Source organism: Hyperolius riggenbachi, chromosome 3 (assembly GCF_040937935.1).
Source record: "Hyperolius riggenbachi isolate aHypRig1 chromosome 3, aHypRig1.pri, whole genome shotgun sequence".
NCBI lineage: Eukaryota > Metazoa > Chordata > Amphibia > Anura > Hyperoliidae > Hyperolius > Hyperolius riggenbachi.
The window spans coordinates 7,712,508-7,856,686 of NC_090648.1; the positions used below are offsets into that span (position 1 = coordinate 7,712,508).

At 47.0% G+C, this 144,179-nt stretch overlaps 1 protein-coding gene across 2 annotated transcripts; it reads left to right on the forward strand.

The window, feature by feature from the left end:
• Positions 1–27,091: 27,091 nt before the first annotated feature.
• On the forward strand, positions 27,092–99,559 carry LOC137560843 (asialoglycoprotein receptor 1-like). 2 transcript variants are annotated; one of them, XM_068271984.1, is made up of 8 exons: positions 27,092–27,148; positions 27,333–27,537; positions 37,049–37,129; positions 38,839–38,949; positions 69,696–69,740; positions 71,429–71,586; positions 91,216–91,322; positions 98,950–99,559. In XM_068271984.1, exons 2-8 carry the CDS (start codon positions 27,501–27,503, stop codon positions 99,092–99,094), a joined length of 684 nt encoding a protein of 227 aa, XP_068128085.1. In that variant the 5' UTR covers positions 27,092–27,148; positions 27,333–27,500; the 3' UTR covers positions 99,095–99,559. The 2 variants fall into 2 exon arrangements, with proteins under 2 accessions (XP_068128085.1, XP_068128086.1); XM_068271985.1 differs by lacking the exon at positions 69,696–69,740.
• The last annotated feature ends 44,620 nt before the right edge of the window (positions 99,560–144,179 follow it).

A 144,179-nucleotide genomic window follows, 5' to 3' on the forward strand; every position in this document is an offset into this window, starting at 1 on the left:
AGGGACAGTGTGTACAAGATGAAAAAGACCTTATATTTTTTGAGAAAATCAATTTTAAAGTTTCAGAGGAAAAAAGTATATATTTCAATGCAGTAAATGACAGATAATGTAGCAAATCTAATGGTAGTGTAAATTTACATATATCAAAAGAAAACCCCTCTGGAGGCACAGCGTTTGGCCGGGGATCACTATTGTTACCAGTGTTCTGTGGTGGAAGTCACACTAGTGCCACAATGCAGCCAGCAGCATCTGGTTTAGGGCCAAGTCACACCAGAGCATGTTTGCTGGCGATTTTAGCAAAATGCTCAAGCACTAGTGCAATAATACCCTAATTGCCCGTTCTCACTTCGGCGATTTACATTAATCGCCGGCAATTAACGCAAATTGCCAACCGCAAATGTGTAGCCTGCACTATTTTCAGGCGATTTTCCAACGATCACGTTTAGTGCTATAGAAGCGCTAAACGCGAATGCAAAAAAAATCGACAAGAGTGAATGGCGATTTTTTTCACGTTAATCGCCAAAAAACACAAAATGCTAGCAAAAACACTAGCGTTTTGCATTTTCCAAGTGTGAATGGGCCCTTAAACAGAGAAGAGACAGAGACATCTTTTTATCAGCATAATGCACTGATATACAGACTAGAAAACAGACAAACCAATAGGCTGTCACAGTAAAGAACAAGTATATTCTATCTAGACATACATATTCTGCCTATAGTTATAAGAACTAGCATAGACAAACCCTCAGGCTAACATAGCAACAGGAACAAGTATATTTTATCCAGACCTTAACCACTTCACCACTGAGGGGTTTTACCCCTTGAACACCAGAGCAATTTTCACCTTTCAGCGCTCCTTCCATTCATTCATCTATAACTTTATTATTACTTATCACAATGTAATGAACTGTATCTTGCTTTTTTGCCACCAATTAGGCTTTCTTTAGGTGGGACATTATGCCAAGAATTATTTTATTCTAAATGTGTTTTAATGGGAAAATAGGAAAACATGTGGGAAAAAAATCATTATTTTTCAGTTTTCGGCCATTATAGTTTTTAAATAATATATGCTACTGTAATTAAAACCCATGAAATGTATTTGCCCATTTGTCCCGGTTATAAAACCGTTTAAATTATGTCCCTATCACAATGTTTGGCGCCAATATTTTATTTGGAAATAAAGGTGCATTTTTTTTCAGTTTTGCGTCCATCCCTAATTACAAGCCCATCTATCTATATATATATTAGAGTAAGTGCCTCAACCGTCAAGCAAGAAGAAGAAGTAGCGCCCTGCCCCCAGGGCCGGACCAAGCAAGAAGAAGGGGCTGGTCCAAGCAAGAAGAAGAAGTAGTGTCATATCAAACCAAGGGCAAAGAGGGATAATTTGCATATTCAGTAGCAGTGCATTGTGGTTAACCCAGTGGCGTAGCTAAGGAGCTGTGGGCCCCGGTGCAAGTTTTACATGGGGCCCCCCCAAGCACTCTATACATAACAATTGATACGGCGCACCAAAACCTGCTAAGGACAACAACAGTGTCAGAGGTGCAAGAAGGGGTTTGGGAACAGTTTGTTAATGATTACTACTATTCAAAGCATCTATAGAAGTGATTATTACCAGCACAGGACCAACAGAGAGCTAATACTGTGATAGAGGGTGGACACTTCGGGGCCCCTCTGGCCCAAGGGCCCCGATGCGGTCGCTACCTCTGCACCCCCTATTGCTACGCCCCTGGGTTAACCACAAATGTTCGCTTATAGCTGAATTATTGCAGATTTGCTTCTGTTTTAAGAAGGAAAATTACACCAAGCTTTGCTTTTTTTTTAGTAGGAGGTCTTTTTGGTACCTTTTATCCCCTTATACATTCTTAGTAGTTTGCGTCACCCTCAGCTGCTTGGTTACTCTGTTGTACTGGTCCAAGCCCTATCTCATACAGCCTTATCAGTCCTTGCCATGTACTGATGTGGACCAAAAGTCTCAAACAGGCTGTCACATGTGGGTTTGATATGACTGTGTAAAATTTAAAACTATATGCTTACTATTCACCAGCGGCTCTGGATGCTTGCTTGGTTTATCAAATGTGTACGTATTGAACCAGTAATGCGTAAAAATGTATGTGTTAATGTTCCTGAACTAGCAGGAATGCGTAAAAATGTACGCAATGCGGCCCGCTGACCTCCAAGGTCGGTAAGCTGCCAGTGGGGGACTGGAGCATCAGTGAGTGACTACGAGGGCACAGGATGGCTGCATGGGGCTGGTAGAAGCCCCAGGTAAGTGAAACTCATTTTTTTATTTTGCTTGGACCTTCCCTTTAGGCAGGAGGGGGAGTGCACATGGGGGACCCAGGTGAGGGGGGGGTTCCAGCTTAGCTTAAGCTGCAGGTAGAGCACACATGGGGGACCCAGTTGAGGGGGGGTCCAACTCCCCTCCCCGCCGCTGTGCCCAATACCCCCTTCCTGCCCTCTACCCTCTTATGCGGCGTATGCTACGCCGCGGGTCGGCTAGTAGTTTATAAAGCAACAGTGTTATACTCTCTTGACATAAATATTTAAAAAGTTCAGTCCCTAAGGTAACTATTTATGTATTTTATTTTCATTTTTTTTTAAATTACAAAAATAAATAAATTGGGGGAGTGTGGGAGGTAATGAGTTAATTTTTACTGTTAAACTAATGTATTTGTATATGAAAAATGCTTTAGGGTGTAGTTTTACTATTTGGCCACAAGGTGGCCACAGTAACTTTTTGTTTATGTGTCCTGTAAGCGTCCGGAAGTACGCTTACAGGAAGCACAATGAGGCTGGGAAAATCACAATTATTGTGCTGCTTCTCATAGAAGCAGCCGATCATTCCGGGGGCTTAGATCAATGAACGAGAACATTTTTCCCATACATTGATCTCCGGGCGAGCGGGCGGCGGCGTGCATGAGCGAGCAGGAGCGCGGACAGCGGCGGGAGCGGCGGGAGGTGCGGATATCTCTGTCCCTGGTGTTTACATGGTGGAAAAGGGACGGAGATATCCACACCGCTGGGGGTAAAGTGGTTAATATTCTGCCTATAGTTATACACAGACATGTGGCTCAGTTGATGTCCAACTTTAACCACTTCGCATCCAGACCTTGTTTTCCCCTTATTGACCAGAGCAGTTTTGACACTTTAGCGGTGTCCCTTTTTAATCAGCCATAACTTTATCCTTAATCATGACACCTAAATGATCTAGGCATCGTTTTTTTCAGGACAAACTAGACTTTCATTGGCGGGTATTTAATCCCTAGACCAAAAAAGTTTTCTATGCATTTTAATGGGAAAAAGAGGGGGAAAATGAAAAAAAATGCATTTTTTCTCATTTTTTATCAATTCCAGTTTAAAAATAAAAAGTACCACAGGAGAAAAAAACATGTCACCAGTATTATGTCCCCCAGTATAGATAGCAAAATGTGTCCCAAGTATCAGACCCCCCCCTTATAGCCAGATGTGTCCTCTGTGTTTGGCACCTCCCAGCATAGATAGATAGATGTATCCCCAGGATTGCTGCCCCTCATGTGTCCATATGTGTCCCCAGGAATAGTGGTCCCCCATTATAGCCAGATGCGCCCTCAGGATTAGCGGGTGCACCCTGGATTAGGACTCCCCACCATTATAGCCAGATCTGCCCCCAGTATAAAATTATACACATAAAATAAAATTGTACCCCCTCTTATTTTATTGTCCCCCCCCCAGCTGCACATTTTACCCCCCACCAGGGATCCACGCACCCCCATTGGAGCCAGCCAGATGCCCCACCCCCCACCCAGGCAGCCCCCTCAGTGGCCAGATCTGTTAAAAAAAAGGATTAGAAAGCAGCCTGACTCACCTTATCTCATTCCAGCGATCAGCCTGCAGCCCAAGCCTCCGATCGCCGCTCTGCACGCAGCCCTGTGATGCCGGTTACCGGGTCCCGGCTTGATGACATCATCAAGCCGGGACTCGGCTATTCAGCATCACAGGGCTGCGTGCAGAGCGGAGATCGGAGGCTCGGGCTGCAGGCCGGTCGCTGGAACAGGAAAAGGTGAGTCAGGCTGCTTTCTAATCCTTTTTTTTAGCAGATCCGACCACGGAGGGGGAGAGATGAATGATCACGCTGTTTGCTACAGCGGTGATCGTTCATCCGCGGGGGGGTCACTAATTGGCTACAAGGGAACATTTTCCCTTTCACCAATTAGTATTGCAGCTGTTAGTGCCAGGAGGTGCGCTCTGAAGCGCACCTGTTCCTGCACAACAGGGCTGCAAGCAGATCAGTATATCTACGTCGCTGTGGCTTGGAGAGAGCCACAGCTGACGTAGATATACTGTAGCAAAGGACAAAGTGGTTAATATGAGCCTCAGGCCCTGGATCTCCTCAGAACATTGCAATCCTAGCAGAGCTCCCTCTAGTGGCAGCCTCATTATTGTAACTTTTCCTTTTTTTTTTCCTTTTTTACTTTTTTAACCACTTGAGGACCGTGGGCTTTAACCCCCTTAAGGACCAGGCACTTTTTTTCCATTCAGACCACTGCAGCTTTCACGGTTTATTGCTCGCTCATACAACCTACCACCTAAATGAATTTTGGCTCCTTTTCTTGTCACTAATACAGCTTTCTTTTGGTGCTATTTGATTGCTGCTGCGATTTTTACTTTTTATTATATTCATCAAAAAAGACATGAATTTTGGCAAAAAAATGATTTTTTTAACTTTCTGTGCTCACATTTTTCAAATAAAGTAAAATTTCTGTATACATGCAGCGCGAAAAATGTGGACAAACATGTTTTTGATAAAAAAAAACCCATTCAGTGTATATTTATTGGTTTGGGTAAAAGTTATAGCGTTTACAAACTATGGTGCAAAAAGTGAATTTTCCCATTTTCAAGCATCTATGACTTTTCTGACCCCCTATCATGTTTCATGAGGGGCTAGAATTCCAGGATAGTATAAATATCCCCCAAATGACCCCATTTTGGAAAGAAGACATCCCAAAGTATTCACTGAGAGGCATAGTGAGTTCATAGAAGATATTATTTTTTGTCACAAGTAAGCGGAAAATGACACTTTGTGACAAAAAAAAAAAAGTTTCCATTTCTTCTAACTTGCGACAAAAAAAAAAATGAAATCTGCCACGGACTCACCATGTGTGTGTGACAAAAAATAAAATCTTCTATGAACTCACCGTACTACTAACAGAATACCTTTGGGTGTATTCTTTCTAAAATTGAGTCATTTGTGGGGTTCCTATACTGTCCTGGCATTTTAGGGGCCCTAAACCGTGAGGAGTAGTCTTGAAACAAAATTTCTCAAAATGACCTGTGAAATCCTAAAGGTACTCATTGGACTTTGGGCCCCTTAGCGCAGTTAGGGTGCAAAAAAGTGCCACACATGTGGTATCGCCGTACTCGGGAGAAGTAGTACAATGTGTTTTAGGGTGTATTTTTACACATACCCATGCTGGGTGGGAGAAATAACTCTGTAAATGGACAATTGTGTGTAAAAAAATCAAAAGATTGTCATTTACAGAGGTATTTCTCTCACCCAGCATGTGTATGTATAAAAATACACCCCAAAACACATTATACTACTTCTCCCGAGTACGGCGATACCACATATGTGGCACTTTTTTGCACCCTAACTGCGCTAAGGGGCCCAAAGTCCAATGAGTACCCTTAGGATTTCACAGGTCATTTTTGTTTCAAGACTACTACTCACGGTTTAGGGCCCCTAAAATGCCAGGGCAGTATAGGAACCCCACTAATGACCCCATTTTAGAAAGAAGACACCCCAAGGTATTCCGTTAGAAGTATGGTGAGTTCATAGAAGTTTTTATTTTTTTGTCACAAGTTAGCGGAAATTGATTTTAATTGTTTTTTTTCACAAAGTGTCATTTTCCGCTAACTTGTGACAAAAAATAAAATCTTCTATGAACTCACCATACTCCTAACGGAATACCTTTGGGTGTCTTCTTTCTAGAATGGGGTCATTTGTGGGGTTCCTATACTGCCCTGGCATTTTAGGGGCCCTAAACCGTGAGGAGTAGTCTTGAAACCAAATGTCGCAAAATGACCTGTGAAATCCTAAAGGTACTCATTGGACTTTGGGCCCCTTAGCGTACTTAGGGTGTAAAAAAGTGCCACACATGTGGTACCGCCGTACTCAGGAGAAGTAGTATAATGTGTTTTGGGGTGTATTTTTACACATACCCATGCTGGGTGGGAGAAATATCTCTGTAAATGACAATTGTTTGATTTTTTTTACACACAATTGTCCATTTACAGAGAGATTTCTCCCACCCAGCATGGGTATGTGTAAAAATACACCCCAAAACACATTATACTACTTTTCCTGAGTACGGCGCTACCACATGTGTGACACTTTTTTTCAGCCTAGGTGCGCTAAGGGGCCCAACGTCCTGTTCACAGGTCATTTTGAGGCATTTGTTTTCTAGACTACTCCTCGCGGTTTAGGGCCCCTAAAATGCCAGGGCAGTATAGGAACCCCACAAGTGGCCCCATTTTAGAAAGAAGACACCGCAAGGTATTTTGTTAGGTGTATGGCGAGTTCATAGAAGATTTTATTTTTTGTCACAAGTTAGTGAAAAATGACACTTTGTGAAAAAAAAAACAATAAAAATCAATTTCCGCTAACTTTTGACAAAAAATAAAATCTTCTATGAACTCGTCATACACCTAACAGAATACCTTGGGGTGTCTTTTTTTCTAAAATGGGGTCACTTGTGGGGTTCCAATACCGCCCTGGCATTTTACGGGCCCAAAACCGTGAGTAGTCTGGAAACCAAATGTCTCAAAATGACTGTTCAGGGGTATAAGCATCTGCAAATTTTGATGACAGGTGGTCTATGAGGGGGTGAATTTTGTGGAACCGGTCATAAGCAGGGTGGCCTTTTAGATGACAGGTTGTATTGGGCCTGATCTGATGGATAGGAGTGCTAGGGGGGTGACAGGAGGTGATTGATGGGTGTCTCAGGGGGTGGTTAGAGGGGAAAATAGATGCAATCAATGCACTGGGGAGGTGATCGGAAGGGGGTCTGAGGGGGATCTGAGGGTTTGGCCGAGTGATCAGGAGCCCACACGGGGCAAATTAGGGCCTGATCTGATGGATAGGTGTGCTAGGGGGTGACAGGAGGTGATTGATGGGTGTCTCAAGGTGTGATTAGAGGGGGGAATAGATGCAAGCAATGCACTGGCGAGGTGATCAGGACTGGGTTCTGAGGGTGTGGGCGGGTGATTGAGTGCCCTAGGGGCAGATAGGGGTCTAATCTGATAGGTAGCAGTGACAGGGGGTGATTGATGGGTAATTAGTGGGTGTTTAGGGTAGAGAATAGATGTAAACACTGCACTTGGGAGGTGATCGGACATTGGATCTGCGGGCGATCTATTGGTGTGGGTGGGTGATCAGATTGCCCGCAAGAGGCAGGTTAGGGGCTGATTGATGGGTGGCAGTGACAGGGGGTGATTGATGGGTGGCAGTGACAGGGGGTGATTGATGGGTGATTGATAGGTGATTGACAGGTGATTGACAGGTAATCAGTGGGTTATTACAGGGGAGAACAGATGTAAATATTGCACTGGCGAATTGATAAGAGGGGGTCTAAGGGCAATCTGAGCATGTAGGCGGGTGATTGGGTGCCCGCAAGGGGCAGATTAGGGTCTGATCTGATGGATAACAGTGACAGGTGGTGATAGGGGTGATTGATGGGTAATTAGTGGGTGTTTAGGGTAGAGAATAGATGTAAACACTGCACTTGGGAGGTGATCGGACGTCGGATCTGCGGGCGATCTATTGGTGTGGGTGGGTGATCAGATTGCCCGCAAGGGGCAGGTTAGGGGCTGATTGATGGGTGGCAGTGACAGGGGGTGATTGATGGGTGGCAGTGACAGGGGGTGATTGATGGGTGATTGATAGGTGATTGACAGGTGATTGACAGGTAATCAGTGGGTTATTACAGGGGAGAACAGATGTAAATATTGCGCTGGCGAATTGATAAGGGGGGGGGGGTCTGAGGGCAATCTGAGCGTGTGGGCGGGTGATTGGGTGCCCGCAAGGGGCAGATTAGGGTCTAATCTGATGGGTAACAGTGACAGGTGCTGATAGGGGGTGATTGATGGGTGATTGATGGGTAATTAGTGGGTGTTAAGGGTAGAGAATAGATGTAAACACTGCACTTGGGAGGTGATCTGACGTCGGATCTGCGGGCAATCTATTGGTGTGGGTGGGTGATCAGATTGCCCGCAAGGGGCAGGTTAGGGGCTGATTGATGGGTGGCAGTGACAGGGGGTGATTGATGGGTGATTGATGGGTGATTGACAGGTGATTGACAGGTAATCAGGGGGATAGATGCATACAGTACACAGGGGGGGGGGGTCTGGGGAGAATCTGAGGGGTGGTGGGTGATCAGGAGGGGGCAGGGGGCAGGGGGGGAAATAAAAAAAATAGCGTTTTTAGATAGTGACAGGGAGTGATTGATGGGTGATTAGGGGGGTGACTGGGTGCAAACAGGGGTCTGGGGGGTGGGCAGGGGGGGGTCTGAGGGGTGCTGTGGGCGATCAGGGGGCGGGGGGGGGGAAATCAGTGTGCTTGGGTGCAGACTAGGGTGGCTGCAGCCTGCCCTGGTGGTCCCTCGGACACTGGGAGTCTGGACCACCAGGGCAGGAGGCAGCCTGTATAATACACTTTGTAAACATTACAACGTGTATTATACACTTTGTAAGCGGCGATCGTCGGGTTAACATCCCGCCAGCGCTTCCGTATGGCCGGCGGGATGTTGCGGCGGGTGAGCGGAGCCAGGCGGAGGCGGAGGATCGCGTCACGGATGACGCGATCGCTCCGCCCATGCCCCTACAAGGACCGCCGCCATTTGTCAATATGGCGGTCCTTGCGGGGTCCACTTCCCGGCCGCCAATTGTCAATACGGCGGTCAGGAAGTTCAGAGGGTGGTAAATAAAAAAAAATAAAAATAAAAAATAAAAAAAAGGATGTGGGGTCCCCCCTCCCGAGCCTTTTTAACCCCTTTTCCCGCATGGGGCTTCACACCCTGACTATACCAGCCTGCATGGTCCATGGTATGGGGGGAATAGGGGTGGCGAAGTCTCGCCTTCCCCCGGAGCCCTTGTCCAATCCATGGACAAGGGGCTCTTCCCCACCTCCGGTGCCCCAGGCGATGTCTCCCTGGTGGGTTCATGGTGGCATCTGAGAGTCCCCTTTAAGAAGGGGAACCCAGATACCCATCCCCCCTCCCAGGAGAAATGAGTATAGGGGTACAAAGTACCCATTACCAGTGCTGCTCAGATACCCCTTTTCAAAATCCGGATTGAATTCGGATCCGGATACCAGATATCCGGATCCGAATCGGATATCCGAGTTCGAAATTTTCCAATCCGACTGCGAAAAGGATATCCAACCTCAGTATCCGGGGTATCCGGGCTGATTCGGATATCCGGATAGCAAAACCAGAAGTGGCCTTTAACCACTTGAGGACCACAGTCTTTCTAAACCTTAAGGACCAGGCACTTTTTTTCCATTCAGACCACTGCAGCTTTCACGGTTTATTACTCGCTCATACAACCTACCACCGAAATGAATTTTGGCTCCTTTTCTTGTCACTAATAAAGCTTTCTTTTGGTGCTATTTGATTGCTCCTGCGATTTTTACTTTTTATTATATTCATCAAAAAAGACATGAATTTTGGCAAAAAAATGATTTTTTTAACTTTCTGTGCTGACAGTTTTCAAATAAAGTAAAATTTCTGTATACATGCAGCGCGAAAAATGTGCACAAACATGTTTTTGATAAAAAAAAAACCCATTCAGTGTATATTTATTGGTTTGGGTAAAAGTTATAGCGTTTACAAACTATGGTGCAAAAAGTGAATTTTCCCATTTTCAAGCATCTATGACTTTTCTGACCCCCTGTCATGTTTCATGAGGGGCTAGAATTCCAGGATAGTATAAATACCCCCCAAATGACCCCATTTTGGAAAGAAGACATCCCAAAGTATTCACTGAGAGGCATAGTGAGTTCATAGAAGATATTATTTTTTGTCACAAGTAAGCGGAAAATGACACTTAATGACAAAAAAAAAAAAAAAAAAAAAGTTTCCATTTCTGCTAACTTGCGACAAAAAAAAAATGAAATCTGCCACGGACTCACCATGCCCCTCTCTGAATACCTTGAAGTGTCTACTTTCCAAAATGGGGTCATTTGTGGGGTGTGTTCACTGTCCTGGCATTTTGGGGGGTGCTAAATTGTAAGCACCCCTGTAAAGCCTAAAGGTGCTCATTGGACTTTGGACCCCTTAGCGCAGTTAGGGTGCAAAAAAGTGCCACACATGTGGTATTGCCATACTCAGTAGAAGTACTATAATGTGTTTTGGGGTGTATTTTTACACATACCCATGCTGGGTGGGAGAAATACCTCTGTAAATGACAATCTTTTGATTTTTTTACACACAATTGTCCATTTACAGAGTTATTTCTCCCACCCAGCATGGGTATGTGTAAAAATACACCCCAAAACACATTGTACTACTTCTCCCGAGTACGGCGATACCACATGTGTGGCACTTTTTTGCACCCTAACTGCGCTAAAGGGCCCAAAGTCCAATGAGTACCTTTAGGATTTCACAGGTCATTTTGCGGAATTTGATTTCCAGACTACTCCTCACGGTTTAGGGCCCCTAAAATGCCAGGGCAGTATAGGAACCCCACAAATGACCCCATTTTAGAAAGAAGACACCCCAAGGTATTCCGTTAGGAGTATGGTGAGTTCATAGAAGATTTTTTTTTTTGTCACAAGTTAGTGGAAAATGACACTTTGTGAAAAAAACAATAAAAATCAATTTTCCGCTAACTTTTGACAAAAAATAAAATCTTCTATGAACTTACCATACTCCTAACGGAATACCTTGGGGTGTCTTCTTTCTAAAATGGGGTCATTTGTGGGGTTCCTATACTGCCCTGGCATTTTAGGGGCCCTAAACCGTGAGGAGTAGTCTGGAAATCAAATTCCGCAAAATGACCTGTGAAATCCTAAAGGTACTCATTGGACTTTGGGCCCTTTAGCGCAGTTAGGGTGCAAAAAAGTGCCACACATGTGGTATCGCCGTACTCGGGAGAAGTAGTACAATGTGTTTTGGGGTGTATTTTTACACATACCCATGCTGGGTGGGAGAAATAACTCTGTAAATGGACAATTGTGTGTAAAAAAATCAAAAGATTGTCATTTACAGAGGTATTTCTCCCACCCAGCATGGGTATGTGTAAAAATACACCCCAAAACACATTGTACTACTTCTCCCGAGTACGGCGATACCACATGTGTGGCACTTTTTTGCACCCTAACTGCGCTAAGGGGCCCAGAGTCCAATGAGTACCTTTAGGCTTTACAGGGGTGCTCAAAATTTAGCACCCCGCCCACTTGCCAGGACAGTTAACAAACCCCACAAATGACCCCATTTTGGAAAGAATACACGCTAAGGTATTCCATGAGGGCCATGGTGAGTTCATAGAAAATGTTATTTTTTGTCACAAGTTAGCGGAAAATGACATTTTGTGAAAAAACAAAAAAAACCCACAAAACCACAACTTCTGCTAACTTGTGACAAAAAAATAAAACATTCTATGAACTCACCATGCACCTCACGGAATACTTTTCGGTGTCCTCTTTCCAAAATGGCATCATTCGTGGGGTCTGTCCTGGCATTTTAGGGTCTCTGCAATCATTACATGTATGGCCAGTATTAGGAGTTTCTGCTATACTCCTTATATTGGGCATAAGGGTAATGCACTGTGGGCTGAAAGGAAAAATGAACGTCAAACAATCAATCAATGTGGATGAAAAAATATCTGCCAAAAAATTTTGGAGAAAAAAAAAAAAAAAAAGAGGAAGGCGTCTGCCAGGACATAGGAGCTGCCGCCCCAAAAATCCAAACCCACCAGCTCGTATGCCCTGGCAAACCTGATTTATCCATTCACACTGATCGATGTGGATGAACAAATCATTGCCAGAGTTCTTTTTTGATACAAAGTGTTTGCCAAAGCATATGAATCCCCAACACCACTCCTCGGCCCATATGCCTCGGCAAACGTATCTTTTTGACTGCGGAGGAGAAATCTCGTCCTGCAGCGCTGCATGCACCGACTTATGTGTAAGCTGACAGACGCGCATTGTTCTGTCAGGATGCACCATCAGTGCTGCAGCTGATTGGTCGGTCTGGATAGAAAAAAGAGAGAAGAAAAAAGACAAAACAATACAAAAAGGAGGAGAAGGCGTCTGCCAGGACATAGGAGCTGCCGCCCCAAAAATCCAAACCCACCAGCTCGTATGCCCTGGCAAACCTGATTTATCCATTCACACCGATCGATGTGGATGAACAAATCATTGCCAGAGTTCTTTTTTGATACAAAGTGTTTGCCAAAGCATATGAATCCCCAACACCACTCCTCGGCCCATATGCCTCGGCAAATGTATCTTTTTGACTGCGGAGGAGAAATCTCGTCCTGCAGCGCTGCATGCACCGACTTATGTGTAAGCTGACAGACGCGCAATGTTTTGTCAGGATGCACCATCAGTGCTGCAGCTGGTTAGTCGTTCGCTCGGTCCACCTGGAAGGTTATTGGATGGAAAAAGGAAAAAAAATACAAACAAAAAACAAAAAACAGGCAAGCAGCAAAGCAATTACTTCATTAACATTAATAAACTGAACTTTTTTAATAAAAACCTTAACATTGCAAACTAAACATTAGCTTCTTTGCTTACCTGTTTTTTGTTTTTTTTTGTTTTTTTTAACTTACCTCCCGAGGACAAACCTCTCCTCCCCCATGGGACAATGTGCGAAGTGCAAATCGCACAGAGTTGTGGCGAAGTACATTACGCATTTTGTCCCAAGTGAAAGGAGAGGTTTCTGGCAGCCCTGTGTATTACGCTCTCTCAAAACCAGATGTTTGGTTTCACACTGCATATTGACATATCCGGTGGGTCGAGCCCGCCGCACCGTATCGTCCAAAACAGACCTTCAGGGAATACCACAAGAGTAGCATTCGGCCTAGTAATGAACTGCATCGCCATAGACTAACATGACTTCCGGGCCGATCGAAATTGCCACAGAAGCCACGCAGTAACGTAGGCATGCACTAGTGTTAAGTCAAGCACTTCCGGCGTAGGGGGGACCGCAAAGTGTGACTTTCGCTAGGCATTTTGCCCTAACGCATCGCAGCAGTGTGAAATAGCACTGAGAGACCCTTGTGTGCCTACCGCTGTGTCTGTAGTTCTCTACTCTCTAATAGTGTACCTGCTCATGGTACCTCTCAAAACACTCCCCTAGGCATAGTCCAGGCTGGTCAGGGCAGCGGGGACAATAAACAGTGGTGTCACGCCTTGTTCCAGCCCTGCTGCAGACACGACAGCGTTTTCTTCGGATTCGGTGACCTGGGGTACTTGGAATCGGATAGGCGTAATGCCTTCCATGCAGCCTGCTAGTTGCATCTTGGGGTTGGGCCCGGGCACCTCCTGGATACAGGAGTTCCATAGTGATCTGTCTCTGAAATTGTAGAAACGATCCAGTTCTCCCAGCCTTACTGTAGAGAACAAAGCTGTTGTAAACTGCCAATTGAATTAAATAAAAGGACACTTTTTTATACCAGCGCCTTGTTTTGCGGGAAAGTAAATAGGGCGCTAACCTCTGGTCATTGAAGTCCACCCCTCCCATGTTGGTATTATACTCGTGGACGACAAGGGGTTTTTCAATGACCTCAGTTCGCCGTTGAATTTGGACTGTCGTGTCTGCGTGAATGGTGGACAGAAAGTAAACGTCCCTCTTGTCCTTCCATTTCACCGCGAGCAGGTCGTCAGCACTCAATGTGGCCCTCTGCCCCCGTTGAAGTTTGGTGGTAATGAGCCGTTGGGGGAAGCCCCGGCGACTATGCCGCACGGTGCCACAGCATCGGATTCCTTCTAACTTTAAGTGCTGATAGAGGGCCACACTTGAGTAGTAATTGTCCACATAAAGATGGTACCCCTTCTGGAACAAGGGTGACGCCAAGTCCCACACAACCTTTCCACTGCTCCCCAGGTAGTCAGGGCATCCGACCGGCTCCAATTTGGAGTCTTTTCCCTCATAGACCCTAAAATAAGATGTATAGCCTGTGGCCCTTTCACAGAGCTTATACAGTTTCACCCCATACCGGGCGCGCTTGCTTGGGATGTACTGTTTGATGCCAAGGCGCCCGGTAAAACGTATGAGGGACTCATCTACGCAGATTTGCTGTTCAGGGGTATAAGCATCTGCAAATTTTGATGACAGGTGGTCTATGAGGGGCCGCATTTTGTGGAGCCGGTCAAAAGCAGGGTGGTCACTTTCATGACAGGTTTCATCATCATTGAAGTGCAGGAAGCGCAGGATGTTCTCAAATCGTGTCCTGGACATGGCAGCAGAGTACAAGGGAACATGTTGTGATGGGTCTGTAGACCAATAAGACAGCAACACATTTTGTTTGATTTGACCCATGTTTAAGAGAAGGCCCAAAAAAATTTTAAGTTCGGAAACTTGGACTGGTTTCCACCGAAATGGCTGGGCAAGGAAGACATTCGGATTGGCGGTTAGAAATTGTGTGGCTTTACGGTTGGTCTCTGCCACGACTAGGTCTAAGAGATCCTGGGTGATGAACAGATAAAAAAAGTCTAGGGGCGATCCTAGATTATCTGTCATCACCTGGACTCCAGACTGGGCGGTGAAAGGGGGCAGTACGGGTGCGGCGGTATCAGGGGATTGCCAATTTGGATTTGCCAGCACCTCTGGTAAACTAGGGGTAGTATGGGCCCGTCTACTTGATGGCTGCGACTGGGGTGTTACTACACGTGCCACCGAACCAGTTTCAACTTCCACGCTGGTGCTCGCCACTTCACCAGGGTGTACGGAAGTACTGGTTCCAGTGGCGTACCTAGGGTATTTGGCACCCGGTGCTGGTTATCCACAGTCACACCCCCCCCCCCCCCCCCGGGCTGTGGAGTCGGTACAAAAATCTTCCGACTCCTCAGTTTATGAAACCACGACTCCAACTCCGACTCCGGGTACCCAAAATAGCTTCAACTCCGACTCCTTAGTCTTAATACTTAACAGGGCTGTGGATTTTGTACCAAAATCACCCGACTCCTCAGTTTATGAAATCAACGACTCCGACTCCAACTCCAACTCCAGGTGCCCAAAATTGCCCAGACTCCGACTCTTCGACTCAGACTCCACAGCCCTGCCCCCCCGTAATTGGGGCTACGTTGCGCAAAAAATGTGTGTGGTCATATACCAAAATGTGGGTGTGGTCACGGGTGGAGACTAGTTTACATGAACTTAGCAATGGTGGGACATTAGATTAGGACAGTGGTGGCGAAAAGTCACTTATCTATCGCAAAGTGCCTACAGCAATTTAAACTAAATACAAACATTTTAACTCATACATGAACATTATGGAAAATCCAAGTTGAAAATAAACTGTGAAGATAAACAATTTCATCCATCCTACTCCTGAAAAATGTATTTTTTTTTTTAAAACCCCCCCAGTTTTATTTTCTGTTTTAAAAAGCTAAAAAAAAAAAAAAAAAAAAGTAGGTTTAAAGGAGTTATCCGGGCAGTTTTAATAAAATGAACGCCCCAAGCTCCCAGGACCTCCCTCGCCGCATCTCTGCTCTCAGCCGTTCGCCGGAGGCTAAGAACTACTACCACCTGCGCAGTCCGCTCCGGCCCACGTGGCGGTGATTGACAGCGCCGATCGCGCAGGCGCAGTACAGAGCAACCTCCAGGTCGCTCTGACATCATCGCCGGGGACCGGGTCGGAGCTCCGGCGAACGGCTGAGAGCAGAGATGCGGCGAGGGAGGTCCTGGGAGCTTGGGGCGTTCATTTTATTAAAACTGCCCGGATAACTCCTTTAGGGCTGGAACCCACAGGAGCGCTTTTGGCAGCGTTTTGGCAGCACTGCGATACGCTAGCAGTTTGCCAAAACGCTGGGCTAATGTTAATGGATGGGGCAACTTCCACAGGATCGTTTGCGTTTCTCAGAAACGCAAACGCAGGACATGCAGCATTTTGGGAGCGTTAGCGCTTCAATGTAAAGTATTGAACCGCTAGCGGAAACGCTCAGCAAAACCTAAACTGAGCGGTTTTGCTAGCGTTTTGCGGTTCAGCACACTGTAACAAAATGAAAAATAATTCACAGGACCATTTAGGATAAAAACGCAAAACGCAAAACGCTAGGCACCCGCTGGGGAAAAAAATACAATGTTGCAAAACACGACCGAAAACGCGCATGAATCCGCTTGCAAACCGCTCAGACAAAACGCTAGCGGTTGCGTTTTGCGTTTGCGGTTTTCAGTGGGTTCCAGGCCTCAATGCTATTGTCTCATATGAGGTTGATTCCGCTTTTCCCATAGTCTCGCAGTTAGCAATCATGAGGCCCCCAACAAGACAAATTCAGCAATCTTGAGGCCCCCAACAAATCATGAGGCCCCCAACAAGACAAATTCAGCAATCTTGAGGCCCCCAACAAGTCAAATTCAGCAATCATGAGGCCCCCAATAAATTATGAGTCCCCCAACAAGACAAATTCAGCAATCATGAGGCCCCCAGCAAGACAAATTCAGCAATCTTGAGGCCCACAACAAATCATGAGGCCCCCAAAAAGACAAATCCAGTAACCATGAGGCCACCAACAAGACAAATTCAGCAGTCATGAGGCACATAAATAGACAGCATTTCAAATAAATAGGCAAAATGCCCCATTAATATGGTAGACACCTCTCACCTGGCTTCTGAATTCTCCTCTACTGGCTGCTGTGCCTGGCTGGCAATACTATTTTTGTCTGGATTGGCGATGATGTGTGAGCTGAAAGGCCTGGCAGTGATGCTGTGGCCTGACTGGCGGTGATGCTGTGGCTGGGCTGGCTGGCGGTGATGCTGTGGCTGGACTGGCTGGTTGAAGTAAATGCTGGCCTGACTGGTGGTGATGCTGTGGCCTTTTTGCCAGTGATTCTGGGCTGGTTGGCTGGTGGTTATGTTGGGCTGGCTGGCCTAGATAGTTTAGGTAGTGAGAGGTGCCCCACAGTTTAGGTAGTGCCAGGAGCCCCCCAGTTTAAGTAGTTACAGGAGCCCCCCAGCTCAATTAGTGACTGGAGCCCCCCAGTTCAGTTAGTGACAGGTACCCCCCAGTTTAGGTAGTGACAGGTACCCCCCAGTTTAGGTAGTGACAGGTGCCCCCCAGTTCAGCTAGTGACAGGTGCCCCCCAGTTCAGCTAGTGACAGGTGCCCCCCAGTTCAGCTAGTGACTGGTGCCCCCCAGTTCAGCTAGTGACTGGTGCCCCCCAGTTTGTGTAGTGACATGAACCCCCAGTTTAGATAGTGACAGGAACAGGAAAAGTTGTGACTGGGCACACCATCTTAGGTAGGGTGCTTGGTATTGTGGTATAGGCAAACCACCAAAGTATAAGTCCAGAATTCAAATATACCAGCACTCCAGCTTTCTCAAAGAATCACGCTCTTTTATTGAGCTAACATATCCACAGAAATGACCGACAATTGTTTCGGGGCCTCGCAGGGTCCCCCTTTCTCAAGGCGTGTGTGGTTACCAATATCAATAAAAGAGCGTGATTCTTTGAGAAAGCTGGAGTGCTGGTATATTTGAATTCTAGATAGTGACAGGGACCCCCAGTTTAGATAGCGACAGCGACCCCCCAGGTTAGACAGCGACCCCCCCAGGTTAGACAGCGACCCCCCCAGGTTAGACAGCGACCCCCCCAGGTTAGACAGCGACCCCCAGGTTAGATAGTGACAGTGACCCCCAGGTTAGATAGTGACAGTGACCCCCAGGTTAGATAGTGACAGTGACCCCCAGGTTAGATAGTGACAGCGACCCCCAGGTTAGATAGTGACAGGAAACCCCAGGTTAGGTAGTGACAGCGACCCCCCAGGTTAGATAGTGACAGCGACCCCCAGGTTAGATAGTGACAGGGACCCCCCAGGTTAGATAGTGACAGCGACCCCCAGTTAGATAGTGACAGGGATCCCCCAGGTTAGATAGTGACAGCGACCCCCAGGTTAGATAGTGACAGCGACCCCCCCAGGTTAGATAGTGACAGGGACCCCCCCAGGTTAGATAGTGACAGGGACCCCCCAGGTTAGATAGTGACAGCGACCCCCGGTTAGATAGTGACAGGGACCCCCGGTTAGATAGTGACAGGGACCCCCCAGGTTAGATAGTGACAGGGACCCCCAGGTTAGATAGTGACAGCGACCCCCGGTTAGATAGTGACAGGGACCCCCCAGGTTAGATAGTGACAGCGACCCCCCAGGTTAGATAGTGACAGGGACCCCCCAGGTTAGTGACAGCGACCCCCAGGTTAGTGACAGGGACCCCCCGGTTAGATAGTGACAGGGACCCCCCAGGTTAGATAGTGACAGGGACCCCCCAGGTTAGATAGTGACAGCAACCCCCAGTTAGATAGTGACAGGGACCCCCAGGTTAGTGACAGCGACCCCAGGTTAGATAGTGACAGGGACCCCCCAGGTTAGATAGTGACAGCGACCCCCAGGTTAGTGACAGCAACCCCCGGTTAGGCAGTGACAGGGACCCCCCAGGTTAGGCAGTGACAGGGACCCCCCAGGTTAGTGACAGCGACCCCCAGGTTAGTGACAGCGACCCCCGTTTAGATAGTGACAGGGACCCCCCAGGTTAGATAGTGACAGCGACCCCCCAGGTTAGTGAAAGGGACCCCCCAGGTTAGATAGTGACAGGGACCCCCCAGGTTAGATAGTGACAGGGACCCCCCAGGTTAGATAGTGACAGCGACCCCCAGGTTAGTTAGTGACAGCGACCCCCAGTTAGATAGTGACAGGGACCCCCCAGGTTAGATAGTGACAGCGACCCCCAGGTTAGTTAGTGACTGCGACCCCCGGTTAGATAGTGACAGGGACCCCCCCAGGTTAGATAGTGACAGCGACCCCCAGGTTAGATAGTGACAGCGACCCCCAGGTTAGATAGTGACAGTGACCCCCAGGTTAGTTAGTGACTGGGACCCCCCCAGGTTAGATAGTGACAGGGACCCCCCCAGGTTAGATAGTGACAGGGACCCCCCCAGGTTAGATAGTGACAGGGACCCCCCCAGGTTAGATAGTGACAGCGACCCCCAGGTTAGTGACAGGGACCCCCCAGGTTAGATAGTGACAGGGACCCCCCAGGTTAGTTAGTGACTGGGACCCCCCCAGGTTAGATAGTGACAGGGACCCCCCCGGTTACATAGTGACAGGGACCCCCCCAGGTTAGATAGTGACAGCGACCCCCAGGTTAGTGACAGGGACCCCCCAGGTTAGATAGTGACAGGGACACCCCAGGTTAGATAGTGACAGGGACACCCCAGGTTAGATAGTGACAGGGACCCCCCACTGCCCCAGGTAAGATAGTGACAGCGACCCCCAGTTAGTGACAGGGACCCCCTAGGTTAGATAGTAATAGGGATCCCCCCCCAGGTTAGATAGTGACAGGTGCCCTTCACTCGTTGTGCAAATTTGGGATTTTACACCCCCCGTGGCCGTCCCCGCTGACAACCTACCCCCCCCCCCCCCCCCCACCCACCCCCCTCACCTCACAGGCCTTCCCCGGTGACAGGCAGGAGCAGCCCAGCTTCAGACCTCAGTATCAGCCGGCGACCAGTATGCGGGCGCACCGAACTCAGTGAACACCACGCCGTATATGCGGAAGTGATGTCACTTCCGCATATCAGTGCGGTGTCCGCTGGGTCCTAGTGCCCGCATACTGGTCGCCGGCTGGTCGGAGGTCTGAAGCTGGGCTGCTCCTGAGTCCTGCCTGTCACCGGGGAAGGCCCCGGGGGGGGGGGGGGGGGGACGACGGGGGGGGGACGACACACATAGGTTGTCAGCGGGGACGGCCACGGGGGGTGTAAAATCCCAAATTTGCACAACATGTGCACTGACTGCAGCGGCAGGGGCGGCAACACAGGACTCCCGGTGTCACCCCCTAAGCATCAAGACACCCGGTGCGGGCCGCCCCTGCCGCTTGACGGTAGGAACGCCACTGACTGGTTCTAGGTCCAGGAGATGCTGTGCTGCCTGCCCCACCATGAAATCTCAGACCAGCACGAGCACCACTCTGCTGCCCTTGAGGCTGATCCTGCGCCACCTGCGGTCCAACGACATGGGGTGTGGTACGGCTGGCTCTAGCCGGGACCTCAACCTCGTCATCACTATCGGTCAGTGAGCCACTGCTCAATTCAGGTACAAACTCTGACCCAGATGATTCGTCGAATGGTTCGTCCCAATCGTCCTCATCCGACTGGGCCATGTACCTGAGAACCTCATCATCGGAATACCCCTTTCTTGCCATTGTGGACTGCTAAATTTAGGGGGTATTCCTCTGAGACTACCCAGAAAAAAGAGCACCTACTTAGCGAAAGGGAGTATTTGAGCGGTAGAAAGCTGTGATCACTGAGTTTTGATAAAAAAAAAAATCAAAACTGATGTTTACAGTGCACAGCTAGTGTACAGTGGTTTTTGCAGTGATCAGAAAAAAAAATTCTGTCATTGCGGTGGGGTGGGCTGAACGCAAGTGCAGGCGAACGATCAGACCTGATCGGGCAAACACTGCGTTTTTTAGTGGATCCTAGTGACCCTAATAGATCTGACTGCGATCAGTAATGATCACTTACAGATACTATATAGTAACAATGTTGATTAGCGACAGTGATGACGCTAATTAGTGACTGTGGTGCAGTGGGCTGAGCACTAACTGACACTAACAAAGGGGCCTAGCTAACTGGCCTAACTGCTAACACTAGTGATACTAAAAAAGTGACAGTTTCCACTGATCACTGTTTTTAGATCACTAGGATAGTGACAGGGGGGTGGTGGCGAGTGGGGAATCAGAAGCAATCAGAAACAATCACAGGCCAATCACGGGACAATCAAAGCCAATCACAGGCCAATCACGGGACAATCACAGGCCAATCACAGGACAATCACAGGCCAATCACGGGACAATCACGGGACAATCACAGGCCAATCACAGGGCAATCACAGGGCAATCACAGCCAATCACGGGACAATCAAAGCCAATCACAGCCAATCACGGGACAATCACAGGCCAATCACGGGACAATCACGGGCCAATCACAGGCCAATCACGGGACAATTACAGGCCAATCACGGGACAATCACAGGCCAATCACGGGACAATCAAGGGACAATCACAGGCCAATCACGGGACAATCACAGGCCAATCACGGGACAATCACAGGCCAATCACAGGCCAATCACGGGACAATCACAGGCCAATCACGGGACAATCACAGGCCAATCACGGGACAATGAAATACAATCACGGGACAATGAAATACAATGACAGCACAATGAAATACAATGACAGCACAATCAAATACAATGCACTGGGAAGGTGATTGGGGGGGGGGGGGGTCTGAGGGCGATCTGAGGGTGAGGGGGGTTGATTAGGTGCCCGCACGGGGCAGATTGGGTCCTGATCTGATGGGTGGCAGACACAGGGGGTGACCGATGGGAGGTCAGTGAGTGATTACAGGGGAGAATAGATGTAAACAATGCACTGGGGAGGTTATCAGGGGGGGGGGGTCTGAGGACAATCTGGGGGTCTGGGTGGGTGATCAGGTGCCCCCAAGGGACAGTTTAGGGTCTGCCCTGATGGGTGGTGGTGACAAGGGGTGATAGACAAGTGACAGACAGGTGATAGACAGGTGGTCAGTGGGTGAGGCAGATGTATACAGTAGTATACAGTATACAGGGGTGGGGGGCTGGGGGGGGGTCTGGGGGGATCTGAGGGTAGGGGGGGGGGTGATCAAGGGACCCTAGGGGGCAGTTAGGGACCTAACCTAAATGATAGCGTCGGCAGATAGTGGCAGGGGGTGATTGATGGCTTTATTGGGGGGTGCTTGGGTGCAACTATCGCTGTGCTGGGGTGGTCAGGGGGGGTCCTGAGGGCTGGGGTGGGCGATCGGGGGGATCTGTGGGTTCACAAACTGTTTTCTGCTGCTCCCGCACAGGGCTGCCTCCTCCTCCGAGATCCGTGCGACGAAGAGTGCAGAGGAGGAGGAGGCAGCCAGTATAATACACTTTGTCATGTAAACAAAGTGTATTATACTATTTCATTGGCCCAGATCGTAATTTTAAACCCCGCCGGCGCTGCTAATTGGCCGGCGGGGTATCGGGCAAGGTGGGCGGGACCTTTCGCCGCGGGGAGCGCGCGTCATAGATGACGCGATCGCTCCCCGGACACGCCTTAAGGACCCGCCGCCGTCAGGCGTATTGCGGTCCTTAAGGCATCCACTTTGCCGCCGCCCATGGGCTGTGGGCGGTCGGCAAGTGGTTAAATTGCTTCTAAAACATTTTTTTTAGGGTATATGAGACATGTAGCATTATATTTTTTTAAAAGGGAAGCACTAATTGATGATGTGGGAACTTAAACCCTCCCCCCCCAAAAAAAAAAAGAAATGGCTATCAATTAGCATTGTCAATTGGCACTTTGCATTTGGCACTTTGCACTTGGCGCTTTGCATTTGGCACCTTGCACTTAGCACTTGGCACTTTGCACTTTGCATTTAGCACATTGCATGTTGCACTTTGCATTTGGCACTTTGCGCTTTGCACTTTGCATTTGGCACTTTGCATTTGGCACTTTGCACTTTGCATTTGGCACTTTGTATTTGGCACTTGGCACTTTGCACTTGGCACGTGACAAGTTCCACGTGCCGAGTGACAGTCAGACACAGACAGCAGAGGAGAAGACACTAGTGCACACTTATCGTCACACTGGCACTGCTCAGCAGCACAGCAGTTCTGTAGTAAGCGAACACAGTAGTACTACTACTCTAACAACAAACTAGCACTGACTGCAGTACTACAGTACTAACTACACAATAACACAGTAATCCTATTCCCTAACCTAACCTATACTGTAGCTAAGGCTAGCAGGCCAGCAGGTATCAGCTGGCCTGGTCTGTGCACAGCACACACACAGACACATAGCAGCTGCCTGCAGCAGCCCTGCAGCACACGCTCTGACTGTCACTGAATGAAATCAAGCTAGCTACCTATTTAGCAATAGTGTAGTGATAGTGAAGGGGTTTATCACTGAACAGCTTTAGGTTTATCACTGTATACAGCACTTGCTAGGCCAGCAGCACTGGAGCATGTGTCTCAGTGAGCATTCACAAGCAAGGACGATATTTCTCATCACGGCAGCCCTCCTTATTATACAGGGGGGGGGGGGGGCTGGCCAGGGTTTCCTTCTGTGATTGGGTGCCAGGGCTTAGGCTGGGAGCCCTCTGATTGGCTCAATGAGGTCAGGTGGGGCTGGCCAGGGTTCCCTTCTGTGATTGGTTGCTAGGGCTTCTGCTGGGAGCCCTCTGATTGGCTCAATGACGTCCTGGACATCATCTACTTAGTTACAGTATCTCAAGATTCGTATATCCGCAGATAGCTATCCGGATTTGGGTCTAGGTATAGCTGAAAAAAGTTCGGAAATCCGGGTTACCCGGATTTCCGGAATCCGGATGAGCACCACTGCCCATTATTCATTTCCACAAAGGGTTAAATGAAATAAAAACACAACGATGAGTATAGTCCTTTATTCAACTTAATTAACCAGCAATACTTACCTGTATGTTTTAAAAAAATTCCCACGCCAATATCCTGTTAATAGACCAATGGTGAGCCTTGGAGACAAATTTAAAGTTGCTTTCAGTAGTATAGCAGAGCTGTGCATGATGAGCGATGGTGTGTGACGTTGGGTGCGTGGAGATCTTCAATCAATGTAACAAGAAGGTCGCAAGATGAGAGGATATTGGCGTGGGACCTTTTTTTTTTAAAGGTACAGGTAAGTACTTCTGGTTAATTAAGATTAATAAAGGACTTTACTCGTGGATGTGTTTTTATTACATTTAACCTGTTGTGAAGATGGATAAGGGGTACTTTGTACCCCTATTCTCATTTCTCCTGGGAGGGGGGTGGGCATCTGGGGTCCCCTTCTTAAAGAAGGGGACTCCCAGATGCCACCACGAACCCCCCAGGGAGTCATCACCCCTACCTCATCCTGGGGGGAAGAGCCCCCCATAGCATGGACCATGCGGGCTGGTATAGCTCTGGTGCGATGCCCCACTGTGAGAATCCGCTCAGCTGCCTGCGCAGGCAGGCAGCCTTTTGACCATTGTTTAGGTTTGCATGCCGCAGGACTCTGGAACAGAGACCTGTCTTTCCATTGCAAGTTCTGGTCTGTTCTCTTGCTGGGGAATTTGCATACATTCGTTATGCAAATCCCCTACCTGCCTTCTTTGATGACTGGCATTATAAGAGCTTTATGTTTCCCAGAAAGCTTTGCTGGTCATTTCCTTTCCATGGTCTGTTCCTGATGGACACTGCTGGAGTGTCAGCCATTGCTATCTAGTATAGTTAATTCGTGGGGGTTGCTTTAGGCTTCCCTTCTAGCCCAGTCAGGTTGTATTATCTGTATTGCCTGTTCTGTCTTGTCTTGCCTGTTGCCATTGTCCTGTCCCAACGGTGGTCGACAGGAAATGGTTCTGATCTCTGTTCTTGGAGTATAGCTGGTGCAGCGGTTGCTACCAGCTATCTCTTCTGTTCTGTCTCCTGGGATCGCGCTAGCTACTTTTCGCTAGCGCTGGGGATTATTCTGTTCTGTCTTCTGGATCGCGCTAGCTACTTTTCGCTAGCGCTGGGGTCCTTCTGTTCTGCTACTCTGTACCTGGATCGCGATAGCCACTTTTCGCTAGTGCTGTGGATCCTATCTCTCGCTTGTCCCTGTATTCGTGTGTCTGTCTTGTCTGCTACGCTTGCTGGAGGCTCGGTGAGGTAACCGTTAAGCAAGCGTACGCGTCCTCTGTTTCATGTTTGTCTGTCAATGGTTAGTTAGGCGTGCTTGTCTCTATTGTGCTTATCACGTGGGTAACCGTGTGCACTGTTGCGAATGAGTGCGGTGTCCGCGGTTAGCTAGCGTTTGTTATTTTCCTTGTTATTCTCATTGTATTATTTGCTGTGCCTTTGCTAACCTCGTATTCTGTTCTGATCTACCTTGTGTCACGTCTGGCGATCGCACCTCTCGTGATCGCGTTCTTATTTCATATCTGCTGTTGTGTGTGCGCGGTCGCGGGGTGGTGACTAGATTGGCGCACACACATACAATCTGTCCCTTTGCTCGTTCTCATTCGCAATCACCTCGATTGCGTTCTGCGCTTCGTACAATTCCTGTCTGGCATTTGTGGAGGTACAGAGGATTGGTTCCTCTGCACTCCCCAGCGCCATCTGCCGACAGGAATTTTCCCTCTACGGGTGCGTAGCACCTTTTGCTGGGTGCCTGCAAATATACGCTTGTGGAGGATTTCCGCCGTGTCAGCGCACGCGTTGTGCGCTGATCACGGAGAAAGTTCCACAATCGTTACACCCACAAGGCAGGGGGTCCGCATTCTGGCTATCCCAGCCTGCATGGGGACAAGGGGTTACAGAGAGCTGGGGAGGGGGGACCCCACATCATTTTTTCTTTAAAATGTACTTCTCTGAACGTTAAAAAAAGTTTAAAAAAATAGGAAAAGATGCTAGGGATCTTTATACAGCCATATTGCTGCTGTATAGTGATCCCTGGCCAAAGTGTTGCGTCTCCGAAGGGGTTTCCAGGGAGTAAGTACGCACTGCGTATAGACCCCCTGGAAACCCCATCATGAAATTAATTGCTATTTCTTTTGTTATATGTAAATTTACACCACCATTAGGTTTGCAAAATTGTCTGTCACTTACTGCATTTAAATATATACTTTTTTCATATGAAACTTTAAAATCAATTTTCTCAGAAACTATAAGGTCTTTTTGAAAATATTTTTCCTCTTGCTCCCTATCCACATACCCGGCAAATTGTGGTTTTTTTTGGCATGTAAGGGGGCTTTGCTACTAACCGAGTTAAATATTTTTTTTTGTAGGTAAAATACCTCATGCGGTATTTTCCTCTTTTTTAGCAATTCTGAAGGATTTTTCTGCGTTTCCAAACATGTGGTAAAACATGGTAAAATGTGCGGTAAATGCATAAAATGTGGTAAAACATGAGGTATTTCAGCGGTACGTAAGCAGCAAATAAATAATAGTAGTCTTTAATTGTTTTCCATTAATCAGGTTAGTCTTTAGAAGATGCGTTTTTTTTTTTGTTTTTTTTAAGGGCTCGTTTCCACTATAGCGTTGCGGAATCGCCGGCGAATCACCGCAGGCAAATCGCATGCGGGTGCGATTCCGCATGCGTTTTTTGCCGCGATTTCGCATGCGATTTCGCATAGGTAAGGCTGTATGCGAATTTAACCATGTCACTGCCTGTGTAAATTAACATTAATACCTATGCGAAATCGCATGCGAATTCGCGGCAAAAAACGCATGGGGAAAACGCATGCGATTTCCCTATTAAATACATTGCGTGCGATTCGCCTGCATTCCACACGCAGGCGAATTCTGAGGGCCCTACCATGCAGATTTTTTCTGCACAGAAAAACGTGCGGGGAAACGCACAAGTGGAAACAGTCCCATCCACTTGTACTGACTGTGCGAATCCGCATGCGGGCAACGCATGCGGATTCGCGATAGTGGAAACGGGCCCTGAGGGGGAAGGTGTATTTGATTAAGAAGTACGCTATGAAAAGTATTCTATTAAAAGAACAGTAAATATTTGTAGTTGTATTTCTACTATTCTTTTCTCTTTTCTATTACACAGCCTGAATAGGAACTCCACTAAAGACTGCAAAATGCACACAAATTGCCTTTACCTCCAGGTACAGGCAGATCTTAAACTGAGTGGTAAATTATGTGCTAACATGCCCCCTAATTTCCATGAGAATAGCTATTTTTGGTAAAATTAATGCAAATTACCTCATAATTTACTGCATGAGGTAAAACATGACTAAATCCTGCCAGCATTGCTAAGGCCTCTTTTCCATGGACTGTTGATAGGCAGTGAAATGCCTCTCAAACTCTCACAACTGCTTGCTGCTGCCTGGCAACTGCTTGCTGAGCACACAGCTCAACAGTTCGTGGAAAAGAGACCTAAATGTCATTACCTCATGAGGTAAATTACTGTACATGAGGTAATTTGTTTGAAAACCCTACCAGAACTGAGGCCAATGAATTTGCGAGAATGTTTTAGCGAAAATTCTGACAACGATTGTATATTGGATGATTTTTTTGCAATAACATCAGAGGCATGTTCACTCATCTCTAATGCACTGGTAATATTTTGTTCTTATTCATAGAAAGAAGTCCCTGCAGATGATTGATACAAATGTGTAGAAACTATAACCTTCCTCATTCCGTGTCTGTGGTGACTTTCAGTTCCTTAAAAAAGGCAGAGTTGTTTTTCTACATAAGAGAAGTGTCAGAGCAGACAGAAGGGAAAGACTGGTCGCTGAACGCCAAGCACAATGAACAGGAGAACTGGAGGTCTTCCGCCTGAGCCAGGTAATACATAGTCATGAAGAATCAGAAATATTTGGCACCCGCCACCAAAATATACAAAACTGAACCACATTTTGGCATTTTTTTGTTAAATGGGAACTTAGTTATTTTGACTGAAAGGAGACACATGACCATTGAGATCTACCTCTTGAGTCTCTCGGTTCCTCAATGCCGAGGAAAGAAAAACCACAATGGCTAACCTTATCTGCCTAATGGGATCAGTGTGTCACCATTGTCTACCTAGGGAGGAGAGCTGTGGATTAGAACTGCGAATGAGATGCAAATAAAGGCAGCCATACACTGGTCGATGTGCCATCAGATCGACCAGCTGACAGATCCCTATCTGATCGAATCTGATCAGATAGGGATCGTATGGCTGCCTTTACTGCAAACAGATTGTGAATCGATTTCAGCCTGAAACCGATCACAATCTGTTGAGCTGCTCCTGCCGCCTGTCCTCCCCCCGCGCATACATTACCTGAGGCTGGCTCCCGGGCATCTTCTCCACGCTGCACCGCTCTGTTCCGGCTCCATCCCGGCGCTTCCTGTGTTACTCCGTGACCAGGAAGTTCAAATAGAGCGCCCTCTATTTGAACTTCCTGGGTCACTGCAGTGACCCAGGAAGCGCCGGGATGGAGCGGGTGCAGCGCTGAGAAGATGCAGAGAAGACGCCCGGGAGCCAGCATCAGGTAATGTATTTTTCATCGGATCGGCCGCCGCTAGCGACGCGCACTTTACCCGCGGGCGATCGAGGGTAATTTCCCGCACGGCGCGATCGACGGACCGATCCGATTTCGGGAGGAAATCGGATCGTCGGCGGCGTTTACCGCGAACGATTGGCAGCAGATTCGATCCCAGGATCGAATCTGCTGTCGAAACGGCCGGGAATCGGGCCAGTGTATGGCCACCTTAATGCTGGCTTGCAAGCAGATTTAGTAATATATTTAGCTTTGCTCTGTGTCTGTGAAATGCTCCTGCTAATTTAGGAGGCCACAAGCTGAAGATGATTTGTATTACATTTTGCACGTACAGTAAGTCAGCATTATTGACATCCCATGGACTTCTGGGGACGTTCAGGGCCCGTTTCCACTTGTGCGTCACGCGTCAGCGAGACGCGCGCCGCCACTGAGCGGGTGTGCGGGATTGCAGGCGAATCCCATCAGCTGTGCCAGGCACGGCTATGGGATTCGCTGCCTTCCGAGCGAATTTTGCGGGGGGTTCCGGCCAAATCACTACTGCAAACGATTCGGCTGGCGGCACCATAGTCCCCTACGGCAGCGTTTCCCTGCGGATTTGCCTGCGGGGAAAATCTGCGTATTTGCGGCGGTTTCCACTATAGTGGAAACGGGCCCTCAAGGTAAGGAGAGCAGCCAACCTTCACAGATCACTTGTTTACAGAGATAAGAATCTTCACAAATGTATACTGAAGAGGCATTTGCCCGTCCATCTTTCTACTTCAATGTCCTGAGACCTCAGTAGAGTATGGCTTCCCTCTGCCTCCTCATTCCTTCTGCTGATCATCATTCACATTACATTATTCATTATAGAATCTGTGTCGTGTATTTGTTTAATCCTTTGATCCTGTTTTTCTTCTAAACAAGGTGAACGTTCCTGTTTCCTCCCTCCCCCCACCCCCCGCCCCCAGCACTTACCACATTGTTTGCCATAAGACGCTCCGGACTATAAAGTGCACTTAGGTTTAGAGAGCAAAAAAAAAAAAAAAAAAAGAAGCACAAATGAATTTACTAAACCTGGTGCTTCCATGGTCCAGGGGCATCTTGTAGATGTTCTCCCCAAATTTGTGTGTCCTTCTTGTACCTTATCTGTCCTCCTATGTCCCCCTCTATCCTGCATGTGTCCTCCTGTGTCCCCCATATGTCCCCATCTGACCCTATGCACATACCACTGCCCCATGTGTCCCCTTCTGTCCCCCGTGTCTCCTCCACTCCCACGTGTTGTCCTCTGCTCCCCATGAATAGATGAAAGCAGCCAGCGTGTCCCTGACTTGTGAACGCCCATGTATAAGATGATGTGATCAGCAGAAGTGGACACTAGAGGAGCAGTGAGGGATACCTGATCAGCGCAGGCGCCAATGGATTAGGTGAGCCATGCTGCCACTGTTTTCATTTATTCACTAGGAATGGAGGAGGACACGGCGGACCAGAGGAGGACACAAGGATAATACAGGGAGTCCCTGGCATCGGGACGGGTTGGTGGTCTGTATTGGTGGAAATTCTTGCTGGAGACTCCCAATATTTGAAATATAAGATGCAATGATTTTTCCTCCCTGTTTTTGGGAGATAAAAAGTGCATCTTATATGCCAAATAATACAGTACCTTTATCTGATGTGCGGGTGGGACAGGGCAGGGATTGCACTAGCAGAATGAGGGGTCTTAGAATAAGGGGGGGGGGGGTACCATCTCACATGCTGTTGCTCCACAACGTATTTCACACTAGACATTTTAATTATGCTATTATGCAGCGCACCATGGTGCCAAAGGGGATCAAAGTGTCTGACTTTAGGTGGCCATACATCTAGAGATGATGGACAGATTCGACCAAGAGACAAATCTCTCTCTTATTGAATGTGATCAGAGAGAGATCTGTCAGCTGCTCATACACCACAGGCTGATTCCCATACAATTTCATGCTGAAATTGATCTGGAATTGGGCTTGTGCGCTGCATCCGTCCACCTCCCCCGCAACAATGCTGTGCCACCTAATGTAAATGTCTCCCCGGTGCCCCGTGTAAAGTATACCTTACCTCTCCGTGGACTCCGCTTGTTCCACACTGGCTTCTGGGATTCCTACTGCATACACACGCACACCACGTGGTTTCCTAGTAAGGGGGCGCATGCGTGATGTCACTGCGTGCCCTTACTAGGAAACCACGTGGGGCATGGGTGTATGGAGAGGGGAATGCGCCAGGAGCAGCGGAGGGACAAGCACAGGCCGTGGACATGGACAGGTAAGGTATACTTTACACAGGGCACGGGGGGCATTTACAATAGGGGGGCAGAGCGTTGGGGGTTTTGTCGCATTCACCGAAAACTGGGAAATTGCACACCGTTCCCGCCGTGAGCAAGTTGGCCCAACATCTTGCAGCATGCCAGATCAAGAATGCGACCAATTTTTGTCCCGAAATTGGTCGCATTGTCGGTTGGGCATGCACTTGGCGGTACCGATTTTCATCCAATTCGATTATAATAATGAAATCAGATGGTCGATCAGCCGCTAAGTCACCTGATGTATGGACACCTTTTGTCCAAATGATACCTGAAGCCATGCTGGGCTAGATCCCTAACCTAGAGTGACCATATTTTTGTGGGTCCAACCTGGGACGGGGGGGGGGGGGGGGGCGAAAAGTGGGAAGGAGTGAGGAGCACGCAGCGGCGAAGACTGGGGGAGGGGGGCCGCGCCGAAAAAATGGGCGTGACCATGACATTGTATGGGCGGAGCTAACGTAATGATGTAACAGCGAGGCATAAGAAAGCAGTGTTTACGCCATGATGTGGACAAACGAGACTTTGTATCATGGGTGTGCAGAAACTGTGTGATGCTAATAGTATACCGTAACCACAAAGCAGCAAACATAGCCATCTATGACCATTAAATAATAAATGCAGTAACAGTTACCCCGGACACCAGAAAATAAACGCAATAGGCAACATGTCAGTATAAAATAAATGCAATGCGGGCAAACATGTCAGTACAAAATAAACGCAATGCAGGCAACATGTTAGTACAAAATAAACGCAATGCGGGCAAACATTTCACCAGACAATAAACGCAATGCGGGCAAACATGTCAGTACAAAATAAACGCAATGCGGGCAACATGTCAGTACAAAATAAACGCACTGCGGGCAAACATTTCACCAGAAAAGAAACGCACTGCGGGCAAACATTTCTCCAGAAAAGAAACGCACTGTGGCCAAACATTTCACCAGAAAAGAAACGCACTGCGGGCAAACATTTCTCCAGAAAAGAAACGCACTGCGGCCAAACATTTCACCAGAAAAGAAACGCAATGCGGGCAAACATTTCGCCAGAAAAGAAACGCACTGCGGGCAAACATTTCGCCAGAAAAGAAACGCAATGCGGGCAAACATTTCGCCAGAAAAGAAACGCACTGCGGGCAAACATTTCACCAGAAAAGAAACGCACTGCGGCCAAACATTTCACCAGAAAAGAAACGCAATGCGGCAAACATTTCGCCAGAAAAGAAACGCACTGCGGGCAAACATTTCGCCAGAAAAGAAACGCACTGCAGGCAAACATTTCGCCAGAAAAGAAACAATGCGGGCAAACAATAACATTTCACTAGAAAAGAAACAATGCGGACAAACATTTCACCAGAAAAGAAACAATGCGGGCAAACATTTCACCAGAAAAGAAACAATGCGGGCAAACATTTCACCGGAAAAGAAACAATGCGGGCAAACATTTCACCTGGAAAAGAAACAATGCGGGCAAACATTTCACCAGAAAAGAAACAATGCGGGCAAACATTTCACCTGGAAAAGAAACAATGCGGGCAAACATTTCACCTGGAAAAGAAACAATGCGGGCAAACATTTCACCTGGAAAAGAAACAATGCGGGCAAACATTTCACCTGGAAAAGAAACAATGCGGGCAAACATTTCACCTGGAAAAGAAAGCATTTACTCACCTGGCAGAAGTGTCCGGCCTCTGGCGCGCTGCTCCGTCCCGGGACCGTCTTGTTCCTCCTGCTCTGGTCTCCCGCGCTGACAGGGCTACGGCAAGATGGCGCCCGAAGCCCTGTACTAGTGACACAAATAGGTCTCCAGTACAGGGCTCCGGCAGCCATCTTGCCGTAGCCCTGCTCGCCTGCTGGTGTCGGAAACAGACACCGGAAGAGGAGGCTGGAGCGGGGCTGCGGGCAATGAACTGGCACGGCGTCTATAGACGCCGCTGCCAGTTCATTGAGGAGAGAGCTGAAAGCGGGACGTTTCCCGGGACCTCATTAAGCCTGGGACAGCGGACCCCGAATCCGGGACGTGTCCCGGGCAATCCGGGACGTCTGGTCACTCTACCTAACCTCCTCCCCAACATAATGTCCTTCCAAACCCTCCAACTGCCATCTAACACTTAGTTACACCCCACTCCATCCTACTAACTCTACCAGCAAATGCTAACCCCCCCTTACTCTATCCTTCAACACTAAGGGCTGGTGCACACCAAGCGGCTTTTTGAGCGTTTTTGCAGCCGCTTGCGGCTGCAGATACGCTAGGGTAATGTATTTCAATGGGGGTGTGCACACCACAGCGGGAGGCGTTTTGCAGAAACGAATTCTCCCGGGGTGAGGCATTTTTTGGATTGCGGAGGCGTTTCTGCCTCAATGTTAAGTATGGGAAAAACGCAAACCGCTCTGAAAAATGGCAGATCAGAGCGGTTTTCCAGGCGGTTTTGTTACAGAAGCTGTTCAGTAACAGCTTTAGAGAAGTGCAAAAATGGATCCGCAAGCCAGAACAGGATGAGGTAAAAAAAAGGGCTGAAATGTTTATTAGAAAAATCCACAGACAAGGCAATAAAATCACAGGATCAACTAACGCGTATCGGGCCTACCATCTGCCCTTAGTCGTAGTTAAAAGTGAACCTGAACATGAGGAGAATTTATGTGAGGCCAGGGAAGAGAAAGCTCCACCCCCGGGGACACACAGACCGCCTATTTAAAGAGACATACATCCCCAATGGATACAATGTAAAAATACAATAATAACATTGAAAATGAGATATAAAAGATGTAAAAATGTGTTATCACTGACAAACTGTAAAGTTGTATATGAATAGGAGAGGAGAGAGGACAGCAGCAACAATTCACATAGATTGTTATCTAAATACAATAAGTATGATTAAGGAGAGGAAAGAGGGGGCCTCAATATGTGTAAACCAAGCTCAAGTCCCATCTCTTGTTTAAACCCTGTGGTGTACGGATACCCAACCTATGAATCCAAAAGGCTTCACGCTTTAAAAGCATTCTCTGCAGATCACCTCCCCTAATTGGACAAACCACCCGTTCCACCCCCTGAAAAGTAAAGGAAGAGAGATCTTTCTCATGTACTGTTTCAAAATGTTTGGAAACCGCAGACTTGCGAAAGGTGTTCCAATTTGTGCAACAGTAATGTTCAGCTACGCGGGCTCTAAGGTGGCGAGTGGTACATCCCACATATTGTACACGACATGTCATGCAGGAGATAACATAAATCGTGTTTTTGGTATCGCAGTTCACATACTGCTTGATAGGAAAGCTTTTGTTATGGGCAAAAGAAAAAATCGAGTTGCTTTTTTTTTGTGACACTGACAATAATTACATGTGGTGAACCCGCAGGGATAGGAACCCACTGTAGCCAGCCAGGTTGGGGTACGAGAGGAGGTGGGGGACCGAAAAAGACTAGGTGAAAGGATTGACCCCAAAGTGCGGGCCCTCCTAGCAGAAAAACGGCATCCCTTGTCCAAAATGGTTTTTAGTTTTGTATCCGGATACAGCACAGGAATATATTTTTTAATAATGCTTGTAATTTTATTGAATTCAAGGCTGTAGCCGGTGACAAAAGTAACCCGATCATCTCCGGCCCCCCTCACAACCCTGCTTCTCAGTAGATCTGAACGTGATCTATTTATGCCCTTTTGGAGCCCCACGGCCAACTGTCTTCCAGTGTAGCCTCTTTGTTTAAGTCTGGTCTCCACCAGGTTGCACTCCTGTTTAAGATCAACTGGATCCGAACAGTTACGTGCAGCCCTGGTGAATTCCCCCGTGGGGATGGCATTTAGGGTGTGTCTGGGGTGACATGAGCTAGCAAGCAGGATGGAATTTCCCGCTGTGGGTTTCCGAAAGGTACGGGTGGTAACTGTGTGTAATGAGGGGTTTCCTATGAGAGTAAGATCCAAAAAATCAATTTTGATCGGATCCGAGCTCATAGTGAAATTTAAATTCAGATCATTACTGTTGACATAGGTTAGGAAATCACTCAGGAGAGCAGGGCCCCCCCCCCCACACCAAAAGTAGATCGTCAATGAACCTGCCATACCAAATGATATGGGAGGCATAGGGGTTGTCATCTCCAAAGATGCGGAGCTCCTCCCACCACCCCATATAGAGGTTCGCAAGGGAGGGGGAAAATTTGGCCCCCATAGAAGCTCCGCATCTCTGGAGATAAAACCCCGAATCAAACATAAAATAATTGTGCGTGAGGAGGTACCCCACCGCCCCCCTGAGGAAACCCTGTAGGGATTCATCAAAGGAAGAGTATTTACGGAGATGAAAATCCATAGCTTCCAAAGCTAGGTCATGGGGAATGGATGAGTACAGTGATGTGACATCCAAAGTCACCCACAGGAACCCGTCCTCCCAAGAAAAACTGTCAAGGCTTGAGAGAACATGACGGGTATCCTGCAGGTAACCCGGAAGTCTGGTGACAAGGGGCTGTAGATGTGCATCGACCCACTCACCCAGACGCTCACCCACTGAGCCAATCCCGGCCACAATCGGTCGGCCCCGCGGGGGAACGTCCGGTTTATGGATCTTTGGGAGATGGTGGAAGACGGGCACAACCGGGTGCAATGGACACAGAAACTCAGACATTCGCTTAGTTAGTACACCCGTGCTGTGCCCGAGGTCCAAAGATCCCGCTGGAAATCCTGTGTAGGGTCCCGAAACAGGGGCCGATACACATCCACATCCCTCAATTGTCTAAGGGCTTCCGCTCTGTAGTCCAATGCATCCTGGACAACGACCGAACCCCCTTTGTCTGCCGAGCGTATGACAATATCTTTGTTACTTTCGAGAATAGTAAGAGCGTGTCGCTCGGAGACTGAGAGGTCGGAGGGAGCCCTGGACGCTCTGGACAATGCAGTCAACTCCTTTTCAATGAGATCCTGTCAGTAACAGCTTTACTGTAACAATATATGAAATATGCTACACTGAAATCCGCAGCAGCAATCCGCAAAACGCTAGCAAAATGCCTCATAAAAATAAAAAAAAAGCGTTTAAAAATCTGCTAGCATTTTGCGGATCTGCTAGTGGGTTTTGGCGTGCACCGTTTGCAGTAGCATGAATTTGCATGCATTTTCTGCATGCAGATTTGCATAACCAATACAAGTCAATGGGCCTGTTTCCACTAGCAAAACAATCTGCGCGCTGGGCCGTGCAGAAAAAATGTGCACAGCCATCAGAATTTGCACACAGCAAGCATAGTGTGCGATTCAGTGTAATGTGTAATGTAATTAATAGGAAAATTGCATGCGTTTTTGCGATGCAAATTTTCCATGTGAATTTGCATACGTTTTCACATAAAATCAATGTAAAAGCACACAGGCATTGGCATGGTTGAATTGGCATAGTTATAAAAATGCGCCCATTTTCATATTAAAATTCGAATACAAATGCGTACAAATTTACATACGCATGCAAATTCATTTACGCATTTTTCGCAACGGAATCGCACCACACCAGTGGAAACTTAGCCTCACACTTCTACATCTGTGCTGTGCCTAATCCAAGCTGATAACTCCAACCAATGCCCATCAGCCATAGCTTCCATACCAGGCAACAAATCCCACCCTCACAACCTCCTGAGCACCAACGTGTGTTGTGCTAAATATAAAGGGCTTGATCCACAAAAGTGTGATAACTCAGTTATCACGCCTAAAAGCTTTGCACATGCAAATGTGCGTGCAAGCCATCGGGCATGATTCACTAATGCATGATAAGCGCTATGATATGTGAGAGCAGTCATCACGTGATTATAATAAGGCGTCACATGACTATACACTTCCTCCTTCAACCCAGAAGGAGGAAGTGTTTTTAGTCAGGTGACGCCAGATTGGAGCGCATCGTGGGAGGCGCCGAGGGACGGATGAAGAAGACGTCATGATAGGTAACATTAAACTCTCCGCCCACCCCGCACACGTGATTTGTGTTTATCCGGATCAAATCCGAATACCTACTATCCGGATTTGATCCGGATCGGATTTGAGCAGCACTGCATGTGATAACTGCTGTGAGAGCACTTATCTCAGAAGTTATCACACTTTAGTGAATCAAGCCCAAAATGTGAAAACTGTTGTGGTGCTCAGACTACACATTCCAGGCCTATATCTGGTGCCGGTGTCAATACAAATGTCTATCTAGTCCATCATGACACTACTGAGTGGCACAACACAGGGTTATATTTCTGGCAAATCAGATGACTTTGGCCAAATCTGCCAATGATCTACTGAGACCAACGTCAGACAATGGAGGAAATCAGAGCGACTGGAGGAAACCCACACAAACTTGGGGAGAACAGGTGGTGTCCTTGGCTGGTCTAGACTCTGGAACTCTGGTGATGTAAGCTAAGAATAGTCCCTACCACCACCCTTGTGCTGTTGTTACATACAAGGGTTTCCCTGATTTTCCTCAGTACAGTTATGTCTCTATGATGATTACTTGTCCCCGTTTTGAAATCCAGATTGATGAAAATGTCTGGTCACGCCTGTGTCTTTCTGCAGGGGCGTGTCTTCAGGAAAGGATGTACAACAATATGATTCACCTTGAAGCTGAAAAGCGGAATACACACCCAACAGACAGAGGTAAGCTGCTATAAACGCGTGTCCCGGCAGACAGAGGAGGCGGGGTTTACAGAAGGCTGACGTCTTTAGTGCCATGAATTCATGCATTTTGGTACACAGTATTTTGGCCTTTTCTGATAAATACTCTATTAAAGCGGAATATAACCCTGCATTTCAACTTTGCTCTAAAACATTATTTACAGTATATTATATGCAACCAGCATTTTTTTTTTACTAGACCAGCATTGGAAGGGTTACACAGGGCTTTAAAGTTCCTGGAGATTTCTGCAGACGCATCCGAAGCTGAAATAGATACATTTTGTTTACATAAATGTATCTAAGTGTTGAATGTGACTCACTCTCTCTGACTGAGCTGGAGGACAGCCAAAGTGTGTAACATTCAACACTTAGATACATTTATGTAAACAAAATGTATCTATTTCAGCTTCGGAGTAGTGTAAGTACTGGGACATCGGGGGACGAGAGGAACGCCGGAAGCTGCAAAGTCTGGAAACACATGCTTGCTAATAATTATTGTTTTAGTTTTAATTTTTATTATTTTTGCATTTCAAAACAAGATACCTTGATGGAAGTGTAGGCCCATGGAAACTAGGAAGACAGGATGCACCATGGGGACAGTTGTATGAGTGGGTTACATCATGAGCAGTGGTGCTCGCCATGACCTCGTGATCACGAGTCATTTTTGCCGATCACGAGGTCGTCATTGGCAATCGTGATCGGCTCTCGATCAGGACTTCTGATCAGGAATACACTCGTGATAGCACTCGTTACTTGACTCGTGATCGCTAGTCGGTATTCGTGATTAAAAACCCGCCGACTTTAGTGGTTAATAGCAAAGCCCCCTTACATGCTAGAAACACCAAATTTGCCAGATGTTAAGAACAGTGGGAACAAGAGGGACATTTTTTTTCAAAAAGACCTTATAGTTTTTGAGAAAATCGATTTTAAACTTTCAAAGGAAAAAGTATACATATAAGGCCTGGTTCACATCAGGGACGTTTCTGTGCACTTTTCACCTGTGCGTTCAGCAAGGTATTGATTTTCCCATGTAATTGAATGTGTCGGGGTCACATCTATGCGATGTGCTGCGCAGCGTTACAAAAGCGTAGTGTTGCTGCATTTCTGTGCGTTGAGCTGTAAAGCGTACATCAATGCATGTGAATGGGTGCACTTTTTAAGCGCATAGAAGTGCGTACAAGCACAGAGAAGCACATGCGTTTTTTTACCCCTATTTGGAAAAAAAATACATTTACGTAGAAAAACAAAGCTTTATTGGCAACTGCTACTGCTACAATAAGCAAAACGCACCTTAAAGAAGCGCAACGCCACGCACAGAAACACGCACTAAAGCACGCACAAGCGCATGCATTTTTCCCACGCGCTTTCACACGTTTCTCAGCGCAGCAGATGTGAACGAGGCCTAAATGTGGTAAATACATTAACTGTCATTAAAATGTATACTTTTTTCCTTTGAAAGTTTAAAATCAATTTGCTCAAAAACTATAAAGTCTTTTTGACAGTACTTCTTAACATAGCTGGCAAATTTGGTGATTCTAGCATGTAAGGGGGCTTTGCTGTTAGCCGTTAAAGTCAGCAGGTGTTTAATTGATTACATGCAGTTAGATATTCAGCTCAAAACCACACTCGAGTCGGACATCTGTTTCTACAGTATTTGTGATTTGTGTCTATTGTGCTGTCTATGATTCCAGAGTTCACAGCTGAGAAGAATATGCTGGAGCGGGTTATCCTGGTCTTGGTGGTCCTCCTAATCCTGAAGACCCTCATTCTGGTTGTCTTCACCAGCCTCCTGTTTATTTACTGTGAGTACCTGTCCCTGCTGTGCTGTAACAAACAAGGTGTGGGACCTCTGCTGTGCTGAAGTGTAACCGTTCAGTGTTGTTCTGGTGGAAAGGGGGTCACATGGCTTCTGTTGGTCTGCTAGGATTGCTAACATTGGGTTATCAGCTGACAGAGGGGAATTTTGGGTGCCTGTGTTCTGTTATTACACAGCCAACCCTCAGCTTGGGATTTACACAGCCAAAGATTCAGCCACGGGTAGTTCTGCTAATGGTGTCTGGATTCACACTGCCAGCGGTGAAGACAACAAAAGATGATAATTTAGTGTCAAACATCAGTCTCAGGAAAGTTGGCATCGGGAAAAGTTACTGTTAAGGGAAGCTTTATTGATAGGAACTGTATATCAGTGAACCCATAGAGGCATTCTTAAACCATACCTGTTATGAAGAAGGTTTAGCTAATAGCTACTGACTGGAGTTGTGAGAAGTGTCCTGATCAGTGTTGCTCAGATACCCCCGATCACGGATTTCAGTAAATCCGACCACAGCAGTATTGAAATCTGGATACGCCGTGATCATGATCTGGATTTGATGCCCAAATCCGAATTTGACTCGAATTTTAACCATGATTACAAGCAGAATCCGTGATCACGGATTTGACTTTAATGTTAATAGCAAAGTCCCCATACATGCTACAATCATCAAAATTGCATAGATTATAAAGGTGAGAAGTGGCTACAACTTAAAAAAAATCAAAAAGAACTTTTAGTTTTTGAGAAAATCGATTTTAAAGTTTCAAATGAAAAAAGTATTTGTGGTTAAAAACCTGCCAAAAACCGCCGACTTTAGCGGTTAATATTAAAGCCCCCTTACATGCTAGAAGCACCAAATTTGCCAGGTATGTTAAGAAGAACAGTGGGAACAAGTGGAAAAAAAAAATCAAAAAGACCTTATACGTTTTCAGAAAATCGATTTTAAAGTTTCAAAGGAAAACAGCATACATTTAAATGTGGTTAATGTAGCAATCCTAACGGTAGTGTAAATTTACATATATTTCAAAAGAAAGAGCAATGAATTTCCTGACAGGGTTACCAGGGGGTCCGTATGCAGTGCAAAATCAACCCCCTGGAAACCCCCCTGGAACCGCAACGCTTTGGCCAGGGATCGCTATACAGTCGCAATATGGCTGTATAAAGATCTCTGGCATCTTTTCCTATTTTTTAAAACTTTTTTATGTTCAAAGGGTGGGAAATTTAAAAAAAAAATGAAGTGGGGTCCCCCCTCCCGAACATGTTTAACCCCTTGTCCCCCATGCAGGCTGGGATAGCCAGAATGCAGAGCCCTGAGCTATACCAGCCTGCATGGTCCATGGTATGGGGGGGTTCCGGGGGAGAGGGGTGGCCAAGCCGTCCCCAATCCATGGACAAGGGGTTCTTTGCCACCTCCGATGCCCCAGGAGGAGATGGGGGCGACGACTCCCGGGGTGGGGGGGGGGTTATGGTGGCAAAAAAATAGTAAAAGATGCCAGGGATCTTTATACAGCCATATTGCGGCTGTATAGCGATCCCTGGCCAAAGCGTTGCGGCTCCGGAGGGGTTTCCAAGCTTTCTTTTGCTATATGTAAAATTACACTACCGTTAGGATTGCTACATTAACTCATTTATCGTATTTGAAATGTATATTTTTTTCCTTTGCAACTTTAAAATCGATTTTCTCAAAAACTATAAGGTCTTTTTGAAAAAAAAAATCCCCTTGTTCCCACTGTTCTAGTTAACATATCCTGCAAATTTGTGGTTTTATCATGTAAGGGGGCTTTGCTATTAACCACTAAAGTCGGCTAAATCCGTGATCACGAGCCAGATTTGGACCACAATCACGAGTGTATTTGGAACAGAATCCGTGTTCGAGAGGTGATGAATCCAACCTCATGATCAGGAAAAGCATCTTGTGATCATGGGTTACCCGTGATCACGAGCTCGTGATGAGCAACACTGGTCCTGAATCCTGATGGTCGTCAGATCCTCAAGCAGCTGACCATTCCAGCACATGGTCCTTCTAAACCTATTTTGCTAAACCTTGTGGAATATGTTTCTTGTGGCCACGCGCCCACTGTGCATATTTTGATTGGAACAGGGTTGTGAGGAGGCGCCCAAAAATATGTATAATACAGTAGCTAATACTATTTGAACTTATAATAATAAAAAAAAAAAAAACACAAAAGAGGTTTCTTACCTCTATGAAGGACTCTCAGAGGTAGTATTCAGGGAGCCTTTATTAAAAAAAAACGGTTATACTGTTGACAACGCGTTTCACGGGACGAAGCCCGCTTCCTCAGGTCATTAACAAAACAGTCAATCTAAAAACATACATACAAAAGATTCCTCAATTTGATATTTTCACATGCGTTTTTCCACAGTCTGCAAATGAAAGCCCCTATTCATTTAAAATATATTTCATTTCACTCAAAGCTCATCAATCAATTAAATTAAATAAGAGCCTTACAAGATATATACGTACATACAAAAACTGACATCTTATAAACCTGACTCTTTTTTGCTATTATAGCAAATGTACACTTGCAATTACGGGAAGCACTTGCAACTAGATCTATTATGTATAAAATTAAAACTGTGTTTCAACCCAATTCACTTAATATTGATTAAAAATATTAATAACAAAAATAATAAACCTTTGGAATTAGTTGAGCAGCTAGAGATACTCTATGCATCAATATGCTCTTCTCCTGTTTCTGTGTCATGACTATACGTTACTTGGATGTGAATATTCTGTAGTCTAATAAATACTACATATCAATATTAAAACTAAGTCCTCATAACATTACTACTTCTATCAGCATGTTTATATAGGGTGCCTCCAGCTATACACAGGAAGCATACTTGTTAGTATATCTATGCAGGTAGTTCTATATACCTGCAAGTTAGTATGCAACCTGCGTATGAAGTGGCCAGTGCGCTTGGTATAATGCCATTTAAGGCTATTGTGATATGCAAGAAGGTCGCTTACCTTAATTCAGACTGTGTGCAGCTTGGGCACCGTGAAAAAACATGCCCGCCCGCTCTCCCGGCTCATCTTATACTAAACATTAATTAGACCCCGAGCGCACATCCTCTGTGCGCTCCCGGCGTGCTGATGTCACAGCGCTGCCGGCGGGCTGACGTCACAGCCTCACAGTCACAGGGAGCTGAAACCCGGGCTCCTGTCTCTATTCTTGGCGGCGGCCATTTTGGTAGTGATATTTTTATAGGAAGCTATGGCTACTGTCTGCTGACAGTGACGGCAGCCGTTTTGTATAGGATCAATTTGATCTCCACATAAGGCTACAATCCGAGACCCTGTCTATTTCTATAAGGGCCCTTTTGACTATAAACCAGAAAAACTCCTGCCCATTTGATGTATAAATAAATAAAATAATAATACAATAATATAAAAAAAATAATAATATACATTATATATACCTGAAGTTTGATAGAATGAATTATATAAATATTCTCCTTATTTTGTTAGTGGCCAATTGTGCTTATGAATTGAGATATATATATAAAAAAATAAAGTGATATATATTTATGTGAGCAGTAGCATTTGATAGAATGAGTTGTGTATATCATTTTTTTTTGTATTCCAACTGTGACTCGTACATGTGGTATTATGTCTATAAGTTTAATAGAGTGCCTAAAATATGGATTTGATATCTAGAATTGTGTGTATAATAGATATACTGTTATAAAGGAATTACTCAAACCTATTTTGTGGAGTGACACTCATAGTATATTATGGACATAATATATGTTATGGCTAAAGGGTGAGTGGGAAAAGGGAAGGAAGAGAACAAGAGAGGAAGGAACAAATAGGGGAAAACCAGGGGATTGGGGGGGGGGGGGGGGGAACCAAGGAAAAGAGGGGAAGGGACGTGAAAAACATTGTTGGTGACAGCATGACCTGTTGTGCTTTACATATGAATATTACAGAAGTGTATAATTATACGTATGAATATTACAGAAGTGTATAATTATACGTATGAATATTACAGAAGTGTATAATTATACCAAAGCTAATTGTTCTTTATAAATATATACAAGAGTTCTCTGTGACCACTGCCTATTAATACTCTTTCTCTCTTGGATCTCTTTTTTCTTCAGTGCCAGACCATAGTCCCCCTCAACTCTGAATAGTTCCTTTTTGTGTCCACTGGATTCAGTGGAGATTATGTTCGATGGACTCATTATGTCCCTCTGGGATTAAGGTTCTTAACTTAAAAATCCAAAACATCTCCCTTGACTGCAATCTATGTAATCTATTACCGCTATGATTCTCCACTATATGTTCAATCCCTTTTATCTTCATCAGGCTTGAATCACAGTTATGATGTTCTTTAAAATGCCTCGAAATACTATGCAGATTGTACCCTTTATTGATGTTCCTTCTGTGTTGACCTGCCCTCGCTCTCAGTTCTTGTGTGGTTCTGCCTATGTATTGTAGGCCGCAAGGGCAGGTTAAAAGGTAGATTACATATCTGGTTTCACATTGGATTCTTGATTCAATTTTAAACTTTTCATTTGTTATGAAGGATTTGAATGCAACACTTTGATCTTCCATGGCTCCACAGCATAGGCATTTTCTGTGTCCACATTTGTAGTTTCCCTTTTGTCCACTGTCCGGAGTCTTATTTCCCTTTGTTCTAAAAGCCCTAGGTTTACTGGGTGCTATCAGGCTTTTAACTGTCTTAGCTATTCTGAAAGTGCATAATGGGCCTCCTCCTATGTCACCTTTTAGGAAGGGGTCTGCTCAACAGATGCCAGTGCTTATGTAGGATGGTTTTAATTTTATTATGATCTGTAGAGAACCTTGTAATAAACCTTAGTTGTTCTTGTGTCTCCTCCTTTGTATCCCGTTTTTTGTTTTTCTGTGCTAATAATAATCCTTGTTGTGTCTGTCCCCGGGCTCTTATTTTCGCGTTCTTGATTAGTTGCTCCGGAAACCTACGTTCTTTAAATTTAGAATGTAAAATTTTTGATTGATTGTCATACTGTTTTAAATCTGTACAGTTCCTCCTGATTCTTTGGAACTGACCAAAGGGAATATTTTCTCTCCAAGGTCTATAATGGCAGCTTTTAAAATGAATATACCCGTTTGCATCCACCTTTTTAAAGAAGTTTCTGCTTTTAATTTTGCTTCCATCATGATATACCACTAGATCCAGATAATCAATTTCATCCTTATTATATTTGTATGTAAATGATAGACCAAAATTGTTATTATTCAGGTATCTATTAAAATTGTTGATTGATTCTTCCTCACCATCCCATATAAAAATAAGATCATCTATGTATCTATAGTACTTTATTACGTATGGGGAGAAGGGGGTACCTTCCCCAAGCATCACTTCCTCAAAAAGTCCCATCGCTAAATTTGCATATTTTTGCAATTTGATTGGGCTTGCAGAATTAAGGTCCATACATGGCCAGTAGAATGAAGCATTCACGGGCGGAGTAAAAAGGCTTTGCACAAGTGGCTTCATCCTGACCATGCATGGACTTTACTTACACCTGCCCAGTCCAGGAGCGCTCATCCATGGCTAAGAGCATGGCCAGGAGCATGGCCAGGAGCATTTCCAGGAGCATGGCCAAGAGCATGTCCAGAAGGGAACAGGGACCCTGTGCTGAAACAGCGGGCTCAACTAAGATCCAGGAATCATCTGGACCTTCCAGAGGGTTCCAAAGGCTGATGTACATTTTTAACTTTTACCACCTTCCCATTAGATTTGCTTTAATGGTATTCTTGGGCTTCCCGAGCTCTGTCTCCTTTCATTGGAGCCTCCATCTGTAGAACGCTACAATAGATGTGGCCAATGTACACTGCCTGCCAAAGACTGTTGTTTACATCATTTGTGTTAGGCCTCATTCACACTGGGAATCGCAAAAAACAATCGCAGTCGCCCAGCGATTCAGATCACAATTTTGTGTTGCGGTTTTTCATGATTTTTGCCATGCTTGCACTTTGCAGTTCTCATAGTTGTGAATGAGAATCGCATTGCGATCACTTGGAAAATGCTACATGTAGAGGGCTTGCGATTGGCGAAAATTCAATCACACCTCAAGAGCTTCATAGTTACATAGTTACATAGTTACTTTGGTTGAAAAAAGACATACGTCCATCGAGTTCAACCAGTACAAAGTACAACTCCAGCCTGCTCCCTCACATATCCCTGTTGATCCAGAGGAAGGCGAAAAAACCCTTACAAGGTAAAAATTCCTTCCCGACTCCAGATGGCAATCAGATAAAATCCCTGGATCAACATCATTGGCATTACCTAGTAATTGTAGCCATGGATGTCATTCAACGCAAGGAAAGCATCTAAGCCCCCTTTAAATGCAGGTATAGAGTTTGCCATAACGACTTCCTGTGGCAATGCATTCCACATCTTAATCACTCTTACTGTAAAGAACCCTTTCCTAAATAAATGGCTAAAACGTTTTTCCTCCATGCGCAGATCATGTCCTCTAGTCCTTTGAGAAGGCCTAGGGACAAAAAGCTCATCCGCCAAGCTATTATATTGCCCTCTGATGTATTTATACATGTTAATTAGATCTCCTCTAAGGCGTCTTTTCTCTAGACTAAATAAACCCAGTTTATCTAACCTTTCTTGGTAAGTGAGACCTTCCATCCCACGTATCAATTTTGTTGCTCGTCTCTGCACCTGCTCTAGAACTGCAATATCTTTTTTGTAATGTGGTGCCCAGAACTGAATTCCATATTCCAGATGTGGCCTTACTAGAGAGTTAAACAGGGGCAATATTATGCTAGCATCTCGAGTTTTTATTTCCCTTTTAATGCATCCCAAAATTTTGTTAGCTTTAGCTGCAGCGGCTTGGCATTGAGTACGATTATTTAACTTGTTGTCGATGAGTACTCCTAAGTCCTTCTCCAAGTTTGATGTCCCCAACTGTATCCCATTTATTTTGTATGGTGTTAGACCATTGGTACGACCAAAATGCATGACTTTACATTTGTCAACATTGAATTTCATCTGCCATGTATGTGCCCATATAGCCATCCTATCCAGATCCTGTTGCAATATAACACTATCTTCCTTAGAGTTGATGATTCTGCACAATTTTGTATCATCTGCAAAAATAGCAACATTGCTCACTACTGTATCCACTAGGTCATTAATAAATAAATTGAAGAGCACTGGACCCAGTACAGACCCCTGTGGGACCCCACTGCTAACAGTCTCCCATTTTGAGTATGATCCATTGACCACAACTCTTTGTTTTCTGTCCATTAGCCAGTTCCCTATCCAAGCACACAGACTCTTCCCCAGTCCTTGCATCCTCAACTTTTGCACCAGACTTTTGTGGGGAACAGTGTTGAAGGCCTTAGCAAAGTCCAAGTATATCACATCTACAGCATTCCCAATATCCATATTAGCATTCACTACCTCATAAAAGCTGAGCATGTTAGTCAAACAGGACCTGTCTTTAGTAAACCCATGTTGATGCTGAGAAATAAGATTATTTTCTACTATGAAGTCATGTATAGTATCTCTTAGTAACCCCTCAAATAGTTTGCATACAACTGATGTTAAGCTTACAGGTCTATAATTTCCTGGATCTGATTTTTTGCCCTTCTTAAATAATGGGAAAACGTGGGCTGTACGCCAATCCACTGGGACTCTGCCAGTTGCAAGAGAGTCACAAAAGATAAGATAAAGGGGTTTATCTATAACTGAACTTAATTCCCTTAGGACCCGAGGATGCATGCCATCCGGGCCAGGTGCCTTGTCTATTTTTAATTTATTTAGTCTTGCCTTTACTTCTTCCTGCGTTAAGTATTTAATATTACAGTTAGAAGATTGAGACTCTTCCGCCTCTGTAATTTGCAACAGTGCTGTTTCCTTTGTAAAGACAGAAGCAAAGAAAGCATTTAATAACTCTGCCTTACCTTGGTCATCCACCATTGAGTTCCCACCCTCATCCTTTAGGATTCCTATACAGTCAACCTTTCTTTTTTTAGAGTTGATGTACTTGTAAAACTTTTTTGGGTTAGATTTGATATCCCTAGCGATTTGATTTTCAGCTTCGATCTTTGCCTGCCTAATTTCTTTTTTACAATTTTTATTGCACTCCTTGTAATTGCTGAGTGCAGCCTCGGACCCCTCCTGTTTTAGGACCTTATAGGCATTCTTTTTCCTCTTCATTTTATCTCTAACCTTTCTATTCATCCATAGAGGCCTTTTTTTATTCCTAGACATTTTGTTTCCATATGGGATATACATACTACAATATTGATTGAGAATACGTTTAAAAGCTTGCCATTTCCCTTCAGTGTCCTCCCCTTGTAGTACATTATCCCAGTTCACCAAACTTAGTGCCTGCCTAATTTGATTGAACTTTGCTTTTCTAAAATTCATAGTTTTAGTGGTCCCGCTGCCCCGTGGCCTATCAGTCACCAGATCAAACGTTATCATGTTGTGATCACTATTTCCCAAATGTTCTTGAACCTGCACATTTGATACATTATCTGGTCTATTAGAAATGATCAGATCCAGTAACGCATTCCCCCTAGTTGGTTCCGTTACCATTTGAGTCAAGTAATTGTCCTGTAGTGCTGCCAGAAATCTGCTGCTTTTACCAGAATGGGTAGCCTCAATACCCCAGTCAATGTCTGGAAAGTTGAAGTCGCCCATAACTATGACCTCATTTTTACTTGCCGCTTTTTCAATTTGCTGTAGTAATTGCAGTTCTGCAGCTTCATTAATATGAGGTGGTCTGTAGCATACCCCAATAAGCAATTGGCAACTTTTATTTCCACCATGAATATTTACCCAAACGGACTCCACATCTTCGCAATCTTCCTCCATCTCATCGTTGAGGACAGCTGTAAAAGAATTCTTAACAAAGAGACAAACCCCTCCACCTTTTTTCCCTGTTCTATCCCTCCTGAACACATTGTATCCTTTTAAATTGGCTATCCAGTCATGACTTTCATCCATCCATGTCTCGGTTATTCCCACAATGTCATAGCCTTTGTCATTCAGAATGAACTCTAGTTCATCTATTTTATTTGCAAGGCTCCGAGCATTGGTTATCATGCACTTTATATTTTTACCACCACATTTACCAATTTTGTTTACCTGAAATGGGCTACTTGAAGTTTTACCAACCTCCTTAATCTTTACACTGTCCCCACCCCCCTCTCCACCCCCCATGATGTTAGGCTTTTTACTGTCTTTTTACCTTATCTTGTCTATATGTTGAGACTTTATCCTCCCGCCTCCCCCCAGATCCTAGTTTAAAATCTCCTCCAAGCGTTTAGCCATCTTCTCCCCCAATGCAGCTGCACCCTCCCCATTAAGGTGCAGCCCGTCCCTGCTGTAGAACCTGTAGCCGACTGCAAAGTCTGCCCAGTTCTCCAGGAACCCAAACCCTTCCTTCCTACACCAATTTCTCAGCCACTTATTTAACTCCCTAAGCTCCCTCTGTCTCTCAGATGTAGCACGTGGCACTGGCAGTATTTCAGAGAACACCACCTTGGAGGTCCTTGCTTTAAGTTTATCTCCAAGTACCTGAAAATCATTTTTGAGGACCTTCCATCTCCCACTAACTTTGTCATTGGTGCCAATGTGTACCATGACAGCCGGGTCTTCCCCAGCCCCACCCAATAATCTGTCAATTCTTTCCGCTATATGCCGAACCCGAGCACCCGGGAGGCAACAGACTGTACGGCATTCACGGTTTCTTCGACAGATTACCCTGTCTGTGCGCCTAATAATTGAATCCCCTACCACCAGTACCTGTCTAGCCTTAGCTGCACTCCTATTCCCTTTCTCGTTACAGCAGTCTGCCCCTTGGTTGCTAAGGAGCACATCCTGCTGCAGCATTGCTACTCCAGAGTGTGAGTAAAGCCCTAGGATTACACGTGTCACACCGCTATGCTGAGCGCCGGCGATCAGCAAAGTTCCTCTCCTCTATTACACACCAACCCGGTACCAAACTGGTATCATACATCAAACCAGTACCAAACAACAAACAAACCAGTTCCAAACTAGTAACACACACCGGGCCATCTATATATATAATAGAGTAAGTGCCTCAACCTTCAAGCAAGAAGAAGAAGTAGCACCCTGCCCCCAGGGCCGGTCCAAGCAAGAAGAAGGGCCGGTCCAAGCAAGAAGAAGGGCCGGTCCAAGCAAGAAGAAAGGGCTGGTCCAAGCAAGAAGAAGAAGTAGTGTCATATCAAACCAAGGGCAAAGAGGGATAATTTGCATATTCAGTAGCAGTGCGTTGTGGGTAACCACAAATGTTCACTTATAGCGGAATTATTGCAGATTTCCTTCTGTTTTAAGAAGGAAAATTACACCAAGCTTTGCTTTTTTTAGTAGCAGGGCTTTTTGGTCTCTTTTATCCCCCTATACATTCCGAGTGGTTTGGGTCACCCTGAGCTGCTTGGTTACTCTGTTGTACTGGTCCAAGCCCTATCTCATACAGCCATATCAATCCTTGCCATGTACTGATGAGGACCAAAGGTCTGAAATAGGCTGTCACATGTGGGTTTGATATGACTGTGTAAAACTTAAAGCTATAGACTTGCTTGACTTACCAAGGGTGAAAAGGCATAATTTGCATTTTTAGTAGTGGTGCATTGTGGGTAATCACAAATGTTCACTTATAGCTGAATTATTGCATACTAGCCGACCCGCGGCGTAGCATACGCCGCATAAGAGGGTTGAGGGCAGGAAGGGGGTATTGGGCACAGCGGCGGTGAGGGGGGTTGGACCCCCCCTCAACTGGGTCCCCCATGTGTGCTCTACCTCCAGCTTAAGCTCAGCAGGAACCCCCCCCTCACATGGGTCCCCCATGTGCGCTCCCCCTTCTGCCTAAGCACAGTAGCAGCCGCCACTATTAGTAAGAGGCAGCGGGCGGGGATGACTCATCTCTTCCGTGTTCCATTGTGCGTTCCACTGTCGTCACTTCCTGCAATGCCGCACACTGTATTGGTGTAATTTGCAATAATTCAGTTATAAGTAAACATTTGTGGTTACCCACAATGCACTGCTACTAAATGTGCAAATTACCCCTTTTCCCCCTAGGTAAGCCAAGCAAGCGTCCAGAACTACTGGTGTATAGCAAGCATATAGCTTGTGCGTTCCACTGTCGTCACTTCCTGCAATGCCGCACACTGTATTGGTGTAATTTGCAATAATTCAGTTATAAGTGAACATTTGTGGTTACCCACAATGCACTGCTACTAAATGTGCAAATTACCCCTTTTCCCCCTAGGTAAGCCAAGCAAGCGTCCAGAACTACTGGTGTATAGCAAGCATATAGCTTTAAATTTTACACAGTCGCTGTGCCCAATACCCCCTTCCTGCCCTCAACCCTCTTATGCGGCGTATGCTACGCCGCGGGTCGGCTAGTTATCCTATAACAAACCAGTATCATACACCAATCTAGTAATATATGCCAATCCAGTATTATAGCAAACCAGTACCATACATCAAACCAGTATTATACACCAAACTAGTAATATATACCGGGCCAGTATCATATACCAAACCAATACCATACACCGATCTAATAACATACACCCGGCCAGTATCCTATACTAAACCAGTATTATACCAAATCAGTACCATAAGCCAAACCAGTAACATACACCAAACTAGTAACATACACCAAGCTAGTAACATACACCAAACTAGTAACAAACACCAGGCCATTATCCTATAACAAACCAGTATCATACACCAATCTAGTTACTTTACAACAAACTAGTAACATACACCAGGCCAGTATCCTAAACTAAACCAGTATTACACCAAACCAGTACCATACTACAGACCAATTTAATACACCAAACCAGGATCATACATTAAAGAAGTATTACACTAGTAACATACACCAGGCTAGTACCCTATACCAAACCAATACCATAAATCCAACCAGTGACATATAGTAAATCCAGTACTTTGTAGGCAAATTCAGGGTTATCAGGTAGAGAAAAGCACAGCCTAAAGGACAAGTCATACTGTAGCACCGTGATCTCCAATCTTTATGGAAGGTTAGGATCCTAGCTGTCTATTCCCATTGGTATCGATGGAAGAACCCTGATGCTCATACCAGCAATGTCTCCATCTAAGGATATTAAAAAAAGCTGCCATTGCCAATGATATAAGTGAGATATGAGTGAGATTCATGGCATTTTGGTACCCACTACCTCCCTCATCTTTCCTTCTGCCCAACTCATACAACTTCAGAAATCCACTTACAACTGAGGGTTGAAATAAAAAAATCAGTCATCCTTCAGGAATTGAGAAATTCTCTGATTTGTGCCTTGTAAGATGTGGTCACCCCACCCCCCTCGTTAGCTCACCCCCCCCCCCTCATCAGCTCACCCCCCCTCATCAGCTCACCCCCCCTTCCCCTCGTCAGCTCACCCTTATCCCCCAGTATTAGCTGAAGCACAAACGGCCCAGTGGGAGTTGCAAGGATTAGCAGTCTCTGGAACTCCCCTGATCCTGTGATGTTTTGGGTGGTTTTCTGCAATGTCCTCGTAGTGAATTATAAGAGGTCATTATGGGAAGTTTGTAAAAGTGTCACCGTGACATGTGACATTTTCAGACAGATTCCCCACAGTCATTTCTCCCTCAGGACAGCATGTGATGCCAGCAGAAAGCTTAAAGGGGAACTGGGCTGAAAATAACATCATGAATACATTTGCTTGTTTTTTTTTTACAATATAATAATCTGAATAATAATCTGAACATTTATATAGCACTTTTCTCCTGTTGGACTCATTCATAAATCATTAGTCAACATTTGGCCATTGTAAAATCTGTCCTCTTCCTGACTTACATTCATCAATTTATCAGTGATAGTAATGTTCAGTAATATTAATATTTTTTTATTCAGTAATATTAATGTTTAATATTAATGTTTAATATTCATCTGTTCAGCGGTCAAGGTGAAAACAATATTTTCTCCCATAGGACTCAAAACGCATAGATATGTCTCAGATCAATACACGGCTGCAGCCTTGCAGGCTGGACTATGTAACAGAGGAAATAGTCAGTGGTTCACAAATGCCAGACTAAGCAGGTGGCTTTTCAGTTTGGTCAGTTTAAACTTAAATGCTTCCAGGGGTGGAGCTGTCCTGATTGGGTGTGGCAGGAGGTTCCAAAGTGTAAGGGCAGCATGACAGGAGGCTCCCTCTACAAAGGTTTTCAGGTGGACTCTGGGGGTGACCAAGTTATTAGAGCCGTTTGATCTAAAAAAAATTGTGTGTGTGCGTGCGTGTGTGTGTGTGTGTGGGGGGGGGGTGATGCAGTTGCAACACATCCTTCAGGTATCCAGGGCCCAGATTGTACAGATTTGAGCAGGAATGTCACATGATCTCTCAGAGTGCTCTGGGGCAGAATGCAGCATGACATCATAGCCAAGGCCCTGAGCTAAGCACCACTGGGAGGGCGGAGTTACAGATACCAAAATACAACCATACATAGATATAAGAACTGTTTCTGATGCAGAAACCAGAGCTATTAAGGTAAAAATGGGTATCCTGAATTCTCTTTACATATTTAGTTTTATTCAATAAAATTATCAAGTATACGGAAAAATCCCAGGACACTGTTCTTTTTAATCTTTGATTCTCAATAGATTTTTGTACACATATTAAATATATTTGCAAACTGTGTGTGCCCAACTTTACACGTTTTTGTGTGGCTGCCCAAATGGTGAATCCAGTGCTGGAGCTCAGAGCTCTCTAAGCATCTTTGAATTTGGGCTCCAAGGAGCCCCATTGGTCCTTAGCAGACCAATGGGGTTCCTTCTAATTTGAAGGAACCCCATTGGTCTGCTAAGGACCAATGGGGCTCCTTGGAGCCCAAATTCAAAGATGCTTAGAGAGCTCTGAGCTATATAGCTCAGAGCTCTGTCGGGTCCGGACTCCGTGCAGGATGCTAAGTCCCTCCGGCTCCCGCTGCCCTCCCCGCCTCTCCCACATGTCACCCACATGTCACCCACATGTGGGTGACATGTGGGTGACAGATGTGGGCGGGGTGGACAGCGGGAGCCGGTGGGGACTTAGCATCCTGCAAGGACGCGTAAGTGTATGCGGCGGCTGAGCGGCATGTGACGTGGGGTGCGGCGTAGTTACAATGTAACAAAGTTGTTACATTGTAATAACTTTGTTACATTGTAACTGATAGAACATTTCCGAGGCTATTGCGAGGGATCATTTATTTAAAGGAACAGGTAAGTATTAGGGCTCGTTTCCACTAGGGCGAATCCGCATGCGGGCACTGCATGCGGATTCGCATAGTTAATGTTAGTGGATGGGGCTGTTTCCACCTGTGCGGCGTGCGGGAGCGATTTGGCGGCGGGCCAAATCTGCACGGCGGGACCCGCAGAATTCGCCTGCGTCGGGAATCCGTGCGAATCGCCGCTAATGTATTTAATAGTAAAAACGCATGCGTTTGTTACATGCGTTTTTACCCGCGATTTCGCGTGCGATTTCGCACCCTTCTCAATGTTATTTTGCTCTGGCAGTGTCATGGTTAATTTCGCATGGCACCCTGCCATGCGAAATCGCACGCGAAATAGCGGGTAAAACGCATGCGGAAACGCACCCGCATGCGTTTTTACAAGCGTCGGAATGCCGGCGAAATCGCGTCGCACTAGTGGAAACGGGCCCTTAATGGTTTATTAAGAATATTAAAGGACTTTTTTCGTGGTTATGTTTTTTGTTCAATTAAAATACTTTTTCTAAGTGTTTGTGTGTTTATTTACTTTTAACTCTTAAAGGAAATGGGTAAGAGGTACAAGTACCCCTATACTCATTTCTCCTGGGAGGGGAGGTGGGCATCTGGGGGACCCCTTTTTAAAGGGGACTCCCAGATGCCACCATGAACCCCCCCCCCCCCCCCCCAGGAAATCGCGGCCTCCACCTCCACCGCCCATCGGAGGTGGAGAAGAGCCCCTTGTCCTTGGATTAGACAAGGGCCCGGAGGGGGAGGGGAAAGCTTGGCTGCCCCTCCCCTTCCGAGACCCCCCCCAATCCATGGACCATGCGGGCTGGTATAGTCAGGGTGCGGAGCCCCACGCGGCCGGTGCTCCGCATTCTGGCTATCTCAGCCTGCATGGGGGACAAGGGGTTAAAGAGGTCTGGGAGGGGGGACCCCACGTCGTTTTTTTTTATATTTCCTACACTCAGAACGAAGTAAGTAAAACTGTTCCCACTTGGGGGAATCTATGAAAATAATACACTATTGTTACCTGTGCAAAAAAAACTGACATTTTCCGCATTTAAAAGACATTTTTGCCCTTGAAAATTAAAAATCGATTTTCTCAAAAACTATAAGGTCTTTTGAAAAAAAATGTCTTCCTCTTATTCCCACTGATCCCCTTAATATACCCTGGGAATTTGGTGTTCCTAAACTTTAAGCAGGCTTTGCTATTAACCGTTAAAGTCGGCGGGTTTTTAAATGTATACAGTATAATTTTCCTTTGAAACTTTAACATCTATTTTCTCAAAAACTATAAGGTCTTTTTGAAAAAAAAAAAATTCCTCTTATTCCTTCTGATCTCCTTAATATATTCTCCAAATTTGAGGCTCTTGGCATTTAAGGGGGCTTTGCTATTAACCCTTAAAGTCGGCGGCTAAGGGCTGGTTCAGACGGGCGTTTTCGTGGCGTTTAACGCAGCGTTTCAGACGCAGCGTTTTTTGGGATCTACTGCCATCCCATGCAAGTGAATGAGAGCGTTTAGAGCTGGCTTTTGCAGGCTTTCATGAAAGCCTGGCAGTAGATCCCAGCGTTGCGTCTAGTCTCAAAATCAACATGCTGCTTTCAGAGGCGGTAAACGCAAGGAAACAATAGCAGAGACCAGAACTGCTAGCCTTGAACGCTTTTCAAAAGCTTTCAAAAGCTAGCTTTTAAACGCTGGCGTTTAAACGCTGGCGTTTGAACGCAATGCCAAGCAAAAGCTCAGCAGACGCCCGTGTGAACCAGCCCTAACATTGATCCATGCGTCAACTTTTCCGCTTGGGAGCATGGCCATACGCATTAATTTCGTAATACCCACTGTAATGCGAAAATTATGCGAAAATTACGCTTACGCGAAATTTCGTGAAATCCTTCTTCATTACGATTATGTACTTACGGCCATAATCGTAATTACACTAATTACGCGAAATTTCGCGAAATCGTAATTACGTCATTACACTCATCTCTAATTTTAGCCATTTGAAGAGACTTTTGAAAACATTTTAAGCCATTTTCAAGTCACTTCCGTTTTTTTATATCCGGATATCCGAAACTGGCTGGATATTGGGTGCGGATATCCGAGTTTAAGCGGATACCAAAAAGTTTAGATTCGGATATCTCGCCGCTCAGCCGCCGCATACACTTACGCGTCCGTGCAGGACGCTAAGTCCCCGCCGGCCACCCCGCCCACATCTGTCACCCAAATCCAAGTTTGCTCAGATAGTCTATTCGGATTTAAAAGAATATACAAATTGCTATTCAAAGTTCGGATAGTGGAAAAAGTTTGGATTATCTGGGTAGTTCGGATATCCAAAATCTTGCTGAGCACCACTGGTCATAAGTAGGCATAAAGTTATTGCTGATTAAATAGTGACATAGCCAACATGTCAAAACTGCTCTACCTGTAGTCCATAAGGGGGAAACAAGGTCTGGATGCAAAGTGGTTAAAACTGGCTGCCGCTAGTAGAGATGAGCGTAATGACCTAATTACGATTTCGCGAAATTTCGCATAATTAGTGTAATTACGATTATGGCCGTAAGTACATAATCGTAATGAAGGAGGATTTCGCAAAATTTCGCGTAAGCGTAATTTTCGCGTAATTTTCGCATTACAATGGGTATTTGTTCATGCCGTAATTTCGCATCAAACGCTACCGTAATTTCGCGTTAAACCGTAACGCTCCGTATAATATAAAAAAGCCGCCGACTTTAAGGGTTAATAACAAAGCCCCCTTAAATGCTAAGAGCCTAAAATTTGGAGAATATATTAAGGAGATCAGGAGGAATAAGAGGAAATTTTTTTTTTTCAAAAAGACCTTATAGTTTTTGAGAAAATCGATGTTAAAGTTTCAAAGTAAAAATGTATACATTTAAAAACCCGCCGACTTTAACGGTTAATAGCAAAGCCTGCTTAAAGTTTAGGAACACCAAATTCCTAGGGTATATTAAGGGGATCAGTGGGAATAAGAGGAAACATTTTTTTTTTCAAAAAGACCTTATAGTTTTTGAGAAAATCGATTTTTAAGTTTCAAGGGCAAAAATGTCTTTTAAATGCGGAAAATGTAAGTTTTTTTTGCACAGGTAACAATAGTGTATTATTTTCATAGATTCCCCCAAGTGGGAAGAGTTTTACTAACTTCGTTCTGAGTGTGGGAAATATAAAAAAAAACGACGTGGGGTCCCCCCTCCCAGACCTCTTTAACCCCTTGTCCCCCATGCAGGCTGGGATAGCCAGAATGCGGAGCTCCGGCCGCGTGGGGCTCCGCACCCTGACTATACCAGCCCGCATGGTCCATGGATTGGGGGATCTCGGAAGGGGAGGGGCAGCCAAGCTTTCCCCTCCCCCTCCGAGCCCTTGTCCAATCCAAGGACAAGGGGCTCTTCTCCACCTCCGATGGGTGGTGGAGGTGGAGGCCACGATTTCCTGGGGGGGGGGGGGTTCATGGTGGAATCTGGGAGTCCCCTTTAAAAAGGGGTCCCCCAGATGCCCACCCCCCCCCCTCCCAGGAGAAATGAGTATAGAGGTACTTGTACCCCTTACCCATTTCCTTTAAGAGTTAAAAGTAAATAAACACACAAACACATAGAAAAAGTATTTTAATTGAACAAAAAACATAACCACGAAAAAAGTCCGTTAATATTCTTAATTAACCATTAATACTTACCTGTCCCTTTAAATAAATGATCCCACGCAATATCCTCGGAAATTTTCTATCAGTTACAATGTAACAAAGTTATTACAATGTAACAACTTTGTTACATTGTAACTACGCCGCACCCGACGTCACTCGCCGCTCACCCGCCGCATACGCGTCCGTGCAGGACGCTAAGTCCCCGCAGCTCCCGCTGTCCACCCCGCCCACATGTCACCCACATGTCACCCACATGTGGGTGACATGTGGGTGACATGTGGGAGAGGCGGGGAGGGCAGCGGAGCCGGCGGGGACTTAGCGTCCTGCACGGACCCGACAGAGCTCTGAGCTATATAGCTCAGAGCTCTCTAAGCATCTTTGTATTTGGGCTCCAAGGAGCCCCATTGGTCCTTAGCAGACCAATGGGGTTCCTTCAAATCAGAAGGAACCCCATTGGTCTGCTAAGGACCAATGGGGCTCCTTGGAGCCCAAATACAAAGATGCTTAGAGAGCTCTGAGCTATATAGCTCAGAGCTCTGTCGGGTCCGTGCGGCGGGTGAGCGGCGAGTGACGTCGGGTGCGGCGTAGTTACAATGTAACAAAGTTGTTACATTGTAATAACTTTGTTACATTGTAACTGATAGAACATTTCCAAGGATATTGCGTGGGATCATTTATTTAAAGGGACAGGTAAGTATTAATGGTTAATTAAGAATATTAAAGGACTTTTTTCGTGGTTATGTTTTTTGTTCAATTAAAATACTTTTTCTATGTGTTTGTGTGTTTATTTACTTTTAACTCTTAAAGGAAATGGGTAAGGGGTACAAGTACCTCTATACTCATTTCTCCTGGGAGGGGGGGTGGGCATCTGGGGGACCCCTTGTTAAAGGGGACTCCCAGATTCCACCATGAACCCCCCCCCCAGGAAATCGCGGCCTCCACCTCCACCGCCCATCGGAGGTGGAGAAGAGCCCCTTGTCCTTGGATTGGACAAGGGCTCGGAGGGGGAGGGGAAAGCTTAGCTGCCCCTCCCCTTCCGAGACCCCCCAATCCATGGACCATGCGGGCTGGTATAGTCAGGGTGCGGAGCCCCACGCGGCCGGTGCTCCGTATTCTGGCTATCCCAGCCTGCATGGGGGACAAGGGGCTAAAGAGGTCTGGGAGGGGGGACCCCACATCGTTTTTTTTTTTATATTTCCCACACTCAGAACGAAGTAAGTAAAACTCTTCCCACTTGGGGGAATCTATGAAAATAATACACTATTGTTACCTGTGCAAAAAAAACTGACATTTTCCGCATTTAAAAGACATTTTTGCCCTTGAAAATTAAAAATCGATTTTCTCAAAAACTATAAGGTCTTTTTGAAAAAAAAAATTTTCCTCTTATTCCCACCGATCCCCTTAATATACCCTAGGAATTTGGTGTTCCTAAACTTTAAGCAGGCTTTGCTATTAACCGTTAAAGTCGGCGGGTTTTTAAATGTATACATTTTTACTTTGAAACTTTAACATCGATTTTCTCAAAAACTAAAAGGTCTTTTTGAAAAAAAAAAAATTTCCTCTTATTCCTCCTGATCTCCTTAATATATTCTCCAAATTTGAGGCTCTTAGCATTTAAGGGGGCTTTGCTATTAACCCTTAAAGTCGGCGGCTTTTTTATATTATACGGAGCGTTACGGTTTAACGCAAAATTACGGTAGCGTTTAATGCGAAATTACGGCATGAACGAAACGAAAATTACACTTACGGTATTTTCAATTACGATTTTAATGGCAATTATGCTACGCTAATTTCGCATCGTAATCGCAAATTTCGCATGCGTAATTATAGTAATGCGAAATTACGAAAATTTCGGCTCAACTCTAGCCGCTAGATGGCGCTGTTGGAGATAAATCCAGCACAGTGTCATATTCTGAGGAAAATGTTGGGCTAAAGGCCACACCCCCTACGAGACTTTCCTGACTCTTTTTCGGTGACCCACGATTCTTTGAGCCATGATGAGCAATCGCTTAAGTGATCTCGTTGCATAGGTACAGGCGTGCAATCACGCGAATGACGTTTAGCGACGTGATAATGACCGCCATGGCAGATCAGATCTGTAAGATCCACGATGACTCCGCACAAAGTGATTGCTTGATTTCTTGCTTTTGCCCGTTGTGTGCCATCGTGTGATGTTGCGCACACCTGGCGGCCTGGAAGATGGCCCGTGAAACACTCGTCATCAGGGAGACGTCGCTGGATCCATCTTCCTCCGTCAAGTGGTGAGTATTAATCTTAAGGGTGTGTCCACACATGCAATTCTGATTGGCCATTCACTGGTGGTAATGTAACTTGGTCAGTAATTTGGGTGCCCAGATTACTAGCTAATTTAGTCTTCCCCCAGTCTTCCCCCAGAGTCCACGGTGACCTGGAGGGGCAATAATAATCATTCTGCCATGTTTTCGCTGATAGTAAAGATGCTGCTGCTGGACTGGGTCTGGCACAGTGGTACCCTATGTAGATTAGTTTTATCCTCTGTAACCACACCAATTGCAGCATAATAACAATATTATGGTAACTTTCATACAAGGAGGCAGAGCTACAAGGCTTATGCTGACCCCGCCCATGCCATAGAGTCTCAACATCCTGGTTATCTGGTCCTTTTTCCCGATCATCCATGGCGCTCCCCCCCCCACACACACAAACACATACACTTTCCCCAGCACCCTGGAAAAAAATAGGTACTGGGGGAACGTGGATGATCAGGAAAAAGTGATGGAAAGGGTTTAAGAGGACATGAACTCTTGCACTGGAAAACATCGAGCAATGCCCCCTGTATGTATTTAGAAAGTTTAGTCTGTCTAATTCCCCCTCATCTGTGGCAAAACACAACTGTAATTTGATCCCTTAGCTATGTCAGCTGACTGCCATGGCAGACCAGTTAATTGGTAAACACAGGATGTTAACCCTATGCCTGCGTCCATGAAAGCATGAAAGCAGGAAGTAGACACACTGCAGATTTATTGCAGGATTTGTATCAGCTGTAACAAAGAAATGTTTTTCTTTAAAGGTTATAATGCTGCTGCTTATCGTTCAGCTCAGAGAGGAAGTCCTGAGTTCAGGTCCACTTTATATGCACTACCCCAATACACAATATTTTCAGTAGCAGAAATGCTGTTTTTAGCAATGTTACGAAAGAGGATGAAATGTACAAGCCCCGAGGTAAAGATAGCGCGTCATAGTCAGAGGGAGGCCTATATTCAGCTCTTCCTGTGGTTCTGACGCAGAGAGGAAGTGACACGCGTAAAGGACAATGGTGGGCGGAGGGAAAACACCAGCGGCAGCAGAACTTTTCCTCACAACTGTCTCCAGTCTTATGCGTTTAAAGGAAACCCAAGGTGAAAATAAACTGATGAGATAAACGATTGTATCCATCCTCCCATTCCTAAATCTAAAAATTACTTTGTTTTAAAAAAAAATACACATTTTTTTGAGTATCAGCAAAATGTTAGTTTTACACTGTGCTGCGTAGTGCTGCAACGCAGAGTATTGTAACGTATTGTGACATTCCTGTAAGGCTTTCACATTGAGAGAAGTGCGGTGAGTTCCAACTAGTGAAGTAGTGAACATGAAATTTCCCCACAAATGGAGTAACAGGACGGCAGAGGACTGCGGCATGCTGCCTGGGCTGAGCTTGGCAGCTCTGACTCCATGGGGGGAGGGTTCCTGTCCAGTGTCAGTACCGAGAGTAACAGGTGGCCAGCCGGTACAGGAGAGCAGCTGACAGGTGGTGGTGTTACAGGACGGTAGAGGACTGTGACATGCTGCATCTGAGTGTGGCTGGGGCTGTGCTCAGGACTGACTCCTTGGGGCGAGGGATTCCTGTCCAGTGTTGGTACCGAGAGTAACAGGTGGCCAGCCGGTGCAGGAGAGCAGCTGACAGGCGGTGATGTTACAGGATGGCAGAGGACTGCGGCATGCTGCATCTGAGCATGGCTGGGACTGGGATCAGCTCTGACTCCATGGGGGAGGGGCTCCTGTCCAGTGTCGGTATTGAGGCCTAACAAGTGGCCAGCCGGTGCAGGAAAGCAGCTGACAGGTGGTGGTGTCACATGACAGCACAGAACTGCGGCATGCTGCATCTGAGTGTGGCTGAGGCTGCACTCAGGACTAACTCCATGGGGAGGGGCTCCTGTCCAGTGTCGGTACCGAGGCCCAACAAGTGGCCGGTAGGGATGGTCGGAAATGCCAATTTCCGATTCCGCGGTAAATCCGCATTCCGCCATTGCCAAATACCGATTCCGCTTTCCGCTACCAATTTCCGCATTCCAATGCGGAATTTCCGCCGGAAATCGCGGAAATTCCGCCCGAATTTAACATCGATTTTCTCAAAAACTATAAGGTCTTTTTGAAAACTTTTTTTTGCATCTTGTTCAGGAGATACTGCTTAATAAACCCTGAAAATTTGGTGTTTCTAGGACTTACGGGGGTTTTGCTATTAACCGCTAAAGTCGGCGCATTTTTACTGTAATGTAAATGCAGAAAATAGGCAGATACGGATTTTCTGCATTTTACATTACAGTAAAAATCCGCCGACTTTAGCGGTTAATAGCACAGCCCCCGTAAGTCCTAGAAACACCAAATTTTCAGGGTTTATTAAGCAGTATCTCCTGAACAAGATGCAAAAAAAAGTTTTCAAAAAGACCTTATAGTTTTTGAGAAAATCGATGTTAAAGTCGGGCAGAATTTCCGTGATTTCCGGCGGAAATTTCCGCGATTTCCGGCGGAAATCCGCCTAACACACTTGCATTACCGATTTCCGTATTCCGATACGGAAATGCAATTTCCGAGCGGAATTTCGGAAATTGCATTTCCGTGGAATCCGAATGAGCATCCCTAGTGGCCGGCAGTGATGGCTCCAGCTTCAGGTTTGGGGGGGGGGGGGGGGGGGCGAGGGCACAAAGGGGGCATGATGGCTGGCAGGTGGGGCCCATTTGGGTGTAGTGATGTAACTAGCGAACATCAAATTTTTGGTTCACGGATCCGAATTTACCCCAAATGTGTGCGAAGCGGCTGTTCGCAGTGAGCTCCATAGATTTAAATGGCAGGCGAATGACCTCAAACTCTATTGGTTAATAGCAAAGCCCCCATATGTGCTGAAAACACAAAATATGCAGGACATGTTAAGGAGGGCAGTGGGAACAAGAATAAAAAAATCCAAAAATACCTAATAGTTTTTGATAAAATTGATGTTAAAGTTAGAGGAAAAAAGTAGCAAAGTTACTGTGGGAAAATGAGAGATTAGATTGACAGGGTTGATTCACTAACAATAGCGCTGCCAAACAGCGTGAGTACATTACAGTTATGAGCGCTAATATAGCAGCGCTACTTACTTTTTACTTCATGCATTCTACACATGCTAGTGGCAACATAGCATAATCCAGCACAGTCAGAGGAGGGGGCACTGAGAGCATGCTATGCTGCGCTAGTGGCAACATAGCATAATCCAGCACAGTCAGAGGAGGGGCACTGAGAGCATGCTAGGCGCGCTAGTGGCAACATAGCATAATCCAGCACAGTCAGAGGAGGGGCACGGAGAGCATGCTAGGCGCGCTAGTGGCAACATAGCATAATCCAGCACAGTCAGAGGAGGGGGCGCGGAGAGCATGCTATGCTGCGCTAGTGGCAACATAGCATAATCCAGCACAGTCAGAGGAGGGGGCACGGAGCGTATACTATGGTGCGGTAGTGGCAACATATCATAATCCAGCACAGTCAGAGGAGGGGGCGCGGAGAGCATGCTATGCTGAGGTAGTGGCAACATAGCATAATCCAGCACAGTCAGAGGAGGGGCCACTGAGAGCATGCTATGCTGCGGTAGTGGCAACATAGCATAATCAAGCACAGTCAGAGGAGGGGCCACTGAGAGCATGCTATGCTGCGCTAGTGGCAACATAGCATAATCAAGCACAGTCAGAGGAGGGGCCACTAAGAGTATGCTATGCTTCGGTAGTGGCAACATAGCATAATCCAGCACAGTCAGAGGAGGGGGCACTGAGAGCATGCTATGCTGCGCTAGTGGCAACATAGCATAATCCAGCACAGTCAGAGGAGGGGCACTGAGAGCATGCTAGGCGCGCTAGTGGCAACATAGCATAATCCAGCACAGTCAGAGGAGGGGCACGGAGAGCATGCTAGGCGCGCTAGTGGCAACATAGCATAATCCAGCACAGTCAGAGGAGGGGGCGCGGAGAGCATGCTATGCTGCGCTAGTGGCAACATAGCATAATCCAGCACAGTCAGAGGAGGGGGCACGGAGCGTATACTATGGTGCGGTAGTGGCAACATATCATAATCCAGCACAGTCAGAGGAGGGGGCGCGGAGAGCATGCTATGCTGAGGTAGTGGCAACATAGCATAATCCAGCACAGTCAGAGGAGGGGCCACTGAGAGCATGCTATGCTGCGGTAGTGGCAACATAGCATAATCAAGCACAGTCAGAGGAGGGGCCACTGAGAGCATGCTATGCTGCGCTAGTGGCAACATAGCATAATCAAGCACAGTCAGAGGAGGGGCCACTAAGAGTATGCTATGCTTCGGTAGTGGCAACATAGCATAATCCAGCACAGTCAGAGGAGGGGGCACTGAGAGCATGCTATGCTGCGGTAGTGGCAACATAGCATAATCCAGCAAAGTCAGAGGAGGGGGCACTGAGAGCATGCTATGCTGCGGTAGTGGCAACATAGCATAATCCAGCACAGTCAGAGGAGGGGGCACGGAGCTCATGCTATGCTGCGGTAGTGGCAACATAGCATAATCCAGCACAGTCAGAGGAGGGGGCACTGAGAGCATGCTATGCTGCGGTAGTGGCAACATAGCATAATCCAGCACAGTCAGAGGAGGGGGCACGGAGCTCATGCTATGCTGCGGTAGTGGCAACATAGCATAATCAAGCACAGTCAGAGGAGGGGCCACTGAGAGCATGCTATGCTGCGGTAGTGGCAACATAGCATAATCCAGCACAGTCAGAGGAGGGGGCACGGAGCTCATGCTATGCTGCGGTAGTGGCAACATAGCATAATCCAGCACAGTCAGAGGAGGGGCCACTGAGAGCATACTATGCTGCGGTAGTGTAGCATAGCGAGCGCTGATAACTTATGCCCACCCCCTGTCAATAACAGGCACTCCACTGATCCCGCCCTGAGCCCCTTCAGGTCCAGTCACTGTAAAGGACGTGATCCTCGCACTTTCATTGGCCCAATAGGCTGCCTGTCACTTGTGTCAGAACGAGAAACTTTAAAATCCATTTTCTCAAAAACAAAAATGTTTCCTCATGTACTCAGTGTCCTCCTCTACATACCCTGCAAATTTGGTGTTTCCATCACAGAAGGGGGCTTTGCTATTAACCACTAAAGTTGGCCGCCCTGGAAACATTTCCCACACTCAGAATGAGAACTTTAAAATCATTTTTTGTTTTCAAAAACTATAAGGTCTTTTAAAAAAAAATGTTCTTCCTCTTGTACCCAGTGTCCTCCTTTACATGCCCTGAAAATCCTGAAAATGTGTTTTTTTTAAGCATGTAAGGGGCCTTGCTATTACCTGCTAAAGTCCCAGGAAACATTTCCCACACTCAGAACGAGAACTTTAAAATTGATTTTCTCAAACACTATAAGATACTTTTGAAAAAAAAATCTCCTCTTGTACCCAGTTTCCTCCTTCACATACCCTGCAAATTTGGTGTTTTCAGCACATAAGCGATCTTTGCTATTAACCACTAAAGTCTGTGACCCTGGAAACATTTCCCACACTCAGAACGAGAACTTTAAAATCATTGTTCTCAAAAACTGTAACATAATAAGGGTATAAGAGGCGCCCTGGTGTAATAAAAGCATCTAAAAACAGTTTAAAAACGGGAAATAAATTTGAGGTGGCTTACCTCAGTGACGAAAAAATCTTTGTATTTTACAAAGGTTTTTATTAGTAGCACAGGCAACGCGTTTCGCGGGTCAGAGCCCGCTTCCTCAGGCCAATAACAGTGCCAAACTAAATGACAGATTCAGCAAAGGGAGCCTCTTTGCTGAATCTGTCATTTAGTTTGGCACTGTTATTGGCCTGAGGAAGCGGGTTCTGACCCGCGAAACGCGTTGCCTGTGCTACTAATAAAAACCTTTGTAAAATACAAAGATTTTTTCATCACTGAGGTAAGCCACCTCAAATTTATTTCCCATTTTTAAACTGTTTTTAGATGCTTTTATTACACCAGGGCGCCTCTTATACCCTTATTGTGCAATCATACCCCCTTACCTCACCCGTCTGAGGGGTGGGTACAGACCACACGTGGCTTCGACCACGGCGGATATCTGTCCCCTTTCTTTTACCAAGGAGAGCGACCGCATCCAGGTCCCTAGGGACCACCCCGAGTGGAGTCGGGTTTGTTGTCTCCACCTGCTTCCTGTGGTCGGTTGCCCCTCTGCAACCCACCTTTGTGAGTAGTGTCTTACTTTTATTACGTTCAATTGTTTTTGACATACTACACTATTGGGCTCCCACTTTTGTCTCCTGTATCTTTTCACTAGAGGGTGTTTTTGACACCCACATCCCACTATGTCAAAAACTGTAAGGTCTTTTTAAAAAATATTTTTTTTGTCTTGTACCCAGTGTTCTCCTTCATATACCCTCTACATTTGGTGATTCCAGTACGTAAAGGAGCTGTGCTATTAACCTTGATGTCCCTGAAACATTTCCCACACTCAGAACGAGAACTTTAAAATCCATTTTCTCAAAAATTATAAGGTCTTTTGATTTTTCTTCCTCTTGTATCCAGTGTCCTGCTTCACATACCCTGAAAATTTGGTGTTTCCAGCATGTAAAGGAGCTTTGCTATTAACCGCCGTCCGCCTGCCATTTAAGTCTATGGAGCCTGCCGCTGATTCATGAACATTTGCAGTAAGTTTGCGTTTGTGAACTGAAAATTTGATGTTTTGTACATCACTACACCCCTCTGTGGCCCCTCCATCCCCAATCTGAAGCTGGAGCCGCCACTGCCGCCCGCTTGCTAGCCCAAGGTAGTGGGTACCAATGCTGGACAGGCAACACCCCCTCCCCCCATTGAGTCAGACCTGAGCCCAGCCCCAGCCACGCTCAGATGCAGTATGCCGCAGTCCTCTGCCGACCTGTAACACCACCACCTGTCAGCTGCTCTCCGACACCAGCTAGCTAGTTGTTAGCCCTCGGTACCGATGCTGGGCAGGAGCCCCCCATTAGTGTTGGGCGAACACCTAGATGTTCGGGTTCGCGAACGTTCGCCGAACATCGCCGCGATGTTTCGGGTGTTCACGCCGAACTCCGAACATAATGGAAGTCAATGGGGACCCGAACTTTCGTGCTTTGTAAAGCTTCCTTACATGCTACATACCCCACATTTGCAGGGTATGTGCACCTTGGGAGTGGGTACAAGAGGAAAAAAAAATATTTGAAAAAGAGCTTATAGTTTTTGAGAAAATTGATTGTAAAGTTTCAAAGGAAAAACTGTCTTTTAAATGTGGAAAATGTCATGTTTATTTGCACAGGTAACATGCTTTTTGTCGCCATGCAGTCATAAATGTAATACAGAGAAGAGGTTCCAGGAAAAGGGACCGGTAACGCTAACCCAGCACAAGCAGCAGAACATGTGATGGAACAGGAGGAGGCGCAAGAGGAGAAGGCCACGCTTTTTGAGACACAACATCCCAGGCCTTGCATGAGGACAAATAGCGTGCGGATATAGCAATGCTTTTTGCCGCCATGCAGTCATAAATGTAATAAAGATGAGAGGTTCAATAAACAGGGACCGGCAACGCTAACCCAGCAGCAGCAGCACACGTGATATAACAGGAGGAGGCGCAGGAGGAGAAGGCCACGCTTTTTGAGACGCAACCCAGGCCTTGCATGAGGACAAAAAGCGTGCGGATACAGCAATGCTTTTTGCCGCCATGCAGTCATAAATGTAATACAGATGAGAGGTTCAATAAACAGGGACCAGAAACGCTAACCCAGGCCAACAGCAGCAGCAGCACACGTGATGGAACAGGAGGAGGCGCAGGAGGAGAAGGCCACGCTTTTTGAGACACAACATCCCAGGCCTTGCATGAGGACAAATAGCGTGCGGATAGCATGCTTTGTACCGCCATGCAGTCATAAATGTAATACAGATGAGAGGTTCAATAAACAGGGACAGGAAACGCTAACCCAGGCCAGCAGCAGCAGCAGCAAACGTGATGGAACAGGAGGGGGCGCAGGAGGAGAAGGCCACGCTTTCAGACACAACAACCCAGGCCTTGCATGAGGACAAGAAGCGTGCGGATAGCATGCATTTTGCCGCCATGCAGTCATAAATGTAATAAAGATAAGAGGTTCCATAAACAGGGACCGGCAACGCTAACCCAGCAGCAGCACACGTGATGGAACAGGAGGAGGCACAGGAGGAGAAGGCCACGCTTTCAGACACAACAACCCAGGCCTTGCATGAGGACAAGAAGCGTGCGGATAGCATGCTTTTTACCGCCATGCAGTCATAAATGTAATAAAGATAAGAGGTTCCATAAACAGGGACCGGCAACGCTAACCCAGCAGCAGCACACGTGATGGAACAGGAGGAGGCGCAGAAGGAGAAGGCCACGCTTTCAGACACAACAACCCAGGCCTTGCATGAGGACAAGAAGCGTGTGGATAGCATGTTTTTTACCGCCATGCAGTCATAAATGTAATACAGATAAGAGGTTCAATAAACAGGGACCGGCAACGCTAACCCAGCAGCAGCAGCACACGTGATGGAACAGGAGGAGGCGCAGGAGGAGACACAAAGTGGCAGTAAACAGAATGCTATATAGTGTGGCTGAGCGAGGTACACAGAGTGGCAGTAAACAGAATGCTATATAGTGTGGCTGAGCGAGCGGTGTACTACTATTCCCAGCAGACACAGAGTGGCAGTAAACAGAATGCTATATAGTGTGGCTGAGCGAGGTACACAGAGTGGCAGTAAACAGAATGCTATATAGTGTGGCTGAGCGAGCGGTGTACTACTATTCCCAGCAGACACAGAGTGGCAGTAAACACAATGCTATATAGTGTGGCTGAGCGAGGTACACAGAGTGGCAGTAAACAGAATGCTATATAGTGTGGCTGAGCGAGCGGTGTACTACTATTCCCAGCAGACACAGAGTGGCAGTAAACAGAATGCTATATAGTGTGGCTGAGCGAGGTACACAGAGTGACAGTAAACAGAATGCTATATAGTGTGGCTGAGCGAGCGGTGTACTACTATTCCCAGCAGACACAGAGTGGCAGTAAACATAATGCTATATAGTGTGGCTGAGCGAGGTACACAGAGTGGCAGTAAACACAATGCTATATAGTGTGGCTGAGCGAGCGGTGTACTACTATTCCCAGCAGCGACACAATGACTGGGGGGACCCTGGCTAGCGTGGCTGGAGCGCGAACTACCCTGCCTGCCTACCCAAAGCTAAACCCACAGACAAATGGCGGAGATATGACGTGGTTCGGGTATTTATTTACCCGAACCACGTGACAGTTCGGCCAATCAGAGCGCGTTCGGGTCCGAACCACGTGACCCGTTCGGCCAATCACAGCGCTAGCCGAACGTTCGGGGAACGTTCGGCCATGCGCTCTTAGTTCGGCCATGTGGCCGAACGGTTTGGCCGAACACCATTAGGTGTTCGGCCGAACTCGAACATCACCCGAGCAGGGTGATGTTCTGCAGAACCCGAACAGTGGCGAACACTGTTCACCCAACACTACCCCCCATGGAGTCAGACCAGAGCACAGCCTCAGCCATGCTTGTATAAAGCATGCCACAGTCCTGTGCTGACCTGTAACACCACTGCCTGTCAGCTGCTCTCCGACACCAGCTAGCTAGTTGTTAACGCTCGGTACCGATGCTGGACAGGAGCCCCCCATGGAGTCAGACCAGAGCACAGCCTCGGCCATGCTTGTATAAAGCATGCCACAGTCCTCTGCTGACCTGTAACACCACCGGCTATCAGCTGCTCTCTGGCACCAGCTGGCCAGTTGTTAGCCCTCATTACTGACGCTGGACAGGAGCCCCTCCCCCATGGAGTCAGACCTGAGCGCAGTAACAGCCATGCTCAGATGCAGCATGCCGCAGTCCTCTGCCATCGTGTAACATCACTGCGTGCACCAGTATTACAACCTCTGCTATTCGTCTGCTTTTATATTGCAGCTGAATGGCGTTTGTGGGCAGCAGACGCCAGACGAGTCACTGAACGGCCCAACAAGCGCACAGTTCAGCCATCCTTCTGAAAGAGGCCTTATAAAATTGCTATGTTCATCTCCTGATCAACAGAGTAATAGTTATCCATAGCTGGAGGGAAGAGGGTAGGCATCAAAAAATGGTTAAAGCAGGGTAACTGAAGGTTTAGGGTCATGTGTCACGAACAGAGCTGAATCATCCACAAGGAATTCTAGGCAGCTGCCTAGGGCCTGGAGAGAGTCTAGGGGCCTGGTGGATGATAGCCCCACCAAATCTAACTAAAACAGGTCTGGTCAGGAAGGGTTAACATTAGGGGGAGGTTTTGGAATAGGTGTCAGGGAGGGGTTAAGAGATTTAGTGTGCAGGAGACTGGTTAGACACCGGACTATGGACATAAATCCCGTCCCACAGTCAAAGCCTCAGGGAGTCAGGAACAATCTGTGCACCGCCCATTGCTGCCGGCAACATACTCACCCATGCATGACATACAGACAGGAAGTGACACAGTAATAGAGGTGGACATTTTGCCAGATGGGGGCGGGGTAAGGGGCAGATGATGTCATCACATGTACAATGAGTAAAATGCTCTCCTGTTTCTTCCCCTCCACAGATAAAGGCATCACAACGGGCGGGTCACATAACTATCTGCATAATGGTGAGTGAGGTTAGATGAGAGTCTCTTCTGCAGTCAGGTGTTTGTAGAAATGCTTTAATCCTATATTCAGCACTGGGAGGAGCTTGCTACTAAAGCTTCCTACACACGTTCCAGACACGTGGCCCAGCAGGGATACAGCATGCAATCCCTCCGGCAGCACTGCAGGGCGGCAGGCTAACAACACTTTCTGTGACTGTGCCAGGGTGGAGGGCCGGCATCCAGTATCAAATAATCGCTACACCCCAATGTATTATGTAGCTCCCATCCCCCAATATAGGTAGCCAGATGTGCCCCTAATACTACTAATATTATAAATGTAAAAGTTTGGATGTTTGGATGTTTGTTACTCGATCACACAGCAATGGCTGAACGGATTTGAATGAAATTTGGCACACACATAGTACATTACCTGGAATAACATATAGGATACTTTTTATCCCCATAACCACTGTTAATGGCACAAGCCCCAAACCTGTTACAGTTGGTCATTGAGTGACTGGGGTTCAAATTAAGAAAAGGGGTGGAGCCACAAAAAGACAATCAGATTTGTTTCATTTCAGTGCAGGTTATTGATGCCAAAGACTGCAAAGCTCACAAACTTGGTCATTGAGTAATTGAGTAAATGTGTGTTAGGGTTACGAAAAGTGTCACATGGCTGTCCCCAGTACAGCGGTGCTGCAGATCGCATCGCTGTACAAGGTAATTAGATGGCGGTTTTGCCGTCTAAGCTCCGAGCAGCGATCACCGCTGGGAGACTGAAGACGGAGCAGAGCTCCGCCTTCCAAGCAGGAGATGTGCGCGCAACCTACGCATGCTCTCCTGATAGCCCCATAGAAGGCCATTCATGCCAATCGGCATGGAGAGGTCCTGGGGCTGCCACCGCGTCAGTAAGTTAATGGTACGATTCTCAAACTTTGCACAGTTGGTCACTGGGTGGCTGGGATTAATGTTCAGAAAAGGGGGTGGAGCCTAAAATACCAATCAAAATTCACCTATTGATTTTCAAGGGGAATATTTACCTTGCTGCCATTCTTGCACTGTTAATGGCACAAGCCTCAAACCTTCTACAGTTGATCATTGGGGGACTGGGGTTCACATTCAGAAAAAATGGTGTGGAGCCACAAACAGCCAATCAGATTTGTTTCATTTCAATGCAAATTATTGATGCCAAAGACCACAAAGCTCACAAACTTGGTCATTGAGTAATTGAGTAATTGTGTGTGAGGGTTAAGAAAGTGGCCAGAGCCAACACCAGCCAAATAAATACATGGGCAATGCTGGGTAATCAGCTAGTATTAGATAACCCTCCCCCCAGTATAAGTAGCCAGTTGTGCCCCCAGTATTAGGTAGTGCCTGTCCTTCTAGTGTAGCTAGATGTGCTCCCAGTATTACACTGCCCCTTTCCCCAGTATTAGGCAGCCCCCTCCCTAGTATAGATAGCCAGATGTACCCCCAGTATTAGGTACCCCCCTCCCCAGTATAATAGTCAAACATGTCCCCAAGATTAGGTAGCCCCCCTCCCCAGTATAGATAGCCTGATGTGTCTCTATGTATTGTAATGATTTTACAAAACAAATGATTTCTGTCTCTCTCTCCACCCTCTCTCTACATCTCTCTACCATCCCGGTTTTCACTCTCTCTCTCTTTCTACCCCGTCCCATGCTCCTTCTCCTTTCCCCATCCATCAGCATCGGTCACTAGTGATCAGCTGGACAGGACGGAATGGATTCAATACAGTCGCAGCTACTATCACTTGTCTGTAGCCGTGCGGCCGTGGAAGGATGCCAAGCAGGACTGCGAGAGGAAGAACGCTCACCTGGTGATCATTAATGACAAGGAGGAGAAGGTGAGGAGGACTCACAGCACATTATAGTAAGGAGGATCATATATGATTGTGTTCTACCACCAGTCCACTCTTACCGGGGATGAGCAAATGTGGACCACATTCCATCACCACCAAGCCCCACCAAATACAGCTGTGACTTTGCTTCTATTGTCACTCCCTAGTGTGAGGAGATGTGGGGTCCACCACTTGTCCACGAGTCTCTGCAATGCTCTTAGAATCTCTGGGCCTGTGGGACTTTTTTTTTTTATTTCATTCCAAAAGACGTTAGTTTAGTGAAGGAAACCATGTCTACATGGATTGCATGACAGAAGCTTAAATCCAACAACTTTGTCAGTTTGGGAATTAAATTAATTCTTGACTGTATGTGGGAGAGAAGGTCTCTTCTGCCTGAGGTCGGTTTCAGACTACCAAATGGCAGCAGCCCAGGGGCTGCACCGGCAAAAACAGGCCTTTGGGTATTACCACGTTACCACACAGTAATCCCCATCTGGCAGCCAGCCAAGCAGGAAGTGATCCTCACTTCCTGTGGCCGAAGTAATCATGTGCATGGAAGAGTATTGCTAAAAATACGCTTCCACACATGCACAACACGTAAAACTTGCGTCGGGTTTTCACATACACATGCACTCGACTTCTGGTCCCCCATAGGCCGCTGCAGAACCGCGCATTAACGTAGGTCTATCTGCAGAATGCAGGATGCGGAAAAATGTCACTTCCATCGCATTGTGCCGCACCGTGTCAGTATGAAAGTCCCCATAGATTTAATTGCCCCGCGGTGGAATGTGGTAAAAATACTGCACCACACTAGTCCAGTGTGAAAGCAGCCTGAAGGTTAGCTTAGGGGCAGGGGACTTGGAAGAAAGGAAAGCACACCTGAAATGGCACAAACTACCCTAAACGGAACTCAGTGCAGTTTCTAGGATAAATTTCACCCAGGGCGAGTGTCAAAAAATACGCTCCTTCCCCTCCAACAATCATGGTACTTTACGTGAGAGTCGTAGGGCATCTTAAATATCCGATCCGTTGTGGTCGCTATCATCTCACATCACCAATTGTCATTTGTGTTACTCACACACCTGTACCCACATCTCGAGACGGCGGAAATGCTCGTCGCAAAAAATCTTTTATGGTTGTCGTGAAAATTGCCGTAAAAAATGCGTATTGGGTATGGGCCTTTACAATTTTTAACTGGCTATACCACCTATACTTGGGGGGGGGGGGGGGGGGGGTGCAGCCAAAACAGAGATAGAGTTCAGAAATAAAGAAAGCACCTACTAAGCCAACACAGGAGATCACACGGCAGTTTGTCTAAGCAGGAATTAGGCAGGAACTAAACTAACTCACTTCCAGCTTCAAAGCTATAGATCATACACAGAAGATCATATAGCAGATAATGCCTGGTACACACCATGCAATTTCCCGTCAGATTGACTGTCGAATCAATCATTTCTGACAGGTCCGATCTGATTTCTGATCATTTTTCTGATCGATTTTTTTATCGATTCGATTGTCAACCTGACGGGAAATTGCATGGTTTGTACCAGGCATTAGAGTACTACTCAGACCAGAGCAAAGAGGAGCGTCCCCCCCCTCTTCCCACTGAGAGTGGCCACAACGGGAGGAACGGCGTCAGAGGTCAATGAAGCTAGTGGGGGGGGGGAAGTCACTGGAGCTAGTGTGGGGAGGGAGGTCACTTGGGATAGTGGGGGATGCAGAAGGTCACTAAAGCTAGTGGGGGGAGGGAGGGAGGCGAGGGAGAAGGTCACTTGGGATAGTGGGGGACACAGAAGGTCACTTGAGCTAGTTGGGGGGAGAGGTCACTGGAGCTAGTGGGGGGAGGAAGAAGGTCACTGGGACTAGATAGGGAGGGAAGAGGGCAATGGGGCAATTGGGAGGTGGCAGAAGGTCACTGATGCTACTGGGGGGCGGAGGAAGGTCACTGGGACTAGTGGGAGGAGGGAGAAGGTCACTGGAGATAGAGGGGGGAGGCAGAGGGTCACTGGGTCTAGTGGGGGAGGAGGGGGGAGATCACTGGAGGTACTGGGGGGGGGAGAGGAGGTCACTGGGGCTCATGGGGTTGGGCAAAAGGCCACTGGAGCTAATGGGGGGAGGGATGAGGTCACTGGGGCTAGCAGGGGCAGGGAGAAGTTCACTTGGGCTACCAGGGTGGAGGGAGAAGCAGGGGGGGGCAGAAGGTCACTGGGGCTACTGGAGAGGGCAGAAGGCCACTGGAGCTTAAGGGGAAGAGGGAGGAAGGCACTGGAGCTAGTGAGGGAAGGGAGGAGGTCACTGGGGCTAGTGGGGGCAGGACAAAGGTCACTGGGGCTACTGGGTGGAGCAAGAAGGTCAATGGAGCTAGCGGGGGGGGGGGAAGGGAAAGGTTTTTGAAGACAGTGGGGGCAAGTAGATTTATACTTACTATTCTGGTTGCAGGTGTACATTTCTCTACTGTCCTAAGGGGGAAAGGCTTCCTCCAGGCTGGTCTTCCTACTGTCAGACAAGCACTCCTTAGTGTACAGGAGCAGGGCCGGGCCGAGGCATAGGCTGGAGAGGCTCCAGCCTCAGGGCGCAGTGTAGGAGGGGGCGCAGAATTCATTCAGCTGTCATTCCTAATTGTGTTTGAAGCAGAAAGAAATAAGAAAAGGGGATACATGGCAGTGACTGCAAGCCAGATAACTAGATATTAAGGTGTTGGGGAGGTTGTGGGCCCTGTGGTGCCTCTTACTCTAATAGCAATCAGAGTGTGACGGCTGGGGTGGCAGGGATGGAGGGGCGCACTTTGGTGTCTCAGCCTTGGGTGCTGGAGCACCTTGTCCCGGCTCTGTACAGGAGGCTGGGGTGACCTCTCCCCTGTACAGGGGGGGGCCTTCCTCTGGACATGAGATGGGGCTTCCTCATGGACAGGTACACTTCCACCTTCCATGTACTGCTCCTAAATCAGCTTCCACGGGCTACATATGGCCTTTCCTGCATGTGGAAGAAAAAACTATGTGCAATCTTGCGCTAAACGACCACCACTTCTGGTTATTCTTAATACAACCACTGGCTGCTCCTCGACCCCGGCTGAAGGGTATAACTTTAGCACAAAAAAGAGGAAAATAGAAAAGGGAGGAGCGCTCCATAGTGTATTAAACTTTTTAATTGGATACCACGCAAGGGTTAATAACACTTACAAGAATATAAAGAACATCAAGCATATCGAGGGTGAGTACCCCCAAAAGAAAAACCTTGGATGGCAACCTGTTCCTCCTCTGTGGCCAGCAGCGGGGGTGGTCCTAGGTGTTCATGGACAACGGAAGCCTATCCTCTGGTCACTGGATGCAGTAACTTCGCAACGCGTTTCGGCGTCTCCACGCCTTTGTCAAGCTGGTTACTGCCAAGCATCCACTGAGAATATATACCTAATGGTAGCAGGAAGTACACTATGACCTCAGAGTTCACCTCTGATTATGTCACTGTGTATCTTAATTGTTATAAAAAAGTTTTGATAAAACAAGGGAGGGGGGTTGTTAAAAACTTTCATTAGACCAAGTGTATAAAGGAAAGATTATTATATTTGTATATATAGATGTGTGAAACGGGGACCTTATGAATTGATACTGCTAGCGCTCCCCTGTATATGGAGACTGCTGTGGCCCCTCTACTGGAATCATTCCTTGTCTTATAATTATTGTGAAAAACTTTAGCTCACCTTATTTTTAGGCCGCACAAATGGGGGGTAAGGGTACCCGAGGTAGACGCACGGACTATAGGGGGACATGACCCCTGTCATGGAAGTGCTCTCCCGGCTGGAATGAGGGAGGCGGAAATACGGCTCTGCCGAACGCCGCAGTGGAGCGCAAAAGGTGCCACGTCGTTGTTAAGGGGCGTGGCTCTCTCCGTCGTTGTTGGGGGGCGCGGCTCTCTCAAACTCTCCCGCGCAGGCGCCATGAAAGAAAGCAGATCTCGCTGTTTGCATCCCAAGGTAACCAAGCAACCAGACGGGCTGCCAAACCAAACAGTACTGATCGCTGTGTACAGCGACAGTGTGCAATACATAAGGGGCATTCAGGAAAAAAAGTATTTATATATATATATATATAAGAACTGTTATGTCTCTATGGGTATCACGAACCCCCCCCATTACAAGTTGTTTGCGGAAATAAGTAAAAAAATAAAAATTATGTTAATAATCGGTCCAGGTTGCTTGTTAAAAATTGAAACGAAATTAAAATTTAAAAATGAAATTTAAAAATTTAAATATTTAAATATTTAAAGGAGGCCGCTTGCTGCAGAGGAGGAACTGTACGCCTCTCTGAGGCCCCATACAAAAGCAATATACAACATCTAATTCTGTATTCACAGGCATAACATGTTTCCTCCTTCCTATTTCCAAATGTGAATAATAAAAATATGTATACATATATAGATGGTATGAATACACTAATAACCCATAAGGTGTTGCCACCTGTTTCCTATACAGCTCTTGTGATCATAGGCAAGTTGGACCCTAACTGTTTATTGTTACTGGCTCAACATAGTGGCCAACAGTTGACGCAACCACTACTGATATACGGATAAATCCCTAATAGGGGTGGATAGAGGGAAAAGGAGGGGAGAGGGAGGGGGTGGAAAGGGGGGAAGGAAGGAAACTGGAAGGAAGGGAGGAAAGGAAGTGAGGGAAGAATGGGGCCAGTTGTCCAGGGGTGGGGAATGGGGGGGGGGGGGGAGGAGATGAAGAAAGGGATCAAGAGGAGGGGAAAGGAATGGCAAGGTGGGTGAAATGGATGCTGTACTGGAGATAGGTACGTACTCAAATGAATCTTGCCACTTCTACCTCCTCATTCAGGCCCACTGGAACTAATGAATTTAATTTGAATATCCAGAAAGCCTCCCTTTTCTATTTTCCTGCATGTGGAAGGCAGGGCTCACATTGGCCTGTCACCCTATCATCCATGCCCCATGTGGGGACGGGGCTTCCGCGATTGGGGGCGGGGCTTATGGCGTCCGGGAAAACTCTCCTAAGCGTCCCAGATCTGGACAGCTGCTTGTTGTCATGGTGGACTGTGACCCCAGCAGAGCCTCAGCCCTCAGCTGCCTGTTAGTTATTCTCCCTCCACAGTCCCCCAGCTCAGCCAGGAACACATCAGCAGCAAGCCGACTGCTTCAGTGTCCTGATGGCTGCTGCAATGCCGCTACAGGAAGTCAGTGTCCCCAAGTGGTGATTACTTGATATCAGCAGCCAAGGCAACAGGACGCCCAGGAGGAATCAGTCAAGAGAGAGGGGTGATCGCAGTACTGCTTCTCTTTCCTCTTCAACTAGTGTCACCCTCTCTCTGTCAGTCCCATCCTTCTGCCTGCGCCCCCTTCTCCTCAGTGCTGCACTGCGCCCCGTGCTGTGGCACTGGTCGCACGCCCGTAGAAACAGGCCTGAGGGAACTGAACTCTTTGGTTGCATTGCTCTGACCCCGTTTGTGACTCCCACTAAAGCCAGTCAAACAGGGGTGTAACTAGAAATCACAGGGCCCCTCCCACCTCACTCTCTGAGAAGCAATGTTATTCCATTGGTTAGTTCACACTTGAATGTGTTTTCTCCATGCAAATAAAAACAGACAGCAGTGAAGCACTGGGAGCATTTACTCTATCATTTACATTAGCTTCTGTGATAAAATGTGCATGTTTCCACACCTAAAGACACACACGGGGCTTGATTCACTAAACCGTGATAACTCAAGTACCACACCTTATCAAAGTATCATACCTTATCAAAGTTAACACGCCTTATCAGAGTAGCATAGCGAGCGCTACAACTTCTGCTTGCTAATTGGCAATGGCACTTCTCCTGCCCTGAGCCCCTGTAGGGCTACTCTGATAAGGCATGTTAACTTTGATAAGGTGTGATATTTGAGCTATCACGGTCAGGGGCAAATCCAGGATTTTCAAGGCGGGGATTCCTGATAGGTCTCTTTTGGCAAGCCGCACACTACCGCGCATGCGTTTGCCCGCAAAATCCACATGATGCACAGCATTTCCCCACAAAATACACACAATGCGCAGTGTTTCCCTACAAAATACACACAATGCGCAGTGTTTCCCTACAAAATACACATGATGCAGTAGTGTTTGGCCAAAATATATATAATGTGGCAGTGATTAAGTAGCCACATTATATTATTATCAGTAGCTAGATTATATTATAGATAACGAAATTACCCCACCCCTCTTTAGTATAGGTGACCAGATGACAACCATTTATCACACAGGTAGCAGACCTGAAAATCGCAATGTGGGCAACATTCACCAGAAAATCGCAATGTTTTCAGCAGTGACCAGAAAATTACAATGTGGGCAGCAGTCACCAGAAAATCGCAATGTGGGCAGCAGACACCAGAAAATCGCAATGTGGGCAGCAGTCACCAGAAAATCGCAATGTGGGCAGCAGTGACCAGAAAATCGCAATGTGGACAGCAGTCACCTGAAAATCGTAATGTGGGCAGCAGGCACCAGAAAATCGCAATGTGGGCAGCAGTCACCTGAAAATCGCAATGTGGGCAGCAGACACCTGAAAATCGTAATGTGGGCAGCAGGCACCTGAAAATCGTAATGTGGGCAGCAGGCACCAGAAAATCGTAATGTGGGCAGCAGACACTTGAAAATCCTAATGTGGGCAGCAGTCACCTGAAAATCGTAATGTGGGCAGCAGTCACCAGAAAATTGTAATGTGGGCAGCAGACACCAGAAAATCGCAATGTGGGCAGCAGTCACCAGAAAATCGCAATGTGGGCAGCAGACACCAGAAAATCGCAATGTGGGCAGCAGTCACCAGAAAATCGCAATGTGGGCAGCAGACACCAGAAAATCGCAATGTGGGCAGCAGTGACCAGAAAATCGTAATGTGGGCAGCAGTCACCTGAAAATCGTAATGTGGGCAGCAGGCACCAGAAAATCGCAATGTGGACAGCAGTCACCTGAAAATCGTAATGTGGGCAGCAGGCGCCAGAAAATCGTAATGTGGGCAGCAGACACTTGAAAATCCTAATGTGGGCAGCAGTCACCTGAAAATCGTAATGTGGGCAGCAGTCACCAGAAAATCGTAATGTGGGCAGTAGACACCAGAAAATCGTAATGTGGACAGCAGTCACCTGAAAATCGTAATGTGGGCAGCAGTCACCTGAAAATCGTAATGTGGGCAGCAGTCACCAGAAAATCGCAATGTGGACAGCAGTCACCTGAAAATCGTAATGTGGGCAGCAGGCACCAGAAAATCGTAATGTGGGCAGCAGACACTTGAAAATCCTAATGTGGGCAGCAGTCACCTGAAAATCGAAATGTGGGCAGCAGTCACCAGAAAATCGCAATGTGGGCAGCAGTCACCAGAAAATCGCAATGTGCGCAGCAGTGACCAGAAAATAGCAATGTGGGCAGCAGGCATCTGAAAATCGTAATGTGGGCAGCAGTCACCAGAAAATCCTAATGTGGGCAGCAGACACATGAAAATCGCAATGTGGGCAGCAGTGACCAGAAAATAGCAATGTGGGCAGCAGTGACCAGAAAATCGCAATGTGGGCAGCAGTCACCAGAAAATCGCAATGTGGGCAGCAGGCACCAGAAAATCGGAATGTGGGCAGCAGACACTTGAAAATCGCATGGTGGGCAGCAGTGACCAGAAAATCGTAATGTGGGCAGCAGACACCTGAAAATCGCAATGTGGGCAGCAGTCACCAGAAAATCGTAATGTGGGCAGCAGTCACCTGAAAATCACAATGTGGGCAGCAGTCACCTGAAAATCACAATGTGGGCAGCAGACACTTGAAAATCGAAATGTGGGCAACATTCACCAGAAAATCGCTATGTGGGCAGCAGACACCTGAAAATCGTAATGTGGGCAGCAGGCACCAGAAAATCGCAATGTGGGCAGCAGTGACCAGAAAATCGTAATGTGGGCAGCAGTCACCTGAAAATCGCAATGTGGGCAGCAGTGACCAGAAAATCATAATGTGGGCAGCAGTGACCAGAAAATCGTAATGTGGGCAGCAGTGACCAGAAAATTGTAATGTGGGCCGCAGACACCAGAAAATTGCAATGTGGGCAGCAGTCACCAGAAAATCACAATGTGGGCAGCAGACACCAGAAAATCGCAATGTGGGCAGCAGTGACCAGAAAATCGCAATGTGGGCAGTAGACACCAGAAAATCGTAATGTGGACAGCAGTCACCTGAAAATCGTAATGTGGGCAGCAGTCACCTGAAAATCGTAATGTGGGCAGCAGGCACCAGAAAATCGCAATGTGGACAGCAGTCACCTGAAAATCGTAATGTGGGCAGCAGTCACCTGAAAATCGTAATGTGGGCAGTAGACACCAGAAAATCGTAATGTGGACAGCAGTCACCTGAAAATCGTAATGTGGGCAGCAGTCACCTGAAAATCGTAATATGGGCAGCAGGCACCAGAAAATCGCAATGTGGACAGCAGTCACCTGAAAATCGTAATGTGGGCAGCAGGCGCCAGAAAATCGTAATGTGGGCAGCAGACACTTGAAAATCCTAATGTGGGCAGCAGTCACCTGAAAATCGTAATGTGGGCAGCAGTCACCAGAAAATCGTAATGTGGGCAGTAGACACCAGAAAATCGTAATGTGGACAGCAGTCACCTGAAAATCGTAATGTGGGCAGCAGTCACCTGAAAATCGTAATGTGGGCAGCAGTCACCAGAAAATCGCAATGTGGACAGCAGTCACCTGAAAATCGTAATGTGGGCAGCAGGCACCAGAAAATCGTAATGTGGGCAGCAGACACTTGAAAATCCTAATGTGGGCAGCAGTCACCTGAAAATCGAAATGTGGGCAGCAGTCACCAGAAAATCGCAATGTGGGCAGCAGTCACCAGAAAATCGCAATGTGCGCAGCAGTGACCAGAAAATAGCAATGTGGGCAGCAGGCATCTGAAAATCGTAATGTGGGCAGCAGTCACCAGAAAATCCTAATGTGGGCAGCAGACACCTGAAAATCGCAATGTGGGCAGCAGTGACCAGAAAATAGCAATGTGGGCAGCAGTGACCAGAAAATCGCAATGTGGGCAGCAGTCACCAGAAAATCGCAATGTGGGCAGCAGGCACCAGAAAATCGCAATGTGGGCAGCAGACACTTAAAAATCGCAATGTGGGCAGCAGTGACCAGAAAATCGTAATGTGGGCAGCAGACACCTGAAAATCGCAATGTGGGCAGCAGTCACCAGAAAATCGTAATGTGGGCAGCAGTCACCTGAAAATCACAATGTGGGCAGCAGACACTTGAAAATCGAAATGTGGGCAACATTCACCAGAAAATCGCAATGTGGGCAGCAGTGACCAGAAAATCGTAATGTGGGCAGCAGGCACCAGAAAATCGTAATGTGGGCAGCAGTGACCAGAAAATCACAATGTGGGCAGCAGACACCTGAAAATCGTAATGTGGGCAGCAGGCACCAGAAAATCGCAATGTGGGCAGCAGTGACCAGAAAATCGTAATGTGGGCAGCAGGCACCAGAAAATCGCAATGTGGGCAGCAGTGACCAGAAAATCATAATGTGGGCAGCAGTGACCAGAAAATCGTAATGTGGGCAGCAGTGACCAGAAAATTGTAATGTGGGCAGCAGTCACCAGAAAATCGTAATGTGGGCAGCAGTGACCAGAAAATTGTAATGTGGGCAGCAGTCACCAGAAAATCGTAATGTGGGCAGCAGTCACCAGAAAATCGCAATGTGGGCAGCAGTGGCCAGAAAATCACAATGTGGGCAGCAGACACCTGAAAATCGTAATGTGGGCAGCAGGCACCAGAAAATCGCAATGTGGGCAGCAGTGGCCAGAAAATCACAATGTGGGCAGCAGACACCTGAAAATCGTAATGTGGGCAGCAGGCACCAGAAAATCGTAATGTGGGCAGCAGTGACCAGAAAATCGTAATGTGGGCAGCAGACACCTGAAAATCGTAATGTGGGCAGCAGTGACCAGAAAATCGTAATGTGGGCAGCAGGCACCAGAAAATCGTAATGTGGGCAGCAGACACCAGAAAATCGTAATGTGGGCAGCAGACACCAGAAAATCGTAATGTGGGCAGCAGTGACCAGAAAATCGTAATGTGGGCAGCAGACACCTGAAAATCGTAATGTGGGCAGCAGTGACCAGAAAATCGTAATGTGGGCAGCAGACACCTGAAAATCGTAATGTGGGCAGCAGACACCAGAAAATCGTAATGTGGGCAGCAGGCACCAGAAAATCACAATGTGGGCAGCAGTGACCAGAAAATCACAATGTGGCCAGCAGGCACCAGAAAATCGTAATGTGGGCAGCAGACACCTGAAAATCACAATGTGGGCAGCAGTGACCAGAAAATCACAATGTAGGCAGCAGTGACCAGAAAAAAAAATGGCATGCACCTGTGAAAAAAAAAAAATTCACTTACCTGACAGAAGTATCCTCCTCTCCCAGAATCTGGCACACAGCTCCCCGAGTCCTCCTGCAGCACATCTCCCGCGCTGACAGGGCTACGGCAAGATGGCTCCCGAAGCCCTGTACTGGAGACACAAATAGTCTCCAGTGCAGGGCTTCGGCAGCCATCTTGCCGTAGCCCTGCTCTGCCTCTCGGGAGACTGCGGGCCTGCGGGGAAGAAGTCCTGCACCTGGCTGGGGGGTCCCGCAATTGAGAGGTCGTCAGCGCTCCCCTCAAACATGGCTGGCGGGCCCCCCTGCGGCCGATGGGGATCCACACACATGAGCAGGCGGCAGCTGCACTATTACAGTGGCTGCCGCTGCTCAGATTCAGGAGGCACTTCCGGTCTAGGTGCGAGGGGGTGGTTCCAGACACCCGGAACACCCCCTTCCGTGCGCCATTGTCGGTTTAGGGAATGAAGACCCTGGTGTGCAGACAGTACACAGAACTTGGGGAAGGGTGGAGAGGCTGGGGGCGGGGTTCTGCAGGCTCCTCCAGCATCACTACAGTACACAGCACTTGGGGAGGGGTAGAGAGGCTGGGGGCGGGGCTCTGCAGACTTTTCCAGCATCACTACAGTACACAGCACTTCGGAAGGGGTGGAGAAGCTGGGGGCGGGGCTCTGCGGACTCCTCCAGCATCACTACTGTACACAGCACTTGGGGCGGGGTGGAGAGGCTGGGGGCAGGGCTCTGCAGACTCCTCCAGCATCACTACAGTACACAGCACTTGGGGAGGGGTGGAGAGGTTAGGGGCGGAGCTCTGCAGACTCCTCCAGCACCACTACAGTACACAGCACTTGGGGAGGGGTAGAGAGACTGGGGGCGGAGCTCTGCAGACTCCTCCAGCATCACTACAGTACACAGCACTTGGGAGGGGGTGGAGAGGCTGGGGCGGGGCTCTGCAGACTCCTCCAGCATCACTACAGTACACAGCACTTGGGGAGGGGTGGAGAGGCTGGGGGCGGAGCTCTGCAGACTCCTCCAGCACCACTACAGTACACAGCACTTGGGGAGGGGTAGAGACGCTGGGGGCGGGGCTCTGCAGACTTCTCCAGCATCACTACAGTACACAGCACTTGGGGAGGGGTAGAGAGGCTGGGGGCGGAGCTCTGCAGATTTCTCCAGCATCACTACAGTACACAGTGTCAGGAACCGGCCCGTGGCACACCTCCGTATACGGTTTCCGACTGCGGGTTTGACCAGATCAAGCGGGGTGCAGCCTTATTCAAGCTAAAAACAAGGCTGTGGCCCCTCAAACACTTCTCACTGCCACCACTAGCGGTTGCTAGAAACTAGTGTTGGGCGAACAGTGTTCGCCACTGTTCGGGTTCTGCAGAACATCACCCTGTTCGGGTGATGTTCGAGTTCGGCCGAACACCTGATGGTGTTCGGCCAAACCGTTCGGCCACATGGCCGAACTAAGAGCGCATGGCCGAACGTTCCCCGAACGTTCGGCTAGCGCTGTGATTGGCCGAATGGGTCACGTGGTTCGGGTAAATAAATACCCGAACCACGTCATATCTCCGCCATTTGTCTGTGGGTTTAGCTTTGGGTAGGCAGGCAGGGTAGTTCGCGCTCCAGCCACGCTAGCCAGGGTCCCCCCAGTCATTTTGTCACTGCTGGGAATAGTAGTACACCGCTCGCTCAGCCACACTATATAGCATTGTGTTTACTGCCACTCTGTGTACCTCGCTCAGCCACACTATATAGCATTCTGTTTACTGCCACTCTGTGTCTGCTGGGAATAGTAGTACACCGCTCGCTCAGCCACACTATATAGCATTGTGTTTACTGCCACTCTGTGTACCTCGCTCAGCCACACTATATAGCATTGTGTTTACTGCCACTCTGTTTCTGCTGGGAATAGTAGTACACCGCTCGCTCAGCCACACTATATAGCATTGTGTTTACTGCCACTCTGTGTACCTCGCTCAGCCACACTATATAGCATTGTGTTTACTGCCACTCTGTGTCTGCTGGGAATAGTAGTACACCGCTCGCTCAGCCACACTATATAGCATTGTGTTTACTGCCACTCTGTGTACCTCGCTCAGCCACACTATATAGCATTGTGTTTACTGCCACTCTGTGTCTGCTGGGAACAGTAGTACACTGCCGCTCACTCAGTCACCCCATTACTATATAGCATTGCTGGGATCTGTAGTACTCTGCTCACCCACCCATACCATTGTACTGCCAGTCACTGTGTATATTGCTGGGATCTGTAGTACTTCCCTCACCGTCAACCACTGTATAGCATTGCATACTCTGCCAGTCAGTGTGTATATTGCTGGGATCAGTAATACTCCACTCAACGTCAATCACTATATGAGCTCACCATGAGTTCCTCAGAGACCTCCGCTGTGAGCAGCACTCCCAACAACAGCAACAGCCAACGCCCCACGCAAGCTATAACATCCACCCCAGCAGCCAGTGGTCAGCAGCAGCCCTCCCCGGAGGAGAACGTTGTGTCCATCGGTCCGGCGCCAGAACGATTAATGAGGGCTGCCATTGAGGAGATGATGGGGCCTGATGTGGAGGAGGAGGTCGGGCTCAGGCCAGCATCCCAAGTTAATGTTGAGGACGATGAGGGGTCTGTGTCTGGGGATGTTGGGGTGTCAGAGGTGGTGGGTGGGTCAGACTCAGGAGAAGAGTTGTATGATGAGGATGATGATCGGGACCATCTGTATGTGCCTCAGAGTCCGACCCCGGAAAACATGTTGTATCGTGTGTTTAGGTACTAAAATCTGCGTTCCCACTTCCCAGTACTGCCTGCAGTGCCCGGGTCCACGGATCCATATAATTTTTTGGGCAGCACTATCAAACTGTGGTACTATGAGTGAGTTGCCATGGTCCTTCTGTGCTGTCACACTCACCGTCTGTCTGCAGATGGATTGTTCAACACAGCTACGCCATCTGACATGTAGTCCTTGACCATCTTCTCCAGGCGATTGGTGTTGGAGGACGTGGAACTGCCCGATTGCTGTTCTGTGGGCTGCTGCATGGGTGTCAGAAAATGTTCCCACTCCAAGGACACTGCCAATACCATTCCCTTTTGGGCACTAGCAGCAGCTTGTGTTCTTTGCTGCCCTCCTGGTCCTCCTGGGTTTGCTGAAGTCAGTCAGTCGGTGTACAACTGGCTAGAGAAGGAGGAGGATGTCAATCTCCTCTCTAAAGTCTACATCCTCAAGGGCCTGCTGGAATTGTTCCATTTTTGACCTGTCTGACACTTTCTTCAATCAGTTTTTTAACATTGTGTTTGTATAAACTGGGTATAAACCCAGTAATTGGTGTTGTCCAGAATAATGAATAATAATGAATAGTGAATAATGCGCGGGCCGCGTTCAATGCAGTCTAGCATGAATTGAGCCATGTGTGCCAGAGAATCCTGCCAGACTCCTCTGTCTTCATGTTCTTGTGAGCGTTGTGATTGTTGTGATGCACCATATTCGTCACCAGCATCACTTTCTTCCTCTTCTGCTGTCCATTCCCGCTAAATTGTGGAAGTCCAACGTGCACCGCTCTGTCCCTCGGCAGTGGGGGCATCCAATTCCTGCTCCAACTCCAGCTGTTCCTCGTCCTGTTCTTTGTCATAGCTGGGACCAGCGTTTCCTGAGGCAGGTTGCCTGATGTTGGTATCATCACGCTGATCGTTTTCATCTTCAGATTCCCCCACTTGCATCATGCCAGCGGTTTCCATCTTCAACATTGATTTCTTCAGTAAACACAGCAGTGGTATTGTAATGCTGACTGTAGAGTTGTCACTGCTCAGTCACAAGCAACGTGGATTGCTCAAAATTTTGGAGGACTTGGCAGAGATCCAATATGGTGGCCCAATCAGATCCACAGAAGCTTGGTAGCTAGCTGCTGGAATGCGCCTCGGCACTGCGCAAAAGCGTGCTAGCATGTGCAGCGTAGAATTCCAGCGCGTAGGGAGGGACATCACCCAGCGAGCGATGGTGCGCTAGATTGAAGCGCTCCTGCATCTCTTGGTGAGTCCTTCAGAAGCGGTACTGGACTTTAAAAAATGCTTTTTTTTTTTTCCTTCAACAGAAGATCTGCCACGTTGGAGTGAGGAGGACGCCGCCGACCCCGACACCAAGCTGAACCCCGGCAAACTCCAAGCAGAGGATCTTCAGGAACCCTCAAGGCTTTGAGCAAGCTGAGGAGGATCAACAGTCCCGACGAGACCTCTCCTCATATGTGACTGTGTGCAGTGGAGTAGAGCTCCCCAGAACAACCTCTCACTTGTCACTTTGTCACTGGTCACTTTGTCACTTTGTCATTTTGTCACTTTGTCACTTTGTCATTTTGTCACTTTGTCATTTTGTCACTTTGTCAGTCACTTTGTCACTGGTCACTTGGTCACTTGTCACTTGGTCACTTGGTCACTTGTCCAGATGATCTCGGTACACCTCCTGCGATTCAAATTCCTGCACACATTGCTCTGGGATTTGGGTGTGATGAATGATGCATCTAACTGGCCACCGGAGGCAATTAAGGCCTTCAAAACATTGAAAGCAGCTTTCTGTTCCGCCCCCATTTTGCGTCATGTTGAGTTGTTGACGTCATGTTCATCCTCGGCCTCGCCTTGCATTTCAGTGCGAGGTGCATTTTCCACAGAAAAAGGTTGTGAATCCGGGCACAACATTTGTGGCTGTTCCATTGACCTTTCACAGGTAGAAGATTGTGGGGGTGGGAATAGCTCCTCCGAATAGCCCATTGTGTCCTGAAAACTACTCATTGCATTGCTTTGCGCACGCATTTTTTTGTCCTCATGCAAGGCCTGAGTTGCGCATGAAAGCGTGGCCTTCTCCTCCTGTGCCTCCTCCTGTTCCATCACGTCTGCTGCTGCTGGGTTAGCGTTGCCGCCCGGTCCCTGTTTATTGAACCTCTTATCTTTATTACATTTATGACTGCATGGCGGTACAAAGCATGCTATCCGCACGCTTCTTGTCCTCATGCAAGGCCTGGGTTGTTGTGTCTCAAAGCGTGGCCTTCTCCTCCTGCGCCTCCTCCTTTTCCATCACGTGTGCTGCTGCTGCTGGGTTAGCGTTGCCGGTCCCTGTTTATGGAACCTCTCATCTTTATTACATTTATGACTGCATGGCGGTAAAAAGCATGCTATCCGCACGCTTCTTGTCCTCCTGCAAGGCCTGGGTTGTTGTGTCTCAAAGCGTGGCCTTCTCCTCCTGCGCCTCCTCCTGTTCCATCATGTGTGCTGCTGCTGCTGCTGCTGGGTTAACGTTGCCGGTCCCTGTTTATGGAACCTCTCATCTTTATTACATTTATGACTGCATGGCAGTAAAAAGCATGCTATCCGCATGCTTCTTGTCCTCATGCAAGGCCTGGGTTGTTGTGTCTCAAAAAGCGTGGCCTTCTCCTCCTGCGCCTCCTCCTCCTGTTCCATCACGTGTGCTGCTGCTGGTGCTGGGTTAGCGTTACCGGTCCCTTTTCCTGGAACCTTTTATCTGTATTACATTTATGACTGCATGGCGACAAAAAGCATGTTACCTGTGCAAAGAAACAAGACATTTTCCACATTTAAAAGACAGTTTTTCCTTTGAAACTTTACAATCAATTTTCTCAAAAACTATAAGCTCTTTTTCAAATATTTTTTTCCGTCTTGTACCCACTCCCAAGGTGCACATACCCTGCAAATTTGGGGTATGTAGCATGTAAGGAAGCTTTACAAAGCACGAAAGTTCGGGTCCCCATTGACTTCCATTATGTTCGGAGTTCGGCGCGAACACCCGAACATCGCGGCGATGTTCGGCGAACGTTCGCGAACCCGAACATCTAGGTGTTCACCCAACACTACTAGAAACGTCCACTGTCGAGTGCTCACGCAATCCGCGTTTTTCGTATTCGGGTCAGCTTTGCGCTTTAGGCCGAATACGGGAATGCCACGTACACACACACAGTTGCAATCTACTCTGTAGTGAAGCAACACTACTAACAGTCATTCGAACGATACTGTTAGCCACTCTGCTGTCGAGCTACTCGCACTGGCGTTTTTGTACGTTGGGTCAGCTGCGCACTTTAGGCCAACGTATGACAAACGCCTGACACACAATGCAATTACAATCTTATATGGTGGATAGGCTGGGGGCGGGGCTCTGCAGACTCCTCCAGCATCACTACAGTACACAGCACTTGGGGAGGGGGTGGGGAGAGGCTGGGGGCGGGGCTCTGCAGACTCCTCCAGCATCACTACAGTACACAGCACTTGGGGAGGGGGTGGGGAGAGGCTGGGGGCGGGGCTCTGCAGACTCCTCCAGCATCACTACAGTACACAGCACTTGGGGAGGGGTAGAGAGGCTGGGGGCGGGGCTCTGCAGACTCCTCCAGCATCACTACAGTACACAGCACTTGGGGAGGGGAGGAGAGGCTGGGGGTGGGGCTCTTCAGACTCCTCCAGCATCACTACAGTGCACAGCACTTGGGGAGGGGTGGAGAGACTGGGGGCAGGGCTCTGCAGACTCCTCCAGCACCACTACAGTACACAGCACTTGGGGAGGGGAGGAGAGGCTGGGGGCGGGGCTCTGCAGACTCCTCCAGCATCACTACAGTACACAGCACTTGGGGAGGGGTAGAGAGGCTGGGGCGGGGCTCTGCAGACTCCTCCAGCATCACTACAGTACACAGCACTTGGGGAGGGGTGGAGAGGCTGGGGGCGGGGCTCTGCAGGCTCCTCCAGCATCACTACAGTACACAGCACTTGGGGAGGGGTGGAGAGGCTGGGGGCGGGGCTCTGCAGACTCATCCAGCATCACTACAGTACACAGCACTTGGGGACGGGTAGATAGGCTGGGGGCGGGGCTCTTCAGACTCCTCCAGCATCACTACAGTGCACAGCACTTGGGGAGGGGTGGAGAGGCTGGGGGCAGGGCTCTGCAGACTCCTCCAGCACCACTACAGTACACAGCACTTGGGGAGGGGAGGAGAGGCTGGGGGCGGGGCTCTGCAGACTCCTCCAGCATCACTACAGTACACAGCACTTGGGGAGGGATAGAGAGGCTAGGGGCGGGGCTCTGCAGACTCCTCCAGCATCACTACAGTACACAGCACTTGAGGAGGGGTAGAGAGGCTGGGGCGGGGCTCTGCAGACTCCTCCAGCATCACTACAGTACACAGCACTTGGGGAGGGGTGGAGAGGCTGGGGGCGGGGCTCTGCAGGCTCCTCTAGCATCACTACAGTACACAGCACTTGGGGAGGGGTGGAGAGGCTAGGGGCGGGGCTCTGCAGACTCCTCCAGCATCACTACAGTATACAGCACTTGGGGAGGGGTAGAGAGACTGGGGGTGGGGCTCTGCAGACTTCTCCAGCATCACTACAGTACACAACACTTGGGGAGGGGGTGGAGAGGCTGGGGGTGGGGCTCTGAAGACTCCTCTAACATCATTTTTTCTCTCTGTGCCCTTAGTTGTCAGTCTCTCCCCACAGGGCCCCCTGCAGCTTCTAGGTCCTCCTGCGGCTGCATCCCTTGCAGGGTCTATTTTTACGCCCCTGCTGTCAAACGGAAGCTGAAGCATCTCTCCTCCTTTTGAGCATGTCTTAATCCGAACATCCTGCATGTTTGCTGTTCTTGACTCCTTGCATGTCCACTTTCTCTGCATGTCCGCACTTCCTGCATGTCCACTCTCCCTGCATGTCTGCACTCCCTGCATGTTAGCTGTCCCTGCATGTCTGCTCTTCCTGCACGTCCACTCTCCCTGCATGTCCGCACTCCCTGCATTTCAGCTGTCTCTGCATGTCTGCTCTTCCTGCATGTCTGCTCTACCTGCATGTCTGCTCTATCTGCCTGTCTACACACCCTGCATGTCCGCTCTCCTTGCATGTCTGCTCTCCCTGCACGTCAGCTGCCCCTGCATGTCAGCTCTTCCTACATGTCTACTCTCCCTGCATGTCTGCTCTCCCTGCATGTCTGCTCTCCTGCATGTCAGCTCTCCATGCATGTCTGCACTACCTGCATGTCTGCACTACCTGCATGTCTGCTCTACCTGCATGTCTGCTCTACCTGCATGTCTGCTCTATCTGCCTGACTGCACACCCTGCATCTTAGCTCTCCCTGCATGTCCGCTCTCCCTTCATGTCCGCTCTCCCTGCATGTCAGCTGTCCCTGCATGTCAGCTGTCCCTGCATGTCAGCTGTCCCTGCATGTCAGCTCTCCCTGCATGTCAGCTGTCCCTGCATGTCTGCTCTCCCTGCATGTTAGCTCTCCCTGCATGCCTGTTCTCCCTGCATGTCAGCTCTCCCTGCATGTCAGCTCTCCCTGCATGCCTGTTCTCCTTGCATGTCCGCTCTCCATGCATGTCAGCTGTCCCTGCATGCCTGTTCTCCTTGCATGTCCGCTCTCCATGCATGTCAGCTCTCCCTGCATGTTTGCTCTCCCTGCATGCCTGTTCTCCCTGCATGCCAGCTCTCCTTGCATGTCTGCACTACCTGCTTGTCTGCTCTCCTTCCCCAGAAGAATAAATATGTCATGTTATCCTATTGTGAGTGTGGCCAAACTAAGGCAGGACTTTACAATTTAAAATGTTTTTCCCCAGTAATGCCACCTATTGGAGGGGTAACTATGCAGATTTAGATAGACGACTAGTCTAGAAGACTTGTAATACTTCTGAAAACAACACTTCTGTAGAAGGCAGGAGAGGAGTGTTATTTGACTATACCATTATCTTTACCTGGATATTAAAAGATTTCACACTGAATGTCAAAGAGACTCTGTAATGAAAAAACAAAAAAAATGTCCCAGGGTGAACTTACCTCGGGAGGGGGAAGCCGCTGAATCCTATTGAGGCTTCCCCCGTCCTCCTTTGTCCCGCGGTATCAGCACTGGACCCCCTTCCCCCCAAACCACAGCCGACAATTGGTCAGGCCTGCAATATTATTTCCGCCTGATCCCGATCAGAGAGCCACTGCTGTGCCTGTGCTGGAGCCGGAGAGGTAAATATTTACATGCTCGCTGTGCAGAGGGGCCCAGCGAGACCACCGTGGGATGGAAGAGGAAAGGGGAAGCCTTGATAGGATCCAGAGACTTCCCCCTCCTGAGGTAACTGTGAGTGGGGACTTTTTTTGGTTACAAATTCTCTGTTACTGCTGTTTAATGAGTTTACAATAAGTAAACCATTTATTAAATATTTTACATATTATAAGTTTATACTTTTTTTTTTTTTAAGGATTTTTTATTTGAGATTTCTCAGTGGCTGGTCATATGGATCGGACTGACGGATGTGGATGGAACCTGGAAATGGGTGGATGGAACGCCTCTGAACTCAACTCCAACGTAAGAAGCTGACCTCCGAAACACATCATCTGAGGAGATAGATTATGTCCTTACATCATCTCAGATGCCATATTCATCCTCTTCATATCATCAGCGCTGGGCTGAGGCAGAGGCGAGAGAGGCTCCAGCCTCAGGGCGCAGTGTGGGAGGGGGCACACAACTCACTCAGCTATCATTCCCCTATCGTGTATGAAGCAGAGAGAAATAAGAAAAGGGGATACATGGCAGTGACTGCAAGCCAGATAACTAAAGATAAAGGTTTTGGGGGCCCTGGGGTGCCTCCTAGTCTACTAGCAATCAGTGTGTGACGTTTGGGGTGGGAGGGATGGGGGGGCGCACTTTGGTGTCTCAGCCTTTGGTGCTGGAAGACCGTGTCCCTGCTCTGCTAGAGATGGCCAGAACAGTTCCTGCCGCCGGACACTTCCTGGCAAGCATAGGCTGTTTGCCATTCATCTTTAACGCTAATTTGTGTTCGCATTTTTTACATTAAAGTCACCGGCTGCTGATTTTAGCGGTTAATAGCAAAGCCACCGTACATGCTAGAAAGAGCAAATGGCAGGCTATATCAGTGCTATGGATGCTCCAGGGTGACGGCGTGGGTGGGCGCTATAGGTGCTGTGGGCGGGGAGGAGAGCAGGAGCCATGCAGGAGGATGGAGCTATACTATACTAGAGCAAAAAGCATCTTTACATTTTGGCTCCAAGGCTCCCTATTGGTTTAATAACAGACAAATGGGGATCAATGAGAGCCTTGGAACCAAAATTAACCACTTTAGCGCCGCACTGCAGTATATCTATGCCCTGGCAAACTTCACTTCCACACTTGGGGTGTAGATATACGCATCCCCGCCATGACGGCTACTGTCCTGCTCGCTCCTGCGCGTGTTCCTGCAGGGGTACACGTCGCCGTCCATTAGCCCAGAGATCAATGAATAGGAATGCAGCTCCCATTTATTGATCTAAGTCCCCGATGCAATGATCACTGGCTTCAATCAGAAGCCATGATCATTCTGAAAAAAAAAAAAAATTACACATACCAGCTTTACTTCCTGTAAGCAAAATACTACACTTACAGGACGCTTAAAGGACCACTATCACGAAAATCATGAAATGTAAAATACATGTAAACAAATACAAATAAGAAGTACATTTCTTCTAGTGTAGAGTAGAGCCAAATTAATCTATGCCATGCACTGATGAGGATCAAACAATCCAAAACAGTCTGTATGCATGTTGGATTATTATGGCTCTGTACAAATTAACAAGATGACACATCATTGCATTCCAGTGGTTCTGGAGGTGTGTTTAGCTTCTAAGTAGGGATGGGACGAATCCACAATTTTTTCGAATCCGAATAGGTTCTCGAATATCTCGAACCTTTCGAATCCCGAATCTAACGAATCCTGCACATAAGAATTGTGCGATCCGTGGTATAGTTGCCCCTAGTATAAATAGCCAGGCATAGGTGCCCCCAGTACAGGTAGCCAGGCATAGGTGCCCCCAGTACAGGTAGCCAGGCATAGGTGCCCCCAGTACAGGTAGCCAGGCATAGGTGCCCCCAGTACAGGTAGCCAGGCATAGGTGCCCCCAGTACAGGTAGCCAGGCATAGGTCCTCCCCCAGTATAGGTAGCCAGGCATAGGTGCCCCTAGTATAGGTAGCCAGGCATAGTTGCCCTCAGTATAGATAGCCAGGCATAGGTGCCGCCAGTATAGGTAGCTTATGGTTCAGGTGCCCACAGTTTAGCTAGCGTAGCCAGGCATAGGTAGTCAGGTACAGTACATTGTGCCCCTCAAAGACAAACAGAATGCGAGTATAGTACTTTTCTTACTGTAGCAAGATGTCTGTGGTGGTCTCTGTCTTTGGCGGCAGCTTGTGTGAGGCTCAGGCGGCAGCTTGTGTGAGGCTCAGGCAACAGCGAGTATCTGGCTTGTGTGGGGCTTGGACTGCAGGCATTCATAAAGGGAGAAGGGTAGGAAAGGCTCATATGAGTTCAACCAAACCTTTTCTTAAAGAACAAGCACATGATAATCAAAATGACAGTATAGGTAGCTTCTGGTAAAGGTGCCCCCAGTGTAGATAGCCAGGCATAGGTACCCCCAGTATAGGTAGCCAGGCATAGGTCCCCCCCAGTGTAGGTAGCCAGGCATAGGTCCCCCCCAGTATAGGTAGCCAGGCATAGGTCCCCCCAGTATAGGTAGCCAGGAATAGATCCCCCCAGTATAGGTAGCCAGGAATAGATCCTCCAGTATAGGTAGCCAGGCATAGGTCCCCCCAGTATAGGTAGCCAGGCATAGGTCCCCCCAGTATAGGTAGCCAGGCATAGGTCCCCCCAGTATAGGTAGCCAGGCATAGGTCCCCCCCAGTGTAGGTAGCCAGGCATAGGTCCCCCCCCCCAGTGTAGGTAGCCAGGCATAGGTCCCCCCCAGTATAGGTAGCCAGGCATAGGTCCCCCCCAGTGTAGGTAGCCAGGCATAGCCCCCCCCCCCCCAGTGTAGGGAGCCAGGCATAGGTCCCCCCAGTATAGGTAGCCAGGCATAGGTCCCCCCCAGTATAGGTAGCCAGGCATAGGTCCCCCAGTATAGGTAGCCAGGCATAGGTCCCCCCAGTGTAGGTAGCCAGGCATAGGTCCCCCCAGTATAGGTAGCCAGGCATAGGTCCCCCCCAGTGTAGGTGGCCAGGCATAGGTCCCCCCAGTATAGGTAGCCAGGCATAGGTCCCCCCAGTATAGGTAGCCAGGCATAGGTCCCCCCAGTATAGGTAGCCAGGCATAGGTCCCCCCCAGTGTAGGTAGCCAGGCATAGGTCCCCCCCCCCAGTGTAGGTAGCCAGGCATAGGTCCCACCAGTATAGGTAGCCAGGCATAGGTCCCCCCAGTATAGATAGCCAGGCATAGGTCCCCCCAGTATAGATAGACAGGTAGATAGGTCCCCCCCAGTGTAGGTAGCCAGGCATAGGTCCCCCCAGTATAGATAGCCAGGCATAGGTCCCCCCAGTATAGATAGCCAGGCATAGGTCCCCCAGTATAGATAGACAGGTAGATAGGTACCCCCCAGTGTAGGTAGCCAGGCATAGGTCCCCCCAGTATAGATAGCCAGGCATAGGTCCCCCCAGTATAGGTAGCCAGGCATAGGTCCCCCCAGTATAGATAGCCAGACATAGGTCCCCCCAGTATAGATAGCCAGGTAGATAGGTCCCCCCAGTATAGATAGCCAGGCATAGGTCCCCCCAGTGTAGGTAGCCAGGCATAGGTCCCCCCAGTATAGATAGCCAGGCATAGGTCCCCCCAGTATAGGTAGCCAGGCATAGGTCCCCCCAGTATAGGTAGCCAGGCATAGGTCCCCACAGTACAGATAGCCAGGCATAGGTCCCCCCAGTATAGATAGCCAGGCATAGGTCCCCCCAGTATAGGTAGCCAGGCATAGGTCCCCCCAGTATAGATAGCCAGGCATAGGTCCCCTAGTAGGCCGCCCGCCCGCCCTCACGTAGGCCCGCACCCGACCTCCAGCCGACCCCCACCAGCAACGTCCCCCACCAGTAACGTCCCCCACGGGTCCCCCACGGGTGCCCCCAGACATACTGTACCTGTCGCTGTTCTGTCCGTCCACGCCTTCCGATCTAGTCCGTCCGTCCACGCCGGGTCTTCTCCGCGAAAGCGACGTCTAGATGCAGGGCGTCAACGTCATCACGCGGGAGCGGGAGCGACGCGCGGATGGACGCGAGGTCGGAGGTGGTCGCGATGACGTCACAAGCGGCGCAGGTAATGTATACGCGTGCGACGAAATGTTGCGGCGGGTTGCGCGGATTCGGCAGATTCGAATGCGAGCAAATGGCCTGGGGATTTGAATCCACGAATCTCAAATCTTTCCTAAGATTCGATGGATTCGTGGATTCGCCGGATTCGAAGTCCCATCCCTACTTCTAAGGGTACAATGGTTAATTTGCATATATTCAGCAGTGATGCACTGGGAGACATCTCAAGCTCACTCCAACCTGAATTATTGCAAATTCTTTCTGTTTTAAGAAAGCAAACTTTTGTTCTTCTAGTGTAAAATAAGCCATAAATTACTTTTCTCCAATGTTGCTGTCACTTACAGGAGGTAGTACAAATCTGACATTACCGACAAGTTTTGGACTAGTCCATCTCCTCATGGGGGATTCTCAGGGTTTTCTTTATTTTCAAAAGCACTTAGTTACGGTGACCATACGTCCCGCTTTACCCGGGACGCGTCCCGCCTTCGGGGGGCGCTGTCCCAGGCTGCATGAGGTCCCGGAAAATGTCCCGCTTTTAGCAGCGGACGTCCCGGCCTCGGGACTCTGGCCACCGTACAATGAACTAGCCGCAGCGTCTAGTAGATTCTAGTAGTTCATTCCCCGCAGCCCCGCTCCAGCCTGCATTGTCCTCCTCCGGCAGGCACAGGCAGAGCAGGGCTACGGGAAGATGGCGTCCGGAGGCGGAGCCCTGTATTGGAGACTATTTGTCTCCAGTACAGGGCTCCGCCTCCAGACGCCATCTTGCCATAGCCCTGCTCTGCCTGTGAGAGGCTGAGCGGGAGATTGAAGATCGTCCAGGCCAGGGGGAGCTGCACACACCAGAGGCACCAGAGGCCGGCTGCGTGAGAGGACATCTTCTGCCAGGTGAGTAAATGCTTTTTCTTGCAGGTGAAGTGTTTGCCCACATTGTGTTCATTTTGTACTGACATGTTTGTCCGCAGTGCATTTATCTTGTACTGACATGTTTGTCCGCAGTGCATTTATCTTGTACTGACATGTTTGCCCGCTGTGCATTTATCTTGTACTGACATGTTTGCCCGCATTGCGTTTATCTTGTACTGACATGTTTGCCCGCAGTGCATTTATCTTGTACTGACATGTTTGCCCGCAGTGTGTTTATCTTGTACTGACATGTTTGCCCGCAGTGCGTTTATCTTGTACTGACATGTTTACCCGCAGTGCGTTTATCTTGTACTGACATGTTTGCCCGCAGTGCATTTATCTTGTACTGACATGTTTGCCCGCAGTGTGTTTATCTTGTACTGACATGTTTGCCCGCAGTGCGTTTATCTTGTACTGACATGTTTGCCCGCAGTGCGTTTATCTTGTACTGACATGTTTGCCCCCATTGCGTTTATTTTATGCTGACATGTTGCCCGCAATGCGATTATTTTGTACTGAAATGTTGCCCGTAATGCATTTATTTTGTGCTAAAATGTTGCCCATTGCGTTTATTTTGTGGTGTCTGGGGTAACTGTTGCTGCATTTATTATTTAATGGTCATAGTTGGCTGTGTTTGCTGATTTGGGGTTATGGCATACTATTAAATAGCATCACACAGTTTCTGCACACCTATGATGTGAAACCACGTTTGACCACATCACGGCGTAAACACTGCTTTCTTATGCCTCGCTGTTGCATCATTACGTTAGCTCCGCCCATAGAATGTCATGACCACGCCCATTTTTCGTGCGCGCTGCAGACACCAAATTTTCCGGCGCGGCGCCCCCTATTTTTCGCCCCCCCCCAATTCCCCCCGTCCCAGGTTGAGCCTACACAAATCTGGTCACTCTAACTTAGTGAATGGCAGTTCCTCTGTCCAACTACCAAAAAAGTGTATGGTGAGCAGGGAGGCTGGCCAGCATCTTTGTATAAATATTTTTCAGGTAATCCTACTAATATAATAAATGGGAAAGTTCGGATGCTTGGATGTTTGGATGTTTGGATGTTTGGATGTTTGTTACTCGATCACACAAAAATGGCTGAACGGATTTGAATGAAATTTGGCACACACATAGTACATTACCTGGAATAAAGTATAGGATACTTTTTATTACCATAACCAAAAAGGGGGCGGAGATAATGGCAGGATCCTCAAACTTTGCACAGTTGGTCGCTGGGTGACTGGGATTAATATTCAGAAAAGTGGGTGGAGCCTATAAAAGCCAATCAAAATCCACCTATTGATTTTTAAGGGGAATATTTAATTGCTGCCATTCTTGCACTGTTAATGGCACAAGCCTCTTGTACTGTTAATCACCTGTATCTGGTACACTTGGCCATTGGGTGATGTGGCTTCAAATTCAGAAAAGGTGTGGAGCCACAGCCAATCAGATTTATTTTATTTCAATGCAAATTATTGATGCCAAAGACTGCAAAGCTCACAAACTTGGTCATTAAGTAATTAAGTAATTGTGTGTTAGGGTTAGGAAAAAAGGGCGGGGCTAACACCAGCCAAATACATACCCGGGCAACGCCGGGCGTCCAGCTAGTGTCTTTATAAAGCATAAAAGCCTTGCTGAGAAGAGATGGACTAGTCTGAAAACTGTCAGTTCTGTCAGATTTCTAATACCTACTATAAGTGACAGCAACATAGGAGAAAAGTAATTTATGTCTCATTTTACTCTGGAAGAAACACACTTCTTATTTGTATACATTTACATGCATATTAACCATTTTAGCCGCCCGGACATGATCCTCACTAGAGATGTCGCGAACCTCCGATTTTCGGTTCGCGAACCCCGTTCGCAAACTTTCGTGGAAGGTTCGGTTCGCGCGAACTTTCGCGAACCGCAATAGACTTCAATGGGGAGGCGAACTTAAAAATTGTGAAAAATTTCTGCTGACTAGAAAAATGATAGAAAACATGTTTTAAGGGGTCTAATACCTGGAGGAAGTCATGGTTGAGTGAAATACACACAAAGCAGTGTTTTAAGGTCAGAAATCCCGATGAATTTTCAATTGCAGGCCTACACTGCTTTACAACATCAGGAAGTCTAATCCCTCTCCCCCTCCTCCCGGAGGGAGGAGGGTCTTGTCTTCCAGGGAAATGCAGTATGTCAAAAGCCAGCTTACATACCTTGGCCAGGAATTGAACACAGGTCTGAGTGCTTGGTAGGTAGCTCTCTTCACCACTATACCACCACCAACACTACAAGCTGAAGCCAGCCTAGCATGTACCATTATCATAGATCCAAGATAAAAATGAGCTTGCTTAAGGATTTGTAGTATGTCAAAAGCCAACTCACATTGGCCAGGAATAGAAACCAGACCTACCACTCTGTAGGCTGCTATCCTAACCATTATACCACCAACACACCACACTACAATGCTACATGCTGAAGCCAGCCTAGCATGTACCATTATGATACATCCAAGAGAAAAATGAGCTTGCTTAGGGAATTGTAGGATTTCAAAAGCCAACTCACATTGGCCAGGAATCAAACCCAGGCCTACCGTGTGTGTAGTGTGTAGTGTGTATTATTTTAAAGCTATAATGGATGAAAACTGAGAAATAATGAATTTTTTCCATTTTTTTTCTTATTAATCGTGTTAAAATGCATTTATAAAAAAAAAGAATTCATAGCAAAATGTACCACCCAAAGAAAGCCTAATTAGTGTCAGAAAAAAAACAAGATTTAGATCAATAAATTGTGTTAAGTAGTGATAAAGTTATTAGCAAGTGAATGGGAGGTGAAAATTGCTCTGATGCACCCCGCAGGCTGAAATGGTTACATTTTACAACTTTTAGCAAAAAAAATTACATCTTGTGGCCAAATAGTATTCCCAAACGCTGTCATCGTATCTGTTCTCTGCCACCCTCAGTCTGGTCACTATTGTCCCTTTTACCCTGTAGGTACTGGAATAAAACTCAGCCTGATAACTGGCAAGGTTATGGATTTCCAGATACCGAAGACTGTGCTCAGATGAAGTATGGGAATACTTGGAATGATGCTTACTGTGTCTTTCCCCTCCCATATATCTGTGAGAAAAAAGCCTAACCACCTCGGTCCACCTGTAAGAAGAAAGCCTGACCACCTCTGTCCATCCGAGAGAAGAAAGCCTGACCACCTCTGTCCATCCGAGAGAAGAAAGCCTGACCACCTCTGTCCATCTGTGAAAAGGAAAACAGACCACCTCAATCCATCTGTGAATAGAAAGCCTGACCACCTCTGTTCATCTGTGAGAAGAAAGTCTGACCACCTCTGTCCACCTATGAGAAGGAAAACTGACCACTTCTGTCTATCTGTGAGAAGAAAGTCTGACCACCTCTGTCCACCTGTGAGAAGAAAGCCTGAGCACCTCTTTCCATCTGTGAGAAGAAAGTCTGACCACCTCTGTCCATCTGTGGGAATAAAGCCTGACCACCTCTGACCATCCAAGAGAAGAAGACTCCTGACCACCCGTGTCCATATGTGAGAGAAAACTCACTAGCTCTTATTCAATAAACTCTCCTCAGTAGTGTTTTTCTATTAGTGTCTTTAACGTCTTTTTAAACTCATATTTGGAAGTTTGTGCCATCTATCTCCTTATCTCCAGATTCAGTGGGCTCGATTCACAAAGCGGTGATAACCCAGTTATCACGCCTAAAAACTTTTAGGCGTGATAACCTTTGCACTAGCTGAGTTAGCACCGCTTTGTGCTGCTGATCGCGTGCAAAGTTTTGCGCGCAATTGCCCAGGTGCACACGTCCCATAGGGTGGAATGGGCGCTGCGCGCGCACCACACCGCGCGCTGCGCGTTGGCGCACACAAAACTTTGCGTGTGGGAATTTCGCACGAGTTTCTTTTTATCACGCCTAAACTGAGTTTAGGCGTGATAAAAGGCTTTTCACCAGCGTGCTGTTTGCACGCTTTTGTGAATCAAGCGCTGTATGTTTTAACTGTAAATACCAATAAGAAAAGATTTGCAATATTATCAAAATGATAATAAATAAATACTCATTTGTGAAATGACACAGTTACATAGTTATTTTGATTGGAAAGAAGAAAAAAAAAACACCTGTTCAAGTCCAACCAGAATAATAATAACAATAATAATAATAATAATAACCTTTTGGGGATCGACGTAGTTTGAATCTACGTCCACCAGGTGGTGCTGCCGCCCTGACTGGAAGTACCGGTAGATTCAACGTCCACAATAACGAAGCATCCTGACGCGATCGTGTGCACCCGAGAGGGGAGATTAAGCTGTCATATGACATCTCCCCTCAGTGATCAGAAGCCATTGCATATGGCTTCTGATCACGTGATCACTATGATCACCAGCGGATCATAGTGATCACTTACAGAGCTGCGGCAGTGGGGGGAAGAAGAGGATCCACTCACCTTCCTGCCATTTCCCCAATGATCAGTGCTCGCCTCTGCTCTGGCCAGCATCTCCGCTGTTTTGACGCTGAGTGCCGTGTCCCGGCTTGATGACGTCATCAAGCCGCAACATGGAACTTACCATCAGTACGAGCGGGGAAGCCAGCGAGAGCAGAGGTGTCCACAGCTGCTCATTGCTGGAGCCTGGGAGGTGAGTAAAGGCTGTTGGCGAAACATCTGGCTCAGGAAGCCCCAGCAGGGATCCGGCTACCAGACCCCTCAACCCTCCCCCCCCCCCCCCCCGCATGTAAAATGCCTGGTCCTTAACCACTTTGTCCTCCTTGATGTAGTTCTACGTCAAGGAGGACATGTGTGCTCCCGCACGCTCCCGTGGCCAATCGTGCGCGTGCACGCGCACTCCTGGCCGTGGATTCGTTAGTCCAGGAATCAATGAATCAGGCCATGGTGCCCGATCACTGATTCCTCTCCCCTGCAGAAAAAGCGACAGCTTATCTCGGGAGCTTCGCTTTTTCTGACTCCTATTTCCTGACTCCTAAATAACCGGTACAAATGGGCAAATACAATACGTGGGTTTTAATTATGGAGGCATGTATTATTTTAAAACTATAATGGTCGAAAACTGAGAAATAATGAATTTTTTCAGTTTTTTTCTTATACTTTCTGTTAAAATGCATTTACAGTAAAGTAGCTCTTAGCAAAATGTACCCCCCCCCCCCCCCCCAAAGAAAGCCTAATTGGTGGCGGAAAAAACAAGATATAGATCAGCTCATTGTGATAAGCAGTGATAAAGTTATAGGCTGATGAATGGGAGGTGAACATTGCTCGGATGCATAAAGTGAAAATGGCCGAGGGGTTAAGTGGGGGTAGGCAGCCGGTCCCGAAGGGGTTAATAATAATAAAAGAAATAAACATTATGTACCTTTCTCTCCGGCACCCTCACATATCCCAGTTGATCCAGGGGAAAGCAAAAAAGCCAAACAAGGGCTGAACCAATTAACCTTCAAGGGTAAATTCCTCCCTAAAGCTGGCCATACACTGGCCCGATTTACCGCCGTTTCGACAGCAGATTCGATCACTGGGATCGAATCTGCTGCCAATCGTTCGCGTTACATGCCGAATTTCGATTCATTTCATCCGATCCCGTCGATCGCGCCGTGCGGAAAATTACCGTCGATCGCCCGCGGGTGAAGAGCGCATCGCTAGCAGCGTTCGAGTGCCCGACGACCGACGCAATAGAGCCCGCATACATTACCTGCTCCGCCGGCGCGACTGCCCCCGCTCGTCTCCGCTCTTCTTCGCTCTGGTCTCCGGCATGCCTTCACTTATTCCTGCCCGGCAGGAAGTTTAAACAGTAGAGGGCGCTCTACTGTTTAAACTTCCTGCCGGGCAGGAAGAAGTGAAGCATGCTGGAGCCGGAGACCAGAGCGGAGACGGAGAAGAGCGGAGAGAGACCCGGGAGTCGCGCCGGCGGAGCAGGTAATGTATGCGGCGGGGGGGGGGGGGGGGAGCGGCAGCAGCAGCAGCAGCACCACCACAACAGATTGTGAACGGTTTCAGGCTGAAATCGGTTCACAATCTGTTTGCAGTAAAGGTGGCCATACGATCCCTCTCTGATCAGATTCGATCAGATAGGGATCTGTCTGTTGGTCGAATCTGATGGCAAATCGACCAGTGTATGGCTACCTTAACTCCAGGTGGCCTTCAGATAAAATCTCTGGATTCATTCTGTTTGGAATTACCTATACCTAGTAATTACAGCCGTTCAATGCAAGGAAACACCCAAACCTCATTTCAATGCAGATATAGAATTTGTCATAACTACTTCCTGGGGTGAATTATTCATTTTTTTTTTCACTTTTAAAGACCTACAGTGTGTTGGCCCAGCATGGCAAACAGGCTTCATCAGCAATCTTGTTAGAACTGGTCCTTAACCACTCCGTCCACAGGTCAGTAGATATACGTCCTCTGGGACTTCATCTAAGCCACAGGTCAGTAGAATCTACTGACCTGTATTGAAGCAGTGCTGTGCAGGATTGGGCTTGCTCCTGTGCACATTTCTGGCACTATCTGATGCAGGACTAATTGGTGAACGGGAATATAAGTTTTCTGAGCTAATGAGATTGATTTTTACCATTAAAAATACTTTTATTTTCTCATTCATAGTGAAAAACACACTCTGTAGCATTATTTCAGAATCAAATATCTTCACCATAAATTGTGACAGGAACATAATCTAAGTTTTGTGATAAACAGTAGAAACAGCCAAACAAAATGTGTGTTTTTTATCTACAGTAGCACTTTTTATTTTTAAACGGGAATTGGTAAAACTGAGAAATACATGTTTTTTCTATTTTTTTCTTTGTTTTACCATTAAAATTCATAGAAAACAAAATTGTTTGAGGAAAAAAATGGCATACAATGAAAGCCTAGTTTGTCTTGAAAAAAACAATATATATTTCATTTCTGTGTCATAAGTAGGGACAAAGTTATTTCTGATTAAATAGGGACATAGCTAAACTGTCAAAACTGCTCTGGTCAATATGTTGAAAACAAGGTCTGGATGCGAAGTGGTTAAAGTGTACCTGAGATGGCGTTACTAAAAGATTTGATACTTACCCGGGGCTTCCTCCAGCCCCATGAGCAGCGATGCATCCCTCGCCGTCCTCCCATGTGCCTCCATTTGGTAGCGATCACTCCCGGTAAACTGGCTCAGTCGCACCAGTCGGCTAGTCTGGGCATGCACAACCCCTCCATTGATCTTACGTATCACATCTTTTAGTAAGTCTATCTCAGGTTTCCTTTCAGGAGGAACTGTAAGAAGATTTTTTTTAAAAACAAAACAAAGAAAAAGAGAGTGTGTTGTGAGGACAGGAAGAGATAAGCAAAACATCCTCTTACCCTGGCGGTGTTATGTAGAAGAAGTGTCTTATGCAGCATAGGAGGAATCATGTTTACTACTGGCATGCAGGGCTAGAGGAGTTTGCTTTATTCTCTTTGTTAAAGACACACCCCTTTTTCCTTATCTAGACACCCAAGTTTATCCAGATCGCTGCAAAATCACCTCTATTGTGCCACCAAAATTGCAAACTCAATTGTGGAAAAATGTTGCCACGATTTTCAGTATTATTAGTAGTTATTTTCTGCTTTTTCCTCTTTATCAGCTCTCCACTAGGCTGCTATGCCGATACTGTGTCCGATCCTTCTATGTCTGCAGTATTATATTATGTACCCACAGTACATGAAAGACAGTCTGCGCACAGCTTCCTAAGAACGCTTTTATTTCCCATAGATTTTCACCATTACGGCAAGGAAACATACGTCACATATCTTGATACATACATGCAGTAGATCTTTCTGACCTGTGTGGAGGGCGGATGCGGGAGTGTGACCAGGGGGTGAGAGGACGGCACAACAGCCGTTTCGCGCCGGTGTGGCGCTTGCTCGCGTGCGCTTGTCCCAGGGCCCTGGGACAAGCGCACGCGAGCAAGCGCCACACCGGCGCGAAACGGCTGTTGTGCCGTCCTCTCACCCCCTGGTCACACTCCCGCATCCGCCCTCCACACAGGTCAGAAAGATCTACTGCATGTATGTATCAAGATATGTGACGTATGTTTCCTTGCCGTAATGGTGAAAATCTATGGGAAATAAAAGCGTTCTTTGGAAGCTGTGCGCAGACTGTCTTTCATGTACTGTGGAAACTGTTTGTCTATGCCATAGTCTGGATGCACGCCTCCCTGCTTGTGCCATAGTAGCAGTGAAGTGGATCAGGACGGAGGTCTTACATTAAGGTGCAGATGACCTATGCTGAACTCCCCCTTTTGCTGAGTGCCAGGCAAATCAGTTTCTTTTGTGTACATTATATTATGTACTCCCCAGTATATGCAGCCAGGTGTATAGGTCTCCCCAGTATAGCCAGGTGTATAGGTCTCCCCAGTGTATGCATCCAGGTGTATAGGTCTCCCCAGTATAGCCAGGTGTATAGGTGCCCCCAGTATATGTAGCCAGGTGTATAGGTGTCCCCAGTATATGTAGCCAGGTGTAAAGGTGTCCCCAGTATAGCCAGGTGTATAGGTGTCCCCAGTATATGCAGCCAGGTGTATAGGTCTCCCCAGTATATTTAGCCAGGTGTATAGTGGCCCCAGTATATGTAGCCAGGTGTATAGTGGCCCCAGTATATGTAGCCAGGTGTATAGGTCTCCCCAGTATATGTAGCCAGGTGTATAGGTGTCCCCAGTATAGCCAGGTGTATAGGTCTCCCCAGTATATGTAGCCAGTTTTATAGGTGTCCCCAGTACAGCCAGGTGTATAGGTGTCCCCAGTATATGTAGCCAGGTGTATAGTGGCCCCAGTATATGTAGCCAGGTGTATAGTGGCCCCAGTATATGTAGCCAGGTGTATAGGTGTCCCCAGTATATGCAACCAGGTGTATAGGTATCCCCAGTATATGCAGCCAGGTGTATAGGTCTCCCCAGTATATGTAGCCAGGTGTATAGGTGTCCCCAGTATAGCCAGGTGTATAGGTCTCCCCAGTATATGTAGCCAGTTGTATAGGTGTCCCCAGTATAGCCAGGTGTATAGGTGTCCCCAGTATATGTAGCCAGGTGTATAGTGGCCCCAGTATATGCAGCCAGGTGTATAGGTCTCCCCGAAATATGTAGCCAGGTGTATAGGTCTCCCCAGTATATGCAGCCCGGTGTATAGGTCTCCCCGGTAAATGTAGCCAGTTGTATAGGTGTCCCCAGTATAGCCAGGTGTATAGGTGTCCCCAGTATATGTAGCCAGGTGTATAGTGGCCCCAGTATATGCAGCCAGGTGTATAGGTCTCCCCGGTATAGGTAGCCAGGTGTATAGGTCTCCTCAGTATAGCCAGGTGTATAGGTCTCCCCAGTATATGCAGCCAGGTGTATAGGTCTCCCCAGTATATGTAGCGAGGTGTATAGGTCTCCCCAGTATATGCAGCCAGGTGTATAGGTGTCCCCAGTATATGCAGCCAGGTGTACAGGTCTCCCCAGTATATGTAGCCAGGTTTATAGGTGCCCCCAGTATATGTAGCCAGGTGTATAGGTGTCCCCAGTATATGTAGCCAGGTGTATAGGTGTCCTCAGTATATGTAGCCAGGTGTATAGGTGTCCCCAGTATATGTAGCCAGGTGTATAGGTCTCCCCAGTATATGTAGCCAGGTGTATAGGTGTCCCCAGTATATGTAGCCAGGTGTATAGGTGTCCCCAGTATATGTAGCTAGGTGGATAGGTGTCCCCAGTATATGTAGCTAGGTGTATAGGTGCCCCCAGTATATGCAGCCAGGTGTATAGGTCTCCCCAGTATATGTAGCCAGGTGTATAGGTGTCCTCAGTATATGTAGCCAGATGTATAGGTGTCCCCAGTATATGTAGCCAGGTGTATAGGTCTCCCCAGTATATATAGCTAGGTGTATAGGTGCCCCCAGTATATGTAGCCAGGTGTATAGGTCTCCCCAGTATATGCAGCCAGGTGTATAGGTCTCCCCAGTATAGCCAGGTATATAGGTGTCCTCAGTATATGTAGCCAGTTGTATAGGTCTCCCCAGTATAGCCAGGTGTATAGGTCTCCCCAGTATATGCAGCCAGGTGTATAGGTGTCTCCAGTATATGTAGCCAGGTGTATAGGTGTCCCCAGTATATGCAGCCAGGTGTATAGGTGTCCCCAGTATATGCAGCCAGGTGTATAGGTGCCCCCAGTATATGTAGCCAGGTGTATAGGTCTCCCCAGTATATGCAGCCAGGTGTATAGGTCTCCCCAGTATATCCAGGGGTATAGGTGTCCCCAGTATATGTAGCCAGGTGTATAGGTCTCCCCAGTATATGTAGCCAGGTGTATAGGTGTCCCCAGTATATGTAGCCAGGTGTATAGGTCTCCCCAGTATAGCCAGGTGTATAGGTCTCCCCAGTATATGCAGCCAGGTGTATAGGTCTCCACAGTATATGTAGCTAGGTGTATAGGTCTCCCCAGTATATGCAGCCAGGTGTATAGGTGTCCCCAGTATATGCAGCCAGGTGTATAGGTGCCCCCAGTATATGTAGCCAGGTGTATAGGTCTCCCCAGTATATGCAGCCAGGTGTATAGGTCTCCCCAGTATAGCCAGGGGTATAGGTGTCCCCAGTATATGTAGCCAGGTGTATAGGTCTCCCCAGTATAGCCAGGTGTATAGGTCTCCCGAGTATATGTAGCCAGGTGTATAGGTGTCCCCAGTATATGTAGCCAGGTGTATAGGTGTCCTCAGTATGTGTAGCCAGGTGTATAGGTCTCCCCAGCATAGCCAGGTGTATAGGTCTCCCCAGTATATGCAGCCAGGTGTATAGGTCTCCCCAGTATATGTAGCAAGGTGTACAGGTCTCCCCAGTATATGCAGCCAGGTGTATAGGTGTCCCCAGTATATGCAGCCAGGTGTATAGGTGCCCCCAGTATATGTAGCCAGGTGTATAGGTCTCCCCGGTATATGTAGCCAGGTGTATAGGTCTCCCCAGTATAGCCAGGTGTATAGGTCTCCCCAGTATAGCCAGGTGTATAGGTCTCCCCAGTATATGCAGCCAGATGTATAGGTCTCCCCAGTATATATAGCTAGGTGTATAGGTCTCCCCAGTATATATAGCTAGGTGTATAGGTGTCCCCAGTATATGCAGCCAGGTGTATAGGTGCCCCCAGTATATGTAGCCAGGTGTATAGGTCTCCCCGGTATATGTAGCCAGGTGTATAGGTCTCCCCAGTATAGCCAGGTGTATAGGTCTCCCCAGTATATGTAGCCAGGTGTATAGGTCTCCCCAGTATAGCCAGGTGTATAGGTCTCCCCAGTATATGTAGCCAGGTGTATAGGTCTCCCCAGTATAGCCAGGTGTATAGGTCTCCCCAGTGTATGCAGCCAGGTGTATAGGTGCCCCCAGGAAGGGAGGCAGCCAGTGAAAGGGAGCTGGTGGCAAAGTCGCGGAGAAAGGGGGAAGTCTCCCTCCCCTTCCCTCACCTTGGGGCTCCCTTTCCTAGCTCTCCCTTCCCGATTAATGTGTCTCCTCCGATGACGCAGCGGCTGACAGCGTGCGGGGAGGACTTACATAAAAAACCTTAATTGCACATATGTGGGATATCAAACTATCTATATCTAATGCTCTGTCTCACCTAAACAACTAAAATTACCCTCTTTTGTAATGGATACAAAAGCTTATGCTTGCGGAGATTGAAGGAGTACATGTGGAGGAGACATGGATTTTGGTTAGGTTAGATGTGGAGAGTCTTTTCACTTTGACCCCTAATGATAAGGGTTTGGAAGGCCTGGGTTTTTATTTGGATAAAAAATATGGAGTAGAGCTGGGTCATTCGGAGTATATATTAGACATGATGAAGTTAATTTTAGAAAACAACTTTTTTGAGTTTAAAGGCGAGATGTATCGCCAGAAAAAGGGTGTGGCCATGGGGGCGGCGTGCTCTCCGTCCTACGCCTGCCTCCACCTAGGATTTTGGGAGGAGGCGGTGGTGAGGGGCATGTGTGAGTACCGAGAGCACGTCGCCCTATGGCTTAGGTACGTGGACGATATTTTGGTGCTCTGGAAGGGCACAGAACCCCAATTGCATGAATTCATATGTGAACTGAATAATAACAATAGGAGTATCTTCCTCACTTATACCTTCACTTATTCTGAGATCTCTTTTTTGGATTTGCGTATCAGGAAAGTCAGAAATATGCTTATTTCCAGCACGTTTCGTAAAGAGACAGCTGGCAATACATTACTGTCAGCAAAGAGTGCTCACCTGCCCTCTCAGAAGTGGGCTGTCCCTACAGGACAGTTCATGCGTCTGAGACGGAACTGTAGCGATATCGAAGATTTTAAGATTGAAGCTGATCAGTTGATTAATGTTGAGAGGTTATCCAAGACATATTATTAATAATGCTTACCACAAAGCTCTGTCTAAGAGAAGGTCTGACCTGCTTGTGTGTAATAAAGCACATGGCAATAATAATAATAAAAAAGATGATGGGATAGTCAGAGTGGTTACTACATTTAGTTTACATTATGATGACATCAAAGGGATACTGTCAAAACATTGGCATTTACTAGGTAGGGACCCCATTATTAAGAAATTTGTGGGTGAATATCCACATATGGCTGCAAGAAGGGGGAGGAGCTTGCCAGACATTCTAGTCAATAGTGAGTTTGGCCCGGATAAAAAATTGGGTGTGACCAGAGACGGGACAGGGTCCTCCAGCACCCAAGGCTGAGACACCAAAGTGCGCCCCCCGGAAGCAGGAGATTTGGACGCATGAGACAAGTGGACAAAAAGGGCGCCCCATTCACTCCCATTATAAATATCGTTTAATGGGCGCCGAACAGGGAAAAAGGGCGCCTGAGATTATTAATGTTTTACAAACGGCGCCCGGAGATTTGTAAGGTTTTATAACTGTGCTTGTGATGATTTAACTTTACAAAATGAACCCGTGACGAATAACGTTTATAAAGATACTAAATCACTATTTCTAAAACATTTCTAAAACATTATTATCCAAACAAAGAAATTATTTACATTTTTTTATTTACATTTTTTATTTGTTAACCACTTCAGGATTCGGCGTACGCTTAACTACGCCCCTGAATCCTGAAGTGGATAGCATGGAAACGGCCGCTCGTATGAGCGGCCGTTCCATGTCAGTTCATGGAGCATGTCTCCGTGAACACCCTGCGAGCCGCCGATCGCGGCTCGCAGGGTAAATGTAAACACACAGGGAAGATCTTCTGATTCTTCTGATCCTCTGATTGGCCGGGGACCGCCGGCACCTGATAGGCTGAAGCCTATCCGGCGCAGGACGGAATTCCGTCCTGCGCCGCTCACAGAGGGAGATAGAGGCAGGGAAGGGGAAGGAGGCCAGGAAGCGCTGCGGAGGGGGGCTTTGAAGAGAGCCCCCCCCCACAAGCGCAAGCAGCCGGCAGCGATCAGACCCCCCCAGCAGGACATCCCCCTAGTGGGGAAAAAAGGGGGGAAGTCTGATCGCCCTGGCTGCCAGCTGATCGGTGATGCGGGCTGGAGAGCCCACGCAGCACCGATCAGCAAAATACCCTCCTGGCACAGAAGTGGTTAATGTTTGTAAAACATTATTATCCATAGGGGGTCTTAGGTTTAGGCACCACCAGGGGGGTCTTAGGTTTAGGCACCAACAGGGGGGTCTTAGGTTTAGGCACCACCAGGGGGGTCTTAGGTTTAGGCACTAACAGGGGGGTCTTAGGTTTAGGCACCAACAGGGTGGTCTTAGGTTTAGGCACCACCAGGGGGGTCTTAGGTTTAGGCACCACAAGGGGGGTCTTAGGTTTAGGCACCACCAGGGGGGTCTTAGGTTTAGGCACCACCAGGGGGGTCTTAGGTTTAGGCACCAACAGGGGGTCTAGGGGTTAGGGATAGGTACAGGGAGGGTTTTTAACAAACATAAATATAAGTTTCAGTTTAGAAACAGGGAAGATTAACGTTTTAAGAATTGCCGATCTCATACACATTATTTAATGATTTATAAATTCTTAAAACACTATGGGCCTGATTCACAAAGCGGTGCAAAGTGTTTGCACGCGAGTGAAAACCCCTTTATCACGCCTAAACTCAGTTTAGGCATGATAAGAAGAAACTCGCACCCGGCGCTTCGCGCGAAGCTCCCATTAAGCCCTATGGGACTTTGCGCACGTACGCGCGGTAGCTTCGCGCGAGTTAGAGCACAAAGCGGTGATAACTTTGCTAGTGCAAAGGTCATCACGCCTAAAGTCTTTTAGGCGTGATAACTGAGTTATCACCGCTTTGTGAATCAGGCCCAATTTCTAAACGAAATTCTACACAATATTTTTATAAACGATAATACTGCTTATCGTTTACACCACGCGCCCTTTTTTCCCGACGCCCTTTTTTGATGTACGCGCACCCCCCATCCCTCCTACCCCAGCCGTCACACACCTGCTATTATACTAAGAGGCACCCAAGCGAACACGGTAAATCCAGCGCTGGACACTTGGGCGCAGCAGCGCAGGAGACTTGGGCGCAGCCGGCGCCACCATAGGCCGTAATAGGAACTACGGCTATCGCAGGCACAGGGAGTAACTTCAGCGCCGTCAGAAGACGGATCTGAAGTTGCTTTTAAAACAATATTTCGGCTTCCAGCAATCGCTGGAAGCCGAATTATTTCCTTCCCCCACTATCCATGTCGGCCTGGAGGGGGAATAGTAATTAACACGGCCCGGACTTGTGCGGCAGCGGGATCAGCCATATACTGGCTGTGTCCTGCGCCCAAGTCTCCGGCGCCGTTCTCTCTCGTACGCCGCCCAAGGGCCCCCCAACACCTTAATATCTAGTTATATGGCTTGCAGTCACAGCCATGTATCCCCTTTTCTTATTTCTTTCTGCTTCAAACACAATAGGGGAATGATAGCTGAGTGAGTTGTGCGCCCCCTCCTACACTGCGCCCTGAGGCTGGAGCCTCTCCTGCCTCTGCCTCGGCCCGGCCCTGGGTGTGGCCAGAAGGTATCGAAAGGGCATGTTCCGTTGCTGTGATTGCCCGATGTGCCCATACATGCAGAAGGGGGAGACCTTCTCTAACAGCGATAATACTGCGATGTTTAGGATTAAAACGGACCCAAACCAAACATTTTTTTAAATTAAAAATATTTAGTTGCAGCACTCTGACACATACAAAGATAAATAAACACTCCTACAAGCCTATGAGCATTTCAGTGCATGCTTTTCACCCTTCTCTTTTCATAACTAGTGTTATACTGGGGGCAGCCATTAGCAATTCCTCCATTGCTGGACACCATCTACTTCACCAGTTTGCCGGGAAAATCCCGGCAATTTGAAAGGAAGGTAGGGGTTCCTCCAATAAATGTAAAATATTTTATACTTGTCATCATGCAGCTGAAAAAGGCTGCTATTTATTATTATAATTTAGAAAATAGATTTTATTTCTGAAATCTTGTATTTTTAATTTGGGTCCACTTTAAGGATTACATTGACTGTAGTACAGAGAGCATACCTCCCAACTTTTTGAGATGAGAAACCGGGACACTTAAGCCACGCCCCCGACCACGCCCCCAACCACACCCCCTGACACACCCCTAGTCAAAAATGTATATATATATATATATATATATATATATATATATATATATATAGAATGGTGGGGAGAAGGGTGAGGGTGCCCAGCTAAAAAGAAGGATCGAGGCGCCAGCCGCGGCTGTGGTGTGCAGGATGCGGGCCAAGCTTGTCCCCCCTCCCTCAGAATGTGCCCCCAGTGTCCCCCTGTATGGCGAGATACGAGCGCAGCAAAGCGGCAGTCTTACCATTCCTCTTCGCATATGGGCATCTCGTCTTCTTCACTTCCTGTGACGTCACAGGAAGTAGTTGGAAGACGAGATGCCAGTACGCGAGGAAGATGGTAAGACTGCCGCTCTGCTGCGCTGTGCCATACAGGGGGACACTGGGGGGCACATTCGGAGGGAGGGGGGACAAGCTTGGCCCACATCCTGCACACCACAGCCGCGGCTGGCGCCTCGATCCTTCTTTTTCCTCCGCTGGAGAAGAGCTGCTGCCTGCCGGGACACAAGGGGGGCTATCCCGGGACAGCGGGACCCCTCCCCCAACCCGTGACGGTCCCGGCGAAAACGGGACGGTTGGGGCCCCTGCAGAGAGAGTCATCTATCAATTAAAGTGTAGTTGTAATAAGATATACATAGGTAAAACGTATAGACCACTTAGAGTGAGGATTCGGGAACATGTGAATAACATTAAGTCTAAAAATGAAAAAAGTCCAGTTGCCATGCATTTTCAGGAAGGCCATGATTCAGACCCTAAATATTTAAAAGCAATGGGCATATATAAACTGAACATTAGTTCAAAAAGAGGGGACTATGATCAGCAATTGTTGAAAAAAGAATCCTTCTGGATCTATAAATGTAATTCTATGTACCCATATGGTCTGAACAGCGACATGAACTTAAAAGTCTTCCTATGAATGCTCCCATATATGTATTTCCTTATAAGGACACTAGATGGTGCTCTAATCAGGCTCTTCACTATTGAGTCATTGTAGCTATTAAATTAAAGAACAGATGCGCACGGCCTATATAAGAGGTACGTGCGCCCTCTGCTGGTACACGTCTGAAGAAACCTTTATGGTGAAACGCGTCACGTGTTCTGTGACGTCACTTCGCTGGTCATGCTGGTCCTCCCGTGCCTCCGCCCTCTTTCCCTGACAGCCTCGCACCCGAAGTCTGCGGCAGCGCGGCGTTTTGAAACTACTGGATGAGATCCTACTTTGCACAACTACAGCCTAGGCTGTGTGAAGCCAGATTCCTCGACGGTCATCCCTGGTAGTGTGAGTACCGGCTTGCCCGGGGGAAAAGAGCATTGCTTGCAGTTACTAAAATGCTGACGCTACTGCATGCACTAAGATAACGCTATCTCCTGCTTGAGCTGTGGAATTTGTCACATACTATATGCTTCGGTTGATGCTTGGCAAAAGGTGGTTTTGCATTCACTATATGCATGTAATGAGGGCGTATACGCATGTGGACTGTGTAGAGGCGTGCTAAAAGCACACGGGATGGATTGAAGATTATGCTACCCATAGAGTGACGTTAATTCATAGAGCTACTGCTAAATGCAAAGGGGCCTGAAGACAAAAAATCTGGATGAATGATCTATTAGTGCACCTATGATTTAATGCCCAATTGCTGCGCTGCGGTTTTGATCTATGAATAAGCGAGTTTTAATTGTTTTTAAGTGTATGTGGCTTTATAGTTATTGTGTCTAAGTAAATTTTGATAATAAATTGCATATATACTTTTGAAAGCTCAGGCTCCCTTTTGATATATAGGGGAGGACTTACTGCTGTCCTTCCAGCCGGCAGAGGGAGCTGTGATCTGACTTGCGACACACAGATCACAGCTCTCTCCGGCGGCTGCGTAACAGCGGTAAGTCGTCTCCGCCCGCTGTCAGCCGCTACACCATTGGAGGAGACACATTAATCCGGAAGGGAGAGCCAGGAAAGGGAGCCCCAAGGTGAGGGAAGGGGGGGGGGGAACTTCCCCCCTTTTCCGCCACTTTGCCACCAGCTCCCTTTCACTGGCTGCCTCCCTTCCTGCATGAACAGTCAGACCGCCCCTGCATCTGACCCCCCAGCCAGCCGGGACACTGGCGGGGTCATAGCGGGATAGTGGGAGAGCCCTCCCAAATCGGGTCAGTCCCGACGAAAATGGGACGGTTGGGGACTATGCTTGAGGACATGGTTGGGGCGCCCTGGTCTATTGGTTATTTTTGTATCTATATAGCTTTTTCTTGAAGCCTAGTGGTCCCCCTCTGCCCATATACCTTTATCTAGTGGTCCCCCTCTGCCCCTATAACTTTATCTAGTGGTCTAGTGGCCTCCCTGTGCCCCTATAGCTTTCCCTGTAGTCCCTCCTATAGCTTTCCCTGTGGTCCACCTGTGCCCCCATTGCTTTCCCTGAGGCCCACCTGTGGTCCTATAACTTTCCCTGAGGCCCACCTGTGCCCCTATTGCTTTCCCTGAGGCCCACTTGTGGTCTTATAGCTTTCCCTGTGGCCCACCTATGGTCCTATAACTTTCCCTGTGGCCCACCTATGGTCCTATAACTTTCCCTGTGGCCCACCTGTAGTCCTATAGCTTTCCCTGTTGCCTACTTGTGGTCATATAGCTTTCCCTGTGCCCCCCCTGTGGTCCTATAGCTTTCTCTGTGGCCCACCTGTGGTCCTATAGCTTTCCCTATGGCCCACCTGTGGTCCTATAACTTCCCCTGAGGCCCACCTGTGGTTCTATAGCTGTCCCTGTGGCCCACCTGTGGTCCTATAGCTTTCCCTGTGGCCCACCTGTGGTCCTATAACTTTCCCTGTGGCCCACCTGTGGTCTGATAGCTTTCCCTGTGGCCCACCTGTGGTCCTGTAGCTTTCTCCATGGCCCACCTGTGGTCCTATAGCTTTCCCTGTGACCCACCTGTGGTCCTATAGCTTTCTCCGTGGCCCACCTGTGGTCCTATAGCTTTCCCTGAGGCCCACCTGTGGTCCTATACCTTTCCCTGTGGCCCACCTGTGGTCTGATAGCTTTTCCTGAGTGTCTAGTGGTAAGTGCCACCTCTAACCCCACCCTACAAATTAGTGCCTAGGTTTGTAGGAGATAGCAATGGGTCCTCTATCATGCTTGCTGCTGGCTTGCAGAGAAGACAGTTGGAGCTGTAACTGGAGGTGCACACACAGCCTGGATCACAACACTCCTCTAAGGTCGGAGGTTGCTCTCCAATGGACGTCAGTCCCGCTGCGTCACTAGCCGGCGTCATTGACTCCTCCATCCTCCACTCACAGCAGTGTGCAAACAGATCCTCACTGGCCGGAAAAAAAAAAATAATTGTTGGGCAGCCAGGGACGTATGCATGCTCAGGCAGTAGGTAGGTGTAAAAATAGTCCCTCTTCACCTGCCTGCTACTGTGGCATCTTATTGAGATTGATTTTTTGAGAGAGTGTGGGTTGGCGTGTCAGTCAAGCATGATGAGGCGGCTGGGATGAGGTAATGAATTACATTTTTATTAGGAGGCATGCAGTATAAGTCGCCTGTTGCTGGGCCCCACCTTGGCCGCTAAGGCTGCCATGAGGATTCCTACACCAGTGGTAGGAACTATGAGAGCTGAGATATCGAGCCTTTAATATCAGCATATCAGAAATGAGCTGCATGTGATGTCATTACCCCCTAGGCTGCGCATAGACTGAATTTTAATTAGGCATACAGAGTGGGAGGGGTTTCACTTTTTAAGCTAGATTCATGGCTTCAGGAGTTTTTCTCCTCTGAGAAGTGGGTTTTCCCTGACAAACTCACCTTTGGCTTCACACTGGTGGGGAGTTCATTTCCACCTTACAGTTCCTCTTCAAATTTGCATCATGGTTTGCATTGTGGATTTCTGAAAAATACCCGAAGGGGTAAGGCTGGATAAGAAGATTAGTAGCAAAGAAAAGGAGCAACAAAAAAAGAAGAAATAAAGAAAATGAAAAGAAAAGGAAGGGAAGGAAAAAGGAGGAAAAAAATAGAAATAAGCAACCGAACGTTCATGTACGTGATTTATTTAATTGTGTCCCAAGTGTTTTTGAAATGTTTCTATCTTGCATTGTACGAGAGAACAGGGAGTAGGTTTACTCACTCCTCGGCATCTGGAACAACTCTGGTACATTTTTCTTTAATTAACTTATTAGCCACTAAGCTAGAAATTTATAGGAGATCAGGATTAATGGTCAATGGTTCGCTCTTCATTACAGTCAATACCAAGGCCCATAGAGTCCCTTATTGGTGGCCACACGACTTAGAATTGTCTCAATACCTTTCCAAAATGTTCCTAATAGGGAGCAGGCCCACCATATGTGACAATACTCCTACCAACTCATTATTAACTTATACTGCGGCAACCAGTATGTAGTGCTATGTGGCCCCCAATTATAATTCATAATTTTCTGACCAGTTAAATCACAATTCCCATTTAGACACAACATTTATATTGTGCTTTTCTCCTGGCAGACTCAAAGCACCACAGCTGCAGCCACTGGGACATGCTCTTGGAGTCTTGCCCAAGGTCCCCTACCAAATAGGTGCTGGCTTAGTGAACAGGCAGAGCTGAGATTCAAACCCTGGTCTCCTGTGTCAGAGGCAGAGCCCTTAACCACTACACTTTCCAGCTACTGCTTACACTATTCATCCAGATTTAACTACAACCAGGCGAATTCTGTAAAGTTTAGTTATTTTTTTACAAAAAGTTATTCATAATAGGTAAGATTTGTCCTTATTGCACATAATTGTTTTTTGTTTTCAGATGAAATATAGCTAGATAATTGTAGGCACATCCAAGGTGCATGATTTTACATTTATCTACATTAAGGCCTCTTTCCCACCAGGACGTTGCATTTTAGGGGACGTTAAGGTTGCATAACGTGCCCCTAACGCAACGCATGGTGGTGTTGGAGGTAGACGCCAGAGTGAGCCGCGTTGTGCGGCTGTTGGTGAGCCTTTTTTGTCTCATACCTTGCGGGGACCATGTGATCGGAACACTCTGCATCACGTGGTCCCGCCAGCCAATCAACGGCCGCTCCAGGAAAAAACACAGCAGAAGTGATGGGAAGTCCGGCTCTTTTCAATGAATCGATTAATTGAAAAGAGCCGGACTTCCTATCTCTACTGTTCAGAATCGATTCAGCGCAGCAGGACTGAACCTAATGATGGGAAGTCCGGCTCTTTTCAATGAATTGATTCTGAACAGTAGAGATGGGAAGTCCGGCTCTTTTCAATGAATCGATTTATTGAAAAGAGCCGGACTTCCTATCTCTACTGTTCAGAATCAATTCAGCGCAGCAGGACTGAACCTAATGATGGGAAGTCCGGCTCTTTTCAATGAATCGATTCATTGAAAAGAGCCGGACTTCCTATCTCTACTGTTCAGAATCGATTCAGCGCAGCAGGACTGAACCTAATGATGGGAAGTCCGGCTCTTTTCAATGAATTGATTCTGAACAGTAGAGATGGGAAGTCCGGCTCTTTTCAATGAATCGAGCCAAACTTCCCATCACTACACAGCAGTGCAGTGAATATTAATTAGCCATGCGGCTAACAATAGCGGACTCTCCCCTCCTCCTCTCAATAAAACAAAAAACACACAATACTGAGCATGTGCAAACAGTCTAACGTAGAACGCATGTGTAGAGCTGTACAGAGGCGCCAGTAGGATAAAAGTCATTAAAACATTTAAAACGTTCGGGATGCGGTGGTGGACGTGGTGTGCCAAGCGTATTTTGGACTCCGTGCTGTGTATTACTCCAGTTGTTTATTGCCTGAGGAAGCGGGATTTTGACCGTGAAACGCGTTGCAACTTGTCTTTGGAGTATATAAATAAATTATTTATTACTTGAATCGACAGTACCTGTGTCTGTTTTGGGTTGGCTGGTCCACCACCGCATCCCGAACGTTTTAAACGTTTTAGTGACTTTTATCCTACTGGCGCCTCTGTACAGCTCTACACATCAAGAATCCACCCTTGGTGGAAGGGTGGTACACCCTCTTTTTTTTCCTCTATCCACAGAGAGTGACGTCTTAATCCTGAGTGGGGACAGGCTTGGTCTCCCCACCTGCCTTTTCAGTGGTTGCCTTGGAGGTAACCCTGGTTTGTAAGTACAATACTTACGTTTCATCATTATCATTCGCACTCCTCCAATACAAGCTACACCCTATTGGGCTCTCGGTTTTCTACCTTTTAACGTAGAACGCACAGCATGCTGCACTTTTAAATAACGTGCAGCGTTACAATGTAACACAACGTGGGCACTGTGAACAGCACATTGATTTTTCATTGCTGTGCGGTGGGCTGCGTTACAGGCTGCTCTAACTTGCGCCTGTAACGTCTTACTGTGAAAGCAGCCTAAATCTAATTTTCCATGTGCCTGCCCATATAGCCATATTTGATGGGGACGGACCAATTTGATATCTGTGTAGTATATTGCAAGGGGTAGTCAGTATATAAGTCAGGTGATACCAGATCTGAGCAGACACCTCTTTCTTTTGTATGCAGTGTAGTATATTACCACATGAGGGATACATAATAAAGGAGTGCCATTCACAAATTTCATATTGCAAGAACCAACATGGCTTACGGAGGATTCCCCACCTCTGATCAGGTCTCTGAGGAACCTCTGAAGGTCGCTCTCCTGATGGTTTTAGGTAGATTCCAAATAAGAACTACTAAAATGACAACCTCCCAACAGAGGTATAAGAACAAAACCATGGGGTGGAGGCACCCAAAAACCTAAATCACTAAAACCAGTTTAAAAAGGAGATGTATGGTCGACTTACCTCCCCTGAAGCTCTCAAAATAGTCATTACATAGTAGTGCAATAAATCCTTTATAAGATTATCGAGTCACTTTGACTATTTTGAGAGCTTTGGGAGAGGTAAGTCAACCAATGCCTCTCCTTTTTAAACTGTTTTAATTATTTTACATTTTTGAGTGCCTCCATCCCATAGTTTCATATAGCTATACTGTTGAGATCCTGTTGCAATATGCCACTATCCTGCTTAGTCATTATAATTCTGCATAATTCGGTATCATCTGCAAAGATAGCAGCATTACTCTGTGTTCACTCTGCTAGATCATTAATACATAGATTGAAAAGGATTGGCCCTAGTACTGACCCTGGTGGGACCCACTACTTACAATTTCTCATTTCTAACATAACCCATTTGCCACCACTCTTTGCCTTCTGTTCCCTAACCAGTTCTTTCTCCTAGTCCCTGTATCCTCAGTTTCTGCACCAGGCTATTGTGGGGTAAAAAAAAGAAACTTTGCAAAGTCCTAGTACACTACATCTATAGCTCTCCCAAGATCTTAATGTGCATTCACCACTTCATCTTCATAAAAGTTAAGCATGTTGGTGTCATAGGGAACTGACCCACTTGAAAGACAATTGCATAAAATAAGATAAAGTGGTCTATCAAAGACTGAACTCAACTCCCTTATTACTCAGGGGTGGATAACATCTGGTCCAGGTGCCTTATCTACCTTGATTTGATCTAAGCATGCCTTCACACCTTCCTGTGTTAGGCAATTCATGCTGAATGAGATAGATCCTACTAATATAATAAATGGGAAAGTTCGGATGTTTGGATGTTTGGATGTTTGTTACTCGATCACGCAAACATGGCTGAATGGATTTGAATGAAATTTGGCACACACATAGTACATTACCTGGAATAAAGTATAACATATTTTTTATCCCCATAACCAAAAAGGGGGCGGAGACAAATACAAATTTCACTGGAAAGTGTAAACTGCAGTCATTCTTACACTGTTAATGGTAGGGTTCTCAAACTTTTCACAGTTGGTCGCTGGGTGACTGGGATTAATATTCAGAAAGGTGGGTGGAATCTATAGAGCCAATCAAAATTAACCTATTGATTTTCAAGGGGAATATTTACATTGCTGCCATTCTTGCACTGTTAATGGCACAAGCCTCAAACCTGGTACAGTTGATCATTGGGTGACTAGGGTTCAATTTCAGAAAGGGGGTGGAGCCACAAACTGCCAATTAGATTTGTTTCATTTCAATGCAAATCATTGATGGCAAACACCGCAAAGCTCACAAACTAGGTAATTGAGTAATTGATTAATTGTGCGTGAGGGTTAGAAAAGTGGGCACAGCCAACACCAGCCAAATACATAAGCGGGCAACGCCGGGTCATAAGTGGGCGGAGACAAATACAAATTTTACTGGGAAAATGTAAACAGCAGCCATTCTTACACTGTTAATGGTAGGGTTCTCAAACTTTGCACAGTTGGTTACTGGGTGACTGGGGTTAATATTCAGAAAAGTGAGTGGAGCCTACAAAAGGCAATCAAAAATTACCTATTGATTTTTCAGGGGAATATTTAATTGCTGCCATTCTTGCCCTGTTAATGGCACAAGCCTCAAACCTGGTACAGTTGATCATTGGGTGACTGGGGTTTACATTCATAAAACAGGGTGGAGCCACACACAGCCAATATTATTTGTTTCATTTTAATGCAGGTTATTGATGCCAAAGACCGCAAAGCTCATAAACTTGGTCATTGAGTAATTGATTAATTGTGTGTTAGGGTTAGGAAAAGTGGGCACAGCCAGCACCTGCAAAATACATAATCGGGCAATGCCGGGTCATCAGTAGGCGGAGAAAAATGCAAATTTCACTGAGAAAATTTAAACTGCAGCCATTCTTACACTTTTAATGGTAGGGTTCTCAAACTTTGCACAATTGGTCACTGGGTGACTGGGATTAATATTCAGAGAAGTGGGTGGAGCCTACAAAAGCCAATCAAAATTCACCTATTGATTTTCAAGGGGAATATGTAATTGCTACCATTGTTGCACTGTTAATAGCACAAGCCTTAAACCTGGTACAGTTGGTCATTGGGTGACTGGGGTTCAAATTCAGACAAAGGGGTGGAGCCACAAACAGCCAATCAGATTTGTTTCATCTCAATGCAAATTATTGATGCCAAAGACCGCAAAGCTCACAAACTTGGTTATTGAGTAATTGTGTGTTAGGGTTAGAAATAGTAGGCGGAGCCAACACCAGCCAAATACATACCTGAACAATGTTAGGAAATAAGTGGGTGGAGAAAACTTACACTGTTAGTGGTAGGGTTCTCAAACTTTGCACAGTTGGTCACTGGGTGACTGGGATTAATATTCAGAAACGTGGGTGGAGCCTATAAAAGCCAATCAAAATCCACCTATTGATTTGTAAGGGGAATATTTAATTGCTGCCATTCTTGCACTGTTAATCACCTGTACCTGGTACAGTTGGCCATTGGTTGATTGGGGTTCAAATTCAGAAAAGGGGTGGAGCCACATCCAATCAGATTAATTTTATTTCATTGCAAATTATTGATGCCAAAGACCGCAAAGCTCACATACTTGGTCATTAAGTAATTGTGTGTGAGGGTTAGGAAAAGTGGGTAGAGCCAACACCAGCCAAATACGTACCCGGGCAACGCCGGGCATCCAGCTAGTTGGTAATAACCCAGAGCTGAATTATGAGACAAGGACATCACCTTGGTGAAGAAAGAAGACATTTAAACTTCCAGCTTTAGCTTGGTCTTCCACAATTAAGTTCTCTGACTTATCTTTTAAAAACCCTGTATTATCAACCTTCTTTTTTTAATTTAGGTATTTGTAAAACTTTTTGGAATTTAATTTTATGTGGCTTTTTCCAGCTTCTAATTACCGTTTACAATGTTTGTTACAGTCCTTATATTTATTTAATCAGATGCAGACTCCTCCTGCTTTAGGGCAAGACAAGACAAATAACATTTATGTTGCGCTTTTCTCCTTGCGGACTCAAAGCGCTAGAGCAGAGCAGCAGCCACTAGGGCGCGCTCTATTGGCAGTAGCAGTGTAAGGGAGACTTGCCAAAGGTCTCCTACTGAATAGGAGCTGGCTTACTGAACAGGCAGAGCCGAGATTTGAACCCTGGTCTCCTGTGTCAGAGGCAGAGCCCTTAACCATTACACCATCAGCCAACTGCTAAAGGCATTCCATTTACACTAACAGTAATCATGTCTACAGTAAAATAGTATAATTTATCTATACTGGCCTTTTTCTAGATCAAGATTTTTTTCCTATAAGGTATATATATTTTTCAATGGTCACAAAGAATCTGTTATAAAGTTAGCCATTTGCGGTCGGTGTCCATGCCCTGCAATTCACTATCCCCGTGTACCAGTCTTAGTGAGTCCTCTGAGCTTCTTAAAGTTGGCTTTTATTATTGTTATTATTATTATTATTATTATGATTATGATTATGTATTTATATAACATCATCATATTTCATAGCGCTGTACACATACAGCAATGGGGAGCATAGATACATGAGCAGTTCAACATACTGTGCAATTAGGACAACCAGTAACACAAGCACCGATACATACAACTGATGTGTAGCTTGAAAAACATCCCCCATTCAGATAAATTATCATTTGATAAATGCACAGCAACAGGAAACAAAAGGGGAGGGGGGGTCCTATCCTCCTGATCTTACAATCTAAACAGCAGTGGGCTGGAGACACTGGGGGAGTAGACAAAGGGGTTAGCAGATGAGGCAGTGAGCTTTAAATTCCCGCTATAGCAAATTATAAGATTGCCTGAATAGGTCTATTTTGAGGGTACAAAATGTCCAGGCTTGGAGCATAGGATAGGTTGGAAGAGAGAGTTTCGAAGGAGAGGAGACACTCGCAATAAGTCCTGGGTGTAAGAGTGAGAAAAGGTGACCAAGATGGTCTCCTGGGAGGAGCAAATGTTCTGGGTGGGTAGATATTTGAAGATTAATAAGGAAATGCCCAAGAACCTCAAAGTTAGATAATTATAAAATGTCCACAGCGCTTAAAAGAGAGATATCTTTAATGATCCAAATTCATCAAACAATGATTATTGATCCTAGGCCACAAATATAGCACCTTCCCCACTCTGCACAAGCATTCAACTCTCACACCACTCGCTCTGTCTCACTGCAGTGAGTGCGTGTAAAAAATGCTGTAAAAAATAGGGATCCCAGTAAAGAATCAAAAAAACCAAAGTTCCACAAGCATATAAATAAAATTTTTTTTATTTATATGCTTGTGGAACTTTGGTTTTTTTGATTCTTTACTGGGATCCCTATTTTTTACAGCATTTTTTACACGCACTCACTGCAGTGAGACAGAGCGAGTGGTGTGAGAGTTGAATGCTTGTGCAGAGTGGGGAAGGTGCTATATTTGTGGCCTAGGACCAATAATCATTGTTTGATGAATTTGGATCATTAAAGATATCTCTCTTTTAAGCGCTGTGGACATTTTATAATTATCTAACTTTGAGGTTCTTGAGGATCGCCTAGTCCAGATTAGCTGCTGAATTAAACCAATTGGCGCAAGTTGCTATTCACAGTTTTAATAAGGAAATGGATGGGGTGACAGCCTATGTAGCACGCTGTATGATAGTGTTAGGAGTTTGAATTGGATCCTTTGAGTGATTGGCAGCCAATAGAAGGACTGACAGAGAGGTGTAGCATCAGAGGAGTGGGAGGAGAGGTGGATGAGGAGAGAAGCAGAGTATAGTAGGGACTGGAGAGGTGCCAGTCTGATTTTTAGTAGGCCGCAGAGTAGGGTGTTACAGTAATCAAGACAAAACATGATTAGAGCATATACTAGCATTTTAGTAGCCTCTTCAGTAAGTAAGGGACAAATTCTGTAGATTTTCTTGAGATGGACGTAGCAGGAGGTTTTTAATGTGTTAATATGTAGTTGAAATGAGTCCAGAGCTACCCCCATACATTGAGCTTTAGGATTTGAGATTATTGGGGTATTTTCTACATTAATGGTAACTATCGGTGGGGGAGCAGAGAGATACAGAGGAAATATCACAATTTCTCTTTTGCTCATATTAAAGGGACTCCGAGCAGTGCAGAAACTATGGAAAGATGCACATCATTTTAAAGCTCTCTTTCTCCTCTTTCCAATGATATATAAACCGCCACCCTACGCCTTTTAGTTTTCGCTATTTTTGCGATTGAAATTGCCGTGGCCGTGATTTCGATCGCGAAAATAGAGAAAACTAAAAGGCGTAGGGCAACGATGTAGGTGTCGTCAGAAAGAGGAGAAAGAGAGCTTTAAAATGATATCCATCAAGCCATAGTTATATTGTATTACACAGGGCGACTTTTTGTCAAAGTCAGCAGCTGCATTCAGCAAAATGGAGCTGCTGACACTGGGGAAAGTGTCGTCCTGTGTAATACAAGTAACTATGGCTTGATGGATATCATTTTAAAGCTCTCTTTCTCCTCTTTCTGACGACACCTAAATCGTTGCCCTACGCCTTTTAGTTTTCTCTATTTTCGCGATCGAAATCGCTGTCGCGGCAATTTCAATCGCGAAAATAGCGAAAACTAAAAGACGTAGGGTGGTGGTTTATATATCATTGGAAAGAGGAGAAAGAGAGCTTTAAAATGATGTGCATCTTTCCATAGTTTCTGCACTGCTCGGAGTCCCTTTAAGTTTGAGGAAACAGGAAGGATGACATGAATGCAGGAGCAGCAGACAGTCAGTCGGGGACTTGAGATAATAGTGTAGACACTATTGTTGTTTTAGGTTCATCCCTTATATATATTTGCCTGGATCTCTGAGGAGCCTGGTGGAGTGACTATAGGAACCCTGCTGGCAAGGCCAAAAGCGCTGACTGCTGATCTGAAAGGATTGGCTGATCTATCTGGTGAGTGTATAGTGGTACCAGTATGTTTCTCAAGCGTTTGGAGGTTACGTGTTGAAGTGGCCTGGTATGGAAGAACTGTGCTCATGAACTTTTTTATGAATTTCTGGTTGCAACACCAGGCTGATCTGAAAGGGACATTGAACATAAATGTATATTATTTGTATTGATTTTACGGAATCTGTTCAGCGCTCTGCGTTTGTATCAATATAATAGTGTAGAGATGTCAGGAGCTGAGAGATAGATTTGAGTGTAATCAGCATAGAGCTGATACTGGAAACTAAAAGAACGTATTCATTGTCCCAGTCCATGAGTGTAGATGGAGAAGAGGTCCTAGAACTGAGCCTTGTGGTGCACCAACAGATAGCAGGCTTGGAGAGGAGTCTAGACAAGCAGGAACTAATCCAAGAATTTGCTAGGCCCTTGACATCCAGTGGCTTTTTAAAAATCCATAAGTTTAGTTGTTCCCTAACATCTCTATTAAAGGGGAACTGAAGTAAGAGGTATACGGAGGCTGCCATATTTATTTCCTTTTAATCAATACCAGTTGCCCGGCAGCCCTGCTGGTCTATTTCTCTGCAGTAGTATCTGAATAACACCAGAAACAAGCATGCAGCTAGTCTTGTCAGATCTGACTTTAAAGTCTGAAACACCTGATCTGCTGCATGCTTGTTCAGGGGCTATGGCTAATAGTTTAGTGGCAGAGGATCTACAGGGCTGCCAGGCAACTGGTATTGCTTAAAAGGAAATAAACATGGCAACCTCCATATACCTCTCTCTTCAGTTCCCCTTTAAGTCGCAGATTAAATGTCACCATATTATGGTCACTATGTGACAAGTGATTAAGGCTAAGGAGGAGAGATCCACACCTGCAGTGTATATTGAGGACAGAAGTGTGCTGAGATAATGTATGCCAAATACCGCCTTTACTTGGTGTCCGGTGGAATCCCTGGGATCTCCAAGCATTGCAAGATTTATGGGAACTCCTGGATAATAACTGCCAGTTAAATACCACAAATCTTGACGCTCCTATTCCTCATTACATTGGAAGTCGTTCATCTTTCAATTCCCCCTCGGCTCTACAAATGAGTTTTGGAGACCTAAGCAGGTAAAAAGAAAGGATACTTATAATTTTGTTTATGCACTTTTCATATTCCCCAATATTTGAAAAAAATCAAGAGGGCCAGCAAAAAAATAATAATAATAATAATAATAACAATTAGTGGATCCTGATAGGATGATTGCTGATAAGTTCCAGACTTTCCCCTGTATTTCTTACAGAAAGACTCCAAATCTAAAGACCAAGTTACCCTCAGCGAGTTTGTAAGTATTTCCTCATAAAATTGACTGGAAGCATAAAGACCTGTGGTTATATTCAGACGTGGGACCTGTTCATGATGCGATTTTATAGTGAGGCGTACTAATCAGATTTGATAAAACATGCAGAATCAATCACTTCATTAATTGCAAGTCCACATATTTGGTATATGCCCTTGCGTGTCCTTGTCAGAGGATATAGATGGGGACTAGGATGATGAAAGATAGGTACCAGGAGGACCATTGCAGGTCTGTCCATGATGGGGTAGGCTGTCCTCCTGAAATAGAACATATGAGAATTGCTCATTATGGAGATGTAACACAATTGTATTTCATTGGTAATGAGAGAGTATGTAAGCGTAGAAGAGGAGGAGACCACCGCAGGAGTCCTCTCCAAAGAGAGAGTCACTGGAGATCATATTGTGATGATGTAGGTCCTCCAGGATTAAATTAAAAATGATTTAAATGCATTACTGTAGCTTGCCTATATTTCTTACCTTTAAATGTATTTTATGTGTAATTTCATGACGATCGCTCTTCCCCTTTCTGAATGGAACACAACGTTCCCTTTGTGATATGGTTGGTGGTTGCACAACCTTAAAAAAATATATTTTTTTCTCTTTTAAGGTTTATTTAGGGGTTTGCGGCATATTATGTTCCTGATTCCTTCTCCTCCCCCTTCATTTTCTTTTGATGATAAATATATATGAAACCTTAAGTGGGTAGATCACACTTTGGGGGCTGCAATGACTATTACCCATAGCTCCCAACTGTCCCTCTTTCGGATGGACAGTCCCTCTTTGGGAGCTCTGTCCATCTGTCCCTCTTTCCTCCTCATTTGTCCCTCTTTCAGGACTGATGTACAGATCTATCTATATGTATGCATTTTTCTACTGAAAAAATGTTTTTAATTGACTCTAAACTTTATCCCCATCCTTTAAATTAATATATTTCTTATTTTCAAATGTTACTATGAAGGAAAATGAACCAGGATAGAAAGGACCAGTGTGGTTTGAATTATAAAACAACATATTTTGCTTTTGAAATCTTTATGGTATGTGTGACTATGGGGTAGGGTTAGGGGCATGGTTAGGGGTGTGGCTTAAGTGCCCCTTTTTCTTATCTCAAAATGTTGGGAGGTATGCTATTATTACCTTTCCTTGTTGCCTTGGTAGAAGCTCTCTTTGGGGCTGCGTTGCTATAGCAGCGTGAGCTTCATGACAGCACTGCGAGCTAAATCCAGGGCTGCACGCTCCGCGCAGTAGTGCAGCATAGTGAAGGTGAAACTCCGCTCTATACCTCTATCAGCCGACAGTGCAGGTGTGAGGAAACGCGGAAAGACAGCCGTCTCTACTCAGCGTGAGGCGGCTGTTTCCGTGGAGGGCATGGCGGAGCGCGGAAAAACCGCCGCCTCTGACGCGGCGGTTAGCGCACATGGGCCAGCGGAGACATTGCAGGGTGGTGCTGGTGCGGCTGGGACTGGTGGTCCACCTAGGCTCAGACTAACGCGCGTGCGCGCGGAGAGGCAGAACTTATATGGCAGCCAGAAAAGGGTCAGCTGACCAAGCCGGTCAGCTGACCACTCCGCCTCTTCTCATTGGTCCAGCACTTAGGGAGGTGCTGGAGAGTGCTATGTGTATATATACTGGATCCTGTTCATTCCTTCGGTGTCTGGCGTTGCGATCACAACGTGGTAGCACTCAGACCTTGTTTGTATCTATGTTCTAACATAGTTTCCAAAGGTGTTGACGATCACGGACCTCACACCTTAGTGTTAGGAATATTACCTGTATTATTTGTTATGACCTTTTGCCTGCCTGACTATTCCTCTGAACTCTGACTCTGTACCTTGCTATTTCTGATATCCTGTTGCCAAACTCTGCTCGTTCCTGAACTCTGTATTTGCCTCCTGACTCTGTACCTCGTTATTCTGATACCCCGTTGCCGAACTCTGCCTGTCTGTTTGATTACGTATCTGTCTCCTGAATTTGTACATTATCTGTCTGTGTGTTGACGACCTGGCCTGTCCGACCTCGAGAACCATCTCTACTGTTAGGAGATAGTTCACAGTCCTGTCACTGACACTCCCTCTTTGGTGTCACTCACGCTCGGTCCTTCCCACTCTCAGCCTGGCTCCGCCCCTTGGGGAGCATCAGACCTGTGGAAGGAATCTGATCGCTAGCAGTATCCTTTACTGCCTTGCATCTGCTCCTCAGGTGCTATACTCAAAGTATACTGTTGCATCAAACACTCACTTGTTATCTCAGGTGTCCAGAGGTTAGTAGATATATCTGATTATCGGTGATACTGCAGATCACCAATAATCGGGTATATTCTGTATTCTCGGTGATACTGCAGTTCACCGGTAATCAGACCCTCTCTGTGTTACACCGATCGTTACAGAACGCCAGACCAAAAAACAAAATGGACGCACGCACTGACCGTCTGGGCGCACTTGCCACTTCGGTGGATAACATCAACCAAGTGCTGGGTAATTACCAAGCGTTAATTGATGCCCTATCAGGGTCTGTACAAGCCCTCCAGACATCAGTGGATGAGGTGCGATCTCCTCCTAGCGTTGACATACGTATGCCCGTACCCGAAAGATTTTCTGGCCACAGTCCACAGATCTGATTTTCGTAATTTTAGGAGTAGAGTGTTATCCTATTTCGAGTTGAGACCCCGATCTTCAGGAACCGAGGCCCAAAAGGTCACATTTATTAAAACCTTGTTATCTGGCGATTCCCAGACATGGGCATACAGTTTGCCCACCGGAGATTTAGCCCTTACCTCTGTGGAGGAATTCTTTAAAGCCATGGCTGTAATTTACGACGATCCGGACCTTGCCTCGACTTCTGAGCGGAAGCTCAAGCTCTTGCGTCAAGGCAAAGGTCCGGTCAAAGATTATGCAGCGGAATTTAGGAGGTGGTCAGTTACAGCTAGGTGGGACACTTATGCCCTATTAGATTGTTTCTTGTCAGGGCTGTCCGATGAGGTCTCTGATCTGATGCTAGGTCAGCCTGAGCCCAGAACAGTCGATGAGGCCATCTCAGCGGCCATTCGAATCGACCGCAGGCTGCGATATCAAAAACTGACCAGGGGTAGTCACCGTGTTAGAGTGGTCCCTTACGCAGCAACCCCAGTGACCCCACCTCCTGCTGCCTTGTCTCCTCCCGTCTTGCCTCCACCCGAGCCAATGCAGATTGGTCGGTCTAAGCTGTCCCAGGTGGAGCGAAGACGGAGGATGACTGAACAATTGTGTCTGTACTGCGCTGAAGGGGGGCATAGAGTACGGAATTGTCCTAATACGCCGGGAAATGCTACTGCCTAGGAGTTGTAGGGGGTAACACCCTAGGCGCTCGACTCTTACCCTTAAAAGATAAACGGTTGCTTCTCCCTTGTACAGTTACATGGGAAGATAAAACCGAAGTCACTGAGGCCTTTGCTGATTCAGGCTCTGCAGCCAATTTTATGGACTGTGAGTTTACTAAAAAATTGGGTATTTCACTCACCCCGGTAAAACCACCCGTCCAAGTTACAGCAGTGGATGATTCCCCCCTGCAGAGGAATCACCCATTATCACAGACACCAGAGGTGGGAGTCACTATAGGGGTGCTGCACAGAGAAAAGTTGCACTTTTTTGTGTTACACATGTCAACCTCCACAATTATTCTGGGCATGCCATGACTACATCTCCATTCACCACAGATTAATTGGGCCACTGGTCAGTTAACTAGCTGGTCAGATCATTGTTTTCAGCAGTGCTTAGGGAAGGTGACATTGGGCCAGACCAGGATTCATTTGGAGGGAGTCAGGGGAGGACTGGGACCATTTGGCCTGGGGGGACAACACAAACTAGAGGCCTGTTTCACGGCATCCCCCGCCCAAAGCCATATCTTTCTTGTGGGCAAATCTTCAAATTACGCACGCACGCACGCACGCATGCACGCGCACACACACACACACACACACACACACACACACACACACACACACACACACACACACACACACACACACACACACACACACACACACACAAACCTACCTACCTGGTGATGCCTAACCCCACTCCTGCCCACCCACCATACAAACTACTTGTCTGACACCTACCCCCCCCCCTCCAACTACCTGTTTGACAGTGCCTAACTGCCTGCCTCCCCCCTCCCCTGTCGCCAATCACACCACACGAAGAAAAAACGTTCCCCCTCAGGCCAGGGTCAGAATGGGGATGATTATCACACAAAAAAAAAAACTCAGAGGGCACTGGCCTGGGCAGAGAATTGAATTTGACAGCAGTAGCAGGCAGGCAGCAAAGTGTGAGTAATTCAGTGACAAGAAGGGAGAAGAAGTACAGAAACAAAATTTATAAAAACCACCTTCTCCTCTGGCAACCTGGACCCAACCTCCTCTATCCTCCTGTCTCCTCAGTCCTACGCCTCCTCCTCCTCCACAGCAGCAAGCAGCTATAGGTGGCATCTCCAACTCCCAGCCCCAAGAGTGTCCAACTCCTCCAGCCAGGACAGCCAGCCAGCCACGCGTAGCCGCAGCTCCAGGCCCCCAGCACAGAAAGCTGAAGAGTGAGACAGCTCACTCCGATGACACCTCAGGCACAGCAACACATGGGAGGACTGTGTCCGACTCCTCCAGCCAGCCACTCGTAGCCACAGCTCCAGGCCCCCAGCCCCCCCAGCACAGAAAGCTGAAGAGTGAGACAGCTCACTCCGATGACACCGCAGGCACAGCAGCACGTTGCGGGCGGCAATGGCTCCAGGTGGGGGGCGGAGTCAAGCAGGGTCAACCCACCGGGCCGGAGAGGACCTAAGATATTTGTGTCCTTGTGGCGCTCACATCCACCGCAGGCGCAGCCACGCACAAGGGCACACCACGGCCGGCCGCCTCAGCCCCTTCTCTGATTGGATACTTCAACTTGCCGGGAAATATCGCGCGAGGTTGCGATCCCCACTGCGAACCTGTCACCCGTGGTATGTCTGCGGCCGCTGCGTATAGCAGCGGCTGGCCCTAATTGCTTAAGATTTGGGCGGCCCGGGGGGCAATTGCCCCCTGTCCCCCTGGGCCAGTCCTCCCCTGGAGGGAGTCCATGAGCAATACTCTGAGTATTCTGATGTGTTCTGTCCCAAAGCTGCAGATAAATTACCTCCCCATCGCCTGTTCGATTGCCCCATCGATCTTCGATCTGGTTGTATGCCTCCCAGGGGTCATCTTTATAATTTGTCCGGGCCAGAGAAAATGGCCATGCAAGAATACATCCGTGAAAACTTAGCCAAAGGGTTCATTCGCCCGTCCCGGTCGCCCGCTGGCGCAGGTTTCTTTTTTGTTAAGAAGAAAGACGGTGGCCTGCGTCCCTGCAGAGATTACTAGAGTTGGGCCGAAAGGTTCGCCTGCGAACGGTTCCATGCGAACTTCCGTGGTTCGCGTTCGCATCCCGCAGGCGAACCTTTGCGGAAGTTCGGTTCACCCCATAATGCACCATGAGGGTCAACTTTGACCCTCTACATCACAGTCAGCAGGCCCAGTGTAGCCAATTAGGCTACACTAGCCCCTGGAGCCCCACCCCCCTTACATAAGGCAGGCAGCGGCGGCCATTACGGTCACTCGTGTGCCTGCATTAGTGAGAGTAGGGCGAGCTGCTGCAGACTGTCTCTCATAGGGAAAGATTAGTTAGGCTTAGCTTGTTCCTGGCTGCATACCTGTTCTGTTCAGTGAGACCACTGCATACCTGTTCAGTGAACCTGCCACTGCATACCTGTTCTGTGAACCCACCACTGCATACCTGTTCTGTGAACCCACCACTGCATACCTGTTCAGTGAACCTGCCACTGCATACCTGTTCTGTGAACCCACCACTGCATACCTGTTCTGTGAACCCACCACTGCATACCTGTTCAGTGAACCTGCCACTGCATACCTGTTCTGTGAACCCACCACTGCATACCTGTTCAGTGAACCTGCCACTGCATACCTGTTCTGTGAACCCACCACTGCATACCTGTTCAGTGAACCCACCACTGCATACCTGTTCTGTGAACCCACCACTGCATACCTGTTCTGTGAACCCACCACTGCATACCTGCTCAGTGAACCTGCCACTGCATACCTGTACTGCTCAGTGAACCCGCCACTGCATACCTGTTCTGTTCAGTGAACCCGCCACTGCCGTCACTACACAAACAGCTGTTTGCGGTGCGTTACACGATGAGTTTGGTGTGTCAGTGTGAAGCAGTACCTTAATTACACTACCTGATTGATGTATACACATGCAAGATGTTTTAAAGCACTTTAGGCCTGCAATTTAGCATTCAATGTGATTTCTGCCCTTAAAACGCTGCTTTGTGTCAAATCCAGATTTTTCCCGGGGACTTTTGGCGTGTATCCCACTCCGCCATGCCCCCCTCCAGGTGTTAGACCCCTTGAAACATCTTTTCCATCACTTTTGTGGCCAGCATAATTTTTTTTTTTACAAAGTTCGCATCCCCATTGAAGTCTATTGCGGTTCGCGAACTTTAACGCGAACTGAACCTTCCGCGGAAGTTCGCGAACCCGGTTCGCGAACCTAAAATCGGAGGTTCGGCCCAACTCTATAGATTACCGGGGTCTGAATAAAATCACTGTAAAGAATCGCTATCCATTACCCTTGATAGACGATTTATTCACCCAGATCACTAGAGCTAAGATTTTCTCGAAATTGGATTTGAGGGGTGCATACAACCTGGTGCGGATTAGAAAGGGCGATGAATGGAAGACGGCCTTTAACACACTCGACGGCATTACGAGTACTTAGTGATGCCCTTCGGGTTGTGTAATGCGCCGGCCGTTTTTCAAGAATTAATCAATGAGGTATTCAGAGAGGTGTTGGGTAGATTTGTTCTGGTATACCTCAACGATATACTTATCTACTCTGACAACCTCTCTGAGCACAGGACGCATGTCAAATTCATGCTGAACAAGCTGAGACAAAATATGCTTTATGCCAAGTTGGAAAAATGCATTTTCGAGGTGACATCCGTCACGTTCTTAGGGTACGTGATTTCCACCTCGGGCCTATCCATGGATCCTGCCAAAGTCTCCGCTGTTCTGGAATGGCCACAGCCAGTGGGGTTGAAGTCTTTACAATGGTTTTTAGGCTTTGCAAATTACTATAGAAGGTTCATAAAGGGGTATTCCATGGTCATTGCACCCCTCACCAGTCTTACTAAAAAAGGGGCAGATACCACCCACTGGTCTCCTGAAGCTTTGTATGCATTCTCCACGTTGAAAGATTTGTTTTGTTCCGCACCCATCCTGAGACATGTAGACACCTCTTATTCCTTTATTGTCGAGGTGGACGCCTCGGAGGTCGGGGTGGGGGCTGTGCTGTCTCAGCGGTCAGGGTTGCAGGGTAGACTACACCCCTGTGCCTATTTTTCGCGGAGGTTCTCTCCGGCAGAGAGAAACTACGATATAGGCAACAGAGAGCTCTTAACCATTAAACTTGCCTTTGAAAAGTGGCGTCACTGGCTAGAAGGAGCAGAACATACGATTACAGTATACACTGATCACAAAAATTTGGAATACAACGAGGGGGCTAAGAGATTAAGTCCTCGTCAGGCTCGATGGTCATTATTCTTCTCGAGGTTCAGATTTGTTATTACCTACAACCCGGGCAGCAAGAACATTAAGGCAGATGCCCTGTCCAGATGCTTTGAGCCGGAGAAAGCACAGCCCTCTGTCCCAGAGACCATTATCCCACAAAAACTGGTGCTAGCGGCAACGGAGACTTGGGAAGACTGGACAGAGACCTTGAGTCCCTTTCAGCAGGATGTCCCTGAGGGGAAGCCTGAAGGGGTTATGTTTGTGCCTCTGCCATTTCATCTCCGGATTTTGCAGATGTTCCATTCACACAAAAATGCGTGGCACCCAGGGGCGTCTAGAACACAAGACCTTGTGGCCAGGTGTGCTTGGTGGCCTTCTCTGGCAGCAGACTGCAAAGAGTTTGTTAGGGAATGTGCGGTGTGCGCAAAAAGCAAGCCCTCCCGGCTGGCACCTGTAGGTACGTTGCAGCCTTTGCCCACCCCGAGTGAACCATGGACCCACTTGTCCATGGATTTTGTGGGTGAGCTTCCCAGGTCAGAAGGCATGTCGGTCATTTGGGTGGTAGTCGACTGCTTCAGTAAAATGGCCCATTTTGTGCCCTTGAAGGGACTCCCCTCGGCCCAGGAATTGGCCGACTTGTTCATCCTCCACGTTTTCCGGCTGCATGGCATTCCGGAAAACATAGTGTCAGATCGGGGAGTCCAATTCATATCTAGATTCTGGAGGGCATTCTGCCACCAAATGGGCATGAAGCTGTCGTTTTCATCGGGTTACCACCCACAGACCAATGGTCAAACGGAGAGGGTCAACCAGTCATTGGAGCAGTTTTTGAGGTGTTACGTTGCGGAGGCGCAAAATGACTGGGTCAAATTTCTGCCCTTCGCAGAATTTGCGCAAAATAATCTGAAAAGTTCCTCCACTGGATTTTCTCCATTCCAGGTAGTGTCTGGAAGATTGCCCAAGTTCTCACCATTACCATTGGCCTCCACTCCACTTCCAGCTCTGGAGGCCTGGCAAAGGTCATTTAAGGACATTTGGTGGACGGTGAGAAATAGTTTGGAAAAGGCGTTTCAGAGTCAAAAGGGTCAAGCTGACAAAAGACGCTCTTTAGAGTGGAGATTCCAACCAGGACTTGGTATGGGTGTCCACACGTCACTTGACCCTGAAACAGCCCTCAGATAAGTTGGGCCCCAGGTTTGTCGGTCCATTTCCGGTAGCTAGAAAGATCAATAATGTTACTTATGCCATTGATCTTCCTGCCAGCATGCGTGGCGTAAAATCTTTCCATGTGTCACTACTCAAGCCAGCAGTCCATGTGGGTCCCACTCCTCCTCCTCCTCCTGTGATGATAGATGACCAACCTGAGTACGAAGTAGAGAAGATCTTAGACTCACGTGTGGTGCAGAATTCAGTGCAGTATTTGGTGCACTGGAAGGGGTATGGGATTGAGGAAAGGATATGGGTGCCTGAGTGTCGCATGCATGCTGACAAATTGAAAAGGGAATTCCACGCCTTACATCCTGAGAAGCCGGGAAGGAGCTGTCCGGAGTCCACTCCTCGGGGGGGGGGGGGGGGGTGTAGGGGGGGGGGTACTGTGAGGAAACGCGGAAAGACAGCCACCTCTACTCAGCGTGAGGCGGCTGTTTCCGTGGAGGGCATGGCGGAGCGTGGAAAAACCACATGGGCCAGCGGAGACATTGCAGGGTGGTGCTGGTGCGGCTGGGACTGGTGGTCCACCTAGGCTCAGACTAACTCTTTGGGGCTGCGTTGCTATAGCAGCGTGAGCTTCATGACAGCACTGCGAGCTAAATCCAGGGCTGCACGCTCCGCGCAGTAGTGCAGCATAGTGAAGGTGAAACTCCGCTCTATACCTCTATCAGCCGACAGTGCAGGTGTGAGGAAACGCGGAAAGACAGCCGTCTCTACTCAGCGTGAGGCGGCTGTTTCCGTGGAGGGCATGGCGGAGCGCGGAAAAACCGCCGCCTCTGACGCGGCGGTTAGCGCACATGGGCCAGCGGAGACATTGCAGGGTGGTGCTGGTGCGGCTGGGACTGGTGGTCCACCTAGGCTCAGACTAACGCGCGTGCGCGCGGAGAGGCAGAACTTATATGGCAGCCAGAAAAGGGTCAGCTGACCAAGCCGGTCAGCTGACCACTCTGCCTCTTTTCATTGGTCCAGCACTTAGGGAGGTGCTGGAGAGTGCTATGTGTATATATACTGGATCCTGTTCATTCCTTCGGTGTCTGGCGTTGCGATCACAACGTGGTAGCACTCAGACCTTGTTTGTATCTATGTTCTAACATAGTTTCCAAAGGTGTTGACGATCACGGACCTCACACCTTAGTGTTAGGAATATTACCTGTATTATTTGTTATGACCTTTTGCCTGCCTGACTATTCCTCTGAACTCTGACTCTGTACCTTGCTATTTCTGATATTCTGTTGCCAAACTCTGCTCGTTCCTGAACTCTGTATTTGCCTCCTGACTCTGTACCTCGTTATTCTGATACCCCGTTGCCGAACTCTGCCTGTCTGTTTGATTACGTATCTGTCTCCTGAATTTGTACATTATCTGTCTGTGTGTTGACGACCTGGCCTGTCCGACCTCGAGAACTATCTCTACTGTTAGGAGATAGTTCACAGTCCTGTCAGTGACACTCCCTCTTTGGTGTCACTCACTCTCGGTCCTTCCCACTCTCAGCCTGGATCCGCCCCTTGGGGAGCTTCAGACCTGTGGAAGGAATCTGATCGCTAGCAGTATCCTTTACTGCCTTGCATCTGCTCCTCAGGTGCTGTACTCAAAGTATACTGTTGCATCAAACACTCACTTGTTATCTCAGGTGTCCAGAGGTTAGTAGATATATCTGATTATCGGTGATACTGCAGATCACCAATAATCGGGTATATTCTGTATTCTCGGTGATACTGCAGTTCACCGGTAATCAGACCCTCTCTGTGTTACACCGATCGTTACAGCAGGAAAACGGGTAGCTCACACCCTGGAGTCCGTATAGTGAAGGTGAGATCCGCACTATGTCGATTGAATAATGACTTTATTAGATTAGAAACATCTCAATCCAGGACACCACATGCTGACATATTTCGGACGTGACACCATCCTTAATCGTAGCATAGGTACAAAGTAGCGGGAGGGCCCCTTTATAGAAAAAGAGACACACCCGATAAGTGCTCAAAAAACCCACCCATCACAGGGGAGTGTACATAAAACCGAGGGAACACCCTCACATAGCAAAATATAAAATCAATATATAAAAAAACAAAATTGATTTAAATACATACAATATTGGATGGTATAATATATGGCAGCAATGCACAGTATCAGATAGAAAAAAGAAAAAACAGATATACAGTGGTGTGAAAAACTATTTGCCCCCTTCCTGATTTCTTATTCTTTTGCATGTTTGTCACACTTAAATGTTTCTGCTCATCAAAAACCGTTACCTATTAGTAAAAAATAACATAATTGAACACAAAATGCAGTTTTAAATGATGGTTTTTATTATTTAGTGAGAAAAAAAACTCAAAACCTACATGGCCCTGTGTGAAAAAGAAATTGCCCCCTGAACCTAATAACTGGTTGGGCCACCCTTAGCAACAATAACTGCAATCAAGCGTTTGCGATAACTTGCAACAAGTCTTTTACAGCACTCTGGAGGACTTTTGGCCCACTCATCTTTGCAGAATTGTTGTAATTCAGCTTTATTTGAGGGTTTTCTAGCATGAACCGCCTTTTTAAGGTCATGCCACAACATCTCAATAGGATTCAGGTCAGGACTTTGACTAGGCCACTCCAAAGTCTTCATTTTGTTTTTCTTCAGCCATTCAGAGGTGGATTTTCTGGTGTGTTTTGGGTCATTGTCCTGCTGCAGCACCCAAGATCGCTTCAGCTTGAGTTGACAAACAGATGGCCGGACATTCTCCTTCAGGATTTTTTGGTAGACAGTAGAATTCATGGTTCCATCTATCACAGCAAGCCTTCCAGGTCCTGAAGCAGCAAAACAACCCCAGACCATCACACTACCACCACCATATTTTACTGTTGGTATGATGTTCTTTTGCTGAAATTCTGTGTTACTTCTATGCCAGATGTAACGGGACAGGCACCTTCCAAAAAGTTCAACTTTTGTCTCGTCGGTCCACAAGGTATTTTCCCAAAAGTCTTGGCAATCATTGAAATGTTTTTTAGCAAAATTGAGACGAGCCTTTATACTTTTTGCTTAAAAGTGGTTTGCGCCTTGGATATCTGCCATGCTGGCCGTTTTTGCCCAGTCTCTTTCTTATGGTGGAGTCGTGAACACTGACCTTAATTGAGGCAAGTGAGGCCTGCAGTTTTTTAGATGTTGTCCTGGGGTCTTTTGTGGCCTCTCGGATGAGTTTTCTCTGCACTCTTGGGGTAATTTTGGTCGGCCGGCCACTCCTGGGAAGGTTCATCACTGTTCCATGTTTTTGCCATTTGTGGATAATGGCTCTCACTGTGGTTCGCTGGAGTCCCAAAGCTTTAGAAATGGCTTTATAACCTTTACTAGACCTATAGATCTCAATTACAGTACTTTTGTTCTCATTTGTTCCTGAATTTCTTTGGATCTTGGCATGATGTCTAGCTTTTGAGGTGCTTTTGGTCTACTTCTCTGTGTCAGATAGATCCTATTTAAGTGATTTCTTGATTGAAACAGGTGTGGCAGTAATCAGGCCTGGGGGTGACTACAGAAATTGAACTCAGGTGTGATAAACCACAGTTAAGTTATTTTTTAACAAGGGGGGCAATCACTTTTTCACACAGGGCCATGTAGATTGAGGTTTTTTTTTCTCACTAAATAATAAAAACCATCATTTAAAACTGCATTTTGTGTTCAATTATGTTATCTTTGACTAATAGTTAACGGTTTTTGATGAGCAGAAACATTTAAGTGTGACAAACATGCAAAAGAATAAGAAATCAGGAAGGGGGCAAATAGTTTTTCACACCACTGTATGTAATAAAGCAGACCTAGACAAGGACAGTACACCCTAGACCGTAAGTTGTGAACCCTAGGTAACATGATTCAAATCCCATCTTGCACTGAGACCCTTGGGGACACGTGTCCCCAATTGAAAGATCCAAAAAAGCCTCTCAAGTGAGAAGGCATTTGTAAACATCACCGCCTCTAGGGGGATTGAGATGTTTCTAATCTAATAAAGTCATTATTCAATCAACACACAGTGCAGCATAGCATGCCTTCCTTAGTTACACTCGTCACTTACATAGCAACATGCACTCCTTTAACCTCCATGCGACCACCGAACGCCAATTGGCAGCCGCAAGGTAATACCCCCCAAGACCGCCTAATGCAGAAAGGGAGGAGATTGCAGAGGATCGCGCGCGCCAATGCGCGTACATCCCTGCTTGAGTAACAGAGTGAAGCTCCGTCAACAGTATGCCAGCGGTGATCGCCGCTAGCAGACTGCAAAGAAAATAAACGGCTACTGCAGCGCTGTACTGGGGACAGCCCGGTCACTTGGCTGTCCCCTGGAGTGGCTCGCTAGCGAATCCCCTCTCATAGGCTGATGCCCATGAGAGAGGATCACTCTGATTGGTCCTCGGAAGGGGGGAGAGGATAGGGGAAAAAAAATACACAATTTTATTTAACACAAAATAATTAAATTAATAATAATAATAATAATAATAAAAAAAACAAAAACAAAGCCTGCAGCAGCAATCAGAGCCCACCGACAGAAATCTCTGTTGGTGGGCAGAAACGGGGTAGGGGGAGGGAAATCCATTTGTGTGCTAAGTTGCATGGCCCTGCAGCGAGCTGTTAAAGCTGCAGTGTGCTGAATTGTAAAATATAGCCTGGTCACTAGAAGGGTGTAAGCCCGTGGTCCTTAAGTGGTTAAATGCAGGCCGCTGCTGTGAAGTATCCCAACCATGATACTTCACTAGACCGGCCGCTACTATATTAATTGATATATCTAATACATAACTAAGGAAGGCCCATTATACTGCAAGAATGAGCATAGTGTGCATCCCTGGATGTAGCTTGCGGTGCTGTCATAGAGTTCGCGCTGCTATAGCAACACAGCTTCATCCATCCGCCCCTTTTGTTAGCTTCAATATAGGCGTACCTCTGACAAATTCACATGCATAAACAAAACTTCCTGATTGGCTATCTCATGTCTTTTTCCCCACGTACTTTTGCCTTCAGGCCAATGCAGCCTAGGCAGGGCGTTACCTTTTTGGGGGGGGGGGCTTGTAATATGCTGAGTGCAGACAGGGACAAAGAAGGTCTCAATATATTAGTCACCACCCCCACTTCCGGCTTGTGGCCTACTAATCAATGGTCTCTTAGGAGTGGTAGTCCGTGTGTATAATGCCTTGGCCACCACATCCTTTCGCCTGATTGGATGAAAGGCATTGCCTGTCACTTGGTAGTATTTTGTAGCCTATTACTAGGGGGTGTGGCAGACCTTTCTCTTCAGGCAGGAAGTATTGTGCACCCCAATTTGCATAAACAGGTAATTACGTCATCTACAGTATAAAGGGAGTTGTATTTCAGTTACTCTTTTCTCCTGACCAAGTGCACTGCCTGGGTGGTCCGGGGGGAAACAGCTGTCAATCCCGGACCGGTTTGTAGCTTTCTCCTCCATGCTCATAGGATTATATGCCTGTTGCAATGAGTTGAGTTTTAGATGGCACTAATAAATACAAAGTTTTATACGGGATGTGCTGTTATCCTTCCATTGAGATATGGATGTCAGCAGTGTTGACTTCTGCGCTTCATAGCAAGCCCCCATACAAGCAATCTTCACCAAATTGAATATGCTCGAGAGATCATGTTCCAAAACAAATTTTTCAAAAAGGACTTGTATTTGTTTAGAAAATTAATTTTGTCACCATACAAACAATGTATTGTCTACATTTTAAAATAATATGTATATTAGCTCCCTCACCCCTTCCATTTCTTTCTTTTAGGGTTAGTAGGATTGCAAGCACCCTAGTGGTGATTGAACTCATCCTTATTTAGCATTTTCAGCAGCTGCTAACATCTCCTTTTATTATTAGTGGTTGCTTTCAGTTCCTGAAAATGCTGAGAAGGCTGCCCTGAATATATATAGTAAGAGTAGAATATAGAGCACACTCAGGGTCCGGTCAGAGCGCAATGAGGAGGACCGCTGAGCTCCATGAGATGGGATCAGGTAATTCATACATATAATGATCCTACTAATATAATTAGAGATGAGCTGAAATTTTCGAAATTTCGAACTGCTTTTATTACGAATGCGAAATTTAACATTACGACCCAAATTCGTAATTTCGTAATTAATTTTCAAATCGTAATTTACAATTTCGTAATCGAAATTTCACTCCCATAATTACGAATTTCGTGTCTCCAACCGAAATTTTACTTTTTCACGTTTGTATCCCTCTAGATGCCTAAAATGAATAGCACAGCCAGCCTCCTCCTCCTCCTCCTCCTCCTCCTCCTCCTCCTCCTCTCTCTCTCTCTCTCTCTCTCCAGAGATCTGTAGTATTTCAAAACCATACTCACATTCATGACATGTCCAGGGATCAAACCCAGGCCAACCACATGGAAGACAGCTATGCTCACCACCATACCACCAAACACACACTAAATAGACTGCTAACCTAAATCTTACTTGTAGACAGTCATATGAGACACATGCTGGGTGCAGGGCTTTGTGATTGGACCATGGACCATGCGATAGAGTGAGGTGCAAAAATGAAATCATGCCTAGCAGAGGATGGTTTCACAATGCTAAATGCTAGGCTGGCTGTGGTGCAATTGGTTAGTGCATCTGGCTGGTAACAGCAAGGTTACAGGTTCAATTCCATCCAGGCATGTCTTTTCCTTTTGCGTTCAACAGTTGTCCAAACAGAGCCAACAGAGCCCCAGATAGCCATGTAGAGTTAGGTCACAGCTAGCCTGGCTGTGGTGCAATTGGTTAGTGTGTCTGGCTGGTAACAGCAAGGTTACAGGTTCGATTCCATCCAGGCATGTCTTTTCCTTTTGCGTTCAACAGTTGTCCAAACAGAGCCAACAGAGCCCCAGATAGCCATGTAGAGTTAGGTCACAGCTAGCCTGGCTGTGGTGCAATTGGTTAGTGTGTCTGGCTGGTAACAGCAAGGTTACAGGTTCGATTCCATCCAGGCATGTCTTTTCCTTTTGCGTTCAACAGTTGTCCAAACAGAGCCAACAGAGCCCCAGATAGCCATGTAGAGTTAGGTCACAGCTAGCCTGGCTGTGGTGCAATTGGTTAGTGTGTCTGGCTGGTAACAGCAAGGTTACAGGTTCAATTCCATCCAGGCATGTCTTTTCCTTTTGAGTTCAACAGTTGTCCAAACACCGAGCACAAAGTTTTGCATGCGTAAAGTTTTACGCACGCAAAATACCCCATGGGGTTCAATGGCGCAGCGCGCGCACGCAAAAGGAAAAGACATGCCTGGATGGAATCGAACCTGTAACCTTGCTGTTACCAGCCAGACACACTAACCAATTGCACCACAGCCAGGCTAGCTGTGACCTAACTCTACATGGCTATCTGGGGCTCTGTTGGCTCTGTTTGGACAACTGTTGAACGCAAAAGGAAAAGACATGCCTGGATGGAATTGAACCTGTAACCTTGCTGTTACCAGCCAGACGCACTAACCAATTGCACCACAGCCAGCCTAGCATTTAGCATTGTGAAACCATCCTCTGCTAGGCATGATTTCATTTTTGCACCTCACTCTATCGCATGGTCCATGGTCCAATCACAAAGCCCTGCACCCAGCATGTGTCTCATATGACTGTCTACAAGTAAGATTTAGGTTAGCAGTCTATTTAGTGTGTGTTTGGTGGTATGGTGGTGAGCATAGCTGTCTTCCATGTGGTTGGCCTGGGTTTGATCCCTGGACATGTCATGAATGTGAGTATGGTTTTGAAATACTACAGATCTCTGGAGAGAGAGAGAGAGAGAGAGAGAGAGAGAGAGAGAGAGAGAGAGAGAGAGAGAGAGAGAGAGAGAGAGAGAGAGAGAGAGAGAGAGGAAGAGAGAGAGAGAGGGAGGAGGAGGAGGAGGGGCTGGCTGGCTGTGCTATTCATTTTAGGCATCTAGAGGGATACAAACTTTAAAATACTAAATTTCGTAATCGTAATTACGAAAATTTGTGTAATTAGCGAAAATTACGAAATTCCGATTACTGTTAAAATCGTAATTGTAGTAATTTCGCGAAATTTCGGAAATTCGTAATTAGGTCATTACGCTCATCCCTAAATATAATAAATGGGAACGTTCAGATGTTTGGATGTTTAGATGTTTGGATGTTTGTTACTCGATCATGCAAAAATGGCTGAACGGATTTGAATGAAATTTGGCACACACATAGTACATTACCTGGAATAAACTATAGGATACTTTTTATTTCCATAACCAAAAAGGGGGCGGAGACTGTTAATGGCACAAGCCTTAAGCCTGGTACAGTTGATCATTGGGTGACTGGGTTCAAATTTAGACAAAGGGGTGGAGCCACAAACAGCCAATCAGATTTGTTTAATCTCAATGCAAATTATTGATGCCAAAGACCGCAAAGCTCACAAACTTGGTAATTGAGCAATTGATTAATTGTGTGTGAGGGTTAGAAAAGTGGGCACAGCCAACACCAGCCAAATACATAAGCGGGCAACACGGGGTCATAAGTGGGTGGAGACAAATACAAATTTTACTGGGTAAATGTAAACAGCATCCATTCTTACACTGTTAATGGTAGGGTTCTCAAACTTTGCAGTTAATTACTGGGTGACAGGGATTAGTATTCAGAAAAGTGGGTGGAGCCTACAAAAGCCAATCAAAAATTACCTATTGATTTTTCAGGGGAATGTTTCATTGCTGCCATTCTTGCACTGTTAATGGCACAAGGCTTAAATCTGGTACAGTTGATCATTGGGTGACTGGGGTTTAACTTGATAAAAGGGGTGGAGCCACAAACAGACAATCTTATTTGTTTCATTTTAATGCAGGTTATGGATGCCAAAAACCGCAAAGCTCACAAACTTGGTCATTGAGTAATTGTGTGTTAAGGTTAGGAAAAGTGGGCACAGCCAACACCAGCCAAATACATAATCGGGCAATACCAGGTCATCAGTGGGCAGAGACAAATACAAATTTTACTGGGTAAATGTAAACAGCAGCCATTCTTACACTGTTAATGGTAGGGTTCTCAAACTTTGCAGTTAATTACTGGGTGACTGGGATTAATATTCAGGAAAGTGGGTGGAGCGTACAAAAGCCAATCATTATTCACCTATTGATTTTTAAGGGGAATATTTATTTGCTGCCATTCTTGCACTGTTAATGGCACAAGCCTCTTGCACTGTTAATCACCTGTACCTGGTACACTTGGCCATTGGGTGATTTGGTTTTAAATTAAGAAAAGGGGTGGAGCCACAGCCAATCAGATTTATTTTATTTCAATGAAAATTATTGATGCCAAAGACCGCAAAGCTCACAAACGTGGTCATTAAGTAATTAAGTAATTGTGTGTTAGCGTTAGGAAAAGGGGGCGGGGCCAACAACAGCCAAATACATATCCGGGCAACGCCGGGCATCCAGCTAGTTTGTAAACTGATGGCCCAACTTTGCCTGGGTATGTATTTGGCTGGTGTTGGCTCCGCCCACTTTTTTAACCCTAGTGCACAATTACTCATTTACTCAATGACCAAGTTTGTGAGCTTTGCAGTGTTTGGCATCAATAATTTGCATTGAAATGAAACAAATCGGATTGGCTGTTTGTGGCCCCACCCCCTTTTCTGAATTTGAATACCAGTCACACAATGACCAGCTTTACCAGGTTTGGGGCTTGTGCCATTAACAGTGCAAGAATGGCAGCAATTACATATTCCCCTTGAAAAGCAATAGGTGAATTTTGATTGGCTTTTGTAGGTTCCACCTACCTTTCTGAATATGAATCTTATACTTTATTCCAGGTAATGTACTATGTGTGTGCCAAATTTCATTCAAATCCGTTCAGCCATTTTTGCGTGATCGAGT

Excerpts from the sequence above, each read along its gene's own strand:
- LOC137560843 (XM_068271984.1), top strand. The coding sequence starts at position 27,501 with ATGAACAGGAGAACTGGAGGTCTTCCGCCTGAGCCAG. Across the intron at positions 38,950-69,695 it reads CAGCCTCCTGTTTATTTACT|ATAAAGGCATCACAACGGGC; the intron begins GTGAGTACCTGT and ends TCCCCTCCACAG. Across the intron at positions 91,323-98,949 it reads CCTCTGAACTCAACTCCAAC|GTACTGGAATAAAACTCAGC; the intron begins GTAAGAAGCTGA and ends TTTACCCTGTAG.